This window comes from Tasmannia lanceolata, unplaced genomic scaffold (assembly GCF_043159265.1).
Source record: "Tasmannia lanceolata isolate RefF3 unplaced genomic scaffold, GAP_Taslan_0.1 ptg000037l, whole genome shotgun sequence".
NCBI classification, from domain to species: domain Eukaryota; kingdom Viridiplantae; phylum Streptophyta; class Magnoliopsida; order Canellales; family Winteraceae; genus Tasmannia; species Tasmannia lanceolata.
Genome location: NW_027518714.1, coordinates 32,417,689 through 32,561,867, shown reverse-complemented (window position 1 = coordinate 32,561,867; position 144,179 = coordinate 32,417,689). Strand labels below are relative to the sequence as shown.

Here is a 144,179-nt window from a genome sequence, read left to right as displayed (position 1 = left end):
CGTCTTCTCCTTGAGCCCGTTTGTGAACGGTGCCTCATTTCTCAAAAAATCAAAAATTCATCAAATCCAATCCCCCATTCAAAAAAAAATCCAATCCTACGTCAAATTCAAGTTCATGAAAAATCTCTAAATTCTTCGTTGTTGAATTCATCAATCAAAACTATCTTGTTTCTTTGAGCCCGTTTGTGAACGGTGCCTCTTTTCTCGAGTCCATTTGTGAATGGTCTTGTCCTCCTTGAGCCCGTTTGTGAACGGTGCCTCATTTCTCGAGTCCATTTGTGAATGGTCTCGTCTTCTCCTTGAACCCGTTTGTGAACGGTGTCTCATTTTCTGAGTCCATTTGTGAATGGTCTCGTGTCCTCCTTGAGCCCGTTTGTGAACGGTGCCTCATTTCTCGAGTCCATTTGTGAATGGTCTCGTCTTCTCTTTGAGCCCGTTTGTGAACGGTGCCTCATTTCTTGAGTCCATTTGTGAATGGTCTCGTCTTCTCCTTGAGCCCGTTTGTGAACGGTGCCTCATTTCTCGAGTCCATTTGTGAATGGTCTCGTCTTCTCCTTGAGCCCGTTTGTGAACGGTGCCTCATTTCTCGAGTCCATTTGTGAATGGTCTCGTCTTCTCTTCGAGCCCGTTTGTGAACAGTGCCTCTTTTCTCGAGGCCATTTGTGAATGGTCTCGTATTCTCCTTGAACCCGTTTGTGAACGGTGTCTCATTTTCTGAGTCCATTTGTGAATGGTCTCATGTTCTCTTTGAGCCCGTTTGTGAACGGTGCCTCTTTTCTCGAGTCCATTTGTGAATGGTCTCGTCTTCTCCTTGAGACCGTTTGTGAACGGTGCCTTATTTCTCGAGTCCATTTGTGAATGGTCTCATGTCCTCCTTGCGCCCGTTTGTGAACGGTGCCTCATTTCTCGAGTCCATTTGTGAATGGTCTCGTCTTCTCCTCGAACCCGTTTGTGAACGGTGTCTCATTCTCTGAGTCCATTTGTGAATGGTCTCGTGTCCTCTTTGAGCCCTTTTGTGAAAGGTGCCTCATTTCTCGAGTCCATTTGTGAATGGTCTCGTCTTCTCCTTGAGCCCGGTTGTGAGCGGTATCTCATTATTCTTCTAAAAACCGTTTGAGAACGATCTTTGTTCTTTCTTTTCAGAATCCATTCGAAAATGATATCTCATTCTCTCGTTGCTCGTTTGTGAGCGGCACCGCAGCAGGATTTTTTATTGCATTCCAATTCTAGGACTTCGTTTAGGGTCTTGCATTAGGTAGTAAATGTTTGCGTTTGGGTTCCGTTTTGTGTAGAGTCCTTTGTTGATTAAAGCTGCGCAAAATGGCTCGGTCACTTTTGCTTTGGTATTCGATGACTACGTCATCTCTACCAAAGAGGGGCATCTGTAGACACCCCATTTTGCTCTACCTTAATCAATAAAGAAATTAGTGTTTTTCCATCTGTTTTCCAATGTCTTTCTATTCCCGTGTCCACTCCCGATGTTTTCTCGATCTTTTCAATTATTTCTACCGTGTTTCGCATTTTTCTGTCAGGTGTCGAGAAGAGTTATTCAGAAAAATCCAAACCAGAAATAATCGGGACCCGTTTGATGGGCCCGCATTGAGCATTTGGATTAAATTTGGATCGAGAAAGTTAGCCTATGTAAGAAACATTCAAGTTATCTGCGGAGTTTATCATGGATATTAACGATCAAATTTTATAAGAGAAATAAGTGTGCCCAACATGGGGTGGGGTTCACTAGGTTGAAACAGGCGAACCAGCCTAATTATGATGAATGGATCTCATGAAAAATTCGGCCAAGGGGTAGGCCTAGCATTTGGTTGTGGGATTTAAAATCGAGTAGCCCACTAAATATGTGTGGGGCTCGTCCAAAGTAATTCAATTTTGTTCTTCTGTGTCCGTACTTAAAAGTATTGAAATCTAATGGAAAAAGATCTGTGGGCCACCAATTAAGCAATAGGGAGTAATTTAAGAGATGGTGTAACATATCCACATTGCAGCCTATCAACTGGACGGCCGAGATCAGCTTGTGACAATGAATTAGAGGAGCGCGAATCCTTTATATGGCGGCCTATTGAAATGGATGGTTTGGATCATCCTGTAAATGATCTATAAGATTACCCAGTTATATAGTGGCCCAATAAAGTGAACGGTTTGATCTGCCTTAGGAAATGATTTAAGGGGTACATTCTAATTTATGTTGCAGTCTGCATTATGGAGTGATCCGAACCATTCATTTAACGGGGATGGTGGGTAGTGATCGTCTATTGAAAATGGGCGCGATTAAAGGAGGTTATTAATATTAGAATTGAAGTAGCGGGCTGTTTCTGATATGAATCAAGATGGGCTATGGATATCAAAGTCACGGGCTGATATTGGATTGGAAAGGGTAGGACCCACTCGCAATTAAGTGGTTGAGATCCTTGTCTGCCTTAGATTGTCGCAGCAGTGTCCACGTCCATGTGGTTTACGTGTCGTAGGCTAAAATAAATAGTGTTTTCTAAATTACTTGCTTGCGATAATGGGACCTACGTGGGCTAATGAGGGAAATGCCGAGCAGGGGGGCTGATTTGGAAAGCTTTTAGAGAAAAAGCAACAGCCGAATATGAATTTAAGAAACTTGCCAGTGTTGCTGCTGTTTTCTTCTTTGGCAAAGAAGTAGCGGTTAGGGATATGGGCAATTTTTCTTGGATAGTCAGCACAAGATCAGGGAAGCTCTCCATAATGAAGGCATGTTTTCTAAAGATAGAAATACTATTTTGGCTACAATTCTATTACGAGGAAGAGCCAAAAGGAAGCTTAGCAGGTGCGAATTAGAATAGTTTTTTTTTAGAGAAAAAGGGCGATGATATGTGTCAATGGAGGAGGCATGCAAAGAAAAAAAAAGGAGAGAATAAGGATTCCTTTCCAGGAGGAGAGGACGAGGAGAGATTGGCTCGGTTGGAATTGTTTGAAAAAGAAAAAAAAGAACCGAGGCTCTCTCTCAACTCCCCTCTCATTCTGCACAGCCGGTTCTCTCCATCTCTCTCGGATCCCTCTCTGTTTCCCTCTAGCTCTCTCTCTCTCTCTCTCTCTCTCACTAGTGCATATGGTGAAAAAAACAGAGTGTTGTTTTTTTCGCACATATCACCCTCCCCACGGTTCCATCCTCTCCCTCAAACCACTCTATTTTTTTACCCCCTCCCTCAATCTGTCTCTCTCTTTCTATCTGTCTCTCTCTCTCTTTCTCTCCATCTCTATCTCTCTCTTCATCTAACTCTCTCAACTCTCTCTCTCTGTTTCTCGGCCTTTCTCTCACTCTCAATCTCGCTGTTCTTCCCTCTCACTCCCTCCCTATCTCTCAGACTCCCTCTCCTCACAGTGGTTATTTTTTTAAAAAAAGAAAAAAGGAAAAAAGCGAAAGACAACGAAGCGGATCGAGCGTCGACGGGACAATTTCGAATTTTTCACTCTCCGATTCGGCGAGAATCTCGATCACAAGTAGGTACACGATTCTCAGATTTTTCCAGGATTATTCGGTATTTTTTATGTATTTTGCATGATTTTTAAGCATTTAATTGAATTTAATTCAATATTATATGTGTGTACTTAAAATCATGATCTGCATGAGTGTTTCAATTCCGTTTCGTCTCAAAATTTAATACAATGATCTATCTAAATAGAGTAAAATAACTATTGAATCGGATCGGACATTGGATCAACGGTTTTTTAGAATTTGAGTGAAGAGTAGAATTTTATTTAAAATAATGGCTGAGAAATTACAAAATTCGAAAAAATAGCCATCTCAGGATGATCTATTTTTTAGAATTTGAAAATTTTCTTGTGTTCATCACATCAGAACAAAGTTGGAGGATGTTTTCCGGAGTCGCAATTTTCTCGAAAAACTTTTTTTTAAAAATAGAAAACTCTTTAAAAATATCTTTTCGACGAAGAAAAATAAATTATATACCAAACGGATTCGAAAATTAATGAAATTTTCGTGAGAAAATAATATGATACTGATATATTTTACCATGAGTTTTTGAGAATTTTTGGAATTGGTTTGGTATATTATTTTATGCTTTCTTTGAAAATTATCAGATTTTAGGAGAATTTTTACAGACACTAGATCACATATAAAATTCTCAAAATTTTTACAGTAGTCTTATATTCCATATCTCTAGTTGCTGTAAACTTTTCAAGTGATTTAGATCTTGTTTCATATGAGATGTAGTGTTAATTCATAATCTGGTCTGAAACTTGAAAAATCCGAAACTGATAGTAAATAGTTTCCAAAATTCATGAAAATCTCACAGCATGTTATATTTACTCATATCTTATTTCTGTAGAAATTGCATTGAATTTGGATTTCTATTTCTAGTAGTTTCTGTGTTATTTTTGCAATCTGGCCAATTAATTGTTAAATCAAAATTAAATTTGAGCGTAATGTAAAAATCTTCCAGTAAGCTACATTTCATCATATTTTGCTGCTGTAGAAGTTTCAACTCATTTCGAATTCGTTTGCAACAGTTTCACTTGTAAAATCACTCATATGTTTAAAATTGATAAAATTCATTGAAAATCCGAAATTAATTGAAAATCATTTGAAAATCTCTAAAGAACCTTAAATCTCTATCACATATTAACTCCTTAATCTATTAAAACAGAAATTTTAGGATCTTTAGATTTCTCTGAAAAAATGGCCAGTGCATCCATAATCGTATCCCAATTGCACTCGATCTTTGACAATTTGAATATTTAAGCTATAGCATGTTGTTGGCTCCGAGGTTACTGTCCACGAAAATCCTGAGATATGCCAGGCAATAAGGTGCTATAACCTAAGTATTAAATTGCGCAAGGAAAGAGCGCAAGATTCCCTTCCTTGGATGCCATTCTAGGCCGAAATTGGTGAACCCTAGAACCATTGGTAATCCTTGAATGTCCAGAAACTGAAAATCCTTGAAATCTGAAATTCATTAACTTCGAGAATTTAAATCGATTTGTCTTGTGTCTTTCGGAACCGTTGGATCGCGATTTCCGTCGTAAGAACCATTAGAGCCCAATTTAGGAACACTGGTGTCAGGTCGTGTCCTAGGTTTTAGGGAGTCTTAGGTTTTAGGGAGTCCTAGAGTTAGGAGTCCAGCCTCATCACGGACGTTTGCTATGTATAGCAACCGTACCATAGGTCTAGTTACACTAGTCACCCAATCTTTCCCTAGGACAAGCCTAGTAAACTAGGATGTAGGCTAACCTGCATTAGTCTGAGGAACAATTTGCATTTAGATAAGAATCATATAGCATCTTAGATGAAATCCTAGGATAATGAAATCCTCAACTTGAATTAAATAACTCCTCTTAAAACTGTTGAAACAGTCAAATCAGTCTAGATCGGTGTCTTAGTTGAGTTAAGCATAAGTAGCTTAGCTTAGGTGCACCGAACTACGTCGACTCTGATCCCAGTGAGGCTTGGGTACGTAGGTAGCTTGGATGTCTGATGGCATACCAACCGCGAGTCGGCACTACAACAAATTGTGGTGTTTTTGTATATTAATTTTATTGTAAATTCTTAATTAAATCACTTAGGATTTTTCATGAGATTAGAATCTTATGAGAACTTGCACCTAGATTGAATTCAAACAAATAAAGAAATCAAGATACACACTTAGGATCTACATTGAAATTAGATTTTAGGATGCATGTCACTTAGTTCGCACATTAACAGAGTTGAATGAGCCATTTAAAATAAATTTAAAAGAGTTAGCTTTTGGGAATTGAAGACCGATTATCGGGTAGGAGTGGTGCATGTGGTGGATAACTCCCCATACCTTCCATTCTTGTAACCAGGTAGCGAGTCTAGATTTCTGGTTAATTATGGGTCCTAGATCCCATATCTAGGTGACGACTCTGTCAGTCTCTTTTGTGTGGAATTCAGATTGCCTTAGTGATCCCAAGTTCACATAAAAGATGAATCAAAATTAATACTAAAATGCACACGCCAATCGTGTGGGTACGAGAGACCAAGAGAGTGCGTGGCGGCTCGCGCCCCACCCCTCTCGCGGGATCGGGTCCCACAATATGGCAATACCTTTTTCATTTTGGACTTGATTACACAACTTAAGAAAATTTTCATAGGTTTCATCTTTATGTGCTAAAAATATGACCCATGTAAATCGTGAGTAGTCATCTACGACAACAAACACATACCTCTTTCCACCTAAGCTACTTGTCTTCATTGGTCCAAAAGATCCATATGAAGTAGTTGCAAGGGGTAAGTGGTTGAGATCATATTCTTAGGGGCAAATGAGCTTTTCAATTGTTTGCCTAATTGACAAGATCTACAAATGTGATCTTTAGTGTACTTAAGCTTAGGCAAACCTCTAACTAGGTCTTTTGAAGAGATGGTTGAAATGAGTTCCATTCCGGCATGACCCAATCTCCTATGCTATGAGTCTTCACTATTAGCATTTAGACAAGTTACATTTTGGAGTCTAAGATCATCTAGCCCAATTGTGTAAATGTTATTGTCTCTAGAACCTATGAATCACACTTTTCCATCTATCTTATTCTTAACAATGCATTTGTCGGGATTGACGACTACTTCAAACCCATTGTCACACAATTGACTAATGCTAGTAAGATTATGAGACAAACCATCAACATAAAATACATAATAAATGGGAGAGGTAGAGTTACCTATGGTGCCTCATCCTTTAACCTTTCATTTCTTATCATCTCTAAAGGTAACATCTCCACCATCCTTGAGTAAGAGTGACGCAAATTGAGTGAGGTCTCCGGTCATGTGTCTAGAGCATCCACTATCAAGGTACCATGTGTTCTTCTTGTTATGGCTTCTAAGGCATACCTACATATGAATAGGCAAGTGAGATCCCTTAGGTACCCAAATCTTCCTAATCTTGCTATGTCCATTTATTTTTATGTGAGCATTCAATTTGATTTTATCTTGTTTAGCATACATGCAAGCAACTTTATAATGTCCTTCTAGACCACAATAAAAATAAGTTTTAGTACCACTAGAAGAAGCCTTCACAAATTTGTTCTTATAGTTTGACATTGTAGTATCCCATTTATGTCCAATCCCACTCTTATCATGTGACCATCTTTGAATATTAATAAGTTTATCCAATTTTAGTGAACCATTCTCAAATCTTTCAAATAGTTTCTTTAAATCATCATATTCATGAGATAGTTTACTATTTTCATACTTTAGTTTGTTGTTTTCAATAGATAGCTCTTGTCTATTTTTATTTAAATTTTTTATGGTAGCATTTAAATCATGAATTTCAACTTTAAATCTTTCATTTTCATCTTTTAAAAAATCATGATCTTTCTTTAACCAACCAAATTCTTTTGTTAAGGTAGAAAGAGAGTTTTTAAGAGATGCATTTTTATCAAGTTCAATTTCAAGTTCATCATATGCACTTTGCAAGGAATCAATAACTTCTTTTAAAATAATAACATCATTTAAAGTGCTTACCTCTTGATTGTCATTTGTTGAAGCCATGAAGTACACATTCCTTGCTATCATGCAATCTTCTCCATCATCCGGCTTACATTCACTTTCATTGTACTCATCCCATGTGGTGATCATTCCTTTCTTGCCTTCTCTCCTCTTGAATCGATTGTTTGGAGTAGGCTCATTGTTGAGTGGACAATCCGGACGAATGTGTCCAGGTTTCTTGCATCCGTAGCATCGGGGTTGAGATGATCTATCACCGAGCTCTTCTTTCTTCTTGAATGGAGGATTGGTCCATCTATTCTTCATATTTTCCATATTCCTTTGCAAGAACTTGATCCTTCTTGTTAGGAAGGCTACATCATCTTCCACATCTCCTTTTGTTTCTTCATCATCACCTACATTACAAGCAAAAGCAACACCTTTTCCTTTTTTTTATTTTATTTTCAATTTCGGGTGCTTTTGTTTTGAAAATCATCTCATTGGTTATCAAGGACCCTATTAATTCATCTAGATTTAATGTGTTCATTTCCTTGGCTTTGGTGATTGCGGAGGTTTTGGATTCCCATGATAGAGGTAGGGATCTAAGGATTTTGGTCACTAAATCTCTATTTGAAAATTGTTTCCCAAGTCCCCTTAGCCCATTTACTAAGTTAGTGAATCTAGTGTACATATCGGCAATGGTTTCATCGGGTGCCATTTGAAAAAGTTCATATTGCCTAAATAGATGATTCATTTTAGATTCCTTAACTTGGTTAGTTCCTTCATGGGTAACTTCTAAGGTGTCCCAAATTTCTTTAGCCAAATTCAAGTTAGAAATCCTATTGAATTCCCCGGGTGACAAAGCACTGTAGACACCCCATTTTGACCTTGCCCTAAACCTCTCGTTTTTATGCAAAATCCTGTCAAATCATTGAGGTAGGGTCCCAAATTTCACCCCAAGGTAGGTTAGGGTCCCAGCTAGGTCCCTGTAAAATTTCGTCGAATTCCGAGCGCGTTGGCTTAGCGAACGAGATGAGAGAGTGTCCGTAGTGTAAACCACAAAAGGGGGGTGGATTATCCTGGATGAGACGTGTCCGAGCCGAATAAGACAAGAATGGCGGGCGCGCCGTATCAATTTATCGCTCGCTTTATCAATTAGGGTGCGAATATCAATTTTCGAAAATGTCTATAAATACAGGTTTTATCTCATTTTCTAAAAAAAAAGAAAAAAATCCATTTTTAGAGAGAGAAAGAGTGAGAAAGCTTGAGAGAGAAAACAGATCTCGTTTTCTAAACCAGTCTTCTTCTCCGATCATCCCAAGCCAGATTCCGGCCACGTTCCGGCTGACTATCTCCCTCAATCTCTCTAAGCTTCCACCGGAGCTCTTCTTCTTCATTTTTTCCGATCAACTCTCTTTTTATCTTCTCCGATCAATCCGTCCTTCTCCGACGAACTCGCCGGAGATCTGTCCATTAGCATTCCTTGATTTTCCCTCATCTCTCCCTCCTCTTCTATAACTCCCAATCCCTTACCTCTGTTACCTCTATTCCACTCCATTGATCATACCTCCATTTTCTCTTATTCATTTCTCAGATCTGAGATTTTTCAGATCTGAAATTGCAGAGAGAGAGAAAGAGAGAGCCGATCGAAACCCTAGCTTGTTCCCCTTTCTTCTCCGACCAGATTCCGGTGGAATTCCTAGCTCCGACGAGTTCTTTCATCATTTCCGGTCACTAATTCTGCAATCTTGTCTGCATGATGTTTAGTACTGCTGCAAATTTCAGATCTGAGTTATTTGCCTTGATTTCTCGCTGCTATCAACCTTAAATCAAGCGGAGATTAACCCGATCACTTGCAGTTCTTGTTATTAGTGAGTAAATCGAGGAACAAGTGTAAAGGAAAAGGTAATTTTTCATCATTTTGATTTCTTTTCATTGATTCATATATGATTAATGGTGTTTGATTTATCGTTTGCCTAAATATATAATTCCTGTTGAAGATTTGTGATTTTATCTCTTTTAGTTTGAAAAGTCTTTATCTTTTATTATAGGAATTTTTTTTATGAAATATGTTTAATAATTATCTTGAAAAAAAAATCTTCTCTGTTCCTAATGACTTTTAAGTAATGGATGATGTGAGAGAGCTTTTATACAACTATTTAACAAGGAGTTTCACGTGATTTAATTCGAAAAAGCCCAAATCGGCTTGCTGTTTATACAAATCTGTTCTACTTCATTTACTTCATATTTTCCTTGATTATTGTCATTAGAAACCAGTACTTCAACATCAGTTTAGTTATTTCAATTTGTAATTTGCATGATATTATTTGAGCAATGTTAAGAAGACAGGGAGATGGACATTAGGGCCATGTTTTGGAAAATTCTATCATTTTAATATGAGAGGGAAATCTTATGGTTAGGGGTTCTTGAGAGGAGTGGCAGTATAAGTTGAAAATCTCTGTTTCACTTGCTTAAGAAGAGCAGTCTTTGCATCAAGTAGGACTAAATATTGGTGTGTATTTGTGTTTAAAAAAAAAAGAAGAAGAAGAGGAGAATAATGTTTTTTGATCTGAAAGAATGAGAGGAATTTGTGCATTTGTGTATGGTGATGTGATTCCTCTAATAAGGTGTTTAGAGGGCTGATGATTGAATCTTTATTTTGTGAGAACGTGTGTCATAGACAGACTACTATAGTGGATTAATCTTTTCATTGGTTTGGTTAGCTTTACTGTGTCATGACAGTTACATTATTAAAAGAATGAGATATGTGGAGCAGGTCTTGAGAATATTTGGTGGTTCTCTTGTATGTTTTAATTTTTAGCATTACACAATAGCAATTTTATAGTTGAGATATTATATTATTCATAGCAACTACTTCTTTGGTTTATAGCAGCCCTTCTCTTTAATTACTAAGTCATAATAGTATTCATGTTTTTTATGGTAATGTTCCTTTGTATTTTCTGAAAATTTTTCAATCTTGTTTCACTTTAGGATGTTCCTTATGTCAGTAGTTTACTCTTTATCTGTACCTTACTAAAAAAAAAAAATTGTAACCATGTCCTGTTGCTTATACCTATATAACTTAAAAATTGCTTTGAATTGGTCATGATAATTGCCTGGAATTTATAATGCTGTTGTTTCAAATTCCCTTTACATACCCTGTATTATATAAGTTTTAGTGTTCCTATCGCCATGTCTTCATAATAGAACATATTTATCCTTCAAGGGCTTTGCTGTAGCAGTGTTGATACATAAAAAAAAAAGTTTCTATGTGATGAAAGTAAAGTAGGTCCTAAGAAAGGTACTTAATGCTTTTCCTCATAATATTGGTCAAAATGATCTATGGTTTGAAGTTTATTTTATTGACATAAAGGTTTTACTTATCAAAAGTTTTGACGAATATATGTGATTGTTTTGAATGTTGGTGGTAATTTTATCATTAAGAGGTAGTAATACAAATGATACCAACATTTGTAATTATATTTTGATTGCTTCATAAACTGTACCAGTTTTCTATAGTGTCGGTTTTTACCAATTTGTGTGAAAAATTATGATTGAATTGTCTATTAGTAGAGTGGTAATAGGGCGATGAAGGCGCTAGCCCAAGCCCATCATTAGGGAACTTGCTCAGTCCAAAAAGCACTCCCCTCTTTACTTAAAAGACTTGTCCAGTCTTTTAAGTGTGTATCCCTTGTATATTAGAAACCCAGTCATTGCACGGGCAATGAAAGAGATATCTGGAGTCCCTCTCTTTTTGGAGACTTGCTTAGTCTCATTGATACCTCTTCTTGTCTCCCTTCTCATTTTTTAGACTTACTCAGTGTTTAGAAACCCTTATAATTTGTCCTCTCATTGCAAGGGCAATAAAGGAGTTATCCAGAGCTTACTCTTTTAGAGAGACATGCTTTGTCTCGTAGGAAAGATTACCTTCAGGGAGACAGGCTACGTCTCATGCAGAGAGTGTTCTGTCCTTTAGAGACAAGCTTTGTCTCATTAGTGAGTCCATCCATAGGAGACATGCCATGTCTTATTAGCACCTCTATTAGAGTCATTTGTTTGAGAGTCAGTCCTTTAGCACAAGAGTCTATCCTTAGAGAGTTAGTATTTCTTTCAAGAGTCAGTCCTATCATCATAGGGGTTAGGATTCTATCCAACCTCTCATCAAGTCATTTTATCCAATCTTGCAAGGTATAGGATGCTGTCCAACCCTTGCAGAGTCGTGATTCTGTCGTTTTCCCCCCGCAAAACATAGGATGCTGTCCAACCTTTGCGGGATATCAGGAGTCTATCCTACCCTTATGATGATAGGATTCTGTCCTCTTGTGTCAAAAATTCAAAAACACTTGAAAAATATCTAAAAAATCTAAAAATCTCAAAAGTCTTGAGTCTTAGAGTAGTTAGGAAATTCTGTTCTGAACTACGTTGGCTTGATCCCTTTCAACAGGGTACGTAGTACAGCTTGGGATCCACATCCCAGGTCCAGCCAAACCTTTAAAAATAAACATTTCAAATCTTCAAAAAATACAAAAAATTTTCAAAACCTTTTCAAAAAGATCTTCCCCTAGAGTTAGGAGTCTGTCTTAGCTGTTTGGGGTGTTTTAGAGTTAGGAGTTTGTCCTGATTTGTATTGATATGGTGTGTCCTGTCGTGTGAGTGTCCCTAAAGTTAGAAGGCCTCGAGTGGATCGGTTAGATATTTAGTCAAACCGATGGCTAGACTAGGAAGCATATAGTCAGCCCGTGATTTTCTTTAGGATGCACAACCTAGTTACACCTAGGATGTAGGGCCCACCTGCATTAGCTTAAGGCTAATCAACTTGCATTAGTTAGGGCATATAGAGAGTCCTAAAAATTACAATTCACTTGAACTTAAGTAAATTGTGCAAAAACTTTAAAAATCAGTCGAGTCTAGTGGATCGAGTCTAGGATAGCGGTTCTAGATGGTTAGGCATCGTAGTTAGAATAGGTCATCGAACTACGTTGACTCCGATTCTTCCCAAGGCCGGGATACGTAGAGCAGCTGGGATGGACGACCATCTTGGTCCGAGTCAAGTCCTGAATTAGAGTTTCAGGATTCGTCTTGTCCAGTCATGAGTTGATTTGTATTGTGTGTTTTGCTGTATTTTCTTACTTTCATGTACAGATCCTATACATTTAGTTGTAGCATGCATGTGTTTGTACACTAGAATTTAGACACCAATTAGGTATGACACTCATAACCTAGCTATTCTTAGGCGACACTTATTTCATTTTCTTTTGTGTGCTTATTAATCATCTCCGAGACATGCATGATTAGATAGATGTCTTCTTGGAGATATATGTTCCCATTTCAGATGACTTTCGCCCAAAACTCTTCAAAATCAATAATAAATGGCATAAGAGACCAGGTGTTTGCACTTGGGCGGATGAGGTGCTCTTTAGACCTTCCAAATTCATAACCAGGCACGAACCTTCTTTTTATATCTCTGGTTATCCGTTGCAACAGAGCATAGTATGGGATCCAGGGCCCATTTGCCTATTTCCTTGGATGGCGACTCTTCTTTGTTTAAGGTACGCCTCGAATCTGGACTAATCCCCGAATCGAGAGGTATCTCACCTTTTATCGCCACTCATGCTGTGAGAGGCACTTCTTTCGAGAGTTCCTTGGTAGAGCTCTCCATTCATGTGGATGATCATGAGACGCGTGTGGGGCTCGTCCCGCGCCCCTCTCGGATCGGGGTCCACAAGCACAAATTAAAGAATTTATCGCTTTGTCATTATAGTTTGAGGCTTGTTGTTCGGCTTCGGTCCATTCATTTAGATTTCTAGTGGGCAAGGTATATCCATTATGAATGGCTCTCCAAATTTCATAATCTTGGGTTAAAAAGATTTTCATTTTGGTTTTCCAAAATTCATAATTTGTTCCATCAAAATAAGGTGCCTAGTGTTTGAGTATCCTTCATGGTGTTGAGGGTAGTTTGCCATTTTTAGGATCTTTTCTCTAGACCGGTTAGGGTTTTAAACAAAATAGAGACGAGGCTTTGATACCAATTGAAATTAAGGTCTATGGAACTAAGAGGGGGGTGAATTGGTTTTATCAAAAAAATTATCCCTTTTTTAATTCAAAATTCTAATATAATTCAATTTTTCTTTTCTTGCTTAATTTTGGTTAGTTCACATAATATCAAAGTAGAGGGAAATGCTAAACCAAAAGGCAAAAATAAGAGTGCAAGAATGAGGTGAGCTCCCCATTGATTGTTCTTCCGACGTAAGTTGTCCCATGTGGTCTCTAGCTCCCTTGACTCCTGTGTTGTACAACTTCAAGCACGACCAAGTGATGTGATGGTTCCTTCTATGATCAACCTATCTTATCACAACACTTCAAGGCAAATTGATTAGTGTTAAACAAACATAATCAATTGTGTTTAGAATCATCAAAACAATATAGGAGAGTAGACCCTTGGGCTTACACCGCCTGATCGAAATCCTACTCCTAACTATGGAGTCAATCCTTGCTTCCTACTCCTAACTATGGAGTCTGTTTACCTCCTACTCCTAACCATGGAATTTGGTTCATTTGATACTCCTGACTATGGAGTCTTGTTCACCCCAATTATTCACAAAAATCTTTTCCTTCTTACACTAGAGTAGTGCCATCCAGAATCTGTTTCTTTCAATCACTTTCATTACACCTTTCCGCTTCATCCGTCATCTTGGGCCAGTCAAAATGTGTCATCCTTTTGGCTTTGGCATTCCGGTGACAAGCACCCTCTGCCAAAATGGGACATCTGTAGACACCATTTTGATCAAACACAAAACCCCCAAAATCGAATAAAGTCCGAAAATTCGAGTCCCAAAACCGAATTCAAAGTCCCCCATAATCAAGTCTCAAGCAAAGTTTTAAATTTCAGTTTCGGAACCAATTTTGGTCTGGGCCGAAATTCAAATTTTCGGGCCAAAATTTGGTAATAATTAAAAACTATTATTTAATTATTTTTAAAATTTCGGACCGAAATTGTAAATTTTTGGACTAAATTTTGTAATATATTTTTTTAAAATATACATTTTCTTGAAAATTCGGCTGAAATTATCGAAATTCGGAAGAAATTTGGTATTTCGCGAAATTCCAAATTTCGGCAAATTTCAGTTCCGGTCTCGACTCGGCCAAAATTCAAAACGATGGTCTGAAGTTCCCAAACTAATTCTGAAACCAATTCCCAAAATCAAATCAAATTTTCGAAGAACCGAGCCTTGAATGCGAAAGAACTAGAAATTCTGAAAAATTTCCTGTTGTAAAGCGTGATGAACAATTTTTCGTAGCCCAAACGGGCCCCTGACTCCATTTATACCATTCATTTGGAGGCCCTGATCTTCTCTCTCATTTTTTCGATATTTACAGAAATTACAAAATACCTCTGAGTCTTTGGTATTGGCACCCCTTTATTTGCACCCTAAGCTCCAAATGAATGACTACAACCTTATTTTGGTACTTTCACTAACTTAACTCGTTCGTTATGAGTAAAAGAATATTCTCGAAAGGTTGTTACCGTTCCAAGGAATGTCCTTGCAAATTTTCAGATAAATTGGGCAAAAATTTGAGGAAAAAACGAGCTAAGTTTGTGCCAGTATCAAAACTATGTTTGTAGCAATATTCACTCCTTTTATTTCCGCCTAGACTACACCTCTTAAATGGAACAAATGAGAGAATATGCCTTTGGAGGGGCTGTCCAGGGTACAAAAGAGAAGGCAAAATATATCACTATCATTTTTAAAGCCTCATTTCTAACCTAGACAACCCTGGAATAAAAAGAGTAGTCATGAATTTACTGAAAGAGGCTGTCCAAAGGCATGAAAAAGGGGTCGAATATGTCATTTCTCATAGTGAAAGGGAGGGTGATTTATTGGAGCAAGGGGGTGCCAATACCAATTCCTACAAGTATATGGCCAAGGGAGAAATACAAATGGAAGGTGTAATTATCAAAGTTGGGATGTGCTAACATTAGCACATACCCCCTCTCTTATAAAAAAGGAAAGATCGGGGGTTTGAGGAGGGGTCTCTTCATTGGGAAAAAACAAATCAACGAGGAGGAATTTGCAGAGAGAGAGAGAAGGGAGCCTTGGCCACCATCTCCTCCACTGAGCCACCATCTTCATAGAACCCATTTCATTTTCTATCCCCATCATCATCACCACCACCATCCACACCCAACCCCATCTCTTCTTCTACAATCTCCACCACCATCAAACCCATTTCCCAACCTCCTCCATCTTCATGTACAAGAGAAAACCAGCAAAGAGAAATGATGATATTGTCGTATGGTGTTGAACCCTCCATATCACATCGTCGGTTCTGATAAGATGGGACACACCCCAATTCTTTTCTCCTTCCCTCCCTCGTTAGGGGTTTTCATCAATTTTTTGTGAGCTCTTTTTGCTTTTGGGGACTTTTCTCGTTTTTTGTTTACCAAGATTCCGTGGATTTTTTGGAACTTTCCCTCGGGATCTGGCGATGACGGAATGATTCTTGAGCCAACCCCTTTACCCTTCTTGTCCTCCTTCTTTAGGACCTTTGCTTCTTATAGGGTTCAAGGGTTCTATAAGCCCAAGGGTTCTAATGGGTTAATCATTCACCTTACCTTCTTGTTTTGATGCTAGCAAACCAAATTGATTAGCATTTATGGGCTAATGTGTTGCCTTGAGATGTTATGTTGTATAAAGGATTTTCATGTCATAATCGCCATTACACAACTCTTCTCAACACATAGCTTGTGGATCAAGAAAGCAAAGGAACCAAGAGCTTGCACCTACATTGGTGACATCTTCATTTGAAGATGTTCATGTCAAGAAGCTGAACTTGAAAATCCTACAAGTTCCCAACAAGTGTCAAGAAGGAGCCTGAAAATGAACATGCCATTGTGACTCCTCATGCACCTTTCAACATGATTTGAAGATTGGAGGAAGTCACAAGAGCCAAGACAGAGTTCAAGATGTTCTCTCAAGCCGAAGAAGTCCAAGAAAGTGCAAAGGAGCAAAGACATTCTAAGAAGACTCCATGGTACACAATATTAGAATGTATTTGGAGTCCTCTTGATTTTATGTTAAATGCACTTTCAAAAAGTTTTTCAAATTGTTTTCATACTTAAGTTTTTATATCCTTGAAAACCATACACACACCCAAAAATGTGTTGAAAACCTAGGACTTAAGCCCAAAGACCATGGCCCAAAAGCCCCTGCATTTTAAAGTTAAAAATGGAATTTCACACAGAGCCGGTCGACCGGGATATTCCGGGCGACCGCGGGATGCTACCTGGAATTCCAGGACATCTCGAATTTAATCGGGTCGGTCGACCGGGCCAATCCGGTCGACCACGGATTTGTTTTCTGGAAATTCAGAAAACATCCAGGTTGGGCTTGGCGGACAACCGCGATAGTGTTTTCGAGCCGAATTTTTATTCAAACAGATTGCCCTCACCGGGCGACTGCCATAGGGCCGGTTGACCTCGCTGGTATGAAATTTGAAATTAAAAAGAAGAGCCCGATAAGGGCGGGCGACCGCCGTGCCTCGGTTGACCGTCGCAGCTTGGAAATAGAGCCGTTGGGGCTTTCACATGTTGACTTTTTCAACCCTGGTTTTTACAGTTTTACCCCCAAACAGTCATATTTCCTTGTGGGCTATATATATACTATTTAAACCTTTCTAAACAACCTTTTGCAAAATCAAATCTCATCTTCTTCAACCTAAACTTTTAAATGAAAGGTAAAACTTCTTTGAATTTGTATTTTTACATTCTATCAAGAGGATCTTCATAGGCTTTACATTTGTATATATTTTTTGGAGAGTTTGTTAGCTTTCAAAGTTGTAATCCGTCGATCAAGAGGCAAGAGAGAGTTCTTATCTTTTATTTCTTCATTTGTATCATAGGGTCTTCGATTCGGCCCGTTAACAAAGGTAAATCGCTGTAAGAGAGTGTGATCCCTCAGCAAAGCTTCGTGAAGAAAGGGTGTGTCCCCTTTGGAGTTGAAGGAGTTGGGGTACGGCTTTGAGATTCGCCCGTTGAAGAATCTTAAGTTTTAGTGGAGATCCCAAGGAGATAAACTTTGAAGATTGGAGTAGGTCTTGTGATAGACCGAACCACTATAAATCGTGTGTTCCTTGTGGTTGCTTCTCTCTTCCTTCTCTTGCACGTGTGGTGATTGGTAATCTCTGAAATACAGGTGTGACAATCCAAGAGGGGGGTGAATTGGTCAGTTAGAAATGTTATGCTTAATTAAGGGAGATTAAAAATTAATCTATTTAATTAAGCACTAATTAGTCTATCCCTTGTTCAAATATGTATATCAATAAAAGCTAGGATTTAGACTTTCTAATCATGCACATTTAGCTAACCCTTGTTCAAGTAGATATTATAATGCTTAGGGTTTAAACATTTTAATCAAGTGCATTTACTAAACCTTGTTCACTTAAAAGCACAAATACAAGTTAGGTTAGAGATTACCAGTCACCACACGTGCAAAGAGAAGGAAAAGAGACATCCACAAGGAACACAAGATTTATAGTGGTTCGGTCACAACTTGACCTACTCCACTCTTCCAAGTTTACCTCCTCGGGATCTCCACTAAAATGATGAAGCCGTACACACAACTCCTTCATCTCCAAAGGGAACGAACCCTTGCTTTTCCATTCTCAAGGGCCAAAGCGAAGCCCCTTGCACGAAGCCTTGGCGAGTGACACACCATCGCACATGATTCACCTTTCTTCACGGACTGAATCGGAGACCCTTGTCTTCACCTTTCTTTACGGGCCGAAGAGGAGACCCTCACATGAAGAATAAATAAAAATGTAAAACTCTCAATGCCTTTTAATAGGCGGATTACAACTTTAATAGCTCGCAATCACTCCCAAGAAATAGCAAAAGAAAAGCCCTATGAAGTGCCTTTTAAAAGAATGTGTACATACAAGTTCAAAGAGGTTTTTGCTTTTGAAATAAAACTTGAAGCTCAAAGAGAAATGGGATTTGATCTTTCTAAAATGTTCAAAAGCTTGTAGAGATAGGTTTTAATGATATATATATATATAGGAGAGTATATAAAATATGACCGTTTGGGGTAAAACTGTAAATAAATGGCTTGAAAAAGTCAAGCAGAAAACGTCCCAACAGTTTGCTCGACCGCGGCGGTCGACCAGGCCACGGCGGTCGTCCGTCCCTATCGGGTGCCCTATTCTATTTTCAAATTTCCGTCGGGTCCACCGGCCACATGGCGGTCACCCGGAGAGGGCTAACTGTTTGCTCAAAAAATTTGGCCCAAAAATCTATCCCGGTCGACCGACCCACGGCGGTCATTCGCCCAAACCATGTAGGATTGTTCTGTTTTGAACAAACACATATCCGAGGTAGCCCGGATTGACCCGGTCGACCGGCCCTCCAATATCCAGCAAGTGCTGGATTTCCAGCTACCTTGCCGCGGTTGCCTGGGACACCCCGGTCGACCGACCCTGTATAAAATTCCATTTTCACTTTAAAGATTAGGGGCTTTTGAGCTATGGTCTTTGGGCTTAAGTCCAAGGTTTTCAAACACATTTTTGGGTGTGTGTGTGTATGGTTTTCAAAGATGTAAAAAGTTTATGAAAATCATTTGAAAACCTTTTGAAAGTGCATTTTACATAAATCAAGAGGACTCCAAATACGTTCTACAAATAAGAACCTTGAGTCTTCTTGGAATGTCTTGGCTCCTTTGCACTTTCTTGGACTTCTTCGGCTTGAGTGAACATCTTGAACTTTGTCTTAGCTCTTGTGTCATGTCCTCCAATCTTCAATGCATGTTGAGGTACATGAGGTGTCACCATGCCATGTTCAACTCCAAGCACCTTCTTGACACTTGCTTAGGAACTTGTGGAATCTTCATGATGAGCTTTTTCATTCGAATATCTTCAAATAGGATGTCTTCACTTTAGGTGCAAGCTCTTGGTTCCTTTGCTCCTTGATCCACAAGCCATGTGTTGTGAAGAGTTGTGTAATGGCGATTATGACATGAAAATCCTGTATTCAACACAACACCTCAAAGCAATACATCAGTCCATAAATGCTAATCAATTTAGTTTGCTAGCATCAAAACAAGAAGGTATGGTGAATGATTAACCCATGGGAACTCTTGGGCTTATATTTTCCCCTTTTTTATGATGGCAAATAAATTGATTAGGGAGGCAGGAGATATTAAACAAATAAATGAATGAGCATTAAATACAATAAATAATTTAAGCAATGCTCCCCCTCACTATATGCACAAGTGTAATATATGAATGTAAGGCATATGGTGCATACACAATTGGACTACCTAATCAATTCCTAAAAACTCTCCCGCTTTTGTCAACAGCAAAAAGGTAGAGATATGCAAGTGTGAGTGCAAGTGGGGTATCAAGATGAAGAACAACTCATAAGAGTTATTCAAAGTATATATGATGTGTCAATGAAGCTCATAGAATGCTTATCAAAATATAAAACTAAGTAAAATGCATGATAAGTAATTTGTTTTTATCTAAAGATTTTCAAACTAAGCACAACTAAGGGGGTAATAAACCATGTGAGCACATCATAATGGTCTATATAAACATGAGTATGTAACAATTTGGCTCCCCGCTATTTATTTGTCATTGGCCCTAGGTGAAACCTATGTGAAAGGGCATGACAAACAAAATGGTTAAGCAGGTGAATGATTTTGATACTTGGGCTTCATTTGCAACTCTTGAAGCAGATAAGTATCTACCTGAGCAAGGATCTGCTCAAATCTATGACTTAACCTTTCAAGTTCACAGGTTGCATCATGTAGGGAATCTCTTGACAATAAGCAGACAAGTCTCTTCCAGAGCATTGATATGCTCTGAGCTGTAATATAACTTTTTATATTACTTGTTTCTTGCTTATAGAGATTTACACATATCAAAGTGAAAGCTCCCCCTATCTTTGTGCATCTAATCTAAATGTTAGAGTTCCAAGCACATAGGCCCTTGATTCAAGTTTAATCACCTTTAACCATTTTGAGTTGCTCCATTCATAAAACAATCACACTTTGAATATGAATGGATGATTATTAGACCGAGGATATGAGTTTAAGGCAGATGGTCTAATAAGCACACGGATACGAGAATGAAATCAATGAGGTACATATCCATGGCAACCAAAAGATTATGTATAAATAGATGAGAGCCATAAAGCTCAATATACATGATCAAAATGAAAGATTAATACCACATTTCTTTTATCACTTCGAGAAATGATAAAAGTGGTATTTGAAAATCTCTCGAAAGAAGTAAAACTAAAATTCTTTTCTTCTATCCGAAACTCTTCTACAGATGATTGTTTAGAAGTGCTTAGATCAATGCTTGACCCTTTCTTCCATGTAAGGGAGCATCATTTGACAAATCTTTCCGGATTGAGAGATTGTGTACTTGTTTTAAATCTTCTCCATCAACAAAATGTCATCCTTGAAAGGATGATCATGAAGTGCACATGCCAGCCTTTAGACAGAATCTTCAATTTCCTTAGTCTCTGTTCATCCTTCACAGTGGAAGAATGTAGAGATGGACAGAGAAAAATTGAGTACATCTACCATCTTATTACATCTGACATAATGGAAGGAGACAAGTACCATAAATAAGCTACGAAGGACATGATCTGGTGGGGTCCTCCGAAGCTAAAATCTTGGAAGAGATGATGGGACATGACAAACTCAAAAATATTTTTAAATCATCCCTCTTCCAAGAAATTATCATTGGCCTTTGATAATTCTTATAATGCAAGGCCTGGCAATACACAATGGCTATAGATAAGAATGTGAAAGCACAGCCATTGGAACTTATCATGATTAAAGATGTTCTTGTTAAGAGCACATGATAAGAGACTACTTCATAGGAGATAGGATGATCATCTCAATCACTATTCCATGAAGAAGAGTTCTAGAGATTTTTCAAACTCTAGAACAAGATACTTATCATTGGCAGAGATAGAAATATATAAATCTATCCAAGATAAGTATAAGGCCTGAGAAGATATAGCACTGAGGCACAGGGAAAGGGATCTTGTCAAAAGATGAGAGATGATCTCAAATGTAAAGAATAGGACAAGACCCAATTACAACACACATGGAGCAATGTGACTCCACATGAGTGTACTTATCATATGTGATGCACATCACACATCATATGATAAGGTGGATTGGCAGACATTGAGCATGTATAGCTCTCCTTTTGTAAGTGACTCATACAATGTATGAATCCAAAGGGCTGTCCAACCACATAGACACCAAGGAATTTAAAGGTGAATGATTTTCAAACTACCCTTGGGACACTAAAGCATGATTGTTATAGGTAGTCATATGATATCAAAAGAGGTGACAACCTAGCAAACCATGCTCCCCCTAAATATGTACAAATAATATATATGTATATATAACAGACAAGGCACATATGGCTTATTATGGTTAAGATGCTGGCTAAAAGCCAAAGAAATTAGTGTTTTAATTAAAGGTGAGTGTACACCTCTCCATCTTACAGGATAAGAGGACTGAGAGTACTAATTGAGTGATTTCTAAATTTAAGTTTACCATCTTTACCATTTACCCAGTAACATACAAGGGGAAAGCTATAGAATATAAATATATCAATTAAGCACAATTCTATAGAAATTAGACATTATAAGAGGGATCAATAGAATCCCATGTCTAAGAGAGACATCCATGGCTCATCCAATGAGAGCATTCATGGATAGTCTACTATGTTTGGACACACGAATCATGGTCCAAACATCTATGCCTACATCCACAAATCACCATATAAAGATTGGGCATACAAGCAGAAAGTGCTCAAGCCCATGGAAAATCAAAATGTGTGGGTAACAAGTGTTCCTATCACAATGTGTTATATGATAACCACTATAATGAGAAACATCCCAACAATGGTACTAAAGTCCTATGATATTTTCAATTTACTCAATTGAGTTTCATACATTGAATCTAGACACAATTTCAATTCTCTACACAAACAAGAATATTCATGCAGGACTGTAGAGAATAATCCAAGGACTTCTAAAGAATGTCAAGTGATGAACACCTTGGAGACATGCATTCCAAAAAGAACTACTATGACTAGATAGTTTTATCTTATTCATGAGAGGATATTTATTTTAAGCATTTTTGGAATACATCAATTTAACCCATCAAGATTTCTTATGCATTTAATGATAATCATTAAGCACATAAGAGTGGGTTAGAAGGACAACTAGGTGCATAGTAGTAAACCTACTTACTCACCTAGGGCAAATGAGATGTCTAAGAAAGGATTTGAGTGGATTTCCTTAGATATGACTTTTAACACTCAATTTTGCTAGAAATGATATTTTTTCTAAGTTGAATATACAAATATCTAGTAAATGCCAAAATTATCTTACAAAGAGTTCAAGAATGATAGGAATGAACTTGAAAGATCAATTTGAACTCAAGGGCAAAAAGGATGGTTAATTTTTATGAAAGCACACATATGGTTCTCACATTTGAATTTTCTATTATGGATTTGCTATGTGGATGCTAAGTGCACAAGTGATGTGATTTGTACTTAGATAGGCTTTTCTAAAAGATATTCAATAAGCACAAAAATAAAAAAGATATGATCATTTAAGCACAATGAGCAAAGATACAAACTATTAAGAACATGAATAATGATGAGTATCTAATGCTCAAAAGTAAAAAAAGATATCATTAAGCTCATAAAAACTAGATACAAAGAATGAATCAATGAATTGAGGTATCTAGAATGAATGTGAATGATATGACAATTTTAGCATAGCCCCTAAACTAACTCATTCACTAATTAGTTTAAAGGGATTCTTTGGAACCCAAATCCTTTTGGTTTCATCCAAGTTTGTTTGTGAGAGTGTATATTTTTTATCCAAACAAACTTGTTAGATTTCACAATTCCAAGCATACACTCAGAATTGTGATGCTCAACTCTGCCACAATAATTATGATTGGTAGATGAGGAGCAATTAGAATCATAAGACTTCGAAGGTTGTTTATCTTTTTCTTCATGAAGTCTTTGATTCTTAATGGAGAGTTCTTCATTCATTTGTTCTTCATTTTCACAAACATGTTTATATTTCTCAACAAGTTCAATGTTTGTGATTTCAAGGCTTTTAATTTCTTTCTCAAAGGCATTGCATCTTTAAAATAAGTCAACATTTTTATTTATCAAAAATATGCTCAATTAACTTAATTTTTCATTTCTTTTCAACCATTTAGTTATTTCTAATTTTAAAATTTCAATTTGAATTTCCAAATCAGAAATTACATGTTTGAAAGAAACTTCATTTGCAATAGATTTTTCTGAAATCTCTTTTTGTCTAGAAATTGTATTATTTGAAAAGAGACAAACATTTTTCTCAAAAGTGTTTTCTAATAAAGTCCAAAGATCTTTTGCATTGATGCAATTTGAAATATTGTTAAAAAATTTTGGAGTTAAATCACAACACAAAGTTCAAGAAAAATAATTTCATATCACCTTTAGTGCATTTCCTTGAAAAAAAATTTTCACTTTAATGACATCTAGAATGGTCATTATCTATGGATTTGAGATAGGCTAGCATTTGTGCTTTCCAAGCTCCATAATTCTTTCCATCAAAGAATGGAGGAATTATGGTGGATCGGCCTTTCTCAAGATCCATAGGAATTGTCACAGATCTTTTCTCTTGTAGATTTTTAAGGTTAAAAATCTCTTTAAGAGCCTAGGCTTTGATACCAAATGAAATACAGGTGTGACAATCCAAGAGGGGGGTGAATTGGTCAATTAGAAATGTTAGGCTTAATTAAGGGAGATTAAAAATTAATCCATTTAATTAAGCACTAATTAGTCTAACCCTTGTTCAAATATGGATATCAATAAAAACTAGGATTTAGACTTTCTAATCATGCACATTTAGCTAACCCTTATTCAAGTAGATATTATAATGGTTAGGGTTTAAACATTTTAATCAAGCGCATTTACTAACCATTGTTCACTTAAAAGCACAAATACAAGTTAGGCTAGAGATTACCAATCACCACACGTGCAAGAGAGAACGAAAAGAGACATCCACAAGGAACACAAGATTTACAGTGGTTCGGTCAGAACCTGACCTACTCCACTCTTCCAAGTTTACCTCCTTGGGATCTCCACTAAAATGATGAAGCTGTACACCCAACTCCTTCATCTTCAAAGGGAACAAACCCTTGCTTTTTTATTCTCAAGGGCCAAAGCGAAGCCCCTCGCACAAAGCCTTTGCAAGGTGACACAGGATCGCACATGATTCACCTTTCTTCACGGGCCAAATCAGAGACCCTTGTCTTCACCTTTCTTTACGGGCCGAAGAGGAGACCCTCACATGAAGAACAAATAAAAATGTAAAACTCTCAATGCCTCTTAATAGGCGGATTACAACTTTAATAGCTCACAATCACTCCCAAGAAATAGCTATGGAGTGCCTCTTGAAAGAATGTGTAAATACAAGTTCAAAGAGGTTTTTGCTTTTGAAATAAAACTTGAAGCTCAAAGAGAAATGAGATTTGATCTTTCTCAAATGTTCAAAAGCTTGTAGAGATAGGTTTTAATGATGTATATATAGAGTATTTGAAAATATGACCGTCTGGGGTAAAACTGTAAATAAATGGCTTGAAAAAGTCAAGCAGAAAATGCCCCAACGGCTAGTTTGCTCGACCACGGCGGTCAACCGGGCTACGACGGTCGTCCGCCCCTATCAGGTTCCCTATTATATTTTCAAATTTCTTACCGTCGCGGTCGACCGACCACATGGCGGTCGCCCAGAGAGGGCTAACTGTTTGCTCAAAAAATTTGGTCCCAAATACCTATCCCGGTCGACCAACCCACGGCGGTCGCCCGCCCAAACCATGTAGGATTGTTCTGTTTTGAAACAGACACATATCCGTGGTCACCCGGATTGACCCGATCGATCGGCCCGCCAATATTCGGCAAGTGCTGTATTTCCAGCTACCTTGCCGCGGTCGCCCGGGACACTCTGATCGACCGGCCCTGTATAAAATTCCATTTTTACTTTAAAGATTAGGGGCTTTTGGGCTATGGGCTTTGGGCTTAAGTCCAAGGTTTTCAAACACATTTTTGGGTGTGTGTATGGTTTTCAAAGATGTAAAAAGTTAAGTATGAAAACCATTTGAAAACCTTTTGAAAGTGCATTTTACATAAATCAAGAGGACTCCAAATACATTCTACAAATAAGAACCTTTAGTCTTCTTAGAATGTCTTGGCTCCTTTGCACTTTCTTGGACTTCTTCGGCTTGAGTGAACATCTTGAACTTCGTCTTGGCTCTTGTGACATGTCCTCCAATCATCAATGCATGTTGAGGTACATGAGGTGTTACCTTGCCATGTTCAACTCCAAGCTCCTTCTTGACACTTGCTTAGGAACTTGTGGAATCTTGTAAGCCCAATGGTTTCCACCTTGGCATTCCCATCTTGTTTTGATGATTCCAATACACAAGTGATTTATGATCACTAATGTGTTTGATTGTCTAAGTTGTAGATCACATTGGTGCTAAGACAACATTGCTTGGATTGAGGCCAAGAAGATCTCATTGGACCACATCATGAAGGCCAAAGACATCAAAGTCCAAGACAAATGAAGACTTGAAGAATCCATTGAAGACCAAAGTCTTATTTAGATTGTAATCGATCCAATCTTAGTTTTAGATTTTAGAGGCATAATTAAGTAAATAAACACACACCCTAAAATATATAAGAGACTGTCTTTGTGGAGTTCCAACACCTTGGAACCCTCATAGCAATCCCAACTTGGTGTTAAGTTGGAAGCCTAAAAACAAGAAATAAAATCTGCTGAAATAGGCTTCTCGGAACTCCGAGAAATGGTCCAGTAGACTTTTTCCAACTTCTGTTTGTATTCCCGGAACTCCGAGATTTTTTCTCGGAACTCCGAGAACACTACAACGGTCGGATTTTTAGCCGTTGCGATTTTTCCTGGAATTACAACAATGCCATTGAACGGTCATATTTGGTTTTTCCTATATATATGGGCATTCCAAACATTCAAACAATCAATCCTAACACTCTAAAACTTCATTTGAACATCCAAAGAGTGAATCAAACTTGATTATGCCTCTCATCCTCTAAAGATTAGGATTTGGATCATAGGCTCAATTTGTACATCTTCTCCAATTCTTGTAAACCCTTGTGAGGTATTTTTTGTTCTTTCTTTCTTAGTCAAGAACTTTGTATTGGGCGAGTGTTCGGAGAAGCGTAGCCCACTCTCCGTGGTGAAGATCGCCACCAAGGTTAAAGGCGGTTGAAATTGTAATCGGCATTGATCTTCGCCGAAGTTAAGAAGATCCCTAGTGAAGCCATCAACGGGTTTGGTTGGTGGAATGGAGTAGGCCTCACGTTTGGAGGACCGAACCACTTTAAATCTCGGGTGCAATCTCTCTTACTCTTGCTCTTTATTTTGCATTTGCACTTTAGATTTAACTTGTGTGCTTGAACTTTATTGTTGATCTCTTAATTTCCAAAATTGGGTTTGAGTTTTCAAAAGAATTAAAACTTGTTAGAAACCTAATTCTTCCCTCCTCATTAGTTGCCGTACTCGGGACCACCCTTGGATTTTCAAATCTTCATGATGAGCTTCTTGATTCGGACATCTTCAAATGAGGATGTCTTCACTGTAGGTGCAAGCGCTTGGTTCCTTTGCTCTTTGATCCACAAGCCATGTGTTGTGAAGAGTTGTGTAATGGCGATTATGACATGAAAATCCTGTAACACAACACCTCAAAGCAACACATCAGTTCATAAATGCTAATCAATTTGTTTTGCTAGCATCAAAACAAGACGGTATGGTGAATGATTAACCCATGAGAACCCTTGGGCTTACAATCTCTAACCTAACTTGTGTTTATGTAATAATCGTACAAGGGTTAGTGAATGCATGCTTAAAGTAACATCTAATCCCTAGCTTTCATCATCTTGAATATTTGAACAAGGGTTAGATTATAAATGCTTAATTAGTAATTTAATTTTAATAATCCCTTTAATTAAGCTCAAATTTTTAATTAACCAATTCACCCACCTCTTGGGTTGTCACACCCGTATTTCATTTGGTATCAAAGCTAAGGCTCTTAAAGAGATTTTTAAATTTCAAAATCTACAAGAGAAAAGATTCGTGACAATCCAAATGGATTTTAAGAGAGGCCAATCCGCTCTAATTCCTCCATTCTTTGATTGAACGGATTTCAGTGCTTGAAAAGTAAAAATGCTTGCCTATCTCAAATCCATAGATTTTGACATCTTAGATGTCATTGAAAGGGGATTTTCTATTCCAAGGAAATGTACTAAAAATGATGCAAAATTATTTTCATTAAATTCAAAAGCTATTATTATAATATGTTGTGGACTATGTCCCAATGCTTTTGAAAATATATCATCATGTACAAATGCAAAAGATATTTGGACTAACCTTGAAAACTTTTATGAGAAAAATGATAGTCTCTCTTCAAATGACAATCTTGAACAAAAGGAGACTATGCAAAAATCTTTTGCAAATGTTTCAAACATTCAATTTCTAATTTGGAGTGTCAAATTGAAATTTTAAAATTAGAAGTTAATAAAAGTTTGAAAAGAAAAGAAAAATTAAGTCAATTGAGCAAAGTTTTGATAAACAAAAATGATGACTTAATTAAACAATGCAATATCCTTGGAAAAGAAAATAAATGCCTTGAAAACACAAACAAGGAGTTAAATGAAAAATGTAAATTTGTTTGTGAAAATGAAGAAAAATGTAAAGTTAACTCTTCTCACCAAATAGATCATCTTAAGAATCAATTAAATGAGATTAAGTTAATGAATAAAGAACTCTATTTGAAGAATCAAAGATTACAAGAAGATAAAGACAAACATACATGTACTCATGTGTATTCTTGTGGTTCTAGTTGCTCCTCATCTACCCATGCTTACTCATGTTCATATTGTGGTAGATTAGGGCATCACAAATCTAGGTGTAGGCTTAGATTTGTGAAATCAAACAAACTTGTGTGGGTAAGAAAAGAGTCACTTCTACACACAAACTTGATTGGAACCAAAGTGATTTGGGTTCCAAAGCTCCCCACTCAAATCATTGTTTGAAATTATTGATATAAGGGGTTGTGCTTTAATTGCTATATTATATGAATTTTCTCTCTAGATACTATATCTCAAATATTGAATTTCTTGTATCTAGATGACATGTGCGTAAATGGTATATGATTTCAATTCATGAACTTTGATACATATACTTGTACTTGTTTATTAATGCTCTTATGTACTTAATGATCACATCATTTTCATATTATAGTCTAAAAGTAAAACACTTACATATCCATTTTAGAGTATATTTTGCACCTTATTGAAAATCTTTTAGGAAAATGCATCAAGTGCAAAAACACACACATATGCACTTAGCATCCACAACTAGAAGAGCTAACACGTCGAACCTTGCTAGACATAGATCAAACATATATACATTTTTACTCTAGCAAAATCCATCAATAAAACATCCACAAAAATCTTAAAATGAAAACAAATGTCCAATCATCCACTTGAGCTTAAATGATAGAAAAATAGAAATAAATTGTTAGATGTCCTCACATGGCCAAGGGATCAAGTTTACATGTTCATTAAAATCCCATAGATGCGAGAAAAATAGGAGAAAATGGGTTAGACCACAAAATCCCTTGAAAAGTATTGAAAAATCCAAAACAGGGGTGTGGCGGTCGACCGATCCTCGGCGGGCGATTGCAGAAGGCAACCTGGACAAAAATAAAAAGAGTCAGGCGAGTCGCGGAGGGCGACCGCAATAGCCCGGTCAACTGCGACGTTTGAAAACTGCTTTTTAAAGGGCTTCCACGAGACATTTTCTAACTTCCGTTGTTTCTCTCTCTCCTAGGGTTTTTGCTTCCCATCATTCCTAAATTGATTTTCGATGCCAAAGCCTCAAGATTAGTGTGGTTAGGTGAGTTTGATCAATTCATCTTCCTCCATTTCCCTATTTTCTCATCTTCTCTCTTTGTTTCTCCCACTAAAAGGATCCCATCATTCATTTTCTCCATTTCTCTTGCCTTTTCTCCCTTGTACCTTTTGCTTTTCCTCTATTCTTCATCTTTTTCATCTATCTTCATCATCTTCTCCATATCCCTTTTGTTTTCACGTTAATTTCTCTCATCTCCCTCAAAACCCTAGATTCTAAAATGTCGACCTCAAGGAAATCCACCGCACAAAAAGAAAAACGGGCTAGAAATGAATCGGAGGAGGAGGTGTTCCCCACCGAACACTTCTTCAACAAGCAGGCCAAGGATCGTAACAAGGCATTCGTGAATCGAATAGTCATCTCTGGAAGAAAAGTCATCTTTCAAGATTTTGATAGATTCAATCTTTTACCACTTTTTGAATTCCAAGGTTAGTCCTTCTTTCTCATTTATAGCGTCGTGGTTTATCCTGAGATAGTTAAGTATTTTTATGCCAATTTGGATATTTCTCAGGGAGGAATAGTAATGAACACCCACCTTCAAGGAGACAAATTTGGGTTAAATTTGAAGGAATTCGGTGCTTGGCTTGATGTACCGAATGAAGGGAGAAGGATTTTCTTATGGAAAAAGGATAAGATAGAAAAACACTTTTCAAGGACGAATGTTTATAAAACCTTAGGAACCGTCCCTCCTCCTCAAGACAAACTTAACATCAATGCGAGTCTAATGAACCATACAGCCCGAGTCATTCACAAGATTGTAGCCTACAACATCACTCCCAGGGCAATAAATTTTGATGTAGTGAAGCCCTTTGAAGCCCTCATAATCCATTGCATTATGGAAAAGATCAAGCTAAACCTAGGGTTCATTATGATGGGTTATATGGATGAGGCGGTCAAGAGAGGACAATGTGGTCTTCCTTATGGGATCCAAGTTACTAAGCTCCTGAAATGTAATAAGATAAACCTGATAAATGCATTCTCTGAAAACCTCGATCCTGTACTCAACCACCCCACCCTTACTCTTATGAGAATCCCGATACCTGGTGGAGGTGGTCCTAGTGGGGTCACACCAGATGAGATTGATGAGGCCATGGCAGAAGCTGAAGAAGTGGCCAGGACACAGGAGCAGACTAGATCTCATGAACAGTGGCATTAGGCTCCCAACACTGGCTTGAATGAGGATCTTGCCAGAGATATTGCTTCGTTGAGGATTGGGTTAGACACTGTCACCACCGGATTAGAGTATCTCTCTACTGGCTTCGCGACTGCTGAGAACCAGAGGGTCTCAGATCATGCGAGAATTATGTTGCTTCTGGCAAGGCAGCATGCTGAGATACTACGAGTTCAAGCACATCAGCATGCTGAGATGATGCAAGCTTATCAGAGGATCCAGACCACCAGATACTATTCCAGGACTCCTCCTCGTGACGAGGGCCCTCCTCAGCAGTGATAGATGGACCAGTACCTTCTCGGCAGCAATTGCAGTTGATCACATCTTTTTGCTGCTTGATCATCGTTGTGATTCCCTCTCTTGCCCAGTTTGGGTTTTTTGACCATGTTTATATTTACTCTTCATGGATGATGTTTATGCCCGATGTGGGCTTTCATGTCTGGATGTATATGCCCAGTATGGGCTTGTGGATATTATGGGTTGATGCCCAGTGTGGGCTTTATATTTTATGATGGATGGTGATGGTGTCCAGTAAGGGCTTTTTAGTTTCTTTTGTATGTGAATGGACATGCCATGTGTGGCACGGTTATTGATATTATGGATATTTTTAGATGATGCCCATAGAGGATTTATACTTCATTTTGTCTTTATGATCAGAGTATCTTGTAGTTCAGTTGTTCCGTGGTGATGAGTCCTTGTTTCTCACACCCATTTATGTATCTCTGATGATTGTTTGACAGGATGTGAAGAGGATGTGTCTCTTCCATTATCTATTCATGTATATGGAGCCTCATTTTGCCCTATCTATATATACACTATCCTTCTTTTTGCCATGGATGTGCTCTCCTTTGTTGTTCATTCTCTTGTATCCATGTGGTTATTGGACTGTACTCTACTCTTTATCATTGTGTCTTGTCTAGTAATCATCCATTCACATTCAAATTGTGATTATCAAATTGTGAATGGAGCAACTATTGAGTGGTTTAAAAGTGATTACGTTCAAATCATGGGGTAAATGTGCTTGAATCTTTTACATTTAGATTAGATGCACATAGTCAGGGGGAGCTTCCACTTTCATATGTGCAAACTTTTAAATTGCAAGCAACTTAAACTCAAAAGTTATATTATAGTTCAGAGCATATTCATGCTCTGGAAGAGACTTGCCTGCATTTTCCCAAGTAAACCCATGTATGAAGCAACTTGTGAACTTAAACAATTATGTTATAGATTTAAGCATATTCATGCTCAGGAAGAGACCTATCTGCTTCAAGGTTGGAAATGTTACACAAGTGTTGAAATCATTCACCATTTTCAATCATATCACCCTGTTATGCCCTATTACATAGGTTTCACCTAGGGCCATGATTGTGATATTAAATAACCGCAAGTGCACGGATCGTGTAAATACAGGTCCAACTCAGGGAAGAGAATTATGATGTCTACCCTTATACTATTCGAAAAATAAGCTTACTATATATTATTGCCTGGCATATACTCAGGATTTCCGTGGACAAAAACCTCGGAGCCAACAATATATCGTAAATTTATTAACTAAATAGATATGGGTTGAAAACAATGTAAAAAAGATTACCAATTTAACTCTTATATTTAGGCAAAGTGTACCAAAATTCTAATAATCTCTTTTAACTACGTATCTAATCTAATTAGAAAATAAAAACCTAAAGGCTTAAGTGAATTGGAAAATTGCAAAAGTAATTGGGAATTGTGTAAAAATACTTAATTCAATATAAAAGATTACTTAGGGTTAGAATCCACCATGGGCTTCGGATTAGATTATTAATCAAACCATTTTTGTATTGAATCGCATACTTGATAGTTATGTCTATGAGAGATAAGATCAAATGATGTTATTTCCCATGAGTAATCTATTAACTATACTATCCAATTTTATTGAATTTATAAGTATTTTTAATGTTTATCGGCAATTACTCATACGAAAGGGAAAAACCAATGGCATGAGTGATTGAGATCCAAAAATTACAAATCCTTATATATGTTATCTTTTTACTCCATTGAATTTAATCAAAAACCTTTCTCCTTCCCCATGGTTTCATCTAAACCCTGAGTAGGTTGGGTTTAGTTACACATAGAGAAGGGGAAAGAAGCAAAAATAGAGAATATAGAGAAAAGAATTGCTATTAAAGAACTTAGAAAGGAAAAGAAACAAAAAGAACTCTTCTTTAATTAAAATTGAAAATAAGAATACATCACATTGAAATTGAAACAAAAGACAAAAATAAAGAAAACTTATTCTTTTTCTCCTTCAATAGTTGAATCCTTGTCCTCCTTCAAGCATTGATCTCCCTTGGATTGATTATTTGATGGTTATATCAAAGAGAGAAAGAGATTCCTCTCGTCAATACGAGTCCAACAGATCCGACTACACGCGAATCGGAGCTAAAACAAAGAAGTTATGGTCCGTTGAAGGTTTAGAAAAAAATTAAAAAACTGTCAAGACGAGACGAGACTAAAAATTCAAGAAGATCGAAGAGAGTTCAATAGAGATTGATATATAGATTTTGGGTGAGAAGGGTTGCTAAATTAAGAGATTGAAAAAGATGTAAGGTGAAGATTAAAAAGCTAATCTTAGGAAAAAATGAAAGGACAAGATTAAGGCTTGAATGAGCTTTCTATATCTCTTCTAAAAAACACATGGATTACTTTCTTTTTCTTTTTTTCTTTCCAAAGTTGTGTCTAAAACCTTCCAATTATTTTGTCAAGCAACTTTCTAAATCGTAGAAAAATAATGGAAAGTTTCCAAGTTGAGGAATATGTGCATGAAACGACCAAATTGTCCTTATCTTTCAAATGAATTGCAACCATGCCATATACTTTCGCAAATGACAAATCTACCCTTCCTTTGTAATGCACATAAACAATTAATAATTCCCTTCTCCCCTCTTGATCATTTCAATCTCAACCATTGGAATTAAGATCCTTTCTCTTCTCTTATTTTTCATCATCCATCCTTGAAATTTCATCTTTCAAAGCAAAGTAGGGGGTGTGGCATTTTCAATTTCATCCCACTAAAGCATAATGCCAATTCGGCCAGCTAAGGCATCTTGGAACTTTGGATTTTCATGGCAATTGGTCATTTCCTCACTATTTTCATATGTTAAGCTCCATTTCCTTCACAATTCCAATAAAAACCCTGAAACAACAAAAATACCTTAGTAGCACCGCTTAAAACATAAAATATGCATGCATCCTACCACTACTATTCACACATAAATGTGTTCTTCAGGCCACTGACAAATTCATAGGGGGTGAGCCAAATGGTATATATTCATGATTATATAGACCAATGTGATATGCTCACATGGTTTATTGCCCCCATACTTGTGCTTAACTTGCGAATCATTAGATATAAAAAAATGATGATGTCTTATCATATCTCTTTGATAAGCATCATATGAGCTTGAATGGTATATCATATACTAGGCACATAGCTTAGACAAGCTATTATTCACCTTGACACCCCACGTGCACTCTTACAAGTTGTATTCCTTCCTTTTTGCTGTTGCCAAAAGGGGGAGAGTTTTTGGGAATTAATTAGGTAGTCCATGGTTATATGCACCACATGCTTTACATTCATATATTATTCTTGTGCATATAGTGAGGGGGAGCATTACTCCATTATTTATATTATATTCATATTTAATGTCTTATTATCTTGATATCTCCTACATTTCTAATCAATTTGTTTGCCATCATAAAAAAGGAGGAGAATGTAAGCCCAAGGGTTCCCATGGGTTAATCATTCACCTTACATTCATGTTTTGATGCTAGCAAACCAAATTTATTAGCATTTATGGACTAATGTGTTGCCTTGAGATGTTGTATTGTATACAGGATTTTTATGTCATAATCGTCATTATACAACTCTTCTCAACACATAGCTTGTGGATCAAGAAAGCAAAGGAACCAAGAGCTTGCACCTACATTGGTGACATCCTCATTTGAAGATGTTCAAGTCAAGAAGCTTAACGTGAAGATCCTACAAGTTCCCAACAAGTGTCAAGAAGGAGCCTGAAGATGAACATGCCATTGTGAGTCCTCATGCACCTTTCAACATGATTTGAAGATTGGAGGAAGTCACAAGAGCCAAGACAAATTTTAAGATGTTCTCTCAAGCCGAAGAAGTCCAAGAAAGTGCAAAGGAGCAAAGACATTTCAAGAAGACTCAATGGTATACACTATTAGAATGTATTTGGAGTTCTCTTGATTTTATGTTAAATCCACTTTCAAAAAGGTTTTCAAATGGTTTCATACTTTAACTTTTATATCCTTGAAAACCATACACACACCCAAAAAATGTGCTTGAAAACCTAGGACTTGTGCCTAAAGACCATGGCTCAAAAGCCCCTACATTTTAAAGTTAAAATGGAATTTCACACAGGGCCGGTCAACCGGGATATTTCGGGCGACCGCGGGATGCTACCTGGAATTCCAAGAGATCTCGAATTTTATCGGGCCGGTCGATCGGGCCAATCAAGTCAGCCGCGGATTTGTTTTCTGAAAATCCAGAAAACATCCAGGTTGGGTTTGGCAGACAACCGCGATGGTCCGGTCGACCGCGATAGTGTTTTTGAGCCGAATGTTTATTCAAACAGATTGCCCTCTCCGGTCGACCGCCATAGGGCCGGTCGACCACACCGGTATGAAATTTAAAATTAAAAAGAAGAGCCGGATAAGGGCGGGTGACCGCCGTGTCTCGGTTGACCGCCGCGGCCTAGAAATAGAGCCGTTGAGGCTTTCGCAGGTTGACTTTTTCAACCCTGTTTTTCACAGTTTACCCCCAAACGGTCATATTTCCTTGTGGGCTATATATACACTCTCTAAACCTTTCGAAACAACCTTTTACAAGATCATATCCCATCTTCTTGAACCTAAACTTTTATATGAAAGGTTAAACCTCTTTGAATTTGTATTTTTACATTCTATCAAGAGGATCTCCATCGGCTTTACATTTGTATCTATTTCTTTGAGAGTTTGTGAGCTTTCAAAGTTGTAATCCGCCTATCAAGAGGCAAGAGATAGTTCTTATCTTTTATTTCTTCATTTGTATCCGAGGGTCTTCAATTCGGCCCGTTAACAAAGGTGAATCGTTGTAAGAGGGTGTGATCCCTCAGCAAGGCTTCGTGTAGAAAGGGTGTGTCCCCTTTGGAGTTGAAGGAGTTGGTGTACGGCTTTGAGATTTGCCAGTTGAAGAATCTTAAGTTTTAGTGGAGATCCCAAGGAGATAAACATGAAAGAGTGGAGTAGGTCTTGTGATAGACCGAACCACTATAAATCGTGTGTTCCTTGCGGTTGCTTCTCTTCTCCTTCTCTTGCACGTGTGGTGCTTGGTAATCTCTAACCTAACTTGTATTTATGTATTAATCGAACAAGGGTTAGAATATAAATGCTTAATTAGTAATTTAATTTTGATAATCCATTTAATTAAGCTCAAAATTTTAATTAACCAATTCACCCCCCCCCCCCTCTTGGGTTGTCACACCCGTATTTCAGGTTCTACCTCGACTTCTTTCGGGACTACTTGTTTCACATGTTCCTTGGGTTTCTCTTTGCATTTCGGGATCTCATTGATTTTGGGAACGCTTCTTGTCGGGTTTTGGCGAGGACGGACGAAACCACCTCAGCCGAAACCCCCTTTTTCTAACAAAAGGGATGAAAAAACAAAATAACAAAAAACACAAAAATACAAAACAACAAAAACAATGAAAACTAAAAAAAGTACAAAAACTAAAAATGGGCAAAGATGGTGATTGCCAGGTCACTCGGAGCCCTCTTTTCATTCCATTTCCGATTTTGATCGTGGTTTTTCGGTTTTAATCAATTTTCTGACATTTTATCCGGTTCTGGGACGGGCGGTGACGTAGGGTGGCCCCTTGGCAGGGATTATCCTCGCTGAGCCAAACGATAGGCTATGGCAACTGCAAGACTGAGATTTATCTGAACTTTAGGGGATCAGAATCGTTGGGCTTGATTCTTTTAGAATTGCTCCCGAGGCTATCGTATGTCCCCTTTTTCTTTTCCCTGGCATTTCTGGTCCTCACATACCATTGGTTTTTCGATTTCTTTCTTTCCTTTCATCTTTTAGCTTGTTATGTGTTTGTCTTTGGTTTCTTATGTGTTTACTTTCAGCTTGCTTACTTTTCTAGCATGTGATTGGTTACTATTTTCTTAGCATTATCTCTTGCATAGGCTCGCATGCTAGTGTATTTATTATGCTGCTCTGGTTATTTACTGCTTTGCGTTATCTTCTGCGTAGTTAGGTACATGTTAGTATGTTTACTTCTTTATCTTGAATGTCTACACTTTAGATACATCTCTTGTACAATTTCACATGCTTATTCACATGTTTAGCAGTATCATTACCTGTTTTTATTGCCTTTGATCACATGTCTACTTGTTTATTCACATGCTTAGCTGTAGCATTTACTTATCCATCTTATCTTGCTTATCTGTTTAGTTGTAGCATGCATGTCTATGTTTATTGTTTTCATAGATGTGATGAGTTAGGATTTGTTTTCTTTCTTCGCCCATCCCTGGGTCATGCATGCCTCAGCGGAGCTCTCCTTCTCATGTGGAGATCAAGGGTGAGGGGATTTATCCCTGCATTTGAGATCGCGGGTCTACACCCGTGCCTACAATGTTAGCTGAAACTTTCTTTGGTCTAGATCGCATCGCCAACAATGAGAGTGAAAATACCTATACCGGATGTATTAAGTTGTTGTCTGTGTAGATTTGTGAAAAACTCCAAATCCTCAAGCCACCAGCAAATAACGCCGCTACATTAAGAAAACTCTCCAAGTGGACTCGTTTGGTTGAGCCCAAAGGCGTCGGTGAGTGGTCCAATTGGTTACAGTCAATTGATAAAAAACAAATTAATTGGGCATCTACCCTCTACACAAATGCTACCACTAGTACCCATCAACACCGATACGTTCGCTTTTTGGGACTAGAGAAGACCTCTTTCTACATCACCAATCGAATTCTCCGGCAAATCACAGGTCTTCAGTGTCAACCTAAGGTTACACCATTTCTCCCTTGTGAAGTCGTCAACAGTTCTCGTCCATCATACAACAGCAGCATGGGAAGAGAGAATTATTGAAAAGCGGAGGTTTCTAGCATCAAAGATCCATCGAGAATTGGCATTAGATCCTCAATCAAAATCTGCTGATGAATCGAAGGATAGGGAGCTAAAGAAGGCGTGAATTAAAGAACCTTGAAAGCCTTCTTGTTGAAGAAAAAGTCAATCATCATGTTAATCCGATTTGAGTTAGACTTTATCATGTTTAGTTGTTCTCTTTGTGGTTGTAAAGAAAAATCCAATTAAATCAATGAAATGTGTGCTTTGATTATTCTTGTCTCTATTTGTACAAATGTTTTGTTTATCTCAATTATCATTGATTTAACATAGTTTTTTAACTTCCAATTCAGGATTCTTAAGATGAGCAACCATCGCTCCTAGAAAAGATATCCAAGCGAAACCTACTTGGCCTAGACCTTCTTCAATGTCTAGAATCATCCGCCACTTTGATTCTCCTGTTACACCTAGAATACCCTTACTCCCTTCACCAGAATTACCTGATTCGCCTGTAGCTAGTCCAATGGCCGACCCTACAGATATGTTGGTAAGCATGCAAGAAATGCTGAAGAACCTAACCCATGAGATGACTGGTATGAAAGAAGAAATGACTCACATGAAAATCCAAATCAATGATAAAGTCACAACTTCAAGAGGGCCAGTACCCCAGTCTCATCCTGCTGAATACCCAGACCTGAATAGACGTATTGTTTTACCAGTAGAGATTGACTTAGAAGATGAACAATACGCCAAAGAATACTGCGCGCTAAGGTCTAACAACGAGAAAGAGTTTTCTGACAAATTAGAAAAGTTGGCACAGGAGATGGGGCATATGAAATTTCAAGGACCCAAGAAATTCGATATATCTGAGTTTATAATGTTCCCTGGGATTACCCTGCCACCTAAGTTCAAAACTCCAGATTATGATAAGTATGATGAGACCGGGTGCCCCCGAAATCATGTAAGGTGGTTCATCCTCCTTTCTCGGCAATATGGCCTTAGCCGTGAGCAGATGGCGTAGCTATTCCTAATCTCTCTCGTAGGAATCGCTAAGAAATCGTTCTTGAGATTAAAACCTGAAGAAGTTAGAACCATGGAGGACCTCTCAAACAAATTTGTAGAACAGTTCTCGATGGAAGAGGGAATAGAGGTTACAAAGAGGGATTTAAAACAGTTGAAACAAGGTCCGCAGGAGACCTTCACCTCTTTCATTCGTAGATGGAAAAAAAAGTCAGCGCAGTTGAGCCAGAGATTATCTGAGGAGGATGAGATTAAATTGGCGGTTAAAAGTCTGTCTTCATCATATTTTCACTTCATGGCCCCTCAGCACTATCCTAATTTTGACCATCTAATCAAGACGGGGACCAAAACCGAAGACGATTTAGCAAAAGGGCTGAGGGCTAAGACTTTATCTGATGTTAGAGAAGGAAAGAGGCCTATGATAGCACCAAAGGAAGTCGATAATGTGAATTCTGCAAGACCTGTTGGAAAGACAGTATTAAAAAAGGAGGAACCAGAAGAAAAGAAAACAAGGCACTTTGACCTGCTTCCTTATCCGTTTTCCATTGTTCTGAAGAACTTACTTAGAGACAATAAGATAGAACTGCCAGATCCCAGAGTCTTACCCAATCCTCTGCCTAAGAATTGGAGAAAAGACTTGTATTTTGCATACCATCGTGGTTCTGGTCATACGACTAATAAATTCTTTACTCTGAAGCATAAGATACAAGATATGATCGAGAAGAAAGATCTTACTGTTGAAAAGCCTAATGCTACCCGAAAGCCTACGGACACTCATGCAGTGCCTCCTCCAACTTCCATAAATGCCATTTCCGTTGAAGAGCCCATCTTGGTTCCTGCATCCCTTATCCGTCCTGTCTTGGAAACACCACCTGTCCCAGCAAATGCCCGGCTTGTAGAGGAGTCTCCTGAAAGGATAGTGCTTGTCAGAATGGAAAACCGGATGGTTAAACTTTTTGGTCAGATGGCTATGCTAACTGAAGAAGTGAGGGAGATGAAAACCCATATGCGATACTTGTCTACCATATGTGACTCAGCTCCAAAGCAGTTTGTTGATATGTGTACTATGACAGAAGAGGCATCAGTTCAAAGTTTGATTTTGGAAAGATATGTTGGTTTGCATAGTGGGAAAAAGCCTTCTATTGTTTCAAAGGAGGTTAAAAATGTTTGGCCAGTTCATCAAGCTTATAAGAATCCAATAGTAGTGGAAGAAAAGCCAGTTAAGAAACTGAGGGAATTCACTTAGTTACCTTACTCTCAAGAAGTAATCATGAAGAAATGGGTCAGAGAAGGTTGTCTGACACTTCCATATCTGAAATCCCTTCCTGACCCTCTCCCCAAAAACTGAAGAAAGGATCAGTACTGTGAGTATCACAGGAATACCGGTCATATAACGGAGAGGTATATAGCTCTGAAACACGCAATCCAGAACCAGATAGACAAGGATTCTTCCATTCTTGCTGAACTCCGTGCTTTCGTGAATCATACACTTGTGAGAACCATTCAACCTGCCAAAGGTCCTAATACCACTACCAATGTCACACCAGAGCGGGGAAATGAATTGAAGGGAAAAGGAAAGGTGTCAGAATTTGAACCTCTAGGAAATGTCATGATAGAGAAGATGTTGCCACCAGTAGGTTTTCAAGAGCAGTTTGAACCAAGTCAACAATACTTTATGGGACGACCTCTTTCGAGATTCCTATGCCAGGATCGAACCCACTAGTCAGCAACATCATGGAGGAAGGCGTGCTACTTGTGAACTTCAGTGTCAGTTCTCCCTCTGTCTAAGTGTCATGATTCTAGCATCATGTTTCAAGTGTCATGTTTCAAGATTTGTTTTCTGTCAAGTGTGTACCAACTCCTGTGTTGAAAGTTGGTGAGTCTTGTAGTGTCAATAGTAAAAAAAATGTCATGTCTGTCAGTCTTTCTCATTCAGAGTTAGTGTTTTATTTTCTGTCAAATCTAATGTAGAGCCCATTGAGGCGCGTCGAAAATTACTGATGTACTTGAAGTTTTCAATTCAATAAAAATTCAATTCCGGTGTTACTGAAATTCTTTGATTCACTCTTAGATCTAATGTTTAAACAAATTAAGACACCCTCCTCGGATGAGGATGCAGATGAAATTCCCCTCAAGATCTGAAAAATTATCAAACGAGAGAAAGTGCGTCGAGCATAACTACTCGAAGAAGAAATCGAAGCTATCGATAGTGGTATCGAAATACGAAACTCGAGAAAGATGGATTGGCAAAACTTTATCTCCCGATGAGCGCGAAGAATTGATAAACCTATTTAGAGGGGTTCAAGAGTCTTGCTTGATCCTATAAGGATAAACCAGGTGAATGCCCTGTCATTGTAATAAGCAAGACTCCTTCGGCTTTAGACATCAAGTCAGAAGAGAAAATTCTAGAGAGTGAGCATTAGACATCCAGTGGAGCTGATGAGAAGTTGGGAGAACACTTTCAAAAAATGAAGCCATAGATTTGAGCCATAAAAGAACACTTTGGCTGCATATTCTCAATGTGATTCTGAGGTGGAACATTTCAAGAGTAAGGACATTCCTAATATCTAAAGGCAAAAGAAAAATGTGAGAGAAATGCCAAAGAAAGTACAAGAAAAAGACCAGGGGAGAAGGGAATGTGTCCCTAAGATAACTCCTTAGGAATATCAAAGGCCCAGATGATGGAGTCAATGAGATAGATTGAATAAGAAAATCGTTCAGCATTTGAAGACTCATGAGAGTTGTGAGATCTTGGACATAGATTTGAGATCTCCAAGATGAGAGTTGAGCATTGTAATGGAAGTCTTGCCTGAAAATATCGCCAGACTCCTCTACAAAAGCATTCAAAGCCATTGAACCTAATTCGCTCAAAAGAGCTTGCACGTCAAAACACCAGGAGGTTTCTTTCAAACACATAACAAACCAGGGGCATTTGCACCCGAACTACGTCGAACCTAATCCCCAGTTCTTTAGGGGTACGTAGGCAGCCTGATCAATTCAAGTTCGGTCAACCTTTAGAATAAAAGGCAAATTATTCCCTTACAATTTTTGAAGCTAAAAGCTAAATTATTCTTTGCTAAACCTCAAAGCGAACTACGCGGATCTGATCCTCCATTTTTGGAGTACGTAGGCAATCTGGTAAGACCAAATCTGGTCTAAATCCTTAGAACCATAGGAATATCAAATCCCTTTGAACCCAAGCCCACCTAGAAAGTCCTTCTGGTGAAACAGGGAAAGCTTCAAGGCGAATAAAAGCAAAAATGGAAAACAAAAGAGAAAAAACGAGAGTCTGAAGACCCGCTAGGATGAAAACCTGAAAGGGCGGCCTAGAGAAGAGGGAGAGTCATGTATTTGTTAAGTCAATAACAACAAGGGATGGCTTAGAAAAAAAATGAGGATAGCGTTCTATTGGATTGAAAACTCGAGAAGGAAATCCAGAGTTAAGACTTTCCATGAAGAAAGAGTTGATGAGATGTAGAAGGAGTTCCTCAGTTATGAAGAATTCCAAAGCTTGAGTAGAGCGAGCTATCCAGGTGGAAGTTGAGACCAATGGTAAGTGATAGACTAAAATCCTGGAAAAGATAGTAGTCATGAGTTCCTGCAAAAAAAAGCAATCAATGAGATGGAGAAGCATTCTTCAGTCAGGGCAGAATCTCGAAATCCGAGTAGTGTCGGCGAGACTTGCTTTGATATCCTTCTAAACTAGGGGCATTAAAACCAAGGTTTTAAATTTCAGTTTTGGTACCAATTTCTGACCCCACTGAAATCTGAAATTTCGACGAAATCCGAAATTTCGGGCCGAAATTTAATATTTTAGTTCGGAATTTCATACCAAATTTTTTAAATTTCAGACCGAAATTCTGAAATTTCAGTCGAAATTTTGTAACAATTTTTAAAAAAATAAATGACATTAAATCAAAATTTCGGTCAGAAATTTCATAAAGTGCGAAATCCGAAATTTCGAATTTCGTTCGGATTTCGGCCAAAATTTAAAACCATGATTAAAACTGAACAATCCGAATGGGGTAATAACCATGACGGAAATACTGATGGAGGAAACTAGAACCTCTTGACACGGTCTTTGAGATTACTCTGAGAGCGGCTAGCCTTACCATAAAAATAATAACACATCAGATCTAAGGGTGAATCAAAAGTGAGTCGAGTCCCTTGAAAAGTATAGATCTTCTTTGACTGGGTCTTTGAAAAGTCTATTCCTTATTCATATTCTTTTTCTTTCAAGGTCAAAAGTTATCCGGCACTGGAAGAACGGGTGTATACCTTCCAAAATGCGAAGAAAATTCAAAGTAAATCCTGGTTAGGAATCAAAGAAGGGCAAGAGATTTCTTATTCAGACCTGCCAGAGATATTAAAACATCAAACAGTGAGCAGTGATAGAAAGAATTCTCAGATTCAATCTTTGTGGAGATTGTATTACCCTTATGCCAAAGAAAGAACCCATGCTAACATAAACTTTCTTACTTAGGGTTGATCAATATTTTGGTTATAACCGAATAATCGAACCGAACCGAATTGGTTTGGTCGGTTCGGTTCGGTTTTTTTCCTTTTTGGTTCGGTTTCAGTTATTTTTTTATTGAAAATTCGGTTATTCAAGTTCGGGTTCAGTTATCTCAAAAAAAAATCGGTTAACCAAATAATAGAAATTATGGATAAAAACCATTATTTTTCCAAAAAAAAGTGTTATATGGGCACTCCGTAGGATGATCAAAAGCGTCCATTTCATTGATCACAACTTAATTAGGTTGTGCTCAAAAAATCATTTTGATAGGATGGTCCTAGCCTTCTGATCCAAATCGAGATTTTACTTTTTCCCTCTTTTTCTGCCACTATTCGGTTATAACCGAAATTTTAATCGGTTCGGTTTTTTGAAATTTCGGTTCGGTTTCGGTTATCGAAATTTAATAACCGAAATTATTTCGGTCTATTCGGTTCGGTTATAACCGAACAAACACCCCTATTCTTACCCATCCTGGTTTTGCTCTCTTATGAATCCTGTGATGGAAGTACATCATACTAGGGGCATCTTTTATGAGCGAAAATTCCAAATTCCTCAATTGAATTCATTCTCCAAAGAGTCAATGTTTAGAAAATTATTTTCCCATTGGAGTCTAGAATTAGCTCCTACAACTTTCACTACCTAAGCAAAATGTTGTTCTCATCTTGAAAAGAGTCAATACCTGAAAAATCCATTAAGTTACCTGAGTTTGGTCTTCAGCAAAGATCATACACTCCAAATTATTCTCGGCAAGAGATAGCTATTCCATCAGTGAAATTGGTAAAAGATAGGAAAATCCATCGATCATGTTGTCATTATGCAAAAATTCTTTTGATGGCTAGTCGGTGAAGTGCCAAGTAGTGGTGTGTCTAGTCATTTTGGCAATTAGCAGTGAAATGCCAAATAGTGGTCTATTTAATTGTCGCCTGGTGAAAAGTAGTTTCACCTCGGTATTGAATGTTTGGGTGAAAAGTAGTTTCCCTAAATATTTGAATACCCAAATGATTAGACAATGAAATACCAAGTGGTGGTCTGTCTAATCATCGCTCTGCAATGTACCACTACCTAAGGAATTAGGAGTCAAGTATATCTGCGCGGATTTTTATGGTGCCTTTCCACAGGACCATATAAATCCTGGATGATCCACTACCTTGGAAAATAGGAGTCAAGATTATCCGGATATCTAGTACAGATGAATTTTAAGCAATGGTCTGTATAGCTATCGCCTGGTGAAAAGTAGTTTCTTGTGGTTATGAAGGTTTTGGAGAAAAGTAGTTTCTTGTGGTTATGAAGGCTTTGGGAGAAAAGTAGTTTGAAAATCCGATATAGGGGGTCCCAAGTAGTCTTAGAAATGGCAACTATGAGGAGGGAGAATATTGTTGTTTAAGAAAACTAGAATTTACCAATTTGAAAAACTTAAACCGATTAAGAGATCAAAAACAATATTTTAAGCGTACAAGTTAAATCTAATGGTGCAATGCAAATGAAAGAGCAAAGAGATAGAAAGAGTGCACCCGAGATTTAAAGTGGTTCGGTCCTCAAACCCGAGGCCTACTCCACTCCACCAACCAAACCCGTTGATGGCTTCACTATTTGATCTTCTTAACCTTGGCGAAGATCGGTGCCAATTACAGTTGCTTTAACCTTGGTGGCAATCCTCACCACGGAGAAAAAGGGCTCCGCTTCTCCGAATACTCGCCCGAATACAAATCTTGAAAGATGAAAGAAAGAACTGAAAGATCCCTTCACAAGGGTTACAAAAGATGTACAATTGAGAGCCTATGATCCAAATCCTAGAGTTGGTGATGAGAGGCACAATTGAAGCTTGATTCACTCTTGGGTATTCAAATGAAGTTTAAGAGTGTTAGGATTGATAGTTTGTATGTTTAGAACACTCATATTTATAGGAAAACCAAAATATGACCGTTCAATGGCATTGAGGTAATTCCAGCAAAATTCCAAACGGCTCTTTTTCAGACCGTTGGAGTGTTCTCGGAGTTCCGAGAATAATTCTCGGAGTTCCGAGAATTCTCGGAGTTCCGAGAAAAAATCTCGGAGTTCCGAGAAGCCTCACAGAATTTGGAAAAAGTCTACTGGACCATTTCTCGGAGTTCCGAGAATAATTCTCGGAGTTCCGAGAATTCTCGGAGTTCCGAGAAAACCTCTCGGAGTTCCGAGAAGCCTATGCAGAGCAGATTTTCAATTCTGTTTTTTGGGCTTCCAGTTCTCAACCAAGATGGGATTGCTATGAGGGTTCCAAGGTGTTGGAACTCCACAAGTACAATCACTTGTTTATTTAGGGTGTGTGAGATTACTTTAATTATGCCTCTAAAAACCTAATCTAGGTTTGGATCAATTACATTAAAAAAATGGTATTCAATATTAATTTCTTCATGTCTTCAAGTCTTCATGACTTCTTGCTTGATGACTTTGGCCTTCCAATTAGTGGTCCAATGTGGGCTTCTTGGCCTTCAATCCAAGCATCCTTGATCTTACTTTATCAAGATCTACAACTTAGACAAACAAACACATTAGTGATAAATGATCACTTGTGTATTGGAATCATCAAAACAATATGGGAATGCCAAGGTAAAAACCATTGGGCTTACAATCTCCCCCTTTTTGATGATGACAAGCACAAGAGATTTACAAATCAAAGCATATACTCTTTTCACATTTTTCTTACACTAGAGACATTGCTCTAGATTCTTCTCCCCCTTTGTCATCAACAAAAAGAAGGGGTAAGAAAAACAAGGGTTTAAAATTTACAATTTTAAAGCTCCCCCTTTTTCAAAGAAAAATTCAATTTTAACTCCCCCTAGTTAAAATAATTTTACAATACAAGAGGGGTTATCAAACAAAACATACAAATGAAATATATTCAATTTTAAGTTCAAAAAACCCCTAATCTACACAATATGAATATCATCATATGGGGGTTTTGGGAACCCAAGATTTCTTGGTCCCACATCTAGCCCTACTCTTGGATGCACATTGGAATTGGTAATGACCATTCATTCCACAAAAATGGCATCTAACAAGAGGGTTAGATACACTAGTCCTATCATGATAAACATGTTGAGGTCTAAGACTAGTTTTACTTAGGATTATGTCAATAATTTTATTTCCATTTAGAAATCCATGTAAACATAATCTAAGTCTTTCATTTTCATTATGAAGATGGGATGTTTGAACTAAAAGCTCATTTCTTTCATCTTCATAAGAATTGGAGGAGCTTGCCATATTTTGAAATTTTAAAAGTTGGCAAGTTTTCTCATCCAAGCTACCCTTAAGGGTATTAATCTCAAGTTTATGATTTTCAAGTGTAACTTGTTCTTGAGATATGGAAGAAGATAAATCACTTTTCAAAAATTCAAGTTCTTTTTCTAACTTTAAAATGGATTTTTTAAGAACTTTGTTTTTGGAAATTTGGGTATGCAAGGTTTCACATAATTCATCATAAGGTATACTATCACTTTTACTACTAGATGAAGAATATGAGGGGTTAGAGTTTACCTCAACTTCATGGGTGATTGTCATGAAGCAAAGATCATCTTTTTTATTTTCTTCCCCTTCACTTGAGCTTTTGCCTGATGTGCTTAACGCATCCCAACCGGCGGCAAGAGCCTTATGCTTCTTCCAATCCTTCTTACCCTTGTACTTAGAGGAAGTAGATTTTAGAAGTGGACAATCCGGTCTTTTGTGTCCAATCTTCTTGCAATTGAAGCATCTTAAGGCTCTTTCAACATCACTTTCCTCTTTCTTCTTCTTATCTTTCTTATGCTTCTTTCTCCACAAGCTCTTGAATCTTCGTAAAGCTTCTTCTTCGTCACTATCCGCTTCACTTGATGAGTCTTCCTTGGAAGCCTTGAGTGCTAGGGATCTAAATTCCCTCTCCTTCTCCTTTGGCTTCTTTTTCTCTTGTCGGCTAGTAAGGAGCATCTCATGGGTGATGAGAGATCCTACAAGCTCCTCTATGGTTAGAGTCTTGAGATTTTTCGACTCTTGAATCGCGGTCACCTTTGGATCCCAATGGGGAGGAAGAGACCTAAGTAACTTACTCACAAGCTCATCGTTAGGATAAGATTTACCAAGATTAGCTAGTTCGTTAGAAATAATAGAAAAACGAGTATACATTTCCGAAATACTCTCGTTTGGACTCATTCTAAACATTTCATACTTGCTCTTTAACAAGTTTATTTTGGAATCCTTGACTTGTGATGTTCCCTCATGGGTAGTTGCAAGGGTATCCCAAATAGTCTTGGCGGAATCAAAAAGAGCAACTCTATTAAACTCCTCGGTAGCTAAGGCACAAAACAAGGAATTTATTGCTTTGTAGTTCAAATTAGCTTGCCTTTTCTCTACCACATTCCATTCTTCAAAAGGATTGGAAGGTACATTGTATCCATTTTCAACAATGTACCAAAGTTCCACATCTATCGAAAGAAGATAGATGCGCATCCTTGTTTTCCAATGTCCATAGTTTGACCCATTGAAGAAAGGAGGTCTAGTTGTGGAATGGCCTTCCGGAAGTCCGGTTCCAATTTGGTGTGCCATTTCACAATTAGAAGTTGCCAAATAAAATCTTTCCCTAGTTAGATTTTGAAAAAACTTTAAAAAATTTTAAAATCTTTTAAGAGCCAAGGCTCTGATACCAAGTGAAAATCCGATATAGGGGGTCCCAAGTAGTCTTAGAAATGGCAACTATGAGGAGGGAGAATATTGTTGTTTAAGAAAACTAGAATTTACCAATTTGAAAAACTTAAACCGATTAAGAGATCAAAAATAATATTTTAAGCGTACAAGTTAAATCTAATGGTGCAATGCAAATGAAAGAGCAAAGAGATAGAAAGAGTGCACCCGAGATTTAAAGTGGTTCGGTCCTCAAACCCGAGGCCTACTCCACTCCACCAACCAAACCCGTTGATGGCTTCACTATTTGATCTTCTTAACCTTGGCGAAGATCGGTGCCAATTACAGTTGCTTTAACCTTGGTGGCAATCCTCACCACGGAGAAAAAGGGCTCCGCTTCTCCGAATACTCGCCCGAATACAAATCTTGAAAGATGAAAGAAAGAACTGAAAGATCCCTTCACAAGGGTTACAAAAGATGTACAATTGAGAGCCTATGATCCAAATCCTAGAGTTGGTGATGAGAGGCACAATTGAAGCTTGATTCACTCTTGGGTATTCAAATGAAGTTTAAGAGTGTTAGGATTGATAGTTTGTATGTTTAGAACACTCATATTTGTAGGAAAACCAAAATATGACCGTTCAATGGCATTGAGGTAATTCCAGCAAAATTCCAAACGGCTCTTTTTCAGACCGTTGGAGTGTTCTCGGAGTTCCGAGAATAATTCTCGGAGTTCCGAGAATTCTCGGAGTTCCGAGAAAAAATCTCGGAGTTCCGAGAAGCCTCACAGAATTTGGAAAAAGTCTACTGGACCATTTCTCGGAGTTCCGAGAATAATTCTCGGAGTTCCGAGAATTCTCGGAGTTCCGAGAAAACCTCTCGGAGTTCCGAGAAGCCTATGCAGAGCAGATTTTCAATTCTGTTTTTTGGGCTTCCAGTTCTCAACCAAGATGGGATTGCTATGAGGGTTCCAAGGTGTTGGAACTCCACAAGTACAATCACTTGTTTATTTAGGGTGTGTGAGATTACTTTAATTATGCCTCTAAAAACCTAATCTAGGTTTGGATCAATTACATTAAAAAAATGGTATTCAATATTAATTTCTTCATGTCTTCAAGTCTTCATGACTTCTTGCTTGATGACTTTGGCCTTCCAATTAGTGGTCCAATGTGGGCTTCTTGGCCTTCAATCCAAGCATCCTTGATCTTACTTTATCAAGATCTACAACTTAGACAAACAAACACATTAGTGATAAATGATCACTTGTGTATTGGAATCATCAAAACAAGATGGGAATGCCAAGGTAAAAACCATTGGGCTTACATAGTTTCTCATGGATATGAAGATTTTGAGAGAAAAGTAGTTTCTCATAATGGTGAAGGTCTTGGGAGAAAAGTAGTTTCGTCGTGATTCGAAGATTTGGAGAAAAGTAGTTTCGTCGTGATTCGAAGATTTAGAGAAAAGTAGTTTCTCGTGGAATGGAAGGTTGGGCAAAAAGTAGTTTCCCCTTGGAATGGAAGGTTGGGTTAAAAGTAGTTTCCCCTTGGATTTGAAGGTTAGGCGAAAAGTAGTTTCCCCTTGGATTTGAAGGTTGGGCGAAAAGTAGTTTCCCCGTGGTTTTAAATGATTTGAGAGAAAAGTAGTTTCTCATAGTTTTGAATGCTTTGGGCGAAAAGTGGTTTCCCCCATGATTTTAAATATCTTAGGTAAAAAGTAGTTTCACTGGTGTTTTGAGTTTAATGAAAATGTAGTTTCGCCAATATGATATGTTTTGCCGAGTTAAGAGTCAGAGAGAGGCTATCTCACAGATATGATTGCAGAGTTGGAATCCGATGAAAGGCTATTTCACCATCTCAAAATTAAAAAAACAAAAAAAATTTAATTTCGGACCAGTCAAAATGTGTTGTCTTGTCAGCTTTGCCATTCGTGTGACAAGCACACTCTGCCAAAGAGGGGCATTTGTAGACACCCCATTTTGACAGAACTCTAAATAAGTCTGAGTGAATAAAAATTCTCTAAACAAGTGAATTAGTGTCCCAAAAGTCATCCTAGAGTAGTTTAGAATCCCAAGTAGGTCCCTGTAAAATTTTATCAAAATCTGTTGAAAAATGCCTAATAGGACGAGTATAATTAGAATAGTAGTGTTGAAGAGGAGAGTGTATTATTGAGACCTGGGGGTGACTTAGTGAAAGGAAAAAGTGAGTGTGTTATAGCAAGGGGGTTTTCTAGTAAACTAAACAAGGGGGTAAATTTGCCTCTTAAATTTTCATTAACTTTCTTTCTCATAGACCACCCTTTGCAATAAAAACAAAGATAAACTATTGGTGATAGGGGTGTCCATGGAATTAATGAGGGCCAAAAATTTGTGAATATTTCTATAAATAGAGCTCATGAGCTCTTATTTGAGAACCTTCCCTTGCAAGCTAGGGTTTTCTCATAGAGAGAGAAAGAGAAAGACTTAGAGAAACCCTAATTCATTTCTTCGACCAAAAACTTTCTTCTCCGGCAAACCCTACCGGATTCTGGCAAAGATTCGGCCATTTTCCTCTTCGATATGCTATGTTTGTTACCTCTTGCAAGATCATTTCTTCCTCTATTGCTCATTTTCAGTTTCTAACCTCATAAAACCCTAACCTAAGTTCGTTCTTTCTTCTTTTTCTCCGGCTAACTCCGGATGAGATCCGGCCATTCTCCGGCCAACTTATGAAGATTTGACTAATTCTAGCTTGGATCTGATCATCATTTGCGGTGGAGATCCAATCGGTTATCTAAGACTCAATTTGTTAGCCCAAGGGTTCCCATGGTTTCAACCAATCACCATGTTTTGATGATTAACAAACACAAATTGATTAGTCTTATGGACTAATGAGATTCCTTGAGTGTTGTGATATAGGCAAGTTATTTATAGGTCAAATTATGCTAGCACAAGCACTATACCATGGCCTATGCCTGAGAATGAATCAAACACATGTCAAAGGAGCTTGAACATATTGGTGGCATCATTATTAGGTGTCAAAGCAAATAGCTCGATTTGAAGATCCCAACACGAAGGCAAAGTGAAGTCAAGCAAATGATCACTCCAAAAACCAAAGCCATGCGCATGCCATTCAAGGGAGTTGATCAAATTCAAGACCAACCACGGGAGACAAGTGAAGACCTCAAAGAATGGAAGATGTCAAGCAAAGAGCTCGAATTGAAGATCAAACAAGCAAGCCTTGCACTCAAGGAAGATCAACTGAAGGCTAGTTCAAGAGTCATTCAAGAGAGTGCATAGAATAGTAGAATGTATTTCCGTCTCTCTTAGGACTTTTTCTTGATCAGGGCACACTAAACTATACTTCAAAATATTTTCAAAAGTGACCCAAAACCAAGTGGCCCCAAATCCCAAGTGCTAAGTTAAGTTTTAAAATGGATAAACATGAATTTAGCACTTGAAAATGGATTCCAGCACATAAATCCTATCATAACAGGTCCAAAACATTTTCAAATATTTTTGAAAATATTTTTAACAGAAAGATCTCATCGTTTTTATTCAAATCAAGTATAAGAGCGTCAAAATCCGACAAGAAACGAGTGAGTTATGAATTTTACAAACAGGATAAAAAATGGAAAATATGGTGAAAATAAAAAAAAATGTTCTGTTGGAAAATAAAAAAATGGAAACGGCCACTACGGAATTCCATGCGATGCTTCTGTGGTGACCGTTAGAGACCCTAAAACAGCTATATTTTTGTTTTCACTATATATATGGGTCTCTAGGCTTTCAAATGAGTTTCTTAAGGACTCATATAACACTCCTTGACTATCATACAAGCTGAGAATCCTCTTGAAACTAAAAATCACTCACTTCCTCTCTTGTGCCTTAATCTTGAAATACCTTTGAGAGACTTTAGGCTTGACTTGTAATCTTCTTTCTAAGTGAGAGTGAATGAGCTTCACATTGTAATTAGCTTACAAAGAGGCAAAGTGAGCTACAAACACTTTCCTTTTCTTCATCATTGTATTTGGCGAAAGGAGCGCCATATTTTAGTCCCTTGAAGCGTTTGTGCTCGGATTGTATTTGGCGAAAGGGGCGCCGTATTTAAGTCCCTTGGAGCAGTAGTGCTCGTTGTAATTGGTCGGTGTGGTGAAGAAGATTATTAGTGGATTCCTCAAGAGGTCAACTTGGGAAGAGTAAAGTAGGTCTTGGGTTTAAGACCGAACCACTTAAAAATCTTGTGTGCAATCTTCTCCTCCTTCTTGGTGCACTCTCTCTATCCCTACACTTTTACTTGTGTTTTATTTCTATTGGGATCATCTCATGCTTGATTGAAGTGAGTACCTTTGATTTGTATTTATTGAAGATATCTCTTGGATTTGTCAATCAACTAACTAGTGTTTATTTGTATAATCAAATTACATTAATTAAGTTGACAAACTTGAAACTAGTGTTGAATGCTTATTGAGTGTTAAGTGTTGCTAATCAAATCTCCCATTATTTAAACTATTAAAAACAACACTAGAAATCTAAATAGCAAAAGTTTATAAAAGGTAAAATTTTATAAGACAACCAATTCACCCCCCTCTATGTTGCCTTACTGGGATTTCACGATTAGTAGAAAGTGAGAATAAGACATTTAGACTTTAATATGTGTATTAAGCATCTATTTTCAACCAAATTTTCCGATCAGCCTCGCTAGAGTTCAGATCTGTGGATTCATCGTACTCTGTTTAATTCAAATTTTTTTAGAGAAGTTACTATCATCAGGTATGCTTTTTTTATTCCTTTAATTTTCGAATGAAAATATTAAAAAGAACCAAGACGTACTGATGAGTTATCATCCCAAACCTTTTTGACAGTATTCTTACTGTTCACATACTTTACTATTTGAAAACCAATTCAGATTATTGATTATTGCACCCTATTGAATGTTGAAAGCCATGATACCTTATAGATTGAGACTGTACACCCATTATGAATCTTTTGAACCACATGCTATTGAATACCTAATCTTCTGAATATCGAATCAATTTTTCTTGGGATGCTAGTTTATTTCTGGACTCTTAGCCAATGGGGGAATGCATAATACCTTTGGCACTTAGATATCACTTGCCAGTGTAATTACTGTCATATAGTAGACAGATATCAAATCAATAAACATAGCACTATAGATGTCTCAAGAAACTCTAACCTATCGAATTTGACACCCATATCGAATATTAAAATTGAATGATGCCTTATTTCTAAAAATTGATGCCCATTGAACTAACAGTTACTGTTATCATTGAATGCCTTACCGTCTTTTGATTGCTTTTGCTTTTGATGCCATATATGTTAGTGTAGCTTTCTTATTACATCACATGAGCGCGTTTAGCTCACCCTTATTTAACAAATTTCAGATCCCGAGGCGTGATTCCAGCTTGACGTTGGAGCAGCGAGGGAGGATTATCTGAAAATTTCATTATTTGCTTTCTTAGATTACTAGTGAGTATTAGAGATCTTTAGACTCATTTACTTTATTTTCTTTAGCATAGGGATGAGAGAAATTGAATATGAATTGTAGTGGATTTATTTACTTTGAGGTTGAATGGTTATTTGGATTTATTTTGTTGAGCATGGTTTTGTTTATTGCTAGCCTTGCATGCTTGTGAAGGCAACTTTACAAGTATGTAGCGTTGTCGCACCCATCAACCTTGTGATTGTAAATTAATATGTCTGTGAGTGGCTGGGAGCGTGACAACATGTTCCAACGAATCACATGGGAAACAATATAGTTATGTTTTATTTAGAGGGATATCATCGTAAATTGAAGGTCCCTGCAAATAAAATTTGAACCACACCGGTTCATGTTATCTTTCTAATGTGTAAAACACTTAAGAATAGGAAACTTCGAAAAAAAAAATCATTTCCTAACTTTTTCCAAAAAAAATTCCTGCAATCTGAATCCAAACAATGTCTCAGAGTGGCACAGTCCGCAAGAGTTTGTGGGGACTTAAAATTGCGCCCAACAATCCTGTTCATGGAAAAAAGAACTAAAGGCCAACTTTACTGTATATAGATGAACAGGGTGGAAGTATCAATTCCCTCTAAGGAGATGCGTAATATTAAGATGGCAATACGTTTTTTCCCGATGCATTTTTGTCAACATACATTCTTAGGGTAATGATTTCTGCAGTACCTTATTTTGATAATGGCACTCCCCTTTTTTAAAACTTTTCTAATTGGTTGGTTATAGCTTTTGGAGAATTCTAACATCCTTTAAAAACTTATTGGAAAAGGAAAATGATATATTCGACTCTTTTCTTCCCTCGGTCACCCTCTTCCATTTTAGGAAGGGTAATCATAAACTCATAATTACAATAAAAGGGTGTGTCGCAGGGAAGAAAAGGGGACAAATATATCACTTCACATTAGAGAATTGTAAAATAAGAGAGTGCAATATTGTTACCCTTTTTTACAGGCTACTGATATTGGCACTACCATGTTTTATTAATTGCGCAATCTCAGCTTGTCTATACTTTTAACATTGGCTTGTGGGATCTTTTTGGGCACTGTATTAACCTTTGTCAGCTGTTTAAATAATAGATGACAAGATGAGTTAGTGCAATTATCAAATCATGACCATAGCAATACAAGTAGCCATTTTATAGGGAAATGATATCAACACTTACATGTTTTAATAAGAGGTGCTCAAGTCTCTTGTCTTTTAGTATTTTAAGGGCTGTCTGAAGTAATAACAGTTTTCAGAAAGCTCTTTCCCTTCAAATACTAAAAGACAAGAGACTTGAGCGCCTCTTATTAAAACAGAGTGTTGATGTCATTACTCTTTTTATAATGTCAACTTTTCATTTCATGGTTTTTGAAATTAGCTATTAAAAAATGAACAGGTTGGAAATATCTTTTCCCATTGAGGATATGCCAAATATTATGGATGGCAGCATTTTTTGTCACCATACCTTATTAGACATTTTTTTTTTAGGATAATAATATCTACAGTACCTTAATATGGTGATGGCATTCCTCACTTTTTGAAACAATTATCTGATTAATCGGTAGCAGTTCTTTTTTCTTTTCTTTTCTTTCTTTTTTTTTTTTTTTTTTTTTTGAGAGAGAGAGAGAGAGAGAGAGAGAGAGTGCGCGCGCAGGAGGAGATGATGCCAAGTGACACAAATAAGGAAACCAAAAACTCTATTTTGATTAGAGTTTTTCTTTTTCCTATTTTTCTGCCTACTTGTCACCCTCTCCTCACTAATGACTTCGCAACTCTCTTCCTCTCCCACTCCCCCCTGCCCCTCTCCCACTTCTTGATAAACCAATATTCCATGTAAAAAGCTTTCCTGATTGCCAAATGTGGCCTTAACAACTTATTCAAGAAGTGTTTAACAAAGAGAACGGTGAAATTATGAAAACAAGAGTGCAATAACATTACCCTTTTTCCTTAATTGGCTATTGATAGCTTTTGAGAAATTATAACGGGCTTTAATAGCAAATTTCAAAAGGTGAGGGATCTGCTAGCGTCCATCGCAGAAGGCATTTCGCGGATGGTCTGTTGCATCTGACAGCAGCCACAAAGGCTCACACATTTTCAGCAGATAGTGTCTTCATTCACAAGATGGCTGCTGTCAGATGCAACAGACCATCCGCAAAATGCCTTCTGCGATGGACGCTAGCAAATCCCGGGCAATAATTTCCAAAGTCGACATGATTAGGTTTTCCCGAGTTGAAAATCTTAAGGCAGGTCCTGTTTGAATTGCCGGATTTTTTTCCTAGGAAATTTTTATTGTTTCCATAATTTAGAGGAAAATGATATGGTTATGGCTTATTCAGAGCGACATCATTATAAATTAAAGGTCCATGTAAATGAATCTTGAGCTACAGTGGTTCTAACCCACTTTTTTGCATGTGCGGTCAAACAATGGAAAAATAGGAAATTCTGAGATTTTTCTTCTTTGCCAAACTATTCCAGAAAATTCCTGCAATCCAAACAGGGCCTAAGTATCTGCAACTCCCCCTAGTTTTTGAGATGCACACGCAGACACGAATGAATGCAAACAAGGACCTAAAACCATATCCATGCAGCCATGAAAACAGATTAAAATTTCACCATGAATACAAGATGCAATGTTTCTGTTCATATATATGTGACTGATACACAGTGAAATGAAAGAGCTATCAAAGGCAAGCTGAAAAGTAAACTATCAGAAAGCAACTTAAAATAGAAATTAAAGAACTCTCTGCAGTTTCAAAGGCTCTTCCTGTAATTTCTAGTTGAATGTTATAAAGACATTACAGTTATACCTGGGGATGGAATCTGCGTCAGGGCCATTTTTAAGCCTGATAAAATTGCCCAATAGATACATTTGCATGTGTTTAACATTGGCATTCCACATGTAATTGTCAATATATATATATATATATATATATATATATATATATATATATATATATATATATATATATATATATTATCAATCTACTAGAAAATGACGCTTTAGAACAGATTAATTTTCTTGGCCCTTTTTCTTGCATCAAAAGAAGAAAGCGAAAGAGAAGTATGCCCCTTACCGCTCTAGCTGATACAAATATGGTGCATCAGCTTAACGTTTCAAAATTTGTAGTAGCTGTGGTTGCATTGTCATTTGTTGCAGTTCACTTTGTTGCCTCTTCACGCGCAGCCAAAATTTTGTCCATGTCATCAAAGTAAGGCCAACCCCTTTCGCTATTTTTGCCACTCTTACTTTCCTGTAATAGCAAAAGTGAATCAAGACATATCATTAGAGCCTCTTTGGATGCCACAAAAATTGGTCCTTGATTGCAAATAAGATTATTTGCAAATGAGACATTTTGCTCTCTCTAGAAGTCATTCCCTTTATCACTTCTCTTTAGAAGCCATTGACTATCATTTCCAAAATTATTATAGCTATTATTTTCAAATAATCATATTTGACTTCAAAACCATACAAGACTATGCAGATACCCAAAGAGGCCCATTGCCCTTAGGTAACAACAAATGGAAAATGAAAAGGCTGCTCTAGCAAGGTTGCAAAGTCACCATATTTGATTACACGTGTATTGAAATGAAGAATATGTCAAAAGAGAACGACCAGGCAGATACACCGTGATCAATGCTAAAGATCAATTTTTTAGTCCCACACGGGTACATGTATAGATGTGTGTGTGTGTGCACATATGTGTGTATGTATATGTATATATGTATGTATGTGTGTGTGTGTGTGCGCGCGTATGTGTGTGTGCGTATATGTATATATAGGTCCTTCGAACTACAAATTGAAGAAGGAATGATGACCCTTGAAGAAAAAAATGTCATGAATTATAATAAATGTTTATTTGAAATTAAAAAATAATTTGTTTTCTGATTGTTTATGAGGATTATAACATGGAAGATGTAGCCAAATAGGCTCATTTTTCAGCAGAGTTTGTCTTATTGTGAGGTGGCTGCTCTCTCATGCAACAGCCAGCCCACAAAATGCCTTCTGCTATGGTCCCTAGCAAATCCGTTTTTAAAATAATTGGGATTGTAAGCATATGGTGTTTCCAAGTTGCATTGTGGAGGTTTAGGTTAAAACATGAAAGCTAAATTACAATGGGTTTACAGATAGAAATAGATTATGATAAGAAGTTTATTTCTGAAGGAGTTTTGAGTTATTTTTTGGAAGGTTCCTGTATTGTTCTTAAAGGATTCTAGCTTGATTTAGGACTACATTGGAAGTGCTTTAATGTTAAAAAAAAAATAGTAAGGTCAAGGGAGTTATGCCAAGGAAATAAAGTGTGTTGGAGGTGAAAAGGGTCTCTTTATACAATGTAAACCGCCTTTTGTAGAGATTTTGATGTATTATGATGCTTTACTTTGTTGCTTGCTAGTTTTCACATTGAGAACAGTAGCCAATGCTCTTATTTTCTCTATAGTGTTGCTATTCTCTTTAAGACCTGTTTTTGATTGATTTCAATTTTTTCATGTCGTTATAACTTCTAAGATTATTCTTACCAGTGTCGGAGCATGTTACTGTTTGTTGAAATGCAGGCACATTTTCATCATGTATTTCTAGAAGAATGATAGCATGAAGGTCGCCCTCGCAAAAACAAACTTCAAGGGCACCCCCATTGGTCGGTTTCATCAAAGTTCATTTAAGATGACGCCGAAAAAATTCGATGATGCAGGAAAAAATGAGTTTTTATATCTTGATTTTTTTATTTATTTGATTATTGCTCCTTCCAAAAGAGATAAGAGCTGGTGAATCAAAAAAATTAGTAAGAATAAAAAAAAAAGGTTGATTTGATTACGCAATCCATATATCAATATGCATGGATCATACCTTTCGTTCCACTTCCAGTTCTTAGAAGCACGAAGCGAATGCCGGAGCGGGTGCGGAGGCGGGAGCGGGTGCGGGGAAGCGTGGGGTCTAAAAGAGTCTAAGTTTGGGAGAGCCGTGGGAGCGTGCATGTAATATTTTCTTTATATATCTTTCAAAATTCAAGTACATCAAAAAATAATAGTTTCTAACCATTTTCATATATATCTTTCAAAATTTAAGTACATCTAAAAGCTAATTTCTAATCATCTTCACCATCTTCATTTGTGTGCACTCGTTCCTCGTGCCTTCTGAAGATGTACAAGCCTTTGTGCTTGCTCCAATGAAGTACTTTAAAAAGTTGGAGGAGTTTGATATAAGGAAGTTGGTGATGGTGGGACTTATAGAGTAATAGAAGCAGGAAGCGTCATTAGAGCGGTTTCTGTCTCTCTGGGATCGCGCTCCCTGGAAGCTCCTTCCTAAGGAGCGCCGAATCGAGGTTCCGAGGTGGGAGCGTCACCCCGAGAGGAGGTTCCTACTTCTAAGTTCCAGTTACTATGTCAATAGGATTGGGACTTCTGCCTGTTCCAACCACAACAAAAAATAAGGGCGCCCTTGCAAAAACCAACGTCAAGGGCGGCCCCATTGGTCAGTTTCATCAAAGTTCATTTAAGATGGCGCCAAGAAAAGTCGATAACGTGGGAAAAATGGAAAGGGCTTTGACTTTTGCTGAAACTGACCAATGGGGGCAGCCTTGAAGTTTGTTTTAGCAAGGGCGACCTTCATTCTATCATTCCTCATTTTTCTAACATAAAGAAAAAAAGAACGAAAAGAAGGGACAAACCTCGTATTTCTGAACCAGCGATGCCCAAAGAGATTTGCACTGTCCGGGAGTTCGCTTTATTCCAGATTGCAGCATGTTGCCAGACAACTCTTCCCAGAGAACCATCCGAGCTTTCACAGCTTGGAATCTGCTATCTAATTCACCACGCAATTTGATTAATTTCTTTATCTCTTCAGGCTTCCATTTGTTTGGCTTTGCTCGCTTGGGAGCTACTGACCGGGGTTTGGCTGATTCAATAGATTCCTCACCACTTCCTTCATTACCATTCTCTGTGAGCTTCTGATGTTCTTTCAGAATGAATTTACTTCCGTCTTTTGGTATTTCAACAGATAGAGCTCCAAATGATTCCCAGAAGTCATGCGATTCCGCTGGGGTGAATGAAGATGGAGCATCAGAATCAGAACTTGTAGTTGTGTCATCCTCTGACAGTAGTTTGACATCCAGATCTGCATGAACGGATTCCAGAAAAAAAAATAACAATAAAAAAGTTGCTCATAAAAAGTAACTGGTTTCTCCAAAGATAAGGTTTTAGAGGAATGCTAAACTCAGGGGCTCCCTTGCAAAAAAGGGGGATGGAAGGGAGCTCTCATTGGTTGCACATCAGCATAGTGGATTTATAATATGTAAAAGTCGGAGCATTAATTGCACTGTGGTGATGTGCAAGCAATGGGGGCGCTCTTTCATCCCATTTTTGCTAGGGTGCCCTTGAGTTTAGCATACCTCAAATTTTTAACATTATTCGAATTGATTCACATGACTTTAATAAACATTAATGTTATTGTGTCAAAGCCTAAGATAATGTCCAAAAAATTAGAGATCATTAGCCATTTAAAAAAAAAAAAAACCATATCTAGTATTTTAGACAATTCCATAATACTGATAAACAGAACTTTTATTTCAAAGTTCAAAGAGTAAATTTCATAACACTGATAAAAAGAACTCTTCAAAGATCAAAGAGCAAATTTCTCCCCTAAAAAAAAGAATTCTTGCACTTTGAAAATCCTTTGTTTTACCAAATGCAAATGTAAGTAAGAAACTGTCTATCAGAAATGGTAAAAGGGAGCAAATCGAAGTTACTACCTTCATTCTCTTCTTCTACCAGGTCATCTGCAAGAATGTCCGAAAAATAATAAATCATTTGCCATTAAAATAAAATAAAAAACAATATCCTGATTATTTTAAAAGTATAATATTTTAGAAAATTTCATAACACTAATAAAGAGAACTCTTCAAAGATCAACTTAAAAAAGACGGTAAGTCAGGAACAGTTTTAAAATAAGAAACTACCATCAGAAATAGAAAAAGGGATACCAAATTGAAGTTACTACCTTCAGCCTCTTCTTCTACCAGGTCATCAGCAAGAATGGTACTACCATTGCTGACTCCATCAAGCTTTTTGCTTGACCTCTTCCTCATATGTGCATCAACTGGTCCATTTGTTAAAGATGGCCCAAAACCACCACTGGATTTTCCAGATAACATGGACTTCAGCTCATCAGAAAGAATTCCTGGCGTACTTTCTACAGCAACCGCAATGACCTCGGGCCTTTTGCTACTATATTTCCTTACCATCTTCCTTAATACTTCGGATACGGTTCGTTCCATGTGAGCCAGTGGACAGTTTATAGGACAGCTTGATAGAGCAGCATGTGCAGCTCTATAAAGTGCATCTAAAAGCTTTCCTTTGTCAAGCCATAGACAGCGTGTGGTAATTTTTACTCTTCCTTTGATGCATGTCGATGATAAACCATCAACATTTTTTGGCCGCAAAATTTCCATGCTGAAAGGGAGAGAGAAATAAGGGGAAAAATATCATGCTAAAATCCAAATAGCTCAATATAGGTATAACCAGATAGGTCAGTACCATATTTATGGAAGGTAAAAATAGGAAAAAAGTACCGGATAAAATACAATCCCTAGGTTTTGAACAAAATCAAAATTGAATTCTTCAAAAGGAAAGAAGATTCCCTTCAAATTTCAGAAATAAATCTGATATTGTAATCGATAAATAATGATTCCAAAAAAAAAAAAAGCAATAGATAACTCACTAATACTACAACCATCATTTTCACGAGTTATTTTTAAAACGGTTACTTTGAAATTTCATGAAAACTAAAGATTTCCAGCAATTGGGTACCAACGCAGATGGGTGGAAACGAATCAAATTCACTAGAGAACTACAAATAGTGAAGAAAAAAAATCAAAGAATGGAAGAAGGAAAATTTCGGGTCAGTTGATGCAAAGGAGAACAAAATCCAAAGGCAGATAGAAATTATTAACAGTGATTTAGAGGAAGGAAGAGGAGATGAGGGGGAGTGATTAAGGGAGAGGTTGCGCCAAGAATACGAAAGACTGCTACTATGGGAAAACGAAAGACTGCTACTATGGGAAGAAATAAAGTGGAGGCAAACATCGAAAGCATTGTGGCTGAAAATAGGAGATTGAAACACAGCTTTTTCCATAAAATGGCAGATGGCTACCACAAGAAAAAGGAAAAATTAGATAGTGAGCTTGATGATGCAGGAAGAGTTGGTGGAAGAAGAGGATAGAATTGATGAAGAAACTATCGGATATTACAAGGCCTTGTACAGCAAAGAGAGGAGACGGTGTCCCAGAATTGAAGGAATAGCCTTTAGAGAGGTTTCAAGGGAGTTTGCAATTTGATTAGAGAGGAATTTTGAAGAAGAGGTAAGAGGAGCAGTGTTCTCCTTAAGTTGGAGATAAAGCCCCGAGCCCAGATGGCCTCAGCTTTGCTTTCTTGAAGAAGACGTGGGACACTATCAAAGAACTTATGAAAGTCATCGATGAGTTTTATGAGAGAAGCATCCTGTCGTCAAGCATCATGGCTATTTTATCAAATCTATTCGGCATAAAGAGAGCATGGCCATGTCTAGGGATCACTCCTCGATAACAAGAAGAATGTGGGAGTGGGGAGGGGAGGGGATGACCGTAAGGGAATATTAAAGTCGCCGTCGGGATAATCCTCCGCCTTGTTTCGACTACACTGCTAGTCCGGTCATCTGTAGTTGTGGCTTCAATCTAGACCGGTTGGCTGTCTCCTTTCTAGCTTTTGTAGAAAGTGGATATTCAGCCCAAGAAGTATTTCATACTCTGGGAGTTTACAACAGTTGTTGCCGTAGATCCTTGATCCTGCTGAGTCAAGGGGAGAGCCGGGTGGGATCATTTGCCCCCCCCCCCCCAAGATCCCTCCCCCGATCCTTGGGAAGCTATGAGGATTTGGACACGATGGTGAGAAGATTTGAGTTCGGAAATAGAAAATACCGTGGAAGAAGAAATACAAATTCTAAAAGGGTAGATCCCTCACATCATCATGGTAGTGATTGGATGTGTTTGAACTGCAAGTATAAAAATTTTGGCTCGCACAGTGTTTGTAGGAAATGTTCTGGATCAAAAGAAAAATTGATCTAGCAAAATCCTGGGTTCCTAAGGTAGGTAGCTCATTCAGCTGAAAACAAGGATGAGACTCTGTTGATCAGTATCCCAATAGATCTAGTTTCTGATAGAAAAAGGACTCTTAAAAGCTGTCAAGTTGGTACTTTAAGAAACAATTCACTGTTGGAGGAGGTTTGGGGATGGGCTAAAAGACATTGGGCTCTTCCATTGCTTAATAAGCAGTTTTGTATCAGCCCTTCGTTGGTGCTATTTTGCCTTGAGTCACAAGGCCAGTCCACGTCTATCCTAAGGCGTGGTGGTGATGATTTGGGAGGATACCTTGTCTCCCTTCAACCCTGGTTTCCAGCTCTTAATACTGGTGCGAGAACTGTAAAGCTTAGATTTTATGATATCCCGCTTCACGCCTGGTCAGTTTCCATGATGGAGGCCTTGGGTCAGCATTTCGGACAGGTCCTGGAAACACAGATGTTTGGTAGCCATGATCACTGTCTAGAATTTGCAACTGCCAAGGTTTTTACATCGATGTGGAAGTGCCTACCCTCATTTATAAACTTTAAGGTGGATTCCAACATCTATCCGGTGGGAGTTAAGGCAGTAGCTGAGGAGTTTAATTCTATACGGGATTTGTCGGTGGTAGGGGATTCCTCGGCCCCAGATAATTCTACTTCCCAAAAGAATCCCGAAAACAATGCCGCCGATGAAAAATCGCCGGAGAAAGATTTTCCATGGAAACGGAAGGACTGTTTCTGGAAAATCTTGAGGGTAAAAGTGTCAATTTCATTGTTAGGGAGCCGTTGGATGGGCCCTTATTGTTTTTTGAATCGTCTACTGTCTTGGGGAATGGAAAAGCCGTCAGAAAAATTGAAAAGAAAGAAATCATCATTGAAAGGGAAGGTAGACGGACATGGGAAAGGTGCGACTCAGCAATCTCTAAAGGCTAAGACACATGCCATTTCGGGAAAAGCCATTAGGAGAGATATTGCTGACAGTTGCAATCTGCAGTCGGCGGTAGATGGAAAGGCAATTAAATTTAAAAATCGCTTTTTCAATAGTAGCAAAAAGAACAAATGGGTCAAGGGTTTTGAAATCTTATAAATGTCAGGACAATGGGATTCGTGTCAGTACCCCTCGGATAAGTAACTCTGGAAAAGTCGGTCAGGCTGGTAGAGGTGCGAGCATTGAATCACATTTAAGGGCCACTAGGGGCGGTCTTTCCCTCTTTAAAAGGAGGCTTTTGGGTCGTTTTAAAAAATTAAAAAAGCAGTAAGAAAAATTTAGCCTCCAAAGTTATGCTACTCTTGAAAGATTTTGATAAACCACTTTCCCTTTATATGTCGAATGAAGATGAATCCAAGATCAGGAAGAGGAAGGCCACCTCCTTCGTCGTTGACAACCTTAAACTTCTGAAGGAGTTGGAGTATGATGAGGAGATGGCTTCGGAGGAATTTCCCACTCGAAGAGAAATCTCGAGGGGGATTTGGAAGAAGCAGTGGACGAAATTCAAGAAGGAGTCAAGGGAGAATATGGAGGAGCTCAAAAAAGTTTCAGGGTCAACAGATCCGAAAGATGTATATGTTCAGATCTATAAGCTTCCTTTTTTTTACGGAAGCTTTAGAAGAGAAGAGAAGGGATTCGTCGACGGCGGTGGGAAGAGGAGAAAGTGGCTGGGATAGAGAAAATAGAAAAACTGTTAGCAGCTTCTGTAGAGGAATCTCAAGAATCTCGGAACTCGTTAGACAGAGAAGTCAGGAAATTCGGGAACGGATGGGAAAGGAAGATGAAGATAAAGAAAAAGGTAAAATGAATGAGGAATGTTCAGGGGAAGTAGAAAATGATGGTAATTCTTCTGAGGAGTTTGATGAGATGCTGGTTATAGGAGATGTCTTTGGGATAGGATATGATGATGACCTTGAAATTTAAAAAAAATATGTTTATGACAATGGCGATGAGAGATTTGAAGGGGAAAAGGGAGGTCTGTATTGAACAAGAATCTGGGAAGCAGGTGGAAGTCTTGGGGGCCGAGGATTGTAAACCCTAAAGGAAGAATCTTCCGCCCCCTATAGATAGTTAGTTTTTTAGCATCTAAAGAAGGTGGTTAGACGGTTCATAAGGTAGTTAATTTCTAAAGAAGATGAATCTTAGTTTTCTGGAGGATGCGAGTTAGCGAAAAATTCGTTAAAGATCTCGACTATGTTTCAATATTTGTGGCCACCTTTGGCTTTAAGCTTAAATGGAGGTTGTGGAGCATTTGTTTGGATGTTGATTCCCCTTGGCTTGAAAGACTTTAGGGTCATTCGGTTAGGGTGTAATCCTTCCCTGGAGGTTGTTCTTGCCCTCAGAAGGTTGGAAAGATAATTCGTAGGGGTGTATCGGGAGGTTGCTTGATTACAAGATCGGGGAAGGATTTGGGAGGCTGTCTGTAACATTTGTGATCGACCAAGGCAAAGATGCCACCACTAGATTGCAAAAGTATCTATTAATTGTGTGTACTCAGATGGGCTATACTTTGACCAATTTTGGCTTGAGAGACTATGTCTTTCGCTTAGACTGGCTTTTTGTCTGAATCTTTCTGCTTTGCTATTCTATTTGCTAGAGGTTTGGTTATAATAGACGTGCTGAAACCCTAGTGTCTGTTAGTTACGGTGTTAATAGGACTAATTGGAGATTAATTTGTAAAAATGACTGGTGGAAGAGCTGGTACAAAGAAGCACCCCTGGGGTTCAAGCATATATTTGGTCACTGGCAGGATGAAGGAAGACATGTCCCCGTTATTTTATTTTGTTTCTTGTCTTACAATTTCCTGGTCCAGGGTATGCCCAGACCAATTATTTGATATTTTGTGATATGGGTTGGGACTCCTGGTCCCCAATGTAATTCTAATATCAATGAAAATAGGTCAACTTTCAAAAAAAAAAAAAAAAAAACGGCATAGAGAGGCGAAGGCTTCCAGACCCATCAGCCTAGTGGGGAGTGTTTATAAGATTATTGCAAAAACCTTAGGTAGAAGACTAAGGAAGGAAATGTGGGAGATTATTTCTCCCTTTCAAGGTGCTCTTGTGAAAGGCATATACTCGATAAAGAGTTAGTAGCTAATGAGTGCCTAGAGACATGAAAGAAAGAAAAACAAAACAAGTTAGTACTATGCAAGATCGATATGGAAAAAGCATGTGACCATGCCAATTGGGATTTTGTGGACTATGCCCCATGAGAATGGGTTTTGGAGGGAAGTGGAGGGGTTGGATAAAAGCTTGCATATCTAAACCGATGTTCTCAATTAATATCAATTGGTCACCTAAAAGGCTTTCTCTCGAACTTTAGAGGGTTAAAACAAGGAGATTTACTTTCTCCATTCTTCACAATTGTGGGGGAGACACTCAGTAGAATGATTGCCTCGGCAGACGATAAGGGTATGATTGAATGGATCAAAATTAGAAATGTTGGGTCAGTAAGCCATCTACAATTTGCAGATGATACACTGATTTTTGTGAGGGAATCCTTTAAGCAAGTGGGGAATCTCAAGATTATATTGAAGTGGGTTGAAGCAACAACAGGTCTAAATTTTAATGAGTGGAAGTAAGACAGTAGATTGTAAGGTAGGAACAGGGGGAAATGGAGCAATTAGCCGGAGATTTTGGTTGTAAGATAGGGAGCATTCCAATGTCCTATATGGTGGGTGCTTTTTCGTCCCAAATCATAGAAAAAATGGAGAAAAAGCGATCCAGGTGAGGTCTAAAAGTTAATATGAGTAAAAGAGTGACAATAAACCTTGCCAGCAAATAGAAAAGAAACAAAAGGAGAAGAGGAGGCCTACATCAGTAAACTAGAAAACTTCGCAGAGAAGAAGCAAATTAGAGCATGGAATGACCTGTTGTCCAATACAGAGATGTTACAGATAATACCTCTCATAGTCCAACTTTCAGAGACATGGTATGGGGGTGGATGCATACACCCCCATATCCCATATTATCCTTCTTTAAGTTGGTTTTGTCTGAGATGAGACACAGTGCATATCAGACAACATACTGCATGCATAGGATAGTAGAGTCCAATATGCCATATATTGCAAGCATCCTCGATGAGGACAAAGAATGAAAACAATTTTTGTTGTGCTTCAAAGATAGGTGAAAGGATATAGGGATAAATTGGCGATCATTCTGAAACTCTCTGAAAATTTTTATTTAAAAATCTTCTGATTGGCAAAATGATGCAACAACAAAGCTTTGGATTTAAGCGATTTTTATTTGAGGTAAATGCTTGATTTTCTTTTCTTTTCCTCCCAGCTAATTTGCCTTCTAGAGATAAACTACGGTAAATTGGGTGCATTATTTGGCTATAACTGTGCATGAACATGCTAGACAACTAGATCAATTGTTTTTCATCCTTTTATGTCTTCTTTTAGTATTATTTTCCTCTTTAAAGTGATTGAATGATGCCTACCTCCTAACTAATCATATTTACAAATAGTAGTCATTGGTGTATTGATATGAAAGAGTAAATAGAAGTAGATAAATTATAGAATTCAACAGGCTTTCAATTAAGAAAGAAGCAGTCAAAGACTTGGTTATATGTGAAGACAATTGGAGATATGTTGAACTTATCAATTAGCTTTCTGATGTGATCCTGGGGAGGAGAAGTAGAAGAAAGAGGGGAAAAGAGAAGAATAAGGGGAAGAGAAGAAGAATAGGATGGAAGGAGAGACGAACCCTAGAATCCACTAGGAAAGAAGAGAGAAGACAATAAATTAGAGGGGAGAAATAGGGGAAGAAGAAGAGGGATAAGGGGAGAATTTCTATTCTCAATTCATTCATTCATCATCCAAAAGATCTAAAAACTCTAATACAAGAGGCCTATATATAGGCAATTAAAATACCTTGAAATAAAATAACATGGAAAATAAAATCCGTAAAAACTAAAATATGGAAATAAAAATCCTAAAAACTAAATGACATAGAAATAAAAATCCTAAAAGCTTTAATGGGCAAATATGCCACTTATTGGGCCTACAATATGCATCATTTTCCCCTTGTTGAAAAGAACTCGCCTTGAGTTCTAGGCGATCTGGTTCAAATATATAAATGCCCCACTCTCGCAGTAGGAGTAGAAGGCCGTCAAAGTCACATCTGATATAGGCCATCAGACGCTGTCCATCCAAGTAAGTGCAACGGACTGGAAAAGTGGCAATCCGGCTGAGGCAAATCATAGACGGTAAATGGTGACTCGGGGTAGCTGCATAAAAGATCGCAACCGTGTCAAATATAAAATCTACATGCATCACCATATCCACATGAACAATGTCTGCCAAAAGCTCCTCTGTAACAGTGGGACCATCTGCAACATCGGTATCATCATGCACAATGCTCATCATGGCCTCTGTGTCTTCAATCTCTGCAATAGGCTCAGACTTAGTACGCTCAGCAACTGGATCATCATTGTCAACCTCATCACCAAGAACATTTGGCCCCTCACTAGCATCATCTGCGTCTAGCATGTCGTGAGAGTCGGCAATATCGGTCGTGGCATCTTCCACCCCTTCTTGAGATGTGACCTCATCAACATGGGAAGAAGGAGACGGGTAGGCTGAGCATGAATTCCTGGTAGTCATGCCTCCCAGGGAGCCTTAAGTCCGAGATGCTTGGTAACGCGAGTCAAGGTTGCTTTCATATCAGCTATCATGTCTGAGTGCTGATCCAAAGTAGCTTGTGTGTTTTTCCCAATCCCCTCGTGGTTGGACTTGTCTTTGCCTCTGATGATATCGATAATAAGCCTTTCGAGCATATACTTTCGCGAACTCATCACGGAGATCTTGCCATCGACTAAAACAAGGCATGCCTAAGTCACTGCGCTCTCACAAGAAGTATTTCCATTTCACCTTGGCATCTCTACATACTGTATCCTTAACTTGATGTATGGTTATTTGATGATTCTAACCATAATACTTATGGAATGCATCAAGAGCCTTGATCCATTGTAGGCACGCAACATCGTAATCTCCATATGGATAGTAGTAGGCATCAGAACCATAGAAATATGGAACCCGTGGTGTAGTCATTGTGGGGCAAATCACTATCACATGGCCCAAGATGGAATCTCAAGAAATCAGCCGTCGGATCTGTCCGTGATGTCGAAAGGAACACAATACCTTTCACGGATCTCAAATCAGATGTCAAAAAGGCGATGATCGGAAGATGGAACACGATCAGCAGTCAAGATTACTCCTGAAACTGGGCTGATAGTCGTTGTTTGCGGGTGAAAATGAGATGGATGGGCTCTGCTGGTTGCACGAAACAACTTCCGTGTAAAAGTCGCGAACAAATTCCGAGCGGAAATAGCCCGAAAGAAGAGAGAGAAAGTGTAGGGAAAGGAGAGAGATGATGGTGGAGAATGAGATAGAATGATCGGACTCCTTTTCCTTTCTTTCTTTCTTCCTTTCTTTTTTTACCTGTAACTGGAAGTTACCACGTCAAAAGAATTTAAGTTGCAGGTTGCAAGTTACAAGTCAAAAGTTACCTGTAGCTTAAGAAAGAAAAGACACTCACTTGAACCTTTCGTACCTGTTATTGCAGGTTGCAGGTTAAAAGGTAATAAGAACCTTTCTTACCTGTTAGTGCAGGTTAAAAGGTTGCTTGTTAAGAAAGCTACTGCTTTGTATGGTATGTGTCAAATAAAGAAATGAAACATTAGGAGAAAAAAGATAGAAAGAAGCTCACGATGGAAACTTCCCCAAGAAATGGGTTGGAGAAGAGAAGCATGGAAGATGTGCCGGAAAAAGGAAGTGACGGAGCGGCAACGTGGCACGGGCGGAAATTGTAGAGATGGGGAGATTTTGCAGGCTTTGCAAACTGTTTTTTTTTTTTTTTAATCTCTCCGTGACTCTAATATGGGGACTGGGTTAGGGCTGAAAGTTAGGGTGAAGGAGATGGTTTTAGAGAGGGAAGAAAGGGGCAGCAAGGGTATGAAGGGTGGAGGATTTTTGGGTTAGGGTATGAGGTGCTGTTGGTTAGATTTTGAGGGACTGTTTGCTGATTTTCTGGGCGGATGGAAACAGCAATAAGCTGCTGTTATGGGTGATGGTAAGGATGTTACGATGGGGTATTGGCTGCTGTTATGGGAGCGTAGTAGTTCTAGATCAATGGGTGAGAGAGTGGGTTTGATGGAATGAGACAAAGGGTGCTGGTGATAGTTGAGGGGGATGATCCAAGGGGTTTTTAGGGTATGGGAAGAGAGGTTGGGGAAAGAAGATACTTGGGGGAAAGAAACCAGGGAGAGAAAAGGACTTGGATCTTTTGCTCTGATACCAATTTGATGTGATCCTGTGGAGGAGAAGTAGAAGAAAGAGGGGAAAAGAGAAGAATAAGGGGAAGAGAAGAAGAACAGGACGGAAGGAGAGACGAACCATAGAATCCACTAGGAAAGAAGAGAGAAGACAAGAAATTAGAGGGGAGAAATAGGAGAAGAAGAATAAGAGAAGAAGAGAAGGGAAAGGAGAAGAGGGATAAGGGGAGAATCTCTATTCTCAATTCATTCATTCATTATCCAAAAAATCAGAAAACCCTAATACAAGAGGCCTATATATAGGCAATTAAAATACCTTGAAATAAAATAACATGAAAAATAAAATCCGTAAAACTAAAATCTGGAAGTAAAAATCCTAAAAACTAAATGACATGGAAATAAAAATCCTAAAAACTCTAATGGGCAAATATGCCACTTATTGGGCTACAATATGCATCACCTTCCCATTGTTCTATTTTAGCTATTTTCTACAATTGTTTTTTTTTTCTAATTTTGGGGGCATATAGGGACTGCCACAGGTGTATCAGTGAGAGGCATTGTGTACCGAAAATCATAATCACAAATAGTTGTCTACGGAATTTCTCGGGAAGGGTGTGAGTAATGCAAACATTGGTGAGAATCCAATGCCCCGAAAACCTATGGGTTCCTCCGCAAGGTTCGTCCATGGATCTAGGGATATATTTTTTGTTATTTTTGGATTTATATCGGGAAATCACTAGAAATAAAATATTTAAATATATCCAAATATATAATTTTAGAAAAAATAGGACAACAATTAACCCATCAATAATAAAACTCCTATTTGGATAACAAAAAAAACTAAAACCAAATAGCCATACTGACAGTACCCAAGATCCTGAAATTACCATTCCTATCTAGAAGCCTAAAAGCTAAGCTTTCTTGAAACATTTCACCTTGCAGACTGACCACAGAAAAACAAAAGAACAGGTAAAGGAGGATTCTACAAGTTTAAGTGTGGCCAAATAGAACCATTCAAAAAACAAAAATGTAAGGCCAAATAGAGTTTCAGTCACTACAAGCTTAAATGTCAAAAATGTGGATCTTAGACATTGCAAATTAAAATCTCGGCAATATAGATTTCAAATTACTGAGTGTGAACCATTACCTGACAACAATAATTCCATCTGATGCTATTCTTAATCTCTCATCAATGCAAAGTTCAGTAGACGTTCCAAATGCTTTATCTCCATCACTGTACATTAACTGCCATTCGCAACTAAAGCATTGGAACCTTTCTTGAAAACAACATCTTAAAAACTTAAAAACAAAGCTTGCAGGATCACTAACCTGCAAGTTCTGCTTCCCTAGCAAAGAAAAACCATTAGACAGAACTCTTCTGTTTCTGAGATGTGAAACTCCAAGCATCTCCCCATTCTTTATCACCTGTCATGAATACACACAACACATTAATTTGCCAAGTGTTCAGGCTGCATGAGATAGCAATATGACACGGGCCCTTAAAAGCCACAATGCATAGCCTCAAGACGGCAAGGCATCATGCCAAAAGATATACTACCCTAAAATGAGAATGTTAACATGTACTGTTATTGTGCTATTGATGCAAACTGGGATCTTGTCGATGACTTTTGGGATAAGTTGGACCGGGTTAGGTGACCACGGAGCACCAGGATCCGAGCATGATTCCTTTCCTAGCTGTTTTCCACACCTTTCCAATTTTATTTACTTTCCTATTTTATTTTAGACAGATTTTCTACTTTCCTAGTTGGTTTGGGATTACAGATTTTCTACTTTCCTAGTTGGTTTGAGATTTCTAATTTTTTATTTGAGCTTGCTATTTTATGAATGAGGCTATAAAAGCCTAGAAACTGATGGTAATAGTAGTTTTTGGACTGTTTCTTTGATTTGGAGATGAGAAATAAAAAAAATTCTCTTTGGGAATTTTCAGATCTGTGAATTTCTGTTGGCTTGATCTCTTAATGTTCTACTAAGAATCTAAGCACGTATTGATTGTGATTCGCTTGATTGTTCATTGCTTATTTGATTTCTTGAAATATTTTAGGAAAGTCTAACGTCATACTAGGTTTTTCGAACAAGTTCCGATCCACAGAGTTTGATTCGCCTATTTTCTTGTGGTTTTTGCTGTAATCTCTTCTAGGATTACATCATTTCGTATCAGAGTTGCAGTTTCAAAGAAGTTCTGTTCTTCTTTACGATCCAGAAGCCTTCCAACAACCCCTTTTTTATCAACATCTGTAATCTTCCTTTCTTTATTCCCATTCCTTCTACTTTTTGTCCTTTCCTCTCTTATCCTTTTTTTTTTCTATCAATCGTCTTCCCCCATCTTGTTTTTCCCCTCCGGTCTTTGTTTTCTCCATTAATCTCTTTCAAATCGCTATCTAAAAACGGGTGACCCAGTGCATGAGGCTCCCGCCATCGCAAGGTTTAGGGAGGCCTAGATGTACGCAGCCTTACCCCTGCTTTGCAGAGGCTGTTTCCGTGACTTGAACCCGTGACCACCAGGTCGCAATGGAGCAACCTTACCGTTGCGCCACCTTGCTGATTCACACGGAATTCCACATGCCCCATGCTACTCGGGTCAGAGCGTAACCTAGTGATGCTTTCGGCTACTAGACTCTAACCACCTAGGGTGCTTCACTCCACTGCTTCGCCTTAGCAGCACGACGCTTGTATTGCTCTCCCACAACCCCGTTTTCACGGTTTCGAAGTTCTTACTTTCTTCGACTGGATGGATCTTAGTGACGGAGGAATAAGTCATAATTCAGTTATTGTATCATTAACCATTTCTTTATTTTTGTGCAAGGACCTTACCATGAATCCACTGATTCTTGCCGCTTCCGTTATTGGTGATGGATTGGCCGTAGGGCTTGCTTCAATTGGACCTGGAGTTAGTCAAGGTACTGCTGCATAACTATGCTTAGCAATGAAACACGGGGAAAAGCCCACATACGATGAAGATTTTTTGTTGCGGTCGGAACAAGCAGAAGTCCCAATCCTATTGACATAGTAATTGAAAGTGGAACGAAAGGTATGATCCACCCATATTAATATATGGCTCGCCCTCTTCAAATCACTATTCCAGGAAAAAAAAAGAATCCCTTTCAAATCCTTCTCCATAAAATCCATTGTTGTTAGACTTCTATGGCGCCAAACGCTCGCCAAATGTCTCGTTCTCAAATCAACACTCTTGGTGGGCATGATGAAGTCATGGAGGCCATGCAATGACAAATCGAAGCATTGACGCAACAAGTACCGGAGTTGCATGCTTCTCGAACCAAAGCTTCCACTATTGAGGAATTCAAAGAAGAAAATCACCTCGCAGCAGATTTCCATCATCCTAGACACGAGAGAAACGGAGGGAATATGAGGCTGTAAATACCCAAAATACCCCCCCTTAATGAAAATTCGTCCCCCCTTAAGTGAGGGGCGTTTTTTACTTTGGTAATTAGACTTGATTAGGGCTTCTTAAGAAAGCCAATAAATACATCTTTTGAGAGGTTTGTGAAGACTAAAACAAGCCCTAATTGTTTTGTTCAGCCCTAGAGGAGGAAATCCTAGAGAGAGAACAAGACCAAGGAGATCGCAATTTGTGAATCGAAACTGCGAATCAAGGTATGATTTATGTTCTACGCAAGATTCGGTATGTTAAGAACCCTAAAATAAGGTTCTGGTGGATTAAGAGATGCGGTTTAAAGTTCGATTTTGTTTATCAAAGAACACTGGTATCGATCTTGAGTTTACTTGGGATTGGTATCGCTCTTCAATTCCAACGAACTCAAGATCAGTTGGTTAGGATATAGAATTTAGAGTTTTGGGGATTTTAACCTAGAATCTTGAATTATTTTACAATAATCGTTCGTGTAGATTTGAGGCATGAAATCGGGTCTGGAAGATTTCACTCTTCGTGAGGAATCCATCGGATCCGACCTCGCGCGATTTGGAGTCCGACTGAAGAAATGTGAATTTTTGAAGCTTTGGGGAAATCAGAATAAAATCTGGAATTCTCACGGAAAACCTAACCCGAATGGTTGTTCGGATGTCCGGTTCAGACGTATGAACATGAAGGAAACCGAAGCCCGAGTGTTAGGTTTTCCTTCAGAAATTCTCACAGACATCTGAAGTGGCTTCCGAGGGGGGTGTTTTGGCGTCCGAACCCGCTGAGGCATGGGTTATTTTTGGAAACTGAAACCCGAGAGTTGGGTTTTCCTTCGGAAATTCTCAGAGACGTCTGAAGTGGCTTCCAAAGGTCTGGTTCGGGCGTCCGAACCCGCTGGGAATTTTGAGTTTGTTTTCGGATTTGGATTTCGAATTATTGCTTTTGGGTTACTTCCTAGGACCCTTATGTGATGTTATTGCACTATTTAGATTAAAAATATTGCATCGTTCAACGAGATTGGAGAACGAAACGCCGGTCATCGAGGTACGTAATAACGTACTACTTTGGGTGCTTTGTAAACCCCACACATTATGAATTTACGATGATATTGAGACTGTATTCGTATTGTATCTTTGAACCTTTCAGACTATCCTGGGTCTAGCATGCCTATTTATGTTTAACCTCTTTGGTTATGATATCGTTACTACTCTGAACCTTTGATCATAACTGTTATGAATCTCAACTTTGAAATCTGAACCTTTGAAACAATCTGTTATGGACCTTAGACATATTATCTGGACACTTCTGTGGAGGCTTGGGTTATTTTTTGACCCGCCATGTGGGTAGTACACTGGAACTTCTGGCCCTTTAATGGGATAAAATGTTGGACCTATCGACTTGTATCTAAACTTTGAGGAACTAGTTCCAACACCGTGGACGGTCGGTGTAAGCAATAACGCGTCTTCAGAACCACGCTGATGATTCTGAAGTGGATTTGTATTTGGAGACCCTTTGGCTTTGACCACTATTCTGATATTGATTAACTCTATTGCACCTTTTATTCAGTATTTTGTTTGACGTGCACCTATGATTATTGATGTGCCCATTATTTTGTTTGTGACTACAGTAGTAAGATTTAACCTTATCTGTTTGACCATTAATGAACCTTGGCATGCTTAGACGTATACTTAGAGTAGTATTTTATTATGTACTGAGCTTTTCAGCTGAGTGTTGTTTATAATATTTTTCAGATTTTGACCCTCGTGCGGATAACGAGGAATTGGACGCTTAGTTTTTGGACCGGTTTAGCTTGGAGAGTAGTTAGTTATTTGATTTAATTTTCGTTAATATGAAACGATGTTTAAGACTACATTTATTTTAATTTTATTATTCAAGGGAGAGCTGAGATTTGATTTGATTGTATTAGATTCATATTATTGGGTTTTGATTATTAATGAGTATGGAATTGGTTAAGTTTGGTTTTGTTATTGCTTTGTAGCCTTGTATGCTTGTGAGCTTTATCTTGTAGGTGTACGGCGTTATCATGTTCTACACCCAGGGTAGGGTTTGGGGCGTGACAGAAAAGTGGTATCAGAGCCTAGGCTTTAGGTCCTGGGTAGAACATTTGAACAAAAGATTGACTTTGAGATTTGGGAATTTAGATAAGGAGCACTTAGGAAGCGTTCGATGGATTTGTGTGTTCCAAGGACGCCTGAACAACACATGAATCAGTCACGCTGCACGCGGCAGGACCATTTTATGAACTCAATTGCACCCGAGGACGCCTGGGAAGCATGCGAGTTTGAGAATAAGCAAGAAGTTTAAGAAATAGTTATTGGCTCCATAAGGGGGTATATTATAGATATAAATAGGATATATGAGTATTATTTATATTATTGGCAAATTCTAATTAAACATTCTATTGGATTGGTAGAATAGCTGGTCGTAGATGACAACGTGGCCAAGGGAATCGTATTCAAGCACTTGATGACATTGTTGGGAGAGATCAGGATGGAGCTCTAGAGGAGCTAGTGATTCAGGAAAATCAGAATAAAGGGGTTTGTGATGAACAAGTTGTTTAGGAGCCTCTGAATCAGGGAGGCCAAGCTCCGAATGTGAATCCTGAGGCACCTCGGCCTCAAGATGAATGTAACAAGAAAGGACTGAGATGAGGAATTTCATGAGGGCCATGATTGGATTAGCAAATCAACAACGTCAGCAGCCACAACAGCAAGTTCAAGGACCTTAAGTTGTGGGCCAGCCTCTTCAAGTATTTGGAATTTTCGAATTCATGAGGCTTGCACCAAGGACCTTCAAAGAATCTACTACGGCAGATGATGCCGAGTCATGGCTTGAGAATGTAGAAAAGGCCTCTAAGGCAATGGGTTGCAATAGAAACAATGACAAGGTTAAGTATGCTACGTATATGCTGGAAGGGAGAGCCCTTCATTGGTGGAAATGGATAGAACGGAAATATGAGCATCATGAGGGACCTTTTACTTGGGCGATGTTTCGCACCGAGTTTCTCACCAAGTTTTCCCCTCGTAGTACTCTATACCGTAAGCAACATGAGTTCACTAATTTGGTGCAAGATGACACGACTATAGAAGAATAAGAAGCAGAGTTTGACAGACTAGCTCGACATGTACCATCCTTGGTACTTGATGAAGAAACGAAAAGGAATAAATTTGAAAGGGATAGCTGGCTCCAATGTCCCTGAAAACTATGCCAACTTGGTGGAAAGGGCAAAGAAACTTGAGGTAAAGACAAGGTAGTGAGTCTAACGATGGTACATACCGACTTGGTGGAACCAGCTAAAGACCATGAGTCGTCGTCAAGGTAAAGACAAAATCACTTCTTGGGAAAAGTTAAAGAAGAAAATGAGAGCTGAATTTTTGCCTTATAATTATACTCGCACTCTTTATAAGCACTTGCAAAATCTTAGGAAAGGTAGTGATACGGTTGATGAATATACCTAGAAGTTTCACCAATTGGTTGCCTGGAATGACTTGACTGAGTCTGAAGAGCAATTGGTTTCGAGATATACTGGTGGTTTGAGGGAAAATATTCAAGATATGATAGATCTTTTTTATTGTTGGTCTTTGTTTGAGGCACATCAACGTGCAATTGCTTTGGAGAAACAACATTCTCATAATAGAAACTATGGTGGCATTTCTATTAGTAGTGCTAGACCTACTACACGAACAACTCAAAGTAATGCTCAAATACAAAGGCCAACACCGCAAGTGCAATCTACGCAAGTTTCCCAGACTCGTAATTTTAATCCGGTGCAAGGTAGCTTATCTACTATAAAGTACTTTAATTGTGGTAAGTTGGGCATAGGATGAATGAGTGCAAGAAGGGTAGGAGAGAAGGAAAGCAGATGTTTGTGGAAGAATATGAAGAAGTTGAAGCTGGTGGAATTTATGATTACACTGCACCACCTGTGTTTGACCCATATGATGACAATATGGAGGAGGAGGTCTTACAAGGTGATGTAGGGGAGGTGCTTGTTGCTAGAAAGGTGTTTTTAACACCAAAAGATGAGTCTAACGATGATTGGCTTCGCAACAATATTTTCCATATCTCATGCACCATTGGAGGAAAGGTTTGCCAGCTTGTAATTGACAGCGACTCGAGTGAGAACGTGGTTTTAGCAGAGGTTGTAAGAAAGCCTAGTCTGAAGACAGAGAAACATCCTAACCCTTACAGATTGGCATGGTTAAAGAAGAGTAATGAGGTTGCAATGACACAGAAATGCTTGGTTAATTTTTCGATTGGCAGTAGATACAAGGATCAGGCCTGGTGTGATGTAGTTGTTATGGACGCATGCCAGCTATTGTTGGGCCGCCCCTGGCAATATGATCGTGGAGCTATTCATGATGGTAGAAGAAACACTTACAGCTTTATGTTTGACGGAGTGAAGGCTACTCTTACTCCATCTTGAGTTGTTGGACTCAAACCAAAACCTGAGGAGAGTGCCAAGCTTCACAAGACATCTGGTTTTGCCAGTGCAATAGAGGAGTCTGGTATTGTGTATGTACTAGTAAATAAGATGGAGGGAGAGGAGTATGAAATACCAGAGTTGGTTAAGCCTTTGGTTGAGGAGTTCAGTGATGTATTTCCAGAGGATTTACCACCTGGATTACCACCCATGAGTGATGTGCAACATTGTATTGATTTGATTCCTGGTGCTAGCTTACCGAACATAGCTCATTATCGCATGAGTCATGTGGAGCATGCAGAGTTGCAAAGGCAGGTGTATGAGCTATTGGAGAGGGGATTCATTCGAGACAGCATGAGTTCGTGTGCAGTGCCAGCATTGTTGACTCCGAAGATGGATGGGAGTTGGAGGATGTGTGTTGATAGCCGAGCTATTAACAAAATTACTGTAATGTACATATTTCCTATCCCAAGGTTGGATGATTTATTGGACCGGCTTGCGGGTGCTAAAGTGTTTTCCAATTTGGACTGGAAGTCGGGTTATCATCAGATACAGATTAGACCTGGTGATAAATGGAAGATAGCTTTCAAGACCAGGGAGGGTTTGTACGAGTGGTTGGTCGTGCCATTTAGGTAGTCTAATGCCCCGAGTACGTTCATGCCGGTTATGAACAAAGTGCTCCGGCCTTTCATTGGTAGATGTGTGGTTGTCTAATTTGATGATATCCTTATTTATAGCACTGATAGTGATACTCACTTATTGCATTTGCGTGATGCTTTCATACTCTTCGCAAAGAGAAATTGTTTGCTACGATGAAGAAATGCATATTGATGTCCGATCATCTTGGGCTTTATTATCTTTGGAGAAGGCGTCACAGCCAAGGTTTTAAATTTCGGTTTCGGGATGCGTTTTGGTCCTCACCAAAACCGGAATTTCAGCCGAAATTTCGTAATTTCAGACGAAATCCATCGAAATCAGTTGACGTAATATTTTGTAACGTACCAAATTACGACGAAATCCCCGAAATTTCAGCCGGAATTTCAATAATTTAGGCTGAAATTTCAGGATAATATTAAATATTAAACAAAATCCCAATTTTTTTGTGATATTCCTTAAATTTCGACCGAAATTTCTGGGAAAACGAAATTTTGATCGAAATTTTCGAAATTTCAAAAATTTTGGTCAAACTTTTGTAACATTTCGACTTTACACCATTTCGGTTTCGCTCTCAACCGAAACCCGAAATTTTGGATTTCGGTCGAAATTTGAAACCTTGGTCACAGCAGACCAGTCAAAGGTTAAGGCTACGGTTGATTGGCCTTTACCCCAAACATTGCATGAGGCTAGGAGTTTTCACAACTTAGCATCATTCTATAGGAGGTTTATTCCCAATTTCAGCGCAATGATGACTCTATACACAGATTGCATGAAGAAGGGAGTGCCCTTTGTTATGACACCGGAGGCAGAGCAAAGCTTTGTAGAAATTAAAGTTAGATTGTCATGTACACCAGTGTTAGCTTTGTCAGACTTGAAGAAACCTTTCGAGGTTGATTGTGATGCTTCTAAGCTAGGCATTGGAGCAATGCTTAGTCAAGAAGGCAAGCCAGTTGCGTACTATAGCGAGAAGTTGAGTGGCTCTATATTCAACTACAACACTTATGATGTGGACTTCTATACAACAGTTCAGACATTGCGGCATTGGAGACATTATTTAGTGCACCGCGAGTTTATTTTATTTTCAGACCATGAGGCACTCGAGCATATTGGTAGTCAGTAGAAGCTAAGTGCTCGACATGCCAAGTGGGCAAGCTATTTACAGGAATTCACATTTGTGTTGAGACACAAATCGGGTACACAAATCTATATTCAACAAAGAAACCCTCCTGCTCTTAGCAGGAGGGTTTCTTTGTTGACTACTATGCGCGCTCAGGTATCCGGCTTTGATACTTTCAGTGATTTATTTTCTACTGACCCATTCTTTTCTGCTATTGTGAATGACGTCAAAACAGGTCACAAGGGAGATTATTTATTGCATGATGGATTTCTCTACAAGGGAAATCGTTTGTGTGCGCCAGATTGTTCTTGGAAGATGAGGATTGTGCAGGAGTTACATAATTAGGGTCACTTTGGGCGTGACAAGACCCTACAATTGATTGCAGCTACTTATTATTGGCCAAAGATGAAGAATGATGTTTTCAAGTATGTAGACAGCACACTTGTCAGATGGCCAAGGGTATTGCTTCTAATGTGGGTCTTTATTCACCATTGCCAGTGCCAGAGGGGCCATGGACAGATTTGACTATAGATTTTGTGTTGGGCCTTCCAAGAACGCGAAGGATGGGGTTGACTCTATCTTTGTTGTAGTGGAACGCTTCACAAAGATGGCTCACTTTATTGCTTGCAGGAGAACCATGGATGCATCTCATATTGTAGGTCTATTTTTTCAAGTTTGTTAGACGCTTTTGGAGGAGCTTGTGGAGATGCATGGGAACCAAGCTTAGCTTTAGCAGTGCCTATCAACCTGATGCAGATTTTAGGCCTAAGAGGCATATTTGCCCTATAGATTTCTAGGCATTTATTTTCCATGTTATTTAGTTTTTAGGCTTTTATTTTCCATGTTATTTAGAATTAGGAAGTTTAGTCTTTTAGGAATTCTTATTTTAATAGGTTTCTATCTTTTAGGTTGTTATTTGCCAATTTATAGGCCTCTTTACAGCTTATTTTGTAACTTTTAATGATTATTGAATAAATATTCTTCTCCCTTTAATTCTGGTTTTCTTCTTCTCTCTTCTCATATTCTTCTCTTCTCCCCTAATTTCGTCTCTTCTTCTCTTCTTATTCTTCTTCTATTCTTCTTCTTCTTCCCCTATTCTTCTTCCATTCTTCTCCTTCTATTCTCTTATTCTTCTAATTCTATCCCCTTTCGTCTATTTCTCTCCCCTTTCCTCAATTTCTCTTCACGATGCTACACCAATTTGCTATCAAAGCTTTTCTTTGTAAGATCCTACATCAATTTGGTATCAGAGCCAAAGATCCAAGTAGTCCCAATCGTTTTCCCTCTTTTCAACGCTTCACCAACAACAATTCAACCGTGCTAGACTTCCGGGCATCTTACAATTGATTTTACACCGCCTTTCACCTGTGAACAAAAACCTTGACCCAAAACAGTCCCAAATTGCAGGTTTCTAGGTGAAATCCAGTTCCAAAACCCAGCCATTCTCACCAGAAAGCTATCGAGGATGGAGGAACTGGCTGTTTTTATCTCCCTCGTCTCCAAGGTCTGTACCGAGCTTGAGGGTTTGAAGAATCTAGAGTATCCCTCCCTCGCCTCTAAGGTTTGTACCGAGCTCGAATCCCACGTTGGCTGCAATGATAAGGTCTTAGCCGAGTTTATCATAGATCTGGAGTCCGTAGAAGAATTTGACACCAAATTGAAGGAAAATGGTACCGAAATGCCCGATTATTTCGTCAGGACTCTGTTCACGACTATCCACGCCATGCTCCCTCCGAAACCAAAATCCGAGATTGGAAACCCTAAGGCCGTAGTTGACACAAGGATAGAGGAAGAGACTCTAGGTTTGGGGCCAGACACAAGGATGAAGGAAAATATAGCAAGGAGAGATATATGGATGAAAGGCCGAACCATACATGGACTCGTAGGAAGATGGAGCGATCTGGAGATAGCGGGAGATGGAGCCAGGGGTTGAAGGGTCAAAAGGATTGGAGCTGCCCTAACTGTGGGTATCATAATTTCAACTGGATGAGGAATTGCCGCTGGTGTGCAGACGTTAGTCAGAAGATGAAGCTTACAACGGCGGTGAAACCAGGTATGAAGCAAGCAAGATTCAACGAAGATGGGAGAATAGTAGAGGGAGGCTGGCCTGACTCAGGTGAGATTTTAACCAGTTCGGAGGGCGGAATTCGACTCTTATCAATCTCGGGGTAAGGAATAGATGAAAGGCAAAATCATTTAAAGGCTTGCTTGGTAGGAAAGACAATGGAGATGGAATGGAATATCAGGGAGCTTTGGAGCTAGGCAAGAAAGCACTGGGCATTCAGTCCCTACCTGGGCCCTGCCTCCTTACTAAAAATGAAGTCATGTTCATGTTTGACTTGTTTGACTGTGAGGATCTAGCTCTAAAGGTCCTAAATATGGGTGATAAAGCATGTGATATGTATCTTTTATCCCTTAAAATGTGGGATCCTGATTATCAACAAGGAGAGGGGATTTTTGGGTAAACTTTTATGGCATTCCCTTTCATGTTTGGGCAACCTCCACTGTTGAAGCTCTGGGAAGCTGTCTCGGACTTGTGCTGGAGATACGAATGGGGGAAAACAATGGCCAGTGCATGAGCTATGCATCGGCGAAAATCCATACATCAAAATGGAAATTATTACTACCTTTTTTACGACTCCGAGTTCAGAATTCCTATTTTGTGATAGGATTGGAGGTTCAAAATTCGTATCTGCTACCAATGGAGGGGCCTAAGGGGGAGAAGTGCCCTTACCGACGGCAATGACAGTTCCCCACCGGGAAGATGTTTTGGCATGTTCTATGGCCAACGGTCAATCGCATCTTGACAGCTGTTGGGATGGATGACAGTAGAAAAAATGTTCTGAGCACGGAAGTTCGAACGGGTCAATGGGAAGCGCTTTCAAATTTTAAATTTCAAATGCAAAAAGCAGTTCAAATAAGGGCATTGAAAAGGTGACGACTGGAGAGAGAAAGAGATGGCGTGAAAGAAATGTTGCGAGCTCACCCGGACTCGAAGCCAAAGTTAAGTGGGCCCTAGAAATTCTGAAAAGAAGTGCGGGTGGACCGAAGTTCAAAAAAGGGCTCTCGACGACAAGAAATAATCAAAATCGAGAATGGAAGCGCAAAGGACCTGGTGGTGATTACAGAATCTAAAATAATGGGAGCCACAGACCTTCTCATCAATAAACTATGGTAAGAAATCATCGGGAATGGGTTGCTACGCCATCGGTGGGGACGGCTGTAGGTATTATCGTAATCTGGAAGGAGAGTAAATTTATTAGAAAAGGAGCCAGTATTGGGGTGAACTGCCTCCGATCCGAAATGCACATCAGGGTGCATTGATTATCCCAAAGGGTGTCTTCTAAAGCACTCCAGGTGGATGGGACTTCTTGGGGAATTTTTTGGTTTTTTTGGTGAAAGAAGTGAATGTTGGGAAGACCTGGAAGGTGATTGAATACGGTATAGATATTTGGGTGTTGTTTAGTTTATCTCTTTTGGACTGTGGTGCCGGCATGTCGGTCCAGTCCACCTTAATATTTTGTAATGCAGGATGGAACTACTGGTCCCGATTGCTATCTTAATACTAATGAAATATGTCAATTTTCAAAACAAAAAAACCAACCACTCTCACTTTCCCCTTTAATCTGTAACCCTCTTTAACAACACCCTAACCCTAGCCCTAGACTACAAGTTTCAGAAGTTTCCTCATCCCCTTCATCCTTGCAGATTGTACCCACACCAATAATCCTCCAGTTCAGCTAAAGAAGACAATCACCAGCCGGATCTTCATCGCCATGAACCAGTGAGCTTGATATTTTGGTCTTCTTGCAGTGCTTTCTCAGGAAAGGAAACCTACTTCTCCTTCTGCGAACCAATTGTTTCGTAAGATAGGAGGAAACCCACGCTTTCCTTCTATCAACAGTAATATAATAAGGTAAGTTACCTTACTGCTTTATTTTTTTGAGGTAGGTTTCGACATACCATTCAAAGGGAAAAAGTGGTATCTTATCGGATACTTACCATGCAACATTAATAAGAGGGCATGTTACCGTGGCAAGTGGCATCCAACATTAGCTTTGTTATTAGTTTCCACAAAAGCCTGCAAGTTACTGGTCAAAGTTACTTTTTGATGCAAGTTACCTTTTTACCCAAAAGAAAGGAGATCGCGTGAGGGATATGCAACTTGCCCAAAGTGTTTCTTGACTTGCAAGTCAAGTCAGTCAGAAATAATAAGAAAAAGTTGCTGTTATTTTAGAAGGAAGAGCTACCTAGAGTTATTTTAGGCACTTTACTCTCTCATTTCTATTATTCAGCAAGTAGGTACGTACCATCAAAAGTGATTTCATACACCCCCCTCCTTTTTCCTTTCAGCACCCCCCATCTTGCCTTTTCTTTAAAAAAAAAAAAATAACTCTCATACACCACCCCTTTTTTTTCCAGTAGGCATCCCCACTTAGTTTTAACAGAACCTTCCATACCCCATCTTTTTCCTTGGGCACCCCCACTTACGATATTTGTGCATTGATTCCACCCCCATCTTTTACCTTTAGGCACCCCCCAACAAAACATAAAAATCAGAAAAAAAAAAAAGAAAAAAAAAAGAGAAATTCCCTCTCTCTCCCTCTCTCTACTTTCTCTCTCTACCCCATCTCATTTTCTCTCTCTTCAATCGGGCACTTTCCGCTCAAAATTTGATTTTGCCATCAACACGAAAGTTATTCGTGACAACTTTTAGAGCGCATCCAGCCTATTTTCAACAGCGGACAGCAGTCTTCAGCACAGTTTCAGCAGCCATCTCATTCGTTGATCGTGCCCCTTCTTCCGATCATCAGCTTTCACTCATCCGATTTCAGATCCGCGACAAACATTGTGCTTCTTTCGACATGCCAGACAAATCAGACAGTTGACTTCAGTTTTCGACATCGATCCCTATGTCTCCACCATTTATTCTATATTTTGATGGGCACGACGAAAGCTATTGGAATGGACACACTCCCTTTAGCTATTATGAGGATGCACGTTTACAGTAGATTGATGCTCTAAACGCTTATCATGAGTACAATGGCCATAATCACCAAGCGACTATTTACTGGGCTAAAGAAACTGTGCGACGACAAGCCCGATGCTCATGGGAGCACATGGAAACGAACCGTCGTAGAAGAAGCGAGCCTCCAATCTGTCGTTGGAAGGATGTTCGTGATTTATTTTATGGCTCTTTATATGCTCCACTATCTACGGAGATTGAAGCGTGAAGAAGTTGCTCGACGAGAAGAAGCAGCTCGCCGTAAACAAGAAGCAGCAGCCCGTCGTGCACGCGAAGCTAAAACTGAAGCTGAGAATTTAGAGCGTCGCATGCATGAGTCAGATTTGCAGAGCCGCTCCACTACCCATTGATGTTATTATTACGGGTCCAGATGCTAGTATTGATGAGATCATTGATGTTGAGCCTTTGATTCCATCAGATTCAGACTCTGAGATGGACGATCCAGAGTAAGAGACTCAGTTGATTGCTGATATCGACATCGTTGCGCATGATGCTTCTGAGATTTCTGCCGCACCGATTGCCGATCATCTAGAGAGTGAGTTTCACTCTTCTGAGGCAGATATTGTGGCAGATCCACGTGAGACTGATCCATTGCCTGAGTCTGAGCCGAGTGACCAGATCGTTGAGGCATTACCAGAGCATACACAGCACGAGTTGATCATTGAGGATGCCGATTCCATATCATTACATGAGCACACTGATAGCATTGCTTCTCCAGTAGATGCCCCGATTGAGATGATTATGGAGGTCGAGCCCGCCGATTTCAGTGCACAAGATGACCATCTTGATCCTGATCATGGATTGATACTGCCCATAGCTGTTTTGCCGATCCAGAAGGAGTACGTTGCGATCTTCTCAGCTAGTTTACTTCTCCAACGCAGATTCTGTTCCCATGTGTCTACATGGGCACTTTCTTTCCTCTTCTTCTACCGACCTTGCAGATGCTTCTCCCGATTGTCTCGAGCGTTAGACATCATGATTGCTTCCACCGGATTACGCGTTCTACTACTTCAGTGGATTGTTTACATCTTTGACCCAAGTGGACTAGAACTCGAGAGCGAGTTCTTTTTCAACCGGGGGAGAATGATGTAGATTTTAGGCCTAAGAGGCATATTTGCCCTTTAGATTTCTAGGCATTTATTTTCCATGTTATTTAGTTTTTAGGCTTTTATTTTCCATGTTATTTAGAATTAGGAAATTTAGTCTTTTAGGAATTCTTATTTTAGTAGGGTTTTATTTTTTAGGTTGTTATTTGCCAATTTATAGGCCTCTTTACAGCTTATCTTGTAACTTTTGATGATTACTGAAGAAAGATTATTCTCCCTCTAATTCTGGTTTTCTTCTTCTCCGTTCTCATATTCTTCTCTTCTACCCTAATTTCGTCTCTTCTTCTCTTCTTATTCTTCTTCCCCTATTCTTCTTCTATTCTTCTCCTTCCATTCTCTTCTTCTTCTAATTCTATCCCCTTTCGTTTATTTCTCTCCCCTTTCCTCAATTTCTCTTCACGGTGCTACATCAATTTGGTATCAAAGCTTTTCTTTGTAAGATCCTACATCACAACCTCAAATAGATGGGCAAATTGAGATGGTGAAAAGTAGCTTGGGGAATTTATTACGGAGCTTGGTTGGTTCTAATCCTCAGCAGTGGGACCATGTATTAGCTCAGGCTAAGTTTGCATTCAACAGATCCAAGAATAGAACCACGGGATTGAGCCTTTTTGAGATCTTGTATGGTCCTAATCCTAGGTGTGCCCTTGACTTAGCACCCATTCCGTAGCTTGGCAAATCTTGTAGCAAGAGAAGCTGCATAAAACTAGTCAACCATACAAGGAGAAGGCTGATCAGCATCGTAGATGGGTTGTATTTGATGTTGGAGAATATGTTTGGGCTATGCTAACTAAAGATAGAGTACCCGCTGGTGAGTACAACAAGTTTAGTAAAAGAAAGATTGGGCCTTGCGAGAATGTGAAGAAAACTAATAACAATGCATATAGGCTCAAACTTCCCCCAGCCACATCAGGACGCATGATGTGTTCAATGTGAAACACCTCATGCCATATCATGGAGATTCTTCAGAAGACAAGCCGAACTCGAGGGCAAATTCTTTCCAATCCGAGGAGGATGATGCAAACCGGGATCTTGCCGAGGACTTTTGGGATAAGTTTGACAGGGTTAGGCGACCACGGAGCACCAGGATCCGAGCATGATTCCCTTCCTAGCTGTTTGCCACAGCTTTCTAATTTTATTTACTTTCTTATTTTATTTTTGACAGATTTTCTACTTTCCTAGTTGGTTTGGGATTACAGATTTTCTACTTTCCTAGTTGGTTTGGGATTTCTAATTTTTTATTTGAGCTTGCTATTTTGTGATTGAGGCTATAAAAGCCTAGAAACGGATGGTAATAGTAGTTTTTGGACTGTTTCTTTGATCCGGAGATAAGAAATAAAATTCCTTCTCTTTGGGAATTTTCATAACTGTGAATTCCTCTTGGCTTGATCGCTTAATGTTCTAATAAGAATCTAAGACGTATCCATTGTCATTCGCTTGATTGTTCATTGTTTATCTGATTTCTTGGAATATTTTAGGGAAATCTAATGTCTTACTAGATTTTCCGAAAAAGTTCCGATCCATCAGAGTTTGATTTGCCTATTTTCTTGTTGTTTTTGCTGTAATCCCTTCTAGGATTACATCAGCTATTAACTTTCTTTTTTGAACATGCCTCATCGCCAAAATGATTTAAGAATTTCAGGGTTTGTTTGTATTGCTGGAATCAGGAATCAGAATCAGCATCCCTATTCAGGATAAGGAGGAATCGGAATACCACCTCTTGGACGGGAAACAGATGGTGCCACAAATTCCCCAATCTATTCTGCCCCGGTGCCAACTCCGCCCCCATATTTCATTCCTTTATTTGAACCAAACGCTGGAATTGTGGATTCAGAATAGGATGCCTATCCAATTCCTGATTCGGGCAATCTAAACATACCTTTGAAGTTTACAACTAAACCCAATGTATTACTTCCTCATTTGTTCCAACCAATTTCTTTTTCTTTGAAAGATAATTTTATTGGTCGAGAAAAGAGGAACCAAGCATAGGGCATGATCCCCCAAAGAAAAAAAAAAAGGAATAAATAAGAAAGGAGAAAATACAAGAAGAAAATAAAACTATTCCCACATTACAGAATACGAACAGTAGAAGACACATTCACGAGTTTCCTATTAACCCCCCTCTGAGGCCGATCACCCTCAATCTAATTTGCAGTACAAGGAATATGAGAGACTGAGATAGAGCATGTCAAACATAAGTCTCTGATGTGAGAAATAATAATACAAATCTCCAGGACTCTGGACATTTGTTAGACTAAGGAACAAAGTTAGAGAAGTCCCCTGTCATCCATTAATGTATGGCGATTTGTGATTGGTAGACCCTTAAACCTTCTAAAAGTGCACTAGTTTAATTAGAATCACACTAATTTCATTAGAATTGGCCCCACAATTCCTATTCGATTTCTTACATCACATTCCTTATACTTTGGAAATAACGAGCATTTAAGGATCTCCTTTTCCTAAATTGTCTCTTTGAAATTATCAAATCCCCAATTCCTATGATGATAAAGTTAGGGAAATGATATTTGCCCCACTCTGACGGATAAAATCCCCCCCGTCAAATGTTATTCGTTAAGTTTTAAAGGCAAAGAAAAACATTAAAGGGGGTGAATTTATCCTCAGGCAGTGAACCATTCTCACAGAAACTGTTAAGGGAGGGGGAGGGGGGTGCAGGGGTATCATTACCCTAAAGTTATACCACTTAAAACTGATGCTACAGGAGGAGACTTTAATAGCAGTTTTGACAAGTTACCGGTTTTGAAAGATATGTTAGCAATTCAATCAAACTTTCAAACCTTAAAATTGTACCTTTCAAAAAGAAATCGAACATTCTAAATTGACAAAAATGAATATGTAAGTATTTTGGTAAAATACAATTTTGTCAATGCCAATATCCTATTTAAATGAAGACAAATCAGCACTGCTTCACGGTGTTACGAAGATTGTAAACCAACTCGTGGATGATGATGGAGCTAAAACGAGAACCCTCCGAAGGCTCAATTAAAGATGTCAGATGCGGAGAAATGGGTGCTGAAAAGACACTGAGCCACTTAGGGATGCATTGAGAATTTCAAATATCCATTTTTCATTCTTATAGTTTTTTTATAGTGGAACATGAGTTACAATTTTCAATCTCGAGAAGTATTCTTAAAAGCTTTTTTTGGCTGTTTTCATTTATGAAATTGGAATTAATATAGGTTTTGAAAATAAGCAACATAGTGGACAAGGTTTTTAATAAACAAAAATGGGCACCTTTTTCCACAGGATCAGTTTTGATAGGTATCACTAGATTTTCATTTTGAAAAACTACCCCCAACTTTCTAGAATAGCTCAAAGATGAAATTGCCTCAATGAATGGGTAAGATCCAAGGCAGGATGGAGGAACACCATCCAAGAAAAAGGGGAAGAAGCAATGAACCAGACCGTTACTGTGCCATTCTCCCATGCATCATCAGCACAGTAGCTCCTGATGTCAGCACAGGGGCTCAGAAGGTTCGGTAGGGCTAGGAAATTAAAAAGATTTAAATCATTTTCCATGAATTGCATGTATTTAGTTCGACTTTTAAATAGGTTATAGAAGGGTATAGAAGGGCATTGATTGGAAATTCTAATAGGACTGTTAGACTTGGAAGTTTCTAAATTTGATTACAGAACTTCTAATCAGAGCAGGTAGATATTAGAGCAGGCTAATTCCTGCATTAATTGGTATGGAGTATGATAATTCCTTATTATAATTTGAATCTTAAGAAAAAATTGAGAACACATTTCATTTTCTCACAATGCATTGAGAAACTTCCATTGGCAACAGCATGAAAATAAATTAATTTTTGAAGAAAAGGCCAAAACCAGTATATGTGGAAGAAAAATAATAGTCATCACATATAGACACGGCACACAATTTAGACCAAATAACCAATAACCAACTTACAGTGGTGTGCTGGATGCCAGTTGACTTCCCAAGTAACTCATGCTCTTTGAGGAACAAGAGTTCACCATGGATGGGTAGAAAATGTTGTGGCTTCACAATCTTCAACACTTCCTCCTTTAACAATAGATATTACCTTTAGGAAATTTTCCATCTAATAACAACCAAGATTGGCATAATAAAGACTGACAAATATCAAATTTAGAAAAATGTATTTTGAAAGACATCAAGTTTGAAAAATCATTCTGTGAAATAAATGATAAAATTGCCAACTAAATTTTGTAGGAAGTTGAAATTAAATAATCAGACACCAAGACACATGAGTTGCAATTTAAAGAACTATACATAGAGGACACCCAACAGTTCAAACAATTCAACTTACCAGTTCCCCACGATATCCGTGGCCAGATGTATGCAAGCCCTCATTCTTACCCATAACAATTGTAGGGCCAAGCTCAGATATGCGGTTCATCATCTTCATCACTCGAGTCTCATTTCCAGGAATTACCTAGAAAGGAGAAACGACACAAAATCAACATATAAATGATGGAATGCTCACAATTTCTATAATTTTCCACAAAAGTGCACAATAATAGGACAGCATAAGTTAATGTAACAAAAAAAATAGTAATCCTAGGTAAAAGCTCCATGAAGTACAGGGTCTACAGACTACACCTATTGATTGATGAAGTTTCTCAGCAATCAGCAGACAGCAGTAGGCCATTAACAAGGGAACAGAAAAAAAAAAAAAAAAAGGTGGAAGATGTGAAATCAAAACAGAAAAGCTAAGTCATATCTGTAATGAAATCAAGGTTTTAAATTTCGGTTTCATAATGCGTTTTGGTACTCAACGAAACCGAAATTTTTGCCAAAATTTTGAAATTTCGTTCGAAATCCGACGAAATCTAAAAAAGGAATATTTTATCCCGTCTAAAATTTCGGGCGAAATTACCGCCCGAAATTTCAGGGAAATAATAAATAATGAATATTTTAACTTATCTTTTCTAAAATTTCGAACCGAAATTTCGACAGAAATTTCAAAATTTCGGTCGAAATAAAGTAACGTTTCAGGTATACCCAATTTCGATTTCGGTATAAACCGAAATGTCAAATTTTGGTCGAAATTTAAAACCTTGAATGAAATGGATCCTCATATGCCATTCAATGCACATTAGAAGGCGTGGATCGGCGATATAAATTATGACCACTTATGGACATAAAATGCAGGCATAAAATGAGACCCATAACACCACTTCTTAAAACCTTGGTGTCAAAGATGAAGCCTCAATGGATGCCTTTGACAGAAATAGTTCCAGAAATTATCACTGTAGTTTTCATGTTAGATGGAATATTGAAGAAAAACCAAGTGTGTCCATTCAAGTTTCAAAATACTAGAACAAAGAATTACCTTAGCAGAATAAACAATCACAATAACCAAGTGTGCCCATTCAAGTTTCCACAAACCAGCACAAAGAATTACCTTAGCGGAATATAAAATCACGTCATCCTTGCCCAGTTTGAGGGAATGGCTGGTTCCAAATGATGCAAGATTCAGAGCTGCACGTGGTTCTGCCTGACACAATACTACAGTCAAATGCTCGCTAAAATGCTTCAGTAAAGCATTTAACTGTAACGATCCATAATTGTGATATGCATTTTAGATTAACTTACTTGAGAGCCTGTTGTAACAATTAGCAAATCTTTTGGAGCATAAGCATTAATATCTTCCACTTTCACCTGTGCGGACGCACAATGATGAGAGAGAGAGAGAGAGAGAGAGAGAGAGAGAGAGGAAAATACATAACTAGCAGGATGAACATATTCTAAACCCAAAGAACTTTATTGATTAAGAATTAGATTCATACTTACCTAGAAAAACAAACAGAAAGAAGCAAACAGACAAATAAAATGAATTAACCTAGGTCAGATGAATGGTGGCACCGTCCTTCATAAACAACATATCATTCATATTTGCTCATACTTCCATGTGTGTCTGTGTCAATGATGTCAAAGGCATTTTGAGGCAGTTGGAAAAGCGGGCCCTAAGGTACTCGACGAGCAATAATAGCTTGGATGTAGATCCTACTATCAGCATGCATTCCCCATTTCTTCCAACTCTGAACCTACGGTAAACTAACTTATAGTCTGCCCTACACTCACTCCTATGCCTGCTCTTGCCCTTGTTCATGGTTCTAAGCTGCAAGGGTACCATGGTATTTTGAATCATAATTGGTGGGTAAGTAGTTGAGTAACCGCACGCACGCACGCGCGCGCGCGCACACACACACACACATATAGTAGGCCTTTGGGTAGAAACAGTGAGGAAAGACTTGATGGCTAGGAACATAACATAGAACATGACCTTGGATAGGAGAGAATGGAAGAAAATGATCCATGTAGATGATGAACCCAACTAGTGTCGGGATTAGACTTAGTCAATTTGAGCCGGGTAGATTCTTTCACTTTCTTCATGAAAATCTTCTAAAGGATTCATTAGCCGACCCCAACTAGTTTGGGACAAAGGCTTAGTTGAGTTGAGTGTGTGTAGTAAAGAAGGGAGAGAGAGAGAGAGAGAGAGAGAGAGAGAGAGAGAGAGAGAGTGTGTGTGTGTGTGTGTGTGTGTCTAGCCATTTTCACAACCCACTTTTTCATGTGAGGATGTCCAATTATGGTAGCTGCAATCGAGTAATTGGTAGTTGATATATTAGGTGGCTGGCCGTTAATATATCATTTCAATATATTTTTTTAAATCTCTAATGCTCTGTTTGGTTGCCGGGTTTTTTTTGTTCCCGGGAGTTATGTGGGAGAAAAAAATACCCTGGGAGATAGGTGGGAAAAAAAGTCCTGGAAGTATCCTGGTAAAATAAAAATCCCATGTTTGGTTATGTGGGAGAAAAAAATACCCTGGGAGATATGGTGGGAGAAAAAAATACCTTTGTTTGGTTGCTTGAACTGTTGGGTAGAAAAAAATTCTTCTCAAGCTTATTTTTGGTTCCTGGGTTTATTTTTGTTCCTGGGGTTATCTTGGGATGGGATGAAAAGGCAATCATTACAAAAGTGGGATTAAAAAATTCACCCCACAAGTAATCATTACAAGAGTGGGATTAAAATAAACCTAGTGCTAAAAGGCAACCAAACATGGGATGGAACCAAAATTTAACTTACTCTCCCACAAAACTCCCAGGCACAAAAAAAACCCGGCAACCAAACAGAGCATAATATCTTGTTCAAAATTTTAATATTTCCTTAAGAGGCACGGAGGAGCTCGAGGCAGTGTCTTGGGTAGCGAGGAGAGGAAGAATAGAGGGCCATCGTGATCGACTACTTAACCATTGTTGTCCCACTATCAACTACATCCTCTATCTCCATCAAGGGCCATGCCATGCCATCCCATCGTATGTCGCATCTGTCATATCTGATAGAATCCAGTTCAATAGCATTGTCGAATGATATCTCTTGAGCACCAGAGGCCTGTCGACTTGTATCAAACTAATTTTAAAACAACCAAAGCATGATAAAAGCATGGCATCTATATCTGATTCATTGAAGGAAATAGGAATTGGGTGAGAAAAATATATGATTGTGTTATTACCAATAATGAGAATGCTATAAAGAGCAGCTTTCGAGCTCCTTTCCTCTTGTCCAATATTGTAAAAAGGGATTAATGTAGACAATATGTCATTCATATTTGGCTAAAGATGCACCTATATACATGTCGTATCACCCATATATCAAGCTCTTTGTTGTTTTAATTTTTCCTAATGACATTTTGTGCAAATCTGGCACCCCATAGAATATCGTTCTTAGGAATTTCTTCAAAGTCAAACAACTTGAGCACACACGCACACACACACGCAGATATAATACATGCGTGTGTAGGGAGTTGCTAAGCAATTTCACGGAAAGCCATTCCGCTGCTCACTTTTGAAGAATAGAACAGTCACACAGGCTCACTTTTTAGCAGAATTTATCTTATTCATTTAATCCATCTCAGGTGGCTGTTCTCTCCTGAAAAAGTGAGCCGCAAAATGGGTTTCCACGAAATTGCCTAGCAACCCCCCTCCCTCCCCACACCCACACCCACTCACCCACCGTACCCACACACACACACACACACACACACACACACACACATATATATATATATATATATATATATATAAATAAATGGGATTTGCTAGTGTCCATCACAGAAGGCATTTCGCGGATGGCCTGTTGCATGTGATAGCAGCCACACAAGCTCACTTTTCAGCAAACTCTGTCTTCATTCATGACGTGGCTGCTCTCAAATGCAACAGACCATCCGTGAAATGCCTTCTACGATGGACGCTAGCAAATCCCTATATATATATATATATATATATATATATATATATATATATATATATAGCAGAAGAGAAATTGGATTTAACACGTCAGTGTGGATGATTTTTACCCTTTTTTGCCCTCCCCACATATCTGTACATACTATCTATGAGGGTAAAATAGACATTTTATTTCACCCGAAATATAGCACGTAAGCATTACTCCTTTACCATTAACCCCTTTGATGATATCTAACATCTAACTCTATGAGAAATTATTTGAGGGTAAAATCGTAATCTACATGCGAAAAGTACCTACACATGGTAACTGTCTATGACAATTACGGGGAAAAACTACTAAGAAGAGGTAAAGACATATGACAATGAACGGAAGAACTACTTTCTATTACTCATGCAGGACACTTGCAAAATATTGACGGATTCCGGGCACCTGAAGAGGAACAACAATTATGGAAACCTCTATCGATTGGAGGGCTAGGATCAGCCTATATCGATTGGAGGGCTACGATCAACCTATGAAAATGATTTTACAGGCACAACCGATTGATGTTGTGCTCCATCACATGGACGGTTTGAATCAACCTATATTTTTTGACTTTTTTTAACAAAAGGCACCCATTCAACCCACATATTTTCAATCCTACGCCCTCTTTTATGCTTTTTAACAAAGGCACCCATTAAAGCCACATAATTTCAATCCTACCCCCCTCCTTTATGCTTTTTTAATTATAGAAACCTCTATAGATTGAAGTGCTAGGATCAGCTTATGGAAATGATTTTATTGGCACAACCTATTGATGTTGTGTTCCATCACATGGACGGTTTGGATCAACCTATGATGTGGTCCATACAGTTCTTTGTCGGCCCGTGCATCGCACAGGGTTTTTTACTAGTATATATATATATATATATATATATAAGACCTGGCAAACGGGTGGACCGGGCCGGGTCAACCCGCGGGTGATGCGGGTGCAGGTCGGGTCATGAAATGACCCGCATTTTTGCAGGTAAGAATTTAGGTGACCCGCGCGGCCCTCGAGTGGGCCGGGTCAACCCGCGGGTGATGCGGGTGCAGGTCGGGTCATGAAATGACCCGCATTTTTGCAGGTAAGAATTTAGGTGACCCGCGCGGCCCTCGAGTGGGCCGGGTCAACCCGCGGGTCACCCGCAAATTCAAACAGTCGTTTATTTTGGGAAATGTTATCACTGGATTTTGATGAGGGCGGTATGGCCGGCACCGTGGGATGATCCAAACCGTCCATTAGATGGCCCACAGCCTAAATAGGTTGTCCCCCAAAAATCATTTCAATAGGTTGATCCTAACCCTCCGATCTATAGAGGGCTAGGATCAAGTGATCAACCCCCTAACATTCAGATAAGAGGGTTGGGATCAACCTATGGTGCCAGCCACAACCTATTTATATTCTATGGTGCCAGCCATAACCTATTCAGGCATCAAACCCTTAAAAATAGATTAGCATGACAAAATCACCATCCTTTGCATTAGAAAAAAAAGCCATCTAACTAGATTAGCATGACAAAATCACCACCCTTAAGAAAGCCAAATGACCCGCGGGTTGACCCGACCCGACCCGTGTTTTTGCTGGTTGGGTCACCCGCGGGTCAGTTTTGACGGGTCACTAAAACTCAGACCCGTGCCCGCAAATTTGCGGGTGGGTCGGATCGACTCGCGGGCACAGGTCGCGTTTGCCAGGTCTAATATATATATGGGAAAATTGTTTCTGAGCTCGAGCTCAAAAACGGTATGGGCCCACATCTTTTAGGTGATCCAAAGCATTCATTTGAAAGGCCCTTACATAGATAGGGTGTCCAAAAAAAATCAGGTCCATAGGATCATCCTAACCCTTCCGTTTGTGGAGGGAAAAATGGGCAGATTTGTGGAGAAACAGTATCTGTCCATTTTTCCCTGCACTTTTGGATAGGTTAGGACGATCCTATGGACCTGATTTTTGGTACACACCCTATCTATGTAAGGGATTTTCTTATATGAGCTAGACCTCACTAACATAGGGGGCCACATTGGTCAGCTGATCCAAAGCATTCATTTGATAGGCCCTCGTCGCACAAAAAATAAGCTTCATAGGATCATCCTAACCATTCCATTTGTTGAGGTTTTAAATGGGCAGATTTATAGAGGTTTATACCCGTCCATTTTAACCTCTGCAAATGGAAGGGTAAGGATGATCCTATGAAGCTGATTTTGGGGAACACCCTACCGATATGAGGGCCTATCAAATCAATGTGGGCCCCTATGTTAGTGAGGGCTAGCTCATATAAGCTCTAGCTCACAAACATTTTCCCCATATATATATATATATATATATATATATATATATATATATATATATAGTAAAAAAAACCCATGCGATGCACGGGCCGACAAAGAACTGTACGGACCACATCATTGGTTAATCCAAACCATCCATGTGATGGAACCCAACATCAATAGGTTGTGCCAGTAAGATCATTTACATAGGCTGATCCTAGCCCTCCAATCTATAGAGGTTTCCATAATTAAAAAAGCATAAAGGAGGGGGGTAGGATTGAAATTATGTGGCTTTAATGGGAGCCTTTGTTAAAAAGCATAAAGGAGGGCGTAGGATTGAAAATATGCGGGTTGAATGGGTGCCTTTGTTAGAAAAAGTCAAAAAAAGTGATGTCATTTTCATAGAATTTTGGGAGAAATTCAAATAATTCTCTCATTTTCTCTTCTGCTATATAGTATATAGATATATATACTGTTCAGATCTAATTTTACAAAAAAAAAAAAAAAAGGGAGAATGTACAAAACCTTCAGTAAAAAGAAAATTGGTCATAGTGCCATACAGATGCCTTTGGGATTGCTAACCAAAAAAAGTGCAACAATGACGGAGATGGAAAGATCAAAGCACTACCAAAAAAGATACAAAGAAGATGACAACAAAAGAACTTCTTAGCTTATTGTGAGATCGTTCTATCAAGTTGAGATTGCCTCAATATCGGTCGCGAGAAAAGCTTTGGCATTTATTGAAGTTGTAGGGTAGTTCGGACAGGGGATGAGAGCCCCAAGTCATCATGTGCTAAGAGTACATGTCTTGGGAAAAATAAGTAATATTAATAGATGATTTTTGAAGCCATCTAGAGATGCACGGACAGAATATGGTTGTACTTCAAGAGGAAGGGAGGATTGGGAAGGAAGGTATTAATTATTTTTTGGTATTGCCTGGTTGGTACTATAGAATATGTTGAAGAAACAGCTTCTATGAAGATTAGCGAGGACTTCACACTTTTGTGAACGTTAGTAAGGACTTTTTGAGTTGTTAGATGGGATGGCGTCACGGGCCTAGCAATTCTATTAGCTAAAATCGTGTGGCACTTGCATTTAGCACCCCAATGCTTAGCACAAGTCAGCCTTCTACCCAACTAGTACAGCAATAACACTAAAAGAAAGAGTTCAGAAAGAGAGATTCTATTAGTTGAAGGACGCTTACAACTTTCTAAGATGATCCACAAATGATGGGTCTCCCCCTTTTATAGGCATAAGGGAACTTTCTAGACCCCTTTCTACACATTTTTTCTTCTAGAGTATTCTAAAAATATTCCAAGTACATTCTTTACAAAATATCTACCTTTTCTAGAATATTCAAATGCCTCTACTTCTAGAGCATTCTACCCTTCTACTAAGTTTTAGAAGGTTCTAGAATAACCTATATAATTCTAGAGAGTCTAGAAGATTTTAGAGTTCTCTACATAATTTTAGAGATGCCTAGAACATTCTAGGACATTCTAGAATCTTCTACAATATTCTAGAGATGTATACAAGGTTCTAGAAGCTTCTCCAAGAAACTCCTACATAACTCTAGGCTTTTGGAAGGTACTCCACTTTTCCATGCTTGTTTAGAGCCTCCAATATGCTTATAAAATGAGATATGGTGAGCCAAATTGTCACCCCGTGACAATCCTCCCCCACCTGAGATGTCCTCGTTACGCCTTTTATCATATTCCCTTTTTCGGAGAATTCGTTGATGATATCTTTGATAATTGGCTTGATCCTCCCATCGAGGCTTCGGTTGTGTTGCACACTCCGAGCATCGGATCTTCAAAGCCTCGCACGCCCCTTACCCCACAGCACCATTGATAAGTTGTGAGGCTGAGACCTTCTCAACTTTACCCTTCTCCATGGTCACAATCGGGACCATGCATGGAGACTTTTCCTCCATTATGCATAGTGAGTTTATGTGGGGCATGAGAACTGCGTTCACATGCCTTAGAAAATCCATTCCCAACACCACTTGGAAGTCATCCATAGGAACTACAGAGAAGTTAACATGACCCCCACTAGCCGATGCACAGCCTTACCCCGTGTGCTACGCCAACCGCAGGCTTGGCCTCCGGGTTAACAAACTTGAACCAACCCTTTTCCTTGGAGACTTTGAGACCTAGTCTCTTTGCTTCACCCTCAACAACAAAGTTGTGACTTGCTCCGGTGTCCACCAAGGCATGGTTGGACTTTGCTCCTACATGCATTTCCACATACATAAGCCCTTTGGATGTGGCCTGGGGACTTCTACCTTGGCCTTGATTGCACCAAGGATTTGGAGATAACCCATGCATGTCTCCTCCTGGGCTGGCTTCTCTTCCTTTGCCATCATCCAGTGAGTCCCCCCCGCCCCTCTTTGGACAATCCATTGCCCGATGCGGCCCACCACACAAGAAGCATTCTGATGAGGCCTTAGGCTTGTCACCGCCTCCCTTGCTATCCTGGTAGCTCTTGCCCTTGCCCTTCACTAGCCTAGGCTGACCTTCCATAGGATTGTGATGGCCTTTGTCTCGCTCACCTTTGCCCTCGTGGGTTGGACCCTTGGGTTTAGAAGAGTCCACCCTCATAAAGAACTCAATCAAGGATTCTGCGACCGCCATAGCCGAAGCCAAGTCTTGCACACCACGGTGTTGCAACTCTTGCTTAGCCCATGGCTGGAGTCCATCCATGAATGTAAAGAGGGAATCCTTCTCGGAAATATCCGAGATCTCAAGTAGCAGCTCAGAAAACTCCTTTACATAGTCCCGGATGGTCCCCTTATGTGATAAGGGTCAAAGCCTACCACGGGCCTCGTACTCAGCATTTTCAAGATAGAATTGCTTCTTAATTTCTCTCTTGAAATCATTCCAGCATTAGATAGAGCACGTACCTCTCTCGATGTCAGCATACTGTCGTCGTTGCCACCACAAAGCCGCAGTACGCCAGTATCATGAAAGAAAATAGAAGCCGTCTTCACCTTGGTAGCTTCCTCCTCAATGCTTCGAAGTATTGCTCTGAGCTCCAAAGAAAGTTATCAAGCTCCCTTGAATTCCTTGCCCCATAGTAGCCCTTAGGCTTAGGTACATCAATCTTGCGGGTTGAGTGGGTGGTGATTGCACCACTAGTCACTGCCTTCTTGCATAGCGCCCAATCTGCCTTCACATCCTCTATTTCCCCGCGCATGGCCTCGAGCTCACCGAGAACTCAGTCTTGGAAGGCTTGGATCTCTTTCCTCAGCATGTCAGAGATGGAGTTCAAGGTACCGAGCAACTCTCCATGAAGCTCTTTGTTCCCCTCCTCAAGCTCCTCAAAGCTTTGGTCTATATCGTCGAGCTGATCCTTCCCATCGGCCACGGTAAGCTCCACCCTAGCCAACCGTGCCTCCATCGATGCTATAGGGTCCCTTGAAACCTCCTTCGACCGGCCGCCCTTCTTGGAATTGGTCAGGGCAGCAACATTAGGTTGCTCCTCAACCTGCACTTCAACAATCTCGTGGCTCGACATGGCTTCCATCTTGCCTTCCATCATGTCCCCACGTGAACTTGGCTCTTATACCACTTGTCACGGGCCTAGCAATTCTGTTAGATAAACCTGTGCAGCACTTGCACTTAGCACCCTAGCACAAGTTAGCCTTCTACCCAACTAGTGCAACAATAAGACTAAAAGAACACAGTGAGAGTTAAGAAAGAGAGCTTCTATTAGTTGAAGAATGCTTACAACTTTCTGCGGTGATCCACAAATGAGGGGTTCTCCCCATTTTATAGGCATAAGGGGAACTTTCTAGACCCCTTTCTACACATTTCTTCTCTAAGAGTATTCTAAGGATATTCCAAGTATATTCTTTACAAAATATCTAACTCTTCTAGAATATTCACATGCCTCTCTTTCTAGAGCCTTCTACCCTTCTTCCAGAAGGTTCTAGAATACTCAACTCAACAAAGCCTTCGTCCCAAACTAGTTGGGGTCAGCTAAATGAATCCTTTAGAAAAATTTCATGAAGAAGATGAAAAGAACCTACCCCGACTCTAATTCTGGTTCTAGTTGGGTTCTTTTACTTGGATCATTTTCTTCCATTCTATCCTATCCAAGGTCATGTTCTCTGTTATGTTCCTAGCTATCAAGCCTTTCCTCATTGTTTCTACCCAAGTTGTTTTCGGTCTGCCTCTACCTCTTTTTACTCCATCAATGTAGCACGAGTCGCCTCTTCTCACCGAAGCATCCAAAGGCCTACGTTGGATATGTCCAAACCATCTTAAGCGGTGCTCTCTCTTCTCACCGGAGCATCCAAAGGCCTACGTTGGATATGTCCAAATCATCTTAAGGGGTGCTCTCTCATCTTCTCTTCAATTGGTGCCACCCCCACTTTTTTACGAATGTCTTCATTTTTAATTCTATCTAACCTTGTGTGGCCGCACATCCATCTAAGCATTCCCATCTCTGCTACACTCATCTTATGCACATGCTGCTTCTTGGTGGCCCAACATTCTGAGCCATACAGCATGGCTGGCCTCACAGCTGTCTTATAAAACTTTCCCTTCAACTTGGCAGGGATTTTACGGTCACATAGAATTCCTGAGGCAAGCTTCCACTTCAACCAACCTGCTCTTATTCTATGGTTAACATCCTCTTAAATCTCACATTTTATGTAGAATAGAACCAAGATAGCGAAAGATATCTGTCTTAGGTACCTCCTGTCCAATCATATTTACTACACCCTCGTCCTGCCTCCTTACATTACTAAAGTTGCATACCATATATTCTGTCTTAGTCCTACTCAGTCTAAAACCTTTGGATTCCAAAGTAGTTCTCCATAACTCTAATTTATCATTTACTCCTGCTTTGGTTTCGTCGAATAATACTGTGTCATCTGCAAATAACATACACCACGGCACCTCATCCTGGATTCCCTCCGTAAGTTCATCCATGACTAGCGTAAAAAGATAAGGGCTTAGAGCTGATCCTTGGTGCAGTCCTATTACAATTCGAAACTCACTAGACGTGCCATCCGTGGTTCTGACACTAGATCCGTGGTTCTGACACTAGTTACTGCTTCATCATGCATATCCTTAATCACATCAACATATTTAGTAGGAACTTTTTTCCTTTCAAGGACCCACCACATAACACTCATGGGAACCCTATCATACGCTTTCTCCAAATCAATAAAAACCATATGAAGGTTCTTTTTATTTCTCTAAATCTCTCCATTAACCGCCTAATCAAGAAGATAGCTTCCATAGTCGATCGTCCGGACATGAAGCTAAACTGATTCACTGACACCTTAGTCTCTTTTCTTAGTCTATGCTCAATCACCCTCTCTCAAAGCTTCATGGTGTGACTCATTAGCTTAATTCCCCGGTAATTGATGCAACTATGAATATCCCCTTTATTCTTATAAATAGGTACTAATGTACTCTTCCTCCACTCATCAGGCATCTTCGTAGTCTTCAAAATATTGTTAAATAATCTAGTTAATCAAACCAAACCCACATCACCCAATCATCTCCAAGTTTCAATAGGAATATCGTCAAGCCCCCTAGCCTTACCTAATTTCATATTTTTCATAGCTACTCTTACCTCGGATGTTCGGATTCTACGAACAAACCTCTGATTTGTATCATCGAAAGCGTTATCAAGTTCTCCCAAATTCGCTACAGGTTCTCCATTAAACAACTTATCGAAGCAACTTCTCCACCTCTCTTTAACCTCGTTTTCTTTTACTAACAATCTTTGATTCTCATCTTTGATGCATTTTATATGATTCAAGTCCCTGCTCTTCCTTTCTCTCATCTTAGCAAGCTTGTAGACATCTTTTTCACCATCTTTCATCCCTAACCTGTGGTAGAAATCATCATATACCTTGCCTCTAGCTTCCCTTACTGTCTTCTCAGCTTCTTTTCTAGCCAATTTATACTTCTCAATGTTCTCCTCATTTCTACACTTATGCAAACATTTATAACACTCTCTTTTAGACCTAATCGCCTTTTGGACCTCCTCATTCCACCACCATGTGTCTTTAAACAGCGGCCCACTTCCTCTAGATTCTCCAAGTACCTACCTAGCCACTTTTTTGATACAACTAGACATCCCATTCCACATAATATTAGTCCCCTCGTCAAGACTCCAAGGTCCTTCTTTAAGTAGTCTATCCTTAAACATCTTTAGTTTTTCCCTTTTGAGATCCCAATACCTAGTCGTCGGATGTCTATCATCTCTATCTTTTCTCCTCCAACGTTTGATGCATATATCTAACACCACCAGCCTATGTTGTGTGACTAAACATTCCCTGGGTATGACTTTACAATCTTTACACGCAGCTCTGTCCTCTCTCCTATTGAGGACAAAATCTATCTAACTACAATTGTTGCCACTACTAAAGGTTATCAAGTGTGAATCTCTTTTCTTAATAAAAGTATTTGTTTAACATCAAATCATATGCCACTGCAAACCCTAAAATATCTTCTTCTACCTCATTCCTATTGCCAAAACCCAATCCTCCATGAACCCTCTTAAAACCTCCACTAGTTCTTCCCATATGACCATTTAAATCTCCTCCTATAAATAACTTCTCTCCATGTGATATTTCTTGGACTACTTCATCCATCTTGTCCCAGAATTGCTTCTTGACATAATCATTTAATCCAATTTGCGGGGCATAGGCACAAATAACGTTAATCGTCTCTTCACCTAATACTAATTTAATTAGAATAATTCTATCACCCTTCCTTTTAACATCTACAACCTCATCTCTTAGGCTCTTATCTATTATGATCCCTACACCATTTCTATTCCTCCTTCCCTGTATGCCATAACTTGAAACCCGTATTTTCTATTTCCTTAGCTTTTTCTCCTACTCATTTAGTCTCCTGAAGACAAGCTATATTAACTCTCCTTCTACTCAGTGTATCAACTAATTCCCTCAGCTTACCTACTAGTGAACATATGTTTCAAATGGCTAAACGAATCCTACTCTCTTGGACTAGCATCCTCACCCCCCTGCACCAGTCTAGTAGAGTGCGAGGACCCTTGCCCATTTTCCACTACACCCGGGCACCGATGTGGCGCGTCACTAAGGGAGTGACGGCCCAGGACTCGCCTCCTCATCCCCCATGAAGGTGCAAGGACCCTTGCTCATTTAACACTACATTCGGGCGCCACACTACATCTGAGCGCCGATGCAGCACGTCGCTAAGAGGGTTACGTCCCAACGAATTTTCTATAGGATTCATTTCATAGAAGAGTGACAAAGTTTTCCAAAAGGTTCTAGAAAAACCTACATAATTCTAGAAAGTCTAGAAGATTATAGCGTTCTCTACATAATTCTAGAGATGCCTACAACATTCTAGGACATTCTAGAATAAGGCTGGCCCATTGCACGAGACTCCTGCCATTGCGGGGTCTGGGGAGGGCTAGTTGTACACAACCTTACCCCTGCTTTGTAGAGAGGCTATTTCCGTAACTCGAACACGTGACCATCGAGTCACAATGGAGCAACCTTACTATTGCGCCAAGGCTCGCCCTCTAGAGATGGATACAAGGTTCTAGAAGCTTCTCCAAGAAACTCCTACACAAGTCTAAGCTTTTGGAAGGTACTTCACTTTTTCATTCTTGTTTTGAGCAACCAATATGCTTATAAAATGAGATGTGGTGAGCCAAATTGTCACCTTGTGACAGATGGTGTCTTCCAGAGGCAAACATGTTGCAAGTGGTGATCGACAATCAATCGAATAATTTGCTAGTTGGGCGATTATTGACGAAATGTTTTCATTTGTTTCTGTATGATGGAAGTAACATTAAAAGGCCAAGAGGCTAAAAGAAAACAAAGATCGAGAAGGGACCCTAGAAAGGAAACAAATCAACGAAAACAAAAGCAAGAAGATTAAAAAGACATCACTCGAGAACAAAAACAATGTTCTCATTTTTTTGGACATCATAGGCCTCTCATAGCAAAACTATTGGAGGATTTTAGGAAGATTCTTGTTGCGAAAGGGATCACTGGAAATGATTGCACGGTATGTGGTCATTATGATCTAGTATCATACACTAACTCATCAAAGGATAAAGGTCTTTTTATGAAGAAGATAAAAGTTGCAAGGCCAGACATTGTGAGGTTTGCTACTTTTCCTGCATGGAAAAGTAGACACAAGTAAAAAATAAGGGCAACGTTAAACCAGAGAAGCAGGGGAAAGGCATGTCAAACAATTCTAACTTCTTCGTTTAAGAATAACAATGTTCTTACCCTAAAGATATCTACACCACCAGTTTGCATGCATTGTTGGTGAAAGTGGCAAAAAGCTCGTCAAGGCACTTCTATAAGGCCATGGGCAAAGCAAGAGAGAATTAATAATTACAAAGATTTCGATGAGAGGTGGGAAATATGGATATCCAGTTCCATTGACCCGTACACAGCTAGATACTTTCACGATATGCATTTAACCATAACGACCACTGACTCTGACAAATAGGTAGCTAGATGCCTAAATTAGATGCTTCTCAAGTCATGTAAATGGTTCCCCAAAAACACTCAGAAGTGGAAGAAGACTATGGTAAAGAGATCTGTTTTCTACTTTCATAATAAAAATAGTGGCAGAAGTTCTTCAGAGCTAATGGAGAAAGCTAACGGGGTGAGTCTAGGGGAAGGGTTCTAGGGGAAGGGTTTTAGGGCAGATGATTTGGACATTTGGATATCTCATCTACATCTCTTTGACAACAGACTCTTATTCTGTGAGGCCACATTAGAAGCGTTACATCTCAAAGTTGTCTTGAGATGCAATGAGAAAATATTTGATCTAAGGATAAAATTTCCTGGGGTTGTTGCAACGGAAGTTAAAGTGGTAAATGAGTTGTCCCAGGAAATTGAGGCGATTTTGTGATGTAAAGGGTGTAGACTCCCTGGCTAATACATGGACACTTGTATTGTGTTGGGAAACCAGTAAAATCATTATGGTACCCAATGGTGGGGATTTTTGACATGATGGAGCTACGAAAGAGAGGATAAATTGAAAATGGTGGGAGGATTGCAGTACACGTTCATTCTCCATTATCAACAAAGTGCTAGAACATTTAAAAATGCTACAAAGGGATTTCCTACAGTACAATAAATAACACAGTCGGAACTATGACGTGGTCAAATGGGAACAGGTATGTAATTCAAAAAAAGAAGATTATCTTAGGGATCAAAAGGATAAAAGAATTGAATCATGTTTAACTGTGAAAATGGCTATGGGAATAGGAGAGGAACAGATTACGGAAGCAAGTCAAGGAGAGAAAATACAAAATAGGCATTGAAAACAAATGGAAATCTTCAGGTGTCTCCAGGAGAGTGAGATCAGGTGTATGGCAGGTTGTTTCTATTGTAAAGGTAAAGATTGATTCAAGGATTATGTATAGAGTAGCTGTAGGCTATGTTACCTAGTTCATTGGCTTGGTTTCGCGGTATGCTACTATTATATGAACCTGGTTCGCTAGATGTAGGCTTCTTAGGTTTGTTAGTTTGATTCGCTCTAACCCTGCCAGTGGTTGTACTTAGGAAATCCATTCAAATCCTTAAATATATGAGATGGAAATTGTGAATCAAACGTGAAAGTTTGAAGATATATATAAGAGCTGGAAATAAGAAATTTGGAAGTCGGAGACTGGCATCTGATCAGTTATCATTCATGCTGGTTCAAATTCCTTAGCTTTAATGAATTGTAGTAAATCTTATTGTGAATCAGTTCGCACTGTACTCGTTCACAGTACGATACATTAGACCAAATCAAGTAACTAAGGGTGCAGGTAGTAATATTAAGAATTCAGAGGTCCGTAGCAAGACACCATTACAAGTTTCCCTTAGTGTTCTCTTTTGAGTAGTTAGTGTTTGAGGGGTAATGGCTAGGGAGTTGTTTGAAAAACTAGGTGACTGGAATTTTTTGGAAAGCCACCATTTAAAAGAAACTAAGGTAAAATCTTTAAAGAGTCTACTTCAAGATGGTGTCTATGTTGGTGTCTATGTTCGGACATCAGGGCCGGATTCAAGGATTGAGAAATGGTGTCATAGGCCTTTTTGAGCTAAGTCTTTTTATAGGTCAATAGTTTGCTTGTCCGAGTTGTATGCACCCACTTATTGGCTGCATTCTATCGAGGATTGATGCAGGAGCATCCCCTGGATTTACTACATCAGCCCATATTTTATCCCTAGTGTAGTATTCATTTGTGTGCTTTTGTCATTTGTACTACTTTCATATGTAGTGGGGTAGTTTAGTCATTAGACTAGTTGATGAGTCCTTTTATGTCGTTTTACTTCACTAGGAGTAGTTTGGTTATTTTGTTGCTACTCATGCACTTTTTAGTCATTTTCCTTTACTTAAGGGTAGTTAGGTCATTTTACTTGTAAGTGGTCTGTAAAAGGGATTTTTCCCTCCATTTGTAGCAACCTTGTTTTGAATTGGAAATAAAAATCTCAGATCTAGATCTATAGATTGGGTTTTGGTGAGAAATTTTTAGCTTGAGCTGAAATTTCTACTAGAATTCTCCTTTGTAGTCTTGTAGAATAGAGAATTGAAGGCTAGAATCTCAGCTTTTTCTCTATTCTTCTCATCCCTAACCTTGTAGTTTGCAAGGATTGTAGAAATCTTGCATCTCCTTGCAAGATTCATGGAGTTTCTTTCAAAATTACAAAGTTGCTGGAAATCTGAAGCTTCCGCGCATTTCTCCGCTGCATCAAGGATCCTCCCAGGATAGAAGATGAAGCTCACAATGCAAAATACTGCCTATCCATATGGACAAAACCAATTCATATGCTCTTCTTTTCTTTTCGTTCTATTAGTAAAACCACTTCTTGCAAATACAGCAGAGAACATAAAGCTATTGACAATGGAAAAAGCAGAGTGACTAACATGCACCAAGTTTCATGTTCCATACCAGGGATGAAGGGTCCATAGGAGCCTTTCCATCCTTCCAAGCAGCATCCAAGTATGTCCTTAATGACATGCCAACAAATACCTGTTACATTTATAACGCAATAATACATCCATAGAGATAAGGAAGTTCTGTTACCTTAAACATTCTAAAGATGCACATTATCCTCAGCACATTCAGAAAATTGTATTCGGTGACTCAAAAAAATGCTATAAACACTAACCAAGTTTTACCATTTAAAAAAAACACTAACCAACTTTCGACCGGTTAAATCAGCTGCAGCTTTCACACTTCCAAGACGGTGTATGTTAGAAGCAAACTGTGTAGTTATGACTCTTCCTTTAGCAGCTGAAATATTGCGTAATAGCGCATCTCTTACAACAGTCTCACTAACAGATCTTCCAGGTGACAAAACATTTGTCGAGTCACTCATCATCTGAAAAGGATTAGTTATTAGTTAAAGAAATCGTGCTTAGATACTCAGTATTTACCAAGACTACAGCTTAGTAGAGGTTGACAGCAGACTGGCATGAAAAGAAAGGAAATTTTCATGTTTCTCAAAAGAAACGGAAAGAAATGGCAAATTCTCTAATAATGATGTTCAGATTCTGAAGAAAGGGAAAGAAATGTATAGTTCTATGCATAGTTTTCATTGGTCTGTGTTGAGGGTTTGGAGCATTACAACCCAACATGGCCCCAAGCCAAATAGGCCCATGGTTGTAAATTCCTACAGAAACCGACACAAAACGACCGAAATGTTTCTATTTCCACCCATACCGAAACGCAAACCGAAACGCAAACCAAAATCACGAGAGTATTGGCGGTATACTATATTAGCATGTGTTGCATAATTATATTTATATGAATTATATGTAAAAAGTGACGTGTGTATTATGTATAAATATTTATATTAATTGCATGTGAAACATGGCATACTGAATTATACAACAACGCATTCCCTAGGTGTTTGCTGTGGTCATTATGGATGGTTGTCTTGCTTATGTGATGGTTATTACTAAGTGTGTATCTGTACTTATTTTAGCATTTTCTAAGTGTCATCTAAAATTCTATCATTTCCATATGTTTCTGTCATTTTACCGGATTTCCACCGAAATTTCAAACCGAAAAGGAAATGTTTCTGTTTCTGTGGTGACTGAAACTGAAACCGAAACAGAAATAGAAATCGAAACCAAAATTTAAAACCTTGCATAGGTCTGGGACCCACATCCTGTGGATAAATTAAACATATTGAGCTTTGAGTTTGACAGTCTCATTCATTCCTGAAAGGCTGTCCAACATTGCATCGTAACATCTAAAACTTAGAAAAGCAAGGAGTAAGTACTGCAATTTGAAAACATAGAAAAATAAAAAGTAAAGGGATTCAAGAAAAGTCTAAAATAGGCATTATTACTTAGAAAAAAAATGATAGTACTCTATCAGATTTCATATAAGTATGAATATCATACCAACGTTGGCATGATACCTTCCATATAGTCTACCTTGTAGTGTTATTTAGATGAAGAACTAGAGAGATCACCAGATTATTCAGAGTTCACCAATAAAGAAACTGCCAATAAAGTATGAATATCTACCAATGAAACACCTTCTTTTGAAAGTTCTTCTAAAGCTTCGCGATCAAAAATCTTCCCATCCAACGGTGACTCATCAATCTATGAAACAGTGAAGCTCACTATAAGGTTAAAACACTGTAAACCGAACAAAAAAAAAAAAAAAAAAAGAGTAATCAATATAGATGCATCACTTACCTTCCAATCTCCAGTATGAAAGATAGTACCATCGCGACAGCGAAGCACCAATCCACAACAATCAGGAATAGAATGGGTAACCCTGATAGGTTCTACTTCAAATGGTCCTGCAAGAAACCTTTTCTTGATCTTAAATAGCTTAAGCCTAGATGGAACAAAAATTCCAAACTCCTTCAAACGCTTTTTAATCAGCTGTAGACAAAAAGAAGGGGAGACGTGTCACCTTTCTGTACTGAAAAGCAGAGAAGGTAAGAGATCAAAATACTTGCTAGAACCGTAAAGGTTTTTTCTTTAATGGTAAAAGCATAAGAGTTTATTGATTTATTTATTTATTTATTTACTTTTGAATGGTAAGTAGAATAAATTGAAAAAACAGACTGAGAAAGTCTGGGAAAATGATACAAGACTACAATATAATATATAAGAGGAAAAAGAAAATCAAGGGGGTAGAAAGTCAAACTGCTCCAGACTATCCCTAAGAACCCTTATCCGCTATTCCATTCGCAGACATCCTCACATGATAAGCATTTATATGTGCATCACCAACTCAATCTTGGATTTCATCAAACAAAGCGGCAAATCTCCATGGACTTGAGTGAGTCCCATTGATCCAACTTATCACATTCTTTGAATCACCTTCTATCTCAACCTTTTCTGAGTCAATATCTGGTAAGAGCTTAATACCATGGTGGATGGCATGCACCTTCACCTCATTTGCATCCACGACTCCAATGGGACCCAAGTAGGCCCATATAACATTTCCTTGATCATATCTAAATACTCCCCCGACCCCAGAAGGTCCCAGATTTATACTAGAACCGTCGAAGTTAAGGTTAAAAAAGCCTTGAGCAGGTGCTTCCCATACTTGATTCATTTTTGGCTCATCCCTAGCACCATTGCAGATTACTAACCAACCGAAGCATAAATCATAGGCGGACACGAATGCGAAGCTAGGAATGGATCACACCCAAGAAATAGTGAGAGCAATCATTTTATTGAAAAGAAAGATCTCCTAGAGAAACCTTTGAAGATCCTGGAGTTTCTTTCCTTCTATAGAACCCATATTGTTGCAAGAAAGGATACCTTCAATAGAATTTTCCCTTTTCCTTTCCATGGTGTCATTTCCCAATTTTATAGCAATTCCGCTAGCTTAGCCGGGAATTATTCACCCATGCAACATCAAACCTGGATAATAATCTATTCCAAATTTCTCTTGCTACCCTTCAATGCAATAGCATATGATCCACCATTTTCCCAGCCCCTAGACATAGTGCACAGTGATCTATGATCATAGTTTTCCGCTTCCTCAAAAAATTGAATGTCTGTATCCTTTCTAAAATTGCCACCCATGCAAAAGCACAAACCCTGGGAGGAGCTTGGATGCTCCATACCTTGGCAACTTTAGAGACTACAGTGCACGGGACTAAGTGAAGATAGAAGGATTTAGCTGAGAAATCCCCCCCACCCCGAGTTCCAGACCCATATTCTCTTATCCACTCCAAAGCGTTTTCTGTATGTCCTTTCCAAAGATGCCATCAATCGATCCACTGACTCAAGTTCTCTGTCAAAAAAATCCCTCCTAAACAAAGGGGCCGAAACTGCTCTACTCTCCCTTCCAGAAAAGTAATCCATAACCAACACATCTTTAACTGCTTGCAACCGCATACAATTCTGGATATAAATCCATCAAAGGACGAGGTTAGGACCATATGTCACACCAGAATCTAATGTGATCCCATGTGTATACTCTGAATCTTATAACTTTTGCAAACTTTGTCTTAAATTTCACCACATCACGCCACATTGAGGAACCCTTCTTTCTGAACCTATCCTCTGATTCCCATCCTCCTGCTACTGCACCATACGAAACTGCTCTACTCTCCCTTCGAGAAAAGCAATCCATAACCAAAACATCTTTAACTGCTTCAACCACATACAATTCTGGATATAAATCCATCGAAGGACGAGGTTAGCACCATATGTCACACCAAAATCTTATTTGATCCCCTGTGTATACTCTGAATCTTATACCTTTTGCAAACTTTCTTAAATTTCACCACATCACGCCACATCGAGGAACCCTTCTTTCTGAACTTATCCTCTGATTCCCATCCTTCTGCTACTGCACCATACTTGCTTTCAATCACCTTGGCCCATGGCATAGATCTCTACTCTCCGAATCTCCATAACCACTTACCCAGCAACGCTTGATTCATCTCCATAATTCTTCGAATCCCAAGTCCTCCAGCCCGAATGGGCTTGCACACCTCTTTCCACTTTAGCAAGGGAATTCCTTTCTTCTCGTATGATCCTCCCCATAGGAATCTCCTTTGGATTTTTTTCAACCGGAGTACAATACCCACACCATTGAGAGCTGATAGATGGGGATATTGGCTAAGACCGCCTTAATCAAAGTTATCCTACCCCCTTTAGATACAAGGTTTCTTTTCCATGTGTCGAGCCTTCTTTCTACCCTTTCAACAATCGGTTCCCAGCATTCTTTTTTGGTCTACCCGCTCCAAGTGGCAAACCTATATAAGTGGAAGGAAGAGTATCCACCGAACATCCCATGATTCCTGCCAAGCCGATGATTACTTCTGGATCCATGTTGATACTAAAAACCTTTGACTTGTGGAAGTTTGATCCTTGACCCGTGATCACTTCTTAACACCGAAGAATGGCTTTTAGGTTCACTATCTTCAGAGTAACAGGGGAGCTGAATAATAGAGTATCATCCACAAAATGTAAATGAGAAATTTCCAGGTTTTGTAGCCCTACTTCGAAACCTTTAATTAGTCCTTCTCATTTTCTTTTTTCCAGTAGTCTACTGAGGGTCTCCACCACTGTCACAAATAAGAAAGGGGATAATGGATCTCCTTGCTTAAGACCCTAGAAGATTTGAAGAAACCTTGAGGGGGTCCGTTTATGAGAATTGAGAACAAGGCAAATGAGACACATTTCATAATCCAAGATCTCCACTTTCTGCCAAAGCTCATTCTCCCAAGCAGATAGTCAAGGCAACCCCATTCCACCCGGTCATACGTTTTTCCATGTCTAGCTTGTAAACGATACCCTATTTACCCATCTTCGCTTGGAAATCAATCGACTCATTGGAAATGAGAGCAATCTAGGATTTGTCTTTCATGAATGAAGGCACATTGGGATGGGGATAAAATTTTATGCATAACTTTTTTAATACAGTCGGCAAGCACTTTGGCAAGGACCTTATAGAAGCATCCAACCAAGCCAATTGGATGAAAGTCTTGTACCCTTGTTCCACCCTTAACTTTTGGAATAAGAGCTATGAAAGTTGCCCCAGTCCCTCTATCAAGCTCAACCCATCGTAAAACTGTTGAAAAAAGCTCATAATATCCCCCTTAACATATCCCCAGCAATGTTGAAAGAAAGCTAGGCAGAAGCCGTCAGGACCCAGAGTTGTATCCTTCCCCAATGAGAACACCCCCTTTTCAACTTCCTCCTCATAGAAAGGACCTTCCAAAAGGTCACTATCATGAGCCCTAGACTTCCAAACTCTACACCTTCAGGAATTGGGCGGACAATTGCTTCAAAGGAGTATAGACTGCTATAGAAATCCACAATCTCACATAATTATCCCCTTTTCCTCCGATAAAGATCTGTTTACTTCCAAGGCTTCAATCTGATTCCCCCTCTTCTCACGCCAGCCATGGCATGAAAATATGATGTATTCTTGTCACATTCTTTAAGCCATTTTCTCTCGATTTTTGTCGCCATGAGATTTCATCTTGAAGAATTATACGATTATGTTCTTCCTTTAGAACCCCAACTTCTGCCACTTCCTCTTCGCTTGCTGAGCCCAAATCTTCCTTCTCCTTTATCTCTTTAATTCGAGACAATAACCATACTTTCCTCTCCACTTTAAACCTTACATTTTCCTTATTCCATTCCTTTAATTTTTGTTTCACAAATCTAAGCTTTGAGCCAATAACCACATCTGCTTTTCCAAACACTGTATGCTCGTTCCACCATTTCCCCATCTTTTCCTCCATCTTAGGAACTTCCAGCCAAGCCAAGTCAAACCTAAAAGGAGAGGGGCCAAGGAATCTAGTCTTGGATCCAAAAGAATCGGACAATGATCCGAGTCCGAATGCTGAAGAGCGCTATGGAAAACTTCCGTAAAGCTGTTAAGACAAAGTGGGCAAAGAAGGAACTTGGCAAGCCTACTTTTACTTTCACCTTTGGACCATGTAAATTGGGCCCCCATCAATGGGAGATCAATCAGCTCGTTGCTTATAAAGTCTGAAAATGATCTCATAATTTGGCTAGAACGGGCACATCCCTTGCTTTCCTCCATTGATCTAATTTCATTAAAATCCCCACCCAAACACCAAGGATGGGACCATCTACCTCTTACCCCCTCCAACTCCTCCCAGAGAAGGCTTCTTTCCTCTGTAAGAACCGGACCATAAATGCTAGAGAAGTTCCATAATGAATTCTTATTGAGATCCTTCACTACAATTGACAAGGAAAATCTACCAAACCAAGAGTCCACCATTTCCATCTTGATTGCGTCCCATGCTACAATAATTTCACCGGGCGCCCCAACGGCATGACACATCCCTTGATAAGAAGTCCCAATAACCCGGAACACCCAACCCCTTAATAGCATATCTGCTGAATCAGAACCATTTCGATTCTTGAATACATAGAATGTCCGGCTTGTACTTTCTAACCAGTTCCTTAACTTGGGCTTGTTTGTCCAGGGCGCCCAACCCATTGCAATTCCATGATAGGATCTTTATGAGGACCGGGCATAGTTCTTTCCTTTTCCCTTGGAGGAACTTCTTCCTCCTCCGCTAATTTCGATTCTTGAAACATTCTTCTAAGTCTACTTGCTATCCCAGAGTATGTTAACCCCAACTTCTTGCTGGTTTCCATCACGTGACTCACAAGGGATTCTAAAATGTCCCCATCCGGAGCTAAGCTCTCCAACGGATCCAATTCATCCAATTCATGCACAACCAACTCCATATTTTCTTGTATTCCAGACTTCGGCATTGCTAACTCATCCAACAGACCTTCACCTGTTTCACAACTGTATGCTGACTCCCTAGGGTTCTGCCTGTTACTTGAATTCCTTGAAACTGGCTAGATGCGGATTTCGGATCTGGTCACTCGGAAGGGGGAGGATTAGATTGCAAATCAACACTCAGTGACCATGAACCTGTATCCTGCAAAGCAGCAACAGGCGGATTCAATCCAAGCAAAGAAAAGGCAAGGGTAGGGTTAGAGATACCTGCGCCTAGTCCAGAAGGTAGTGAAGACAAAGCCGCCACCCCCCCTTTTTCTAGATTATGCTCCGGAGAACCTTCACGGAATAAATTCTTGCTACCAAAATTAGGCGTCACAGCCTCCTCCGGGTGTTCACAGTGGGATGTCTCCACCACATTCCACGCTTTCTTACTGGCTGCCTCCCACCAGCTATCATCCTCAGAATCAGCAAATGTAAGGGCCGCTGGCACGAGGGTTTCCCTCTAACCGACCTTAGATGGAGAAAGATTTTTCATGGGAGAAATGGGCGGATTCCTCGGTAGAACCTCTGCAAACAGCAAGGGAGACTGGATTGATACTCTCTCACTTCATTAAAAGCGGAGAGAGAGATCAGAGGAGAGCGTGGGTTCCCGTCTTGAGACGCCTGAGAAGCCACCTTGGATAAAGATTGAATCCCAAATAGGATTCCACTAATCCACGCCTACGACGTCGAGGCCCATGGACTGCTAAAACCCCTGCCCCAGATCATGCAATAAGTCATTGAGAGAAGTCATTTGAGCTGAGGGCCAGCCCACTAAGTTAAAACCCACTCTATTTGCCCACCGACCTAAAGATGGAGACAGCTATCCAGCGACATTAACCGGATATTTCCGGTTTTCAGAAGTTCCCGTTGAATTCCTGTTCGACAGTTCATCGCACCATTCATCGGGTGCCATTTGTGACTCATGATCTGCCACCCTCGCATCTTGACGGCAATTGTCCATGTCTGGAAATTCAAATGGTACAAGCACCGGATGGCTATCGTACACCGAGCATACCCTAACGTGTGCACTATGGCAAACATGGTGAACCACCGGAGAGCCACCGACTCTTTCAAAATGATCTACCGCTACGAGCATTTCCTCCCGAGACTCTGGCTTCTTCCTCTAACCAATCTGCGACCAGCACGATCTACTGGGATGCGCTTCGCCATGACCCATTGAACGTCGTCATCAATCAATACTGAGAGTATTACTAGCTCTGGCACCTCCTTGGACACCATTAACAAAATCAAACCCTCCTTGCATCCATTCCCGTCTCCACATGAGTCATCAACAGATATCACCCTTCCCACTCTACTCCCCACTTTTCTGAAATTATCTTCCTTGCATGCATGAGGTGGTATTCCACAAATTGACCACCAAGACACCACCAGAGACCCAGAGAACTTGGTGTACCACATTTCCAATTCTATAAACGGATTGTCCTTATCTTTGATCCGCTCGATTTTTAACCCTTCCATGTTTGTGACCCCCCGGAAAACAATAATCCTTTCCCTTTCATCAATCTTCTGAATCATAATCTCCCCTGAAATCCCTGGCTGTTTCTAATCCATTCCTGAAGTGCGGACTGATCCTCCATAGTTCCGACCTTGAGTTTTCCCCCACAGACCTCTTTTAATATATGGCAGTGATTGCAAGCCACACAGGCTTATCTTTCCTGCAAGAAGTTTATTGTGCAATGTATTCAATACCTTGCACAATAAGTTGAGCTGGAGGATGGGAGACCGGAGAAAGAATGGAAACCAAAATCAGAGATGGGAACAAAGATATGGCTTGGAGTCTTATAGGCGTAAAATTGGGGTTACGAATGAGCAATGGAATCATAGTTTAGGAAGTAATTCAAGAATCGTTGAGAACAGATGGAAATAGGGGTGTTCAATCGGTTATAACCGAACCGAAATAACCGAAATTTGATAACCGAAATAATTTTGGTTATCAAATTTCGGAAACCGAAACCGAACCGAATTTTACGAAAACCGAACCGAAACCGAACCGATTAAAAATTCGGTTATTCGGTTATAACTGAATAGTGATAGAAAAAGACAAAAAAAATATATTTGGACGGTTTGATCGGAGGGCTATGATCAATCTATCAAAACGGTTTTTTAGGCACAACCTATTGAAGTTGTGATCAATCAAATGGACGGTTTGGATCATCCTACAGAGTGCCCATACACCATTTTTTGAAAAAATAATGTTTATTTTTGGTTAATTTATGTTATTCGGTTAACCGAATTTTTTTCCCGAGATAACCGAAACCGAAGCCAAATAACTGAATTAACCAAAAATAAAAACCGAAACCGAACCGAATTAGCAAAAAACCGAACCGAAGCAATTCAGTTCGGTTCGGTTATTCGGTTAAAACCGAATAATGAACACCCCTAGATGGAAACATAAGCTTCAGCAAAGAGTTTTTGGCAACGAAAAGGAGACAGAACAATGGCAAGTTCAAAAAGGTAAAAGAGGTAGAAGATTGGAATCTGCTGCTAGGACGATGGAAAGTGGGTGTGGGGACTGGAAGTGTTTCAAATGTTTCTTCATCAATTTCAAAAGGAGAGTAAAATGCTTGATCTGCATAAAAATCTGGTAAAAAATGGATAAAAATGTAGAGTATCATAACTCCAAACAAGGAGCTAACTTCGTAGAGGAAGAAATGACAGAGGAAAGATCAGACAACTTGATGATGGAAGAGCTGGAGGAGAGGACGCTGGATCAAGCGGAAGAAACTCAAAATCAAATGCCGGAAGTAGAAACCCTATGGTGGAAACCGGCCTCGCTACAAAGCTATTCCGGAATCGACCAGAAACATTTGGGGGGGAATTTCGGAGGATTATGATGGAGAAATCTCAAATATTAAAGATTGGCTCCTTCGATCTGGCAACCTGGAATCTGGAGTGGAATTACACAAAATAGATGCAAAAGAAGTCTTGATTACTCCTCCTTTGGAGGAGAATCTGGAGGTAATCAAAAGTAGCCGGAGGTTATGAAGCATGGGTACTCTCCAGAGGCTCACGCACCTGTGTCAGGTGCGTATTGGGTGCGGGTGCTCCCGGGTACACCCTGGGTGCGTACCGGGTACGCACCCAAACATCATTGAGATTTGAGAGGATGGGAGCATACCCGGGCGCACCCGCACTCTCTGGAGGCCCAACGTACCTGTATCCTATTTTTATAAATCCTCATTGTTAATCATCTTCAACATAGAGATAAGATCATTTAGGGGCCGTTTGGATACACGGATTTTAGAATCTTGGATTGCCTCAAAATCGTAGCTGGGAGACGAGAGAAGGAGACCGACTGTACCGCTTCTCCGAAGAAGACTGACAAAATCATGGTTGGGAGATGAGAGAAGGAGACCGACAATTAAATTCCACTATTTAATTTTCTAATTTTTATAAATATATAATAAAATGTAAAAATATATTATATTCAGCGTACCCCCCAATATACCCGTATCCTCTTTTTTTTTAAAAAATTCACGTATCCACGTACCCGTATTGTGTCGTACCCGCACCTTGTACCCGTATCCATGCTTCATAGGCTGGAGGAATGATAGAAATTCGCCTTTTACGCAGTTGGAGTTATGGAATGTGAAGTTCCAGGGTATGATATCTGAATCGTGGTGGAAGATTCGTGGATTATAGCCGCTGGCTTGGAGAATGAATAACTTCAGAATTATCGGAAGTACAATTGGAAGGGTCCTCGCCACGGATGAATTCTGTGAGTCTGGAATGGGGTACGAAGAGGGTGGGGTCTCATCGGCAACTTCGAAGGATACCCCCACTACCATTAAAATGCCAGTGCTTATTGATGAAGTGGTTCATTGGGTAGCAATGGAACAGAATGGATCGGGTCTTCCAGGTTCGGCCGTTACAGAGGTACCAAGTTTGGAGTGGTTGGCAGAGAAGCAGACTCCACATTCTAGCACATTGGTGTTTTCCTCTGGACCAACGCATAGTTCAATGACGCAGGATAGTAGGATGGCGCAGGGAATGGAAGAGGCACATATTAGTGGTCTGCTGCAATTTCAAAAATCTAGTCTTGCGCCCAGAGTAATTGATAGCCAGCTATTGGGACAGGTGTCTGTAAATAGGCAAGCTGGAGGTGTCGTATGGGCTAAGTTACCGCCCAAGATGAATTTAATTGTGGGAATTATTTTCAAGTTGGCATCAGTGGGCTCAATGAAGCACATGTTATCTTTCCAAAGCCTTGTGATGGGTAGCAATGTGAGCCCTCTTTATCATTTATCCATGATTGTGGACTGGGCCCTTAATTCGTTATTATTACCCTATCCTGGTCGATGTCACAGAAAGGGTCTTCAAGCCATAAATATGGGCCTCCTTCTGTTGGGCTCTCAGTGGGCCCATGTGCGAAAGTTTCACTTAGTGCGATGCCTATGCCTCACACTCTTTTCTCTGAGATTTGGGGCGTGGTATTCGGAGCCTTCTCCTCATGTCCATTGGTGGCATCGAGAACCATGCCATCTCCTTCCTTTCTAAGGCTGCTGAGAGAGTGGTGAGACCACACCATCTTTTCTGGCGTCTCAGGTGCTATCCAGGCCAGTGGACTCGAGGTTTCTGGAGAATCAGAAGGCATCCAGCAAGGCGGGTTCGACACAGATCTTTCCTGTCATAATCATCTCAAACTCCTCTCCTACTACTCAAATGGTACGTATAATTGGAGTTAATTGTGATTCTAGACCACTCCTTAGATTTTTTGCAAGTCGCAGGTCAAGGCTCGAGGTGTAATCTACATGTGATCACTTCCCTCGTTAAGTATTCCACCCAATACCCTAATGGATCAGATATGGCTACCAGTCTATGAAGCACGGATACGAGTACGGGGTGCCGGTACGACACGATACAGGTTCATGGATACGTGATTTTTTTTAAAAATAGGACACGGGTACGTCTGGGGTACGCTGAATATAATAGTGGAATTAAAAAATTATATAGTTAAAATAAAAATATTATATTTTATTATATAGTTATAAAAATTTTAAAAAAAAATAGTGAAATTTAATTGTCAGTCTCCTCTCATCTCCCAACTACGATTTTGTCGATCTCCTCCGGAGAAGCGATACGGTTGGTCTCTTCTCGTCTCCAAACTACGATTTTGAGGAAATCCAAGATTCTAAAATCCGCGTATTCAAACGGCCCCTAAATGATCTTATCTCCATGTTGAAGATGATCAACAGTGAGGATTTATAAAAATAGGATACGGGTACGTTGGATCTCTGGAGAGTGCAGGTGCGTCCGGGTACACCCTCATCCTCTGATGATGTTTGGGTGCATACCCGGTACGCACCCGAGAACACCTGCACCGAATACGCACCCGACATGGGTGCGTGGGCCTCCGGAGAGTACCCATGCTTAATAGCTACCAGTGAGGTTGTTTCTCAGTGTGGAAGGCTGTCCTATGAATGGCCGCGATTAGAATGAAAGGTTGAAATCTCTGGAAGTTAATACGGAATCAACTAGTGTATTAATGGTTGATCAGTGTGGATCAGTATTGGTACCACTAGTTTGGCAAAGCTCTGATATGGACCATATAGAAGTGTTTGTTAATCATGCTTTGTCGATTTGTAGGGTGCTAGGATTGGCTTTTTATAGATTTGAGGAAAGTTTAAGGGAATAATTCAAGCAAGCAGAATTCAGGGAGCTGCATATCAGAGAGCAAACAGATTTGTTAAGTTTGGAAGCATCGAGAAAGATGGTGAGAGAACTAGCGAGGTTGAAATTTGGCATCAATTATGAAGGCCCAATGCAAAGAATCAAGGATAGTAATGTTGAGCAAGATGATGGAGCTCAGAATAGCTCCAAAAGGAAGAGCCAGCGAAGGAATCGTCTACCATGAAGATATTATCTTGGAACATCAATGGGTTGGGGTCCCTGGAAAAAAAGACCCACGTTAAGGAGTTAGTTAGAAAGCGAAAACCGGATTTAGTTTGCCTTCAAGAAACAAATTGTCTTCTCTCAATAGATCAGTGTTGAAAGGAATTGGACATCAGACACATTGGGAGTTTATTACGTTGGATGCTATGGGTGCCTCGGGAGGGATTTTGGTAGCTAGGGATGGTAACAAATTTGAGCGGGTAGACCTTCGGAGAGGCATATTCGTTTTATCGGTGGTGCTAATAAATCAAAATGATTAGTCTATGTGGACCTTCTTACGAGTGTATGGCCCGGTTATCAGGGAGGATAAGGAGAAACTATGGGAGGAGTTGGGAGCGGTGGGGAGTAGATGGAATAATCCGTGGTGCATAGGGGTGATTTTAATGAAATAAGATGGATTGAGGAGAGAATTGGGTGCTCTAGATTCAGTCAAAACATGGTCGCCTTCTCAGACTTTATTGCCTCCTGGGAGTTGATCGACCCCCCTCTTGGCGGGGAGCATTTCAATTGGGAAAGAGGTAGAAGCAAGAACCGGATTGACAGATTTCTTTTCTGCCCTCGGTAGTTGGAGAAATATCCTGATATTCACCAGCTTGAGTTGGACCACACTGTATCTGATCACTGCCCTATCTTTTTGGATCCTCATCTGGAGTCTTAGGGCCCTTCTCCATTCAGATTTGACATTGCTTGGCTAGAGATCCCAAAGATGGAGGAAAAACTGGGTGGCTGGTGGTCAGAGTGCAAGGTAGAAGGCCCATCACATGTAATCATTGGTACGAAGCTTTGTTATGTCAAGAAGAAACTTAAAGAGTGGAAAGTGGACAAGATTAAATTGGATAGTGAGAGGAAGAGTTGGCTTTTAAAGAGAATCAAGGAGTTAAAAATCAGGGTGGAGGAAGATATTGCAGAGGAAGTAGAAGTGGAGAAGATAGGGAAGCTGAAGGAAGAGCTGAACAGCATGTGCTCCATGAAGAGATATCTTGGAGGCAAAAGTCTAGGGTTCAATGGTTAAAGCAAGGATACAATAAATACTGCTTATTTTCATAACATAGCTAGCGCTAGGAGAAGAGGGAACTGGATCGAATCGCTTCAGATCAATGAGGTGAGAACAAATGACAAGGAGACTATTAAGAAGGAAATTGTAGACTTTCATAAACTGTTATATGCTTCAGATAATATTTCCCGCCCCATGCAGGAGGGGGTGGCATTCAGTCGCTTAGAGCCGGGGGATGTTGAGATGTTGGACAGTCTTTTTTTAGAAGAGGCGATAGAAAGAGGGTTGTTCCCTTTGGGTCGAGATAAAGCTCCAAGGCAGGATGGTTTCTGCTTAGCCTTGTTCCAATCATGCTGGGAGTTTGTCAAAGGTGATATAGAGAAATTTATTAAGGAGTTTTATCATGGATTGGAGTTAAAGAGAGGCACGAGGGCTACCTTTATAGAGCTTATCCCTAAGTTGACAGGTGCATCGTCTATTGGTGATGTCCACCCCATAAGTCTGGTTGGTTGTTTGTACAAACTGTTGGCGAAGGTGATGGCTGATCTGATTAAAAAGGTGCTTCCTAAGGTTATCTCTTCTAGTCAATCCGCATTTGTGAATCAAAGACAACTGCTCATTGGTCGCTAATGAGGTGATTGATCATTACTCTAAGTCTGGGAAGAAAGGCAATGTGCGCAAATTGGATATGGAAAAAGCTTACGATCGAGTAGAATGGCAAAATCTGGATTACTTGATGCTTAGAATGGGCTTTGGGGAGAAGTGGAGAAGTTGGATTATGAAATTGTATCTTCTGTGTGGTTCTCGGTTCTCATTAATGGATTTCCATCCTGCTTTTTAAAATCCTCTAGGGGTATTAGACAGGATGATCCATTGTCGCCTTTCCTCTTTGTCATTGTCGCAGAGACTTTAAGCAGGTTGTTGTCAAAAGGGGGTTCTGGTGGTCTGATTGAGGGTTTTAAAGTAGGGTCTAATGAATCTGAAATATCCCACCTTTAGTTTACTGACGACACGTTATTATTCAGCTCACCTAATGTCTTAAAGGTACAGAACCTTAAAGCTATTCTGAGATGCTATGAGATGGCGACAGGGCAAAGGTCAAATTTTCACAAGTCCAAGTTATTTGGTATTCACTTGGAGGCAGAGGAAGTCAGAGGGCTTGCTGGTTTAATGGGTTGTAAGGTGGATCAACTACCTTCCTCTTACCTGGGATTGCCATTGGGAGCGGAAAAACCTAAGAAATCAAGTTGGGATCCTATAGTAGAGAGGGTGGAAAGGAGATTGGATACATGGAAGAGAAATCTTGTCTCTAGGGGTGGAAGACTAACTATGATAAAGGCTGTCTTGGCTAACATCCCTATTTATCATTTATCCTTATTGAAAAGCCCCGTCAGTATTGTTAAAAGAATTGAACAAATTCAAAGAAGATTTTTGTGGGGAGGCAATGATGAGAAACGAGGCATTCTGCTGGTGAGATGGGAGGAGGTATGCAAACCTTGTAAGGCAAGACGTTTAGGGGTCAGAAAGATTAAAGAAGTTAATTAGTCGCTGCTTGGAAAGTGGTTGTGGAGGTATGGGGTGGAAACTTCTTTGTGGGGTCAAGGTGATTAATAGCAAATATGGTTCGTCAGCAGGGCACTTGAAATCTGCGGATCTTTTCAAGCAATAGGGTCGTACCGTGTGGCGAATATCTCGAGCCTTGTGCATTTGTTCCCAGATGGCACCAAATTTAGAGCTCAATCTGAAGATCGTGTAAGGTTTTGTCTAGATAAGTGGTGCTCTTCTCGTCCCCTGAAGGATCTCTTTCCGGATTTGTTTGTGGTGGCTGTCTCCAGTAAAGGATTCTTTTGTCAGGAGTGGCAACAGGGTTGTTTGGTGACAACAGGGTTGTTTGGCTACCTGCTTTTAGACGTAATTTTTTTGAAAGGGAACTTCCTTTAGTGAATGGGCTATTTGAGATTTTAGAGGGGACTTATATCATGAGAGATAGTGCTGACGTTAGGGTATGGGTGTGCAATACTTCGGGGGAATTCTCCGACAAATCTTTCTACGTCATCTCATGTCGAGCCCTGCGTCCCCGGGAATTGCTAGGCTGTGGTCTATCCCTGCCCCACCTCGGGTTGGAGTTTTTGGTTGGGCAACTCTTCGAGAAAGAATTCAGAATGGCGGATTTCCTAAGAAAGTGAAAGATGTTGATTGTGGATCATTGTGCCTTGTGCATTCGGGATGGGGAATCAGTAAATCATCTATTCATGCATTGTCAGGTTGCATGGGAGGTTTGGAGTAGTACTTTGGCGAGGTTTGGAATATCGTGGGTGCATCCGAAGCACCTTGTAGATCTGCTCGAGTGCTGGCAACTGGTTCCCTGGAGAAAAAAAGGCAGGATTTTGTGGAATTTATCATTCCTTGCAACTATTTGGGTTTTGTGGAAGGAAAGAAATACTAGGATTTTTAAAGGTCGTGTGAAGAATGGATCATTTTTATCCAGAAAGGTGATGGCTCTTTTATAGAACTCTAAAAGACACTAAATGCAACCCCCCAAGTGTCCCTTGAGACACCCCTTGGGCGGTTGGTGCAACGTCATCGACCGTTGGGTTATGACCGTTGGCACCCCTTTGTTTTAAACGAGTTCTGACCGTTGGGAACCAACGGTAAAACCCATTGCAAAAAACCCGTAAAGTTTAAGTTTAATTTGAAGAGACACGACCACAACGGTCATCTCGTCTCCTCCCTTAATCTTTTGATTGATTTGTTTATTTCCCTTCCTTGCTTTAGGTTCATTTCTGCATATGACCTATGGAATGGATGGAGGGAGGTTTGCTCAAGTTCGAAGGTGAGACCGTCGATAGTTCAAGGTTGGGAGCATCCTGAGGCTGGACTTCTAAAGTTCAATTTTGACGGATCTAGTTTTGGGAACCCAGGTCCGGTTGGGATTGGAGGTGCATTTAGAGATGAGGAGGGTGTGATGAAATGGGCTTTCGTGGCTCCCATCGGAGTGGCAGATTCTAGTGAGGCGAAGGCGCGTGCGGTCCATCAAGGCTTAAAGTTTCTTGTGGGGAAAGACCTTAACAGAGTGGTGGTTGAGGGGGACTCGCTTAATGTGATTCGATGGTTGCTGGGCTCTGTTCTCATGCTTTCCCTTGGAGATTTGTGGATATTTTTATGAGATCAAAGACATAGTGGACGGGTTGCATATATCTTTTCGCCATATCAAGAGGATGGCTAATGGTGTTGACAATAGGTTGGCCAAGATGGGGGTGGGGTTTCGACTGGAGTGTTAGCAGCAGTTCGACTTCCTCCCGCCTTGAATTTTTCTTCTCTTTCCTGTGTTATTCTCTGTATAGTTGTATTCTCTACCCTTTTCTTATCTCCCTTTCTGTATTTTGTTTTTGACCATTTCGGTCCCCTTTTTCTAATGAATATTTTTACCATTCAAAAATATATATTGGGCAGTGAATGCAATTCAATCCTCTCTATCCAGGATCCTTCCTGTGTCTTCTACCTCTCTTCTTCTTCCCTTTGCTCCTCTCTACTGACAACGGATTCTCCTTCCCGGATCAAACTATCAGGAGGGTTCTCAGACGCAATTGGCATCCACCTTCTCAGGGCATTCCTTCCTTTCCTGGTTTGAGGACCCGGCAAATTAGCGTCAAAACCCGACCACACCTTGGAACATTTCAGGCATTCCAGCCTTCGCTTGAAATTCCTGAATCTGCACCTTGAAAAAATCCAATCTCCGAAGTTTCCTTCTTTTCTTCTTTTCTCTACAGTTCTCAGCCTTTTGTTCTTCCTTGAAATCTGGACTTCCCATCCTTCTTCCTGTTCTTGCTCACCGGATGTAACCAAACCTCTCACTGGCGGGTTTCAAGCAGGAGCACCCCTATCTCCGACAGATCCACCACCGTTTCCGGCACCAGCTCTTCCTCCGCCATGATGGACACCAAGTGAGATTCCATCATTTCCGACACCTCCTCTTCCTCCACCTCTTTGTACAGCAGAAGAATTTCCAACATTACCGATGCCTCCTCTTCCTCCGCCTCAATGTACTGCAACTTCCAACATTTCTGACGCTTCCCCTACCTCTTCCTCTATTCATCGCTGGCTCTGGTAGGGGGTTACAATATTGAATCTATACAACCCATATCCTAGCATATTTTGAACATGTTACTTGAGCCGTTTTTTTACCATAGAGTTTATTGATATTAAAACATGATATAAATTCAGAACCCTGAGTCCTGACACATACACATGAGATAGCATTTAATAAATCTATGAAAAATTGTCAACCATGAACAATGACACAAGTGTTATCACTCTACATAACATGTACAAAATAAAGAAGGGTTTTGTAAATAGGTTGCCACCCTGCATCACATTTACAAAATAAAGAAGGGTTTGAACTTTCTAAAGCTTCTACCATATCATACCTCCATTGTGAATGATGAAGCAAATATAGGAGTCTGGGAATCCAGAGCTGGGATAACCTGCTTAGATGTCACAGTCAATACTCAGTAATGACAATATGGGAATAATTAAAACAAGCTAAAAAATCCATGGAAAGGTACCTTCACATAGTTAGAGTCTCAAATTTGTTAACATTTTACAATATTTCTAGTTGAACAACATCCATTATAATGCATCTTCTTGATAAGCATAACAACAAGAAAATGATATTTACTGGCAGAAATCATCAAATATCCAGAGATCTCTCTGAAATCCATCAGTACATATATGTAAAGAATAACTAAAATATGATCGAGAAATGATATTTGAAGAAGACAGGCTTGAAGTAGAAGTATGTCAGGACAGAAATAATTCATGTGTATTCAAGAAAACTCCCAAAAAAGATATAACTTATTGGTATTTGCCTATTTAGACGTTGATTTTCTGAATGGCAAATAACTCAACTCAACTCAACTAAGCCTTTGTCCCAAACTAGTTGGGGTTTCTGAATGGCAAATAGTGATAAAAAAGGAAGGCCCAGTGCACGAGGCTCCCGCCATTGCGGGGTCTGGGGAGGGCTAGATGTATGCAGCCTTACCCCTGCTTTGCAGAGAGGTTGTTTTCGTGACTCGAACCCGTGACCAGGTCACAATGGAGCAACCTTACCATTGCGTCAAGGCTCGCCCTCTGAATGGCAAATAGTGATATACCAAAATATTCTTTTTAATATGAGGAATGATATAATGAAGGGCGCCCTTGAAGCTGATTTTTGCAAGGGTGGCAGATCTGAACTGCCCACGGAATATAAATGCAGCAGCAACTAATACTAGTCTAATATTTACCACCTGAGAATAAATACCATAAACTTGACTGGTATCACTTTCAAATCCAATGTCCACGATCAAGAAGTGGAAAGAAAACTTTACCCAAGGCAACGCACCAATGTGATCCTCATGGCCATGTGTTATAACAACTGCTTCAATTTTATGGCTCCATTTTTTGATGAATGTTGTATCAGGTATAATTTTCTGGACGCCAAGCTCATCATAGCTGATATACAAGGAACAAGATCGATCAAGTATGGTTCAAAATTTTTGAATTTCCAACATCAACAAACATTAAAAATAAGAATGAATTTTTCTTTCAATAGAAGATATAAAGGATGCCATCATCAGAAGCAAAGCTGTCACTTGCCACTTGGCAGTACAATTTATGCAACAAAATCAAGCATAAGAGAATACAGAAGTGATCATTAACCTAAGTCCCCTCTTTCCTGTTCATTGACTAATGAAACTAGATTTTCTCCACTGTTAACTAAAAGCATACCTACAAGAAATCTAGAATATCAGTTAGAAGGAAACATATATTATCATAGAAATGATCAAACTTAGAGTGAAGCTAAATAGTCTTCAGGAAGAAATTATAAAATATTTTTCTTATATTTCCCAGCCAGATTGGAAATCCCGGTCGTGGATCTATAGCAACCTGCTTCAGGTTTCCGAGACTGAAATTAACCTCCTTCAGGCTACATTTACCGAAGAGGAGATTCACAAGGCTGTGTTTAGACTTATTAGAGGCAAAGCCCCTCACCCCAACAGCTTGTCGCTATGTTTCCTCCTCGAGTTATGGGATGTCATTGGAAAAGACATGGTGTAGGTGATGAAAATCATAGGCCGCAAACCTGTGGGACCAATAGTGCCATAGTTGCCCTTTAGATTTATTTTAGTTGCCCCTTTAGATTTTATGTTATATTATTGTTTAGAGAATTTAATTTAATTTAGTTTATTTTATTTGCTGTCTATATATAGGCCTTATGTAGTGAACTTCAGGTGGCTTTTAGAATAATATTACAACAGATTTCTTCCCTATAATTTCCTTGCTTCCCTCTTCTTTCTTCACTAATAGGGCCTTTAATGCTTCATTTATCTCCCATTGGTGAGATTTACAAGATTATATCAAAAGTTCCCTCCATTTTTTTGAATGGCAATCAAAAGTTCCCTACATTAAAATTAATAAAGTAATGCCTCAGGTCGTTCCCTCCAAACATAGTGAATGTCGCGGATAGACAAATCACAGATCCTTGATGGAATTGTTGTTGCCAATGAGGTTATTGACTCTAAAAAAAATTGGTTATTCAGGTATGCTTCTTAAGCTTGACTTGGAAAAAGCATATGACAGATAGGGGTGGCCCTTGCTAATGTGGACATAAGAAAAATTATTTGGTATTGAATGGAGAAAATGAATTCTGTGGTGCATATCTTATATCCACGGTTCACTTCTCCATTCTAATTAATGGAGGGCAGTTTAGCCATTTTCATCAATCTAGAAGTCTTAATTGGATATATTCTTTCTAAAGCCGCGGTCTATGGTTTCCTTAGTGGTCTTGAGACTATCCTTGACATCCCAGCTTATTTCTCATCTACAATAGGTGGATGACACCATTGTCTTCTGAAGGCTTTGAACCATCAAGCAACTGAAATTAATATTATAATAGACTTTACTAGGCAGAACATAAGCAAAAATTAACAGCTAAGAAGCACGGGTATGGGTACGGGGTGCGGGTACGACACAACACGGGTACGTGGGTACGTGATTTTCCAAAATACCGGGTACGGGAACATTGCGGGTACGCCGAATATAATATATTTTAATATTTTATTATATATTTATAAAAAATTTAAAAACTATTAGAAAAACTCAAATAACACTAACATCACCAAAATGGCAAAATCTAATATTACTTCAACGTCCGTCGCCTCATCTCCAATATCATCCTCTACATCAATGTTTTGAAAATCGTAAGATTTCCGATTTGAATCGTACGATTCAAATCGGATCGTACCTCCCACGATTCAAATCGCAACATGTAATCGTTTTCCGAATAAATCGCACGCTTCAAGATTGAATCGTACGATTCTATCTTGAATCGTACTATTCAATTGAATCGTACGTTCAAATTCACACCTTGTTTTTGTACTAAAAAGTGGGCCCAGCAACTTGAAATATAAGGGATTCACGACTTTTTTTTCAACTTCTCTCGACTTTGCCTTCGTGCGTCGTAACTAGGGTTTACGTGAGCCCAAAAAACCAAAAAAACATAGCAGATTTAGGGCTTGAATCTGCTGCTGGGTTCGATCTTAAGGTTTCCTCAACAAATCGTAAGAAGAAGATGTAAGCTTCTTTTTTTCTTTCTTTTTTTCAGTTTTTTCTCGTCTCCTCTTTCTTTCCTCTGCTTTTTCTTTTTTCTTTTTTCTCCATATCTGGGAAGCACCCAAGCCCTGTTTGTTTTCGATTTTAAGAACCGATTGGACTCGAATCACAATCAGTTCTTAAAATCCACAAATGGTTCTAAGGTCCTGTTTTGGATTCACAAAACAGTGTACCCTGTTTTGGATTCACAAATGGCTCTCAAAATCCAGAACAAACAGACCCTTAGTTTTGAGTCAAATATTCAATTTTTTTCTTTTTTCCCCCTTAGGCTTTGTTTGCTTTGGATATTGAGAACTGATTTCTAGACCCAAATTTTAGGGCTGAATAATCTGTTTTGGATTCACAAATGGTTCTCAAAATCCAAAACAAACAGACCCTTAGTTTGAGTCAAATATTCAATTTTTTCCTTTTTTTCCCCTTAGGCTCTGTTTGTTTTGGATATTGAGAACTGATTTCGAGTCCAAGACTGATTTCTAAACCCAAATTTAGGATCGAATAATCTGTTTTGGATCCACAAAATGGTTCTCAAAATCCAAAACAAACAGACCCTTAATTTTCAGTCTAATATTCAATTTTTTTCTTAATTTTCAATCTAATATTTTCTTTTTTTTCCCTCAGCCCTGTTTGTTTTGGATTTTGAGAACCGATTGGACTCCAATCAGTTCTTAAAATCGAAAATAAATAGGGATGGCTGAGCTTAAATTAATAGTCCCTGTAAATAATACCTGAGCTGTAATCCGGCTCTGTTTTTTTAGGATTTTGATAACTGATTTCAAGTCCAGAACTGATTATTAGAGCCAACTTTACTTTTAAATTTGGGTAATATGCTATGGACTCACAATCTGTTCTCAAAATCCAACACAATGTGCCACGTATCATCATTTCTTTTGTGCCATGTATTTTAGTGCTTCACTCCATTCATGTATTTTAAATTTTAACGTGCCATGTATCATCATTTCTTTTGTAATATGATTTTCATTTCAGCCATTGGTTTGAGAAGTTTGAAGTGTAGTATAAAGAAAGATGGTTAAAGCTAGAGAAGTGGATGTGAGATGGGAGCATTGTACGACGGTCGTTCCCAATAACAAGACAAGATTACGTTGTAATTATTGTGGGAAAGAGTATTCCAGAGGTGTATTTAGAATGAAGCATCATTTAGGACGTACAAAACAGAATGTAGCTACTTGTACACAAAATCCGGATGACGTTGTTGATAAATTTAAGTTATTATTGAAGGAAAATGAAGAAGAGAAGGAGAAAAGAGATGATGCAAAGTATGATGTGGGGCGGCCGGACTTCTATTATCAAGATAGGGAAGAAATAGAGATGCACGTGTTGCTAGAGGGAAGAAGAAAATGGATGATTTTGTGGTGAGGGGGGACAAAAAAACCGGCAAGCAAGCAACTATCAATCAAATTTGGAAAAAGGGAGATAGGGATAAAGTTTGCCAAAACATATCAAGGTTCTTTTACTCGAATGCTTTATCTTTCAACCTTGTTAAATGCCCGTTTTTTGACGCCATGGTTGAATCCATAAGCCATTTTGGACATGGATTAAAAGTCTCAAGCTACCATGAGATGAGGAATACATTTCTCAAAAGAGAAGTGGAGAACATAGAGTCTATGATGGAAAGAAAGAATGGAAGAAGACGGGTTGCACGCTTATGTCAGATGGTTGGACGGATGGGGTGAATAGATCCATTACTAATTTCTTGGTTAATAGTCCAAAGGGGACAGTTTTTTTGAGATCAGTAGATACCTCTGATATCTCAAAAACTGCAGATAACTTGTTTGCTCTACTTGACTCGGTTGTAGAAGAAGTGGGAGAGGAAAATGGAGTCCAAGTTATCACGGATAGTGCGGCTGCATATGTGAGAGCAGGGGAGTTGTTGATGGAGAAGAGGAAAAAATTATTTTGGTCTCCTTGTGCAGCTCATTGCATAGATTTGATGCTTGAAGACATTAGAAAATTACCAACCCATGCAGAGACCATCGCAAAGGCCAGGATGATCACAGTGTACATTTACAATCATAGTTGGGTTTCGCATCTAATGCGTAAGCATACAAAAGGGGAATTGACAAGGCCAGCTGTGACACGTTTTGCAACGTGCTTCCTGACATTGAAGAGTCTAAGAGAGAGAAAGGCAGGCTTGATGCAGATGTTTGCCTCGGATGATTGGCAAAAAAGCCCATATTCCAAAAAAGCCGATGAGAGCAAGATATGCGGAATTGTGTTGGGCGATTCCACATTTTGGCCTAGTGTGTATTATTGTTTGAAATGCACATCCCCTTTGGTGAGAGTCCTACGCTTAGTCGATTCAGATGAGAGGCCTGCCATGGGGTACGTTTATGAGGCTATGGACCAAACCAAAGAGGCCATTGCAAAGAATTTGGGCAACATAAAGAAGAAATATGAGCACATTTGGAATATCATTGATGAACGTTGGGACAGGCAACTTCATAGGCCCTTGCACGCAGCGGATTACTTTTTAAATCCGCGGTTTCAGTATGAGACTTCAAATGACGTGGACATTGAAATTAAGGTGGGGCTATTGGATTGCTTAGAAAGAATGGTTCCAAGTTCAAAAGAGAGGGCGTTAATTGGTAACCAAATTGATAAGTTCAAGAAAGCAGAGGGTCTCTTTGGACGGGAAATGGCAAAGTTAATGAGGAAAGAACAGTTACCAGGTAAATTCTTTAACTAGAAATTTAATTGAATCCTTATCTTATGTATTTAGAAATTATCATAATTATTTTTTGGAAAAATAGGTTTATGGTGGGACACCTTTGGAGATGAATGTCCAGAGTTGCAAAAATTTGCAATTCGAATTGAAAGCCTGACGTGTAGTGCTAGTGGTTGCGAGCGCAACTGGAGCACATTTGAGCAGGTAAATGTTAATAAGTCTACTTTTTTTATTCATATCTCTTTATTTGTATCCCTTTAATTTTTATTATTAACTTTTTTTTATTTTAGATACATTCAAAAAGAAGAAACCGACTCGAACAAAAGAGGATGAATGCACTTGTTTTTGTCAAATACAATCTTCAACTTCGAGTTCGCAATTCAAAGAGGAAGGACAACAAAGGATTTGATCCTATTTCGTTATCTGACATGGACTCGGACGATGAGTGGATAACAGAAAAGGATGGACCTGTGCTTCCAGAAGACACGACTTGGTTGGATATGGGTGAATGTTTTGTGGAAGAAGCTGCAGGAGATGAGACGGGCGCTGGCTCCAGCCATGTGCCTCAAGAAAAGAAAAGACGTAAGCTATTTGTAATTTCTGTTCTTAGTAATAAAGACATGATTTATTGATATTCATTCTTGTAAATGTAACAGGCGTTAGAAACCTCAACAAAAGGAAGGACAAGCGCCAATTGCAAGATGAAGAAGAAGAATTTGGCTCTGCTCCCAACACAGATGATGGAGATGAGGGTGTTAATATTGAGGGAGGAACTACCGATGCGGATGACGAAGATGATGATGAGGATGTGAATGGGATCGACGACATCCACGATCTATATTTTATACAATCATGATATGTTTCATGTTTTGTTTTGTGGTTCATATGTGATACTTTAAAGTTGTTTTTGTCTTTTTGAGATCTTTATAGAGAGAATGAATGGATTTTGCCATTTTGGTAATGAATGGTTAATTAATTTTAATTATGACAATCGGTTAAGTGGTTATCAAGCATTTCATGTTATTTATTGTAATGGTTTTGAATGGAAAATTGATAATTACTCTTTTTATTCTTATTTATAATTTTTCCTATTTTTTATTATTTTTTCTGATTTTTATATATAAATCTGAAAAATCTTACGATTTACGATTCGACCCCTCTTACGATTTACGATACGATTCCGATTTTCAAAACATTGCTCTATATCATCTGTAAAAACAACGGCCTCCAACTCCGGCTCATTCAATGAAAGACTAGCAACTTCAAGCACCCCAACATTCTCAAAAGAATCAAATGAATCTCCACCTATGTCCCACATCTTTGTCTCACTGATTATATTGTAGAGATCGTCTTGATAGAAGACGAAGATTGCTATGAACAAAAACCAAGTCGTGAGCTCGTTGTGGAGTTATCGTGTTCCTCTTCAGGGAATGCACAAAGGAGTAAGTGCTCCAATTCCTCTCGGCACAAGACGAAGATGAAGGCTGCATAAGAAGCTTCAACGCTAAGCTTTGAAGCATAGGAGCACATGTACCATGGACAACCCACCAATCATGACGCTCTAAAAATTGGCTCGGGCATTGATGAAATCAATGTCATTGAATAATCCAGACTTCATAGAGAAGTGTGCAAACTCCACATTAGCCTTTGTGCGATCCACTGAATTGGGAAAGTACATTTTGAGACACTTTACCCTCTCTGCATAAATCTTTGTATCCCTTTGTGGAGGAACTCAATTTGAACCCTCAGTAAGCCATTCGTCGCTATAATACCTTTAAGAATAAAAAAATAATAATTTAGTTTCAAGTTAAAAGTAAGAAATAAACATAGCTACTAATCCAAATAAATTTTAAAGTCGCCTACCTTGGATTCAATGAATGTGCCAAGCAATGAAGTGGAGTGTTGCTTTTGTTCCAACGATCAACAAGAATTTCGTGCACCACTTCATAAAAGGTAGACGCCTCTTCTTTCCTCTTTCCTTCCTTCCTATATATTGCCGCCTTCACTTTCTGAATCATCGTGTCCCACATATCATAAACCAAATGAAGACAAGGCTTATCCGAGTCACTCTCTTAGCATGTCATATATAGGAGATGTAAATGAGAATATGTACTTGATAGAATCCCGCCAAATGTCATCTAACACCTTCTCTTTCACATACCTTGCTTTCCCCACATCATCCTCCCAATCGCAAGTCCATTTGTCACTAATCACCATTGCTTGAAGACCTTACTTTTAAGAGTTTAAACCTCATAAGCATCACAATCACACTTGCAAATCGTGTCTCCGCCACGAAAAGCAACTTCAAACTATTAAAATCATTGAATGGGGCCAATCTCATCGAATGATTCATGATAAAACTCTCAACTACCATAACATCTCCTGCAACATCCAAGATCCAACTACATTCTTCATATGCAACTTGATTTAATTCCACATTCTTTGCCACACATATATTCTTCAAAGCAAGGTTGAGGGTGTGCACCACATATGGGGTCGAAAAAATGGAAACAAATTGTGGTTCAATAAGTTGTCCGAACGCCTTGCAATTTGGAGCGTTATCGGTAATTACTTGGACAACATTTTCATGCCAACCTCATTAATTACCTCTTTCAACAAGTTAGCAATGAAATGTTTGTCCTTTGTCTCCCCCAAACAATCTATTGCCTTAAGAAACATAGGCCTACCCTCCGTTACCGCCATGAAGTTAATGAGAGGCCTCCTTTGTGAGTCGCACCATCCATCACTAACAATGCTCAACCATTTCTCCTTCCATGTATCTCTAAGAGGTTACAACAACTTATCAATATCAGCCTTCTCTCTCTGTAGTAGAGTTGTCTTTAGCAAGTTGTACCCCGGAGGCAAATAATCGGGAAGCGCATTATTGGCGGCAAAAGTGTATGAACTAGCGTAGTATGGGTTCCTTGCTGTGTGAAATGGCAAGCCACCAGAGTAAAACATCCTAGCAATCTCGGCATGTAGTTGATCACAGGCCACCACGTTGAATGCTTTTTCAATTGCACTCACACTTCCACTTGTCTTTATCTTCTTTAGATCAAAACTTAGAGGGACAAACATACTCGTACAACCCAATGATCCACTACTTGATGATCGCGGCAATGGCACTCTCTTTGGAGCATTTTGCTGAGTGGAACATTTTGCTTCATAAGCTCCTTGGCTTCTTCTTCCAAACTTTGCATTGCAAGTAGATCACTCATTTTCACTTTAGGACATGCTCTAATGCCTTGTCCGGCTATCTTTGACAAGTGAGCCATAACCCTTGTGTATGAGCTACTAAAACTCTTCTAACAATAACTGCATTGCCACCTCACATGCCCTCCACCCTTAGGATCTTTATCAAATCTAGACACATGCTTCCATAAAAGCTTTGAGACATCTTCATCACTAGAAGGTGTATGTGCGACATTGGCAGTACTACTAGCACCCCATAAGAAATTCTTAAATGAAATGATTGAAATCTATTAACAGAACAAACACAAATTTAGTAAGCAAACCCAAGAATCTCAAATGAAATGGGCCTAAAGCCCTAGCCCCTAAGCCCCTAAATCCTAATTGTGAGCCCAAAACAGATTAGGGAGTGAAAATAAAACATAATTTTTACTCCAAAAATTCAGTTTCAGGCTCCCAATCCGTTGTCAGTTGTCACAATCTCAAATTAACAGAGCCTAAACCCTAAGGCCCTAATTATGAGCCCAAATCAGATTATTGGAGTCAAAATTATGACTCCAAAATCAGTTTTTGCCTCCCAATCGGTTGTCACAATCCCAAATTAATAGGGCCTAAACCCTAAGCCCCTAATTGTGAGCCCAAATCAGATTATTGGACTCAAAATTATGTTTACTTTTTTCCTTTTGAAAATTGACAATTTTATTGAATATCGGTTGGGACAAGTTGTCCCCTCCATATTACAAGATAGGGATCCATGATCCATAAACATTCTTTCAACGAATTACATAGACCTAACCACTAACATTTCCTCCCTCGAAACTCCTGCTTTAGCTAGTCGATCCGCCTCCTCATTTGCCGATCTCCTTCGATGCTCAACGACCTTATGAGGTCAAGAGTTTCCGCTATTAGATCCTAAAGGCGTCAGGGCCCCTTTGCAGTACCCGAAGCCCAGGCCACCGCATTTGTCGAGTCCCCTTCTACTATTAATGGTCCTAGATTGTTCTCATATGCCCATCGCAATCCAAAAAGAAGAGCCTTGATTTATGCTTCATTCGCGTCACATATCCCGACCGGGCCCGAGAAAGACATAATAGTAGTTTGTTTATTATCCCTAATTAGGCCCCCAATACCTGCCTTGCCCAGGTTCCCAATAAAGCTGCCATCAAAATTGAGTTTGAGCCACCCACATGGTGGAGCCATCCATTTCGGTTTAGGTTTGGTTCGAATCGTTCTATCCCAAATGACACACCACCAATTTCTTACAAAATCTCCCACCCCATAGGGTAATTTCTTTTTAATCTTGGCCCGCGAAATAAGTTCAACCTTGATATATCTCGCCAATCGTCCCGAAGTCCTACTTTGATCTTCAAAGATACGTCTGTTCAGTTCCTTCCATATGTTCCAGACAATAGCATTGGGGAAAGTGGACCATAACAACTTACCAATTTCCCCCAAATGGCCCGCCTGGCCAGTTAATCATAAGTGAACTTATAGAACTCAGGCAGACCCAGTTCATTCCAAAGGCACCAATTGCCTCATCAGGTGGTCCAATGTCTCTTCATCTTCATGACAGAGCACGCATATACTTGCAAGGCTGAAGTGTCTTTTTTTAAGTCGATCGCATGTATTTATTTTTCTATGCACCAATGTCCACCCGAAGGCCACCACTCTTGGACCCTTTTCCGGACTGTCCCTCTCGAATCAGGTAGTCTGCCATTGTTGCCTCCGTCCTTACCGCAATCCGGAATAACCTCGGGTATTCAACGGAGAGCAGTGTTTTACCGCACCAGAGATCCTGCCAGAATCTTACCTCCGTGCCCTTCCCCGCCTTATAACGAATTTTCTGATCAAATTCATCCTTGACCGGGCAAATGGACTTCCAAGGGTCGGCCACTTGCTGGTTTCTTAATATTCCAATCCACCCATTCCTTCGGCTCCTCTCCGACTCCTCTCAGGCAAGGTATCTCCACTCCCTCGCCTCTCTCTCTCCCTCCCTTTTGATTTTTTTTAAGTAGATCTAGGGTTTCAAAGTTCAAGAGGTATATTTTAATTGATTTCTTTCAAAGTTCAAGAGATCTACGGTTGTTGCAAGTCATTATCTCAGAACTGATTTTTTCAGGTTTTCATCTTGCTTAGTTTATTTATTTTTAAAAATGTTTTAAGCAGACCTAGGGTTTCGTTTTTCTTGGTTCTTGAGATTTTTCTTGGGTAGTTGATGATGTACGTATATATGCATGCATCATTAAGTTTCAGTTGCAAGTCCTAATCTGGAAAAAAAACATACTTTGGTTTTTGGTTTCATCATCTGATGCTATTTCAGTGAAAAAAATGCTTGGACTTCTGTATTTATAGATAATTTCTTGTGTGTTTGAGTACTGAAGAACAGAGTTCTGGTATCATGGTATCCATGCTTTGTTGTGTGACTTTTGAAGATCTGAGATTTAGTACCCTGAAAATGAGTTTTTACACACATTTGAAGTTTGTAAAATCATGTCCCTGTGGTTTTAGCATGGGCCGCCCATCATTTGCCCTGTTTTAGTGAGGCTCTTCTATGAATAGAAGAAAATTTCAAAGCCTTCCCCATCTTTTTTCCCTTCAAATTCAACTGTTGTTTCAATATGTGGTTGGACGTGTTGGTGATAGCCCAAAATCAACTGTTCTTTCAACTTGTGGTTGTCGGTGTTTATGATATGTAGGTGTTTTGGAGGTGTTGATGATATGTGGTTGGGGCTTACTGTAAGGGTTTCAGATGATAGCTCTTATTCTGTTTATGGCTCTTAGCCATGTAAACTTAATGGCTCTTATTCTGTTTATGTAGACTTTATGGATCCAGTAGTGTTGCTTTTCGTTCTCTTGTTGTTGGGCCTTTTTCAATTATGTGGTTATTTTTAATTGCATTTCTGCAGGTTAATGGCAAAAAACAAGTTCTATGTGATTTTTAAGGGAAGGCAGGTAGGCGTATATGACAGTTGGCAATATTGTCATGTTCAAGTTAACGGGTTTAGTGGAGCGTGCTTTTGTTCGTATAGGAGTAGGGAGGAGGCAAAAGTTGAACTTAATGCGTTTTTACATGGCATTAGTGGGCCCAGCAAAGATAGGAAAGAAGAGACCAACATTCATGGGGATTCTCAAGCCTCAACAAGTTCTGCTGTGACCAGTTTCTCTTCCAGTTAGGTTTTATTGTGGTTTTTTTTACTATGCTTTCCAAACTATGTCAGACGATGAAATATGGTTCAATGTGACTTTTCAGTTTAGCTTTCCCAGTACAGTTAATTGGCAAGTGAACAGGCGCAGGAAACCTTTTCTCTGGATATCTCAGGTTTTCCTGCGCAAGTGAACAGCTGCAGGATTCCTTTTCCAGCACAGTTTCTTTTCCTTTCCTTTCCTTTCTGTCACGTCAGATTCTTTTCCTTTCTTTTCCTTTCCTTTCCCGAGAAAACAAGTGAACGAACCATAAAGGACAATAACTTGCATCCACACAAGAGTATCTTGTTGCGGAAAGAATATAACCTGGAATAAGCTCAAGCAAGACAAGCACACCCAGCTCCACGTATGAGCCTAAAAACATTATTTATTTAATGGAAATGTCAGGCCACTTCGCTTTTATTGCTTGAGAATGGTTCAAAGTGACCAGAGAAAGTTGCTTACTGAGGGCTCGGAGGAGAAAGCTATGGATGAGCCGGACGTATCGGTGGATACCGACCGTGATACCGGATATTAGTGCGGGGGGGAAGAAACTATATGCATGAGAAGCCGTCCATTGTTTTTGGAATGCTCCAAATTCCACTTGAGCATCCAAATCCAGGTCAATACCAGCCAAAAAAAAACTTGAAAGGTAGATATTTGTATCTTGTTGGAAAGATCGCCTCTTCAATAGATTCTCTATCTAATCTCTCTCTAGTTACTACCTTCCCCCCACCCCCACCCCTCGGGTCAATTTATAGGATCCCTGTAATTTTGGGAGATTTTTTATTTGCATTCATGCCTCTTGGAGAGCTGCTAAATCAAGTTCTCATTTTTTCTCTAAATGAAGATTCTATATTAAGGAGAAGTCATATGATCTATGATTTGTGGACACGGACATGAGTGTTGCATGTCGACACGGACACGGAGTGTCGAACACGGCAAATTCTAAAAAGTTAGAAACGGGGACATGGCTAAAATAGAAAATACATGTATTCATGATTTGTGGACACGGATTTGTGTGCCGAGTTTTGAAACGAATACGAGGAATCTGAAATGGAAACCCCTAAAAATCTAGAAATAGTGCCATACTCATACACATACATACATATAAAGTCACTGACACTTTAGCAATACATTTAAAGGTGTCTAAAGGAGTGTCGACACGTGGACACGGGAATCGTGTCGGACATGCCACAACACGTGTGTCGGCAATAAATTCAAAGTGTCGGCCAAATCATAGCATATGATTAATCAGTAGGTGTGTTAACTGAGGAAGGTGGGGGTGGCCTTAGTAAAAAAAAAAACATTAGATTTCAAAATATGGCTCTATTAGCTAAATGGTGCAAAGGCTATTCAATAATGAGTTATGTACCAAGCTTATCTTACCCAAATATCATTTGGACGGATGTCTACATTTAGGTGAATGGGTGTTTGAGGGTTTTCCATCTGAAATTCCTTCGGACATTAATTAAAGACCTATGTGGCCAATGTCATATTTGGAGTAGATAATGGTACGAACACCCTTTTTTGGCCCTATAAATGGGGAACACCCTTTTTCAGCCCGATAAATGGTAAGGAGACTTCCTTCCCTTGGCATATCCTAACTTTTTCATCAAAGTTCTTAACCCTAGAACCCCAATTGTTTGCTCCTAATGATGCAATTATGTCTTAATTAAGAGATGATATGTCTCTTAGAGCAAATGAATTTATATTAATACCTAAAAACTTAGCGCCCAATTTGACTGGAATATGTTAATTTGGTAGAAAATTCTCAGTCATATTTGACTCTAGGTTTCCTGAAAACCGGAACTCTCAAGCTTCTCCAAGTGACATGTGGTGGGAATTGCACATAAAGATTCTTACCTGATAATGAGATCAATTGTACAAGAGCCATTGTTAGACAGCTTTTTTTAGTGATTCCTCAGGGAAAATAAGGTTGAAAGCCCTAGGGTTGTTCGACTACGAAGCTATTTTTTTGTATTATTTATGGTGTGCACTAGCATAAACAACTTATCTTCTATGAGTGATGTTTGGTCCTAGTCGTGAACTCCTACAAGAAATAAGAGACATATACTCTTCCCAACCTTATTTTCAACTCTAAGGCTGCAAGGGGAAAGCCCACACTGCTTTTACCAGGACTTTCAACCAAGGGATCGAACAGAGACTCTTTATTGCGATGTCTGACAGCAATAAATAGAAGGATGACAACATAATCAATGTTTGGCAACAATAAATAACTACTCGGCATCCATAAACAAAGACTTGACAATAACAAAAATAAAAGTATACCCCGCAACCATAAACAAAAGCTCGGCAATAATAACCAATCTCTGACAATCATAAACAATGTCCAAAAATCATCAACCAATAATAAACACGTCCACAAATTGAGTAAATCCACAAGAAGTTAATATTTAATTTTTCACACCGCCAAAAGACGAAAAGAATAAATTTGAAAATAACATGACTTAAGATTGAATTAAGAAGAGCAATCTCTACAATATTCCATAAATCTCACGTTGTTCTACAATTACAACTAGAACAAAACAAAAGCCAAATGTTGCTACAAATATTATGTTATTCGAGGTAAATAAAAAAAAGGGCGGCCCAGTGAATGACATAACATAAATATTTCAAACTGTGACAAATAATTCTCTGAAACACAAATCTAAAGAAAATATTTACTAGAGTTGGAGTATATGAGCGGACCGAGAGCGACTAGAGTTCACTTCAGGAATAGGGGTTGTTGATGTAGTTGCTTATAGTTTTCTTTTCTTTTCTCGAGTTGGTGTATATATATAATATATAAGAGAGGGTGCAGGAGAGAGAATCAATGTTCAATAGTACATCCCATCCACCAGTCAAGGATATCTAGGCATTGCATACCCTTTCCTCACTTTTCACCACTCATGTTTCAACTCCTCACAAGGGACACGAATGAAGCTATCTGGATCTTTGATGATTGTATTAGAGTGGGGGTTTTTTAGATAAATCCGATTTGGATCATGAAATAGAATCAATAAATGAATGAGCGACTTCAATCCACATCCACGAGATGATGAGATAACCCATGAACCCAAAACTTATGAAGAAAAATTAGAAATCTGCTGCCAATAATATGACTTATGATTGAATTAAGAAGGGAAATGATTTCTGCGCGTTTTGATAAACACGCGCTCCACTTGTTTATCGTGTAGTATTTAAAGGGATGTCAGAGGATATTACAGTTCTCAAAAAGCTCTTAAAACCCTTTAAATACTACACGACAAACAAGTGGAGGGCGTGTTTATCAAAACACTTGGGCGCAGAAATCATTTCCCATTAAGAAGCGCAATCTCTACAGTATTCCATAAACCATACATTCTTCTACAGTTACATCTAGAGCAAAACAAAGGGTAAATGCTGCTACAAATACTCTATTATTCGACCAAAAAAACTCAACACAATTATCCCAAACGGAGAGAAATAAACGTCTGAAACCTGGATCTATAGAATATATCCACTAGAATGAAGAGATTATCCACGAGCAACCCAGAAGTTACGATGAAAAATAAGAAATTTGCTGCTAATCTTCTGATGCGAGCCTCCGGGTTTGCATCATCTTCCCACACAAAAATGATAATGGGATATCACCAACACAAGGATACCAACCAACAAATAAACCAAGTGTCTAGGATATCATCTGTGTCTGGATGTCACTCAAAGAAAAAGAACTAGCGAGGGAATAAAGAGATGACGCCCACGCATTAAATTGTTTCTTTGCTTCCTAAACTGCAGGCCTTCCTTTTGAAGCATTGTGCTATCTAGAAGGATGGAAATGGCTACATTTTCAATTTTAGGGCTAGGTCAATTAATTAATTGGATAAATGTTGAAGTTACCAAATCCTATGCATTCAAAGGTGTTGCTTTATATGATATAATTAATGATACGATATCAATTGTGCTAATCCCCCCCTCATGAGACCTCAGAATCTTTGAGATATGGAAGGCCCCTCCAATTGGGCGACTAAAGCTTAACTTTGACAAAAGTAGGAAAGTCTCTAACATAGACATTGTTGGTATGAAGCGGTTTTGAGGAGGACTAAGCAATTGAGTTGCATAGATTGTTCTAAAATCCGGGAAAAGATGATTCTCTCAACACTGTAAAATGGCAAAATGAAGATCATTTCCCTCTGTGGAGATTAAGATATTATTTTAGAAAATGAAGCCTTTTGTATCGCATTTTGGGTGCTCCTTCACCCGTATTTACTATGAAAGAAACACTCGGGGGTGATCTTGCTAGTTTTGGAGTTTCTTGTACAGATTTGATGGTGCGGCACAAGATGCTGATTTATTAGTTTTTTTCCAGATTTTGTCTTTGTCTTATCTGGTATCTGTCAGCCCTTTGTATTTATTTTTTATTAATACACTACTTGTTTGGGGGGAAAACACTTGTTCAAGTTGAAACAAGGCTCTACTTGTTTGGGGAAAAAACACTAGTTCAAGTTAAAACAAGGCTCAGTAGAATAAACACTCCCAAGTGGCAAAATTTCAACATATTTAACAAGTGCTAAAATAACAGTAATTTAAGAATGCTAAATTGTTGGAATAACATTCAAAAACTTACTCTGGAAACATAACACCCGCATCAATCAAAATATACCGGTCATAGTGTCCCACAAGCATGCAATTCATCCCAATTTCACCTAGACCACCTATGGGAAGAACACGGAGCGGTGGACCATCAGATCCTTCATAGAACTGTTCCATTTTCCTCTGAACAGAATCCTCCATGCTTTTTCCAGCCCCTTCCATTCTCCCGGATCTTTTACGGGGTATTTTAGATCCCCGGGTACCTATCATGTGGAGAAACAAGTATTTGAATATTATGAAGCAAAAAGTAACTAGGACCGTGGACATGTGAAATTGATACAAAACATTACAAGGCACTTAAGCAGTACAAATAATAAATCCTAAGAATAAATACACAGTTAAGAAAATTGTAATTTGATAATGAATCATATCCACAAAATATACTTTCATAAGGTTATCATTTCTAGGCCCTACCCACAAATGAAATAGTCAGGGAATACAGATTTCAACATAGTAGTACCCCTCGAACAGAAGATACAATTAACAAGGTATCATTAACATAGGATTATCACTAAGAAAAAAATTATGGACTAAGAAATTAAATAACTTATATCAATGACAATTTTGAATATAGGACCAGCGCAACGCCTAAAGTTCTAATAGGAAAAAATGGTTGCCAAGTTATAGTCATCCCTACACATAAAAGTCTCTAATCCATTTGCTTACATAGTCATCCCTACACATGCTCAAAGTGTTTGACCAAATCTGACAAATAATCAGAAAGCAAATGGAAACAAAAAAAAGAAACATTTTATTCAACACGTACCAATATTTACCAATTGTAGTCCAACCCGCTTCATAAGATTCCGCTATTCGCACAAAAATACCATTTCCAACAGAGAAAACAATCCCCCCGCCCCCAATTTTCACACTCCCCATAAGCTCTCCCAAACATAAAATACATTACCATATACATTTATGTAGTTCGATAACAAAATGGTTCGATATGAGTTCGACATTCTCGAAAAAATGGTTCACGGAGCTATAAAATTCAATATAAGAAAATCATAAAAATCAACAATAGTCCATTAATATCAATGAGAAACACAGGAACTATATCATAGCTTAAAAAAATAGATACCAATAGTAGTGGAAGATCCTAGAGAGCTCTTAATGAAAGATTTTCTGAGCCTAGGCTGGTATGAAAGCCTGCATGGGCAGAGAGAAATGGCGCTCAAAGCAGCCATTGTTTCCCCTGAAAATCGGCTACTTGCGAAGCTCACGGGCCGAAATAGAACGCTTGAAAACCTAAGAATCGGAGTTTGTAGGCAGTGACGAGATAGAAACCCTAGAGTTTGTTTAACGGATGGTTGGAAGTGATTTGGATGCCCTAAAAAGGGAGGCTAAAAGGATGAAGCGGGAAATGGAGTGTGGGAATTTTTCAGGAACGAGAAAAATATCTGTCTTATCTTTCTGCAGAAGAGAGCTCGCACGTGGAATTTGGGAGGTTTTCGATTTGTGCGCGTGTGTAGACTCAAACCTGCTTTTTGTGCTTAACCTAATGCTAATGCATAAGGAAAACACCTTGAAAACGGGATTCCGTTTGGAAAATAAAAACGGGATGAGATGTCAGTTGATTTGACCCTTCTAAATGTGAATTTATTGTTTTTATGACGTGACTCCAATGTTTGACTCCCGATTTTTTTCCCAAAACGGAATCCGGTCTTGGTAGCAAATCTCGTCATAAAAATTTGGTACGTTTTTTATTTTTCTTTTTGCCGGGTTTTCACTTGATGGTGCTCCTCCAAATACGCCGAAACTCTACTTATGTCCCTAATTTTTAAGCTCTGTTTGGTTGCAAAAAGTAGGGAATACGACTGAGCATTTCTAGCAATATGAAATGCCATGTGTAATCATTACTTTTTTCTCTCTTTCTCTCTCCTCTTTATCTCTCTTCTACTATTTATTTTGTTAATGACACCCCTCAATTCTCCCACATGCTATGGCATCTAACCAAACACACTACCAAAATTTTCCAAAATTCCCTCTAATCTTCTCTAGACAAGTCTACACATATCCCACCCTTGTCACCTCCTTTTTTACTACTACTTCCACTAAAATCCCATCTAACCAAACAGAGCCTTAAGGTTGCAACTTTGCCCGAGCTACTGTTGAGAAAACCAGCCAGGCAAATCAATCTGATCATGTGCAGATTAAAAGGAAAAGTAAAA

The 144,179-nt window shown here is 39.2% G+C and overlaps 1 protein-coding gene across 3 annotated transcripts; it reads right to left on the bottom strand.

Moving 5' to 3' along the window:
• Positions 1-56,370: 56,370 nt before the first annotated feature.
• EMB2746 (RNA-metabolising metallo-beta-lactamase family protein) lies at positions 56,371-143,472 on the bottom strand. Of its 3 annotated transcripts, none has more exons than XM_077371704.1 (18): positions 143,090-143,472; positions 141,983-142,211; positions 126,035-126,158; positions 125,093-125,149; positions 108,706-108,897; positions 108,532-108,609; positions 107,193-107,375; positions 106,943-107,023; positions 91,088-91,153; positions 90,897-90,989; positions 89,799-89,924; positions 89,420-89,533; positions 71,074-71,169; positions 70,892-70,989; positions 60,387-60,838; positions 60,139-60,165; positions 59,059-59,504; positions 56,371-56,646 (listed from the first exon to the last, which is right to left on the bottom strand). In XM_077371704.1, exons 1-18 carry the CDS (start codon positions 143,193-143,195, stop codon positions 56,554-56,556), a joined length of 2,661 nt encoding a protein of 886 aa, XP_077227819.1. In that variant the 5' UTR covers positions 143,196-143,472; the 3' UTR covers positions 56,371-56,553. The 3 variants fall into 3 exon arrangements, with proteins under 3 accessions (XP_077227819.1, XP_077227820.1, XP_077227821.1); XM_077371705.1 differs by lacking the exon at positions 143,090-143,472 and adding an exon at positions 142,775-142,853; XM_077371706.1 differs by lacking the exon at positions 143,090-143,472 and having other exon boundaries at positions 126,049-126,158; positions 141,983-142,122.
• Between the last annotated feature and the right edge of the window lie 707 nt (positions 143,473-144,179).

Coding starts and splice junctions, on each gene's coding strand:
- EMB2746 (XM_077371704.1), bottom strand. CDS start 143,195: ATGGCTGCTTTGAGCGCCATTTCTCTCTGCCCATGCAGGCTTTCATAC. Junction 107,024..107,192: donor ATTTAACCGGTCGAAAGTTG/GTTAGTGTTTTT, acceptor TAAATGTAACAG/GTATTTGTTGGCATGTCATT. Junction 60,839..70,891: donor GATGGAATTATTGTTGTCAG/GTAATGGTTCAC, acceptor TCTCCCTTTCAG/CATGGAAATTTTGCGGCCAA.